The sequence below is a fragment of the Bos mutus genome, chromosome 13, assembly GCF_027580195.1.
Source record: "Bos mutus isolate GX-2022 chromosome 13, NWIPB_WYAK_1.1, whole genome shotgun sequence".
In the NCBI taxonomy this organism is placed as follows: Eukaryota; Metazoa; Chordata; class Mammalia; order Artiodactyla; family Bovidae; genus Bos; species Bos mutus.
Window position 1 is genome coordinate 41622150 of NC_091629.1, and position 144179 is coordinate 41766328.

The 144179-nt window shown below is 45.3% G+C and overlaps 1 protein-coding gene across 1 annotated transcript; it reads right to left on the minus strand.

The window, feature by feature from the left end:
- Window positions 1-18054: 18054 nt before the first annotated feature.
- Window positions 18055-110698, minus strand: ZNF831 (zinc finger protein 831). The gene is made up of 6 exons (XM_070381475.1): window positions 110381-110698; window positions 88439-91987; window positions 87201-87340; window positions 74808-74959; window positions 23848-24008; window positions 18055-23061 (listed from the first exon to the last, which is right to left on the minus strand). Exons 2-6 carry the CDS (start codon window positions 91949-91951, stop codon window positions 22225-22227), a joined length of 4803 nt encoding a protein of 1600 aa, XP_070237576.1. The 5' UTR covers window positions 91952-91987; window positions 110381-110698; the 3' UTR covers window positions 18055-22224.
- Between the last annotated feature and the right edge of the window lie 33481 nt (window positions 110699-144179).

Here is a 144179-nt window from a genome sequence, read left to right on the forward strand (position 1 = left end):
CAGCAATGAAGACCCAGCAGAACCAAAATAAATTAATTAATTTAATTAATTACCAGCCTTTTAATTAATTTATTAAATAAAAATAACCAGCCTTCTGATCCTGGAAGGCTTTCAGCAAAACCCTTTTCTAGGAAAGGTGAAGGAGGCACAAGGTTGCAAACATCTTGGCATCACAGCCTTTGTTCTTGAGGTCAGGTCATGGTCAGGTAATTAGGTTCTGGGAAATCTATACCAAATGAATGTTATTCTCTGTTCTGACAAGAAGGTCCAGGTCCCCAGATCCTGTCCAGCTGCCATCACTGAGGGAGCCAGGCGCCCGGGACTCAACTGGCCTTCAGGCTCCTCAGGCTGCCCGTAAGGAGGGGGCCAGTAGGCTGCACCCTATGCAGACAGCCGCTGCCATGAGATGGCTGAGGCAGGGATTGGGGAGAGGGTCACCACAACCACCTCAAGGCCTGGGCCCAGCAGTGGGCAGCCTTGGCAAGGGCTCTGGAACCTGCAGGACACAGCCTGCAGCCTGTTCCCCAGGCTCCTGGCTCACCCACTGGGCCGAGGCCAGGAGAACTGGAGGGCCCCAGGGAGAAGGCTGGGCTCCACCTCTTATCCTACTCTCAGTCTGAGGACCACCATTCCACAGACCATTGGCTGAATGCCCAGACTAAGGGTCACTCACTGACAGCTGGTTGCTTGTGGGAGGGGCCACTGCAGCGCTGACCAATAGCTGAACGGGGACCACTAACTGCTCTGCAGTAATCATCACCTGGAAACAGGGTGGTGGGGGAGGAGGGGTAATGGCCCATAGCAACCGTCTGGTGCTAGGGCTGTACTGGGCCACGCTCTATTACAAAACCTCTTCTAAACCAAAAGGGACACAAGAAATAAGATCTTGACACAAGAAATAAGATCAATTCACCTTATCTCATTTTATTTTATTTTTTGGTGTTCTCATCCAATACTTTTTTTAATAAGAGATGCTCAATAAATTCTTCAAAATGAAGTACTGAAAGTGTGTTTATATCTGTGGTTCTCACCTGGGAGTGGTGTGTCTGGCTCCCAGGGGACACTGGGTAGTGTCTGAAGACACTTCTGATTGTCACCATGCAGTGGTGGCCTCCCCCACCCCAACCTGATGTGTAATCAGCCCTTCCTTCCGTGACATTGGCCTGAGTGCACTGGCCCAAGTGCTCCATTGAGGCAAGGACCTTTTGGTCCACAGCCCCTCCTAGCCCATCAGGCCAGCCTACTCCTGCCACCCACCCACTGCACTGCTCTAGCAAGCAGACAGGAGCTCCACCCTGGGGGCACCAGCTCTGGGCCTATCTCTGGGGTCAGGAGCTGACTGTTGGGGTCAGGAGCTGACTGTTGGGGCCAGGGTGGGCTGAACCCACAGTACCTGACAACCCTCCACATGGCCACCGTGCTCTCTGCCATCTGCACACCTCATTCCACCGAGGGCTAAAGGACAATGTTGCAGGATCAGCTGGGTCCTTCAGACCTGGGGTGCAGTGGCAATGAGGCAGGTACCAGTTACAGTGGCCCAACTCAGCCATTGATTGGCACCACAGTTGACCCCCCACCTTTATATGTAAAAGGAGTTTGAATTCAGACCAAGGGAAGATGGTTTTTTGAGATGCTAGATGCTAGTCTGCCATCTTCTTAGTCTGCTAGCCTTCCCATTAAAATCATTAGTCCTTGTTTCAACTACCCAGGGCGGGGCGTGGGGTGTGGGCAGGCACATCACCCCTAGGTGAGAGTCACTGATGTAAACTCCCCTGCAATATTTCATTTTGAAGAATTTATTGAACATCACCTATAAAAAGTACCACATGGACTGGATGAGAACACCAAAAAATAAAATAAAATGAGATAAGGTGAATTGAAATGATCTTATTTCTTGTGTCAAGATCTTATTTCTCACAGGCAATGGTGATGAAATTCTGCTCAATATTATGTGGCATCTTGGATGGGAGGGGAGTCTGGGGGAGAATGGATACATGTATTAATATATGTGTGGCTGAGTCCCTTGGCTGTTCATATAAAACTATCACAACATTGTTACTTGGCTATGAGAATGAAAGTGTTAGCTGCTCAGTCTTGTCCAACTCTTTGTGGCCCCATGGACTTAGCCCTCCATGCTCCTCTGATGGGACTCTTCAGGCAAGAATACTGAAGTGGGTTGTTATTTCCTCCTTCAGGAGATCTTCCCAACCCAGGGATTGAACCCAGGTCTCCTGCATCGCAGGCAGATTCTTTACCATCTGAGCTACCAGGGAAGCCCAAAATAAATAAAAAATTTAGAGAACTCATCTCCCAATTTATTGGCCTGTCGTGTGGCAAGCAGAATGAGCTTGGGCTTGGTGACAGCCGCTTGGGGGAGGGAGGTTAGTTATTGGCATCTACTGGATGGAGGCCAGGGGTGCTGATAAACTCCTCCAGTGCACAAAGCAGCGCTACAAGGAAGCCTCTGGCCCCAAACGTCAATGTGCCAAGGCTGGGAATCCTGGACAGGACCGTGTCCTCTAAAGCTGTCAGTCATTCAGACAGGGATGCCTACAGAGAAGCCCTTTGCAAGCCAGGCTTTGTGTTTAGAAACCAGGGAGGTTTAGATGACAAGACACAAAATCCAATGCAAATCAGTTGAGGCACTACAGGGACCCTAGTGACTCTAGCAACTAAAATCGACATCCATAACTTTTGAAAGTTGGACCATAAAGAAGGCTGAGCACTGAAGAATTGATGCTTTTAAACTTTGGTGTTAGAGAAGACTCTTGAGAGTCCCTTGGACTGCAAGGAGATGAAACCAGTCAATCCTAAAGGAAATCAACCCTGAATATTCATTGGAAGGACTGATGCTGAAGTTGAAGCTCCAATACTTTGGCCACCTGATGCAAAGAATAGACTCATTGGAAAAGACCCTGATGCTGGAAAAGATTGAAGGCAGGAGGAGAAGGGGGTGACAGAGGATGAGATGGTTGGATGGCATCACTGACTCAATGGACATGAGTTTGTGCAAGCTCCAGGAGATGGTGAAGGACAGGGAAGCCTGGTGTGCTGCAGTCCTTGGGGTCGCAAAGAGTCAGACACGAATGAGTGACTGAACAATAAAAACTTTTGATGAGTACCCCTGGTATGCTTACTCTAACTCTGCTCACTTGGGCCAACATGTCTGCAAACAAAAATTCAGGTATAGGGGAAAAAAAAAAAAAAACCTCAGGTATGCATTCATTTTATGGGCTTTGTCCTACTGAGATCCTCTGCCTGATCTGGGCAGAACTTCTGTTCTTCGTCAGTGGAGGTTGGGAGAAAAGAAAAAAAGCAATGCTGGAGCCCTTTGATTTTCTATTGTCTGCTAGCTCTAGGATTGATTACTTCACCTCTGAGGTTTGAACTTCTCCCTGGAAAATCATAGTGAAAATAAATGTAATTTATACAAACTCTTGAGCTTAAACATATACATTGTGCAAATTACTTTGGAAATGTTCCTTACAGCCTTGCCCATCAGAACTGTGCTGAAAGGGTGTCTGGTGAGCTTTGGAGCATTTATGAGTCCTAAGTCCATTTATAAGTCCACAAGTGCTAAGCTAACATCTTCCCCTTGCCCTCAGAAATAAAAAATAATTGGTTTCTCCTAGTATCCATTTTCACTCATGATCCTACATATGTCATGAGCTCTTTACTGATTAGGAAGTCATGATTAACATGTTCCCATAATTGCAAAGAGCAGAAGGAACATTCTACACATACCCATTGCTGTTGCTTCTTCTGCCAAAAATATAAACACTCATTTGAGTTTAGTTGGACATTCATTGCCACTAAAGAATCCCCCCATATCAGTGCTGGGAACTTGTTAGATGCTCCTCTGAAAACCATTGTTTGCTGAATTGAAACAAGTTCCTGAAGCATATCTTCCAAGGTTTTTAAAAAAAGGATGAGACTACAGGTTTGGGTGTCAGGGAATCACACTAACCATTTTGTGTTTGATTAAAAGCTTATCATCTAAAAATTGCATATTTCTTGTAAGAAATGGAAATTTCCCTTCAGTCTGGCCACTCAGAGGCAGCAAAAACTCCAAAGCGTTTCTTTGGAAGGAATGATGCTAAAGCTGAAACTCCAGTACTTTGGCCACCTCATGCGAAGAGTTGACTCATTAGAAAAGACTCTGATGGTGGGAGGGATTGGGGGCAGGAGGAGAAGGGGACGACAGAGGATGAGATGGCTGGATGGCATCACTGACTCGATGGACGTGAGTCTGAGTGAACTCCGGGAGTTGGTGATGGACAGGGAGGCCTGGCGTGTTGCGATTCATGGGGTCGCAAAGAGTCGGACACGACTGAGCGACTGATCTGATCTGATCTGATCTGATATATAGAATGGTGTAACCAGGCTGGTGAGAAAAAGGGACTGGAAAGACAGGTGAGACCACCTCAGCCTTTTATTTAGAAACCTTACATTTGTTTTGCACTGTTTTCCTTCAAAGCACTTTTTACATGTTTTGTACCTTTTGAGTCTCACCATATTCTAAAGCTGAGCTTTTTGAGGCAGGAAGACTGGGGCTTTTTGGTCTCTGTGTCTCCCTGTACCCAAAGTCTCATCAACCTAAGTTGGAGAGAACCTGGGGAGAAAGAACGCTCCCCTAGGACTGTCCCTGTTTTCGCATTCAAGGAAACAACAATGGCCATTTTGGAAGGCTGCTTCCAAGGTTAAGGTGGAAATCAATGCAAAACACCCTACGGGTATTCCTCTCAGCTTCTGGGTTCCACTGAGAGCTCTTTCAGAAGGATCCCCTCCCTTCTTGTACTCACTGTCTCCACTGCATGCTGAGCGGCGGCTCTGTAAGTTGCCATCCCTTTGTCTGTGGGGCTGTTCATCCCCCACCAGAAGTTGTTGTGTAGGTTCATGTTCTGGTTTCGCACACACTCCAGTTGCCAGCAGTTACAGCCCTAACTCAGAAATAGCTGAAGAAAGGCATCATAAACAAAGCATTATGGATTGGAGTTGGAGGTGGCTGTCTACATTCGTGACTGGAGTGTCCTGGAGGGTAGGAATGGGGGCTGATTTGTCTTTGAAACAGACACACAAACTGACAAGATGAAAATCCTCAATAACCACTTGGTCCATTGTTAGTTCATTTGTCAAATCATCACAGATTTTCTAGGGGCCAAGAACTCTTCCAAGCAACTTACAAGCATGATAACATTGAATCCTTACAGTGATGTTCCATGATCAAGCTAGAAGATGGCATTAACTCCTAATATGATGTGATGAGAAGGGCCCTTCACCTATGTGATTCCCTCCACAAAGCCCACCACTGCAGCTTAATCCCTAGGAAAACACCAGGGAAGCCCCCAAAAAGTATTAGTCATGTCTGACTCTTTGTGTGACCCCATGGACTGTAGCCCACCTATCCATGGAATTCTCCAGGCAAGAATACTGGAGTAGGTAGCCAGCCGTTCCCTTCTCCAGGGATCTTCCTGATCCAAGGATCGAACTCCGGTCTCCTGCATTGCAGGCAGATTTTTTTTTAACCATCTGAGCCACCAGGGACGTCAATCATGAGGAAAACCTCAGACAAACCCAAATGGAGGGACAAGCCACAAAACAACTGGCCGATCCTCCTCCAAACTGTCAAGGTTATCACAGCCCAGAGGAGCCTAAGGAGACATGATGATGGCCAAATGCAAAGGGGTGATCAGGATGGGGTCTTGGACCTGCAAAGGGACCTTAGGTGAAAACTAATGACATCTGAATAAACTGTGGCGTTTCATTCATAGTCCCTTGTCGGAACTGTCATTGTCACCAATGTACTACAGAAACGAAAGATGTGAAAAATACCCCTATTTTTCATTGGGTAAAGGTTTATGGACACTGTCTGTACTATCTTCGCAACTTTTCTGTAAATCTGAAACTATATTAAAATAAAAAACATGTTTAAATTAGAAAGCTTGCTTAAAAAAAAAAATAGAACCCTTTAAAGTAGGGATTTTTAACTGCCCCAGTTTGATGGTGAGACTACTACCCAGGGGAGTCAAAACTTATTGTCTCCTAACCTGCTTATCATTCTAGCAGTTTGTCCCACCCTGCTCTGAGGCTCCTGTTAACACCACGGAAACCCTCCCAAGCCTCCTGAGAATTAAATGTGAGAGCAGATCTTGAAGGGGTCATTTCTCTGCTTGAAAAGTTGAGTCACCCAGGTTGCTCTGAAGGGCAGAGAGCAAGCCAACAAGGTCTGGGAGCTCAGGAAAACATCGCCAGATTGATTTAAAGGGATGTTCAGAGACCTCCTCAGAACTCCTGGGAAGTCTTGGATGTCTGAGGAGGTTGAAAAATTGTTTCAATTCTGTGAGGCCTGGGCAGCAGGAAATCATCCAGAGTAACCTCTCACACCATCGAGACACCAACTTTTCTGCCTCTCTGCGAAGTCCAAGACCCACAGCTGCTTCCAATCAGGATAAGCAAACCCTCCTTCCGGAGCATCTCACTCCACGGTCCCCATGGCTGGCTCTTCAAAGCACACTCCGTCGCCCCATGCAAGGAAGAAAACACACACCCTTTCACCGCCTGGGGCCCGTGGTCCCTTCCCTCTTCACCATGTTATTTCTTTTCTGAGTCCTCAGCAGCTCCAGCCTTATCCACTGGGATTTCTTGGAAGGTCCCCTTGCTTCTGGTGTTTGCGTCATTCCAGTGAATTTCTCCCAATGACATTCAGATCTATAAACTTCCAGTGCTGCAAAAACTCGCCATGGACCGTGCTGGGCACTATGGGTTCTGCTTCCTCAGCATCCAGTCTCCCTTTTCTCCCATGACAGCTTGGGAGGTACTTCATCCCCACAGCTGGCTCCTTACCTGCAAGGTTCTTTGGGAGAGGCCTTCCCTCCCTTGTTCAGGCCTGGCTTAATCACAGTCCCAGTGAATATGGGTTTGTGGGAGGGGGATGTGAACCAAGAAGATTTGCCAGGGATTTTGTCACCAGCAAATGAGGGTCCTGAGTGCTCTTCAACGCCAAGGAAAGTCCCCTGTGATACCCCAGGGGGCTTCTGTTGGCTGCTGAATGATATGACCATGCTCCTTATGACATCACCCTCCCCCCAAAAAAGTCAACCTTTCAACTTACCAACTGTTGTGTGATACGTTGTCCTGTGTATTCCACTGTTTTCCTCTAGGCTCTGTTCCAACACATTATTCCTTCTTGTTTGTTTTATAAAAATGGGGACATCCGATAAACACTCTTATGCTAGACTCGGTGGCCCTTCCCTACCATATTTATCAATCGACTCATTCTTTTGGACCCTGAAACATATGTCTTGAATGGATGTACTCCGGTTTATTGAACTTTTTACTTGCTGGTGGGCATTTATGCTGCATTCTACTACAACTGCCTTGGTGCACCTGTCAATGTACTTTTTTAAGACAAAGTCTAAAAGTAGACGTGTTAGTTGAAAGGGAAAATGTCAGTGACCACGCCATGGACGGACCTCAAGAGCTCTGCTGTCGCACACCTTGACCCTGCCTCTCTGTGGCCACCACCTGATGGTGCCCTGAGTCTTGTTCTGTGAAATTTGAGGAGAGGGCTCCTGGTGAGTGAGAACCTTCTGTGTGTCAGGCTCTGAGCATTTAGAATTTTATGTGCATTTAACCCTGTGAAGCAAAAACAATTACTATCCCCATTTACTTTGCAACTCTATGGACTGTAGCCTACCAGGCTCCTCTGTCCATGGGATTCTCCAGGCAAGAATACTGGAGTGGGTTGCCATGCCCTCCTCCAGGGAATCAACCCAGGGATGAACCCACATCTCTTGCATCTCCTGCCCTGGTTGATGGGGTTCTTAACCATTAGCGCTGCCTGGGAAGCCCACATTTACAGATGAGAAAACTGAAGCTCAGGGAAAGTCAGTAAGTTGCCCCAAATCGTAGATCTGATATATGGGGGGAAAAAAGGAATTTGGCTCCAGTCTTGCCTGACTTTGTGGCCTGTGCTCAGCACCCCCACCTCCCCTTCCCAGAGGCTGTTGGTGGGTGCATGGATGATGGATGGGTGGGTGACGGATGGATTACCTCTGCAATAATTGATTAGAAATCAGAGCAATTGGTGTGGGGTAGATGTGAAGTTCTCTTCATCTGGTTTGAATTATTATGAAATCAGGATTATGTTGTTATTTTTCAGGCTACATTCTGAAAGACAGTGATTACTTTCTTTTATTCATTTATTTTCTTTTTCTATCAGCTTTAGCTACTAAATCCTCCTCAGTACAACCTTCTGGATCTTCCCAGAACTGCACAGGAAGAGGAGGCTTACTGTGTTCTGAGCCGTCGACTTCTAGGGTGGGTCAGACGTCCTCACAGGCAAACAGGCCCTTCTGAGGTCATTGCCTTTGGGGCTGTTTTGTCCACAAACTTCTGGCTTCTCAGGGAAAACACATTTCTATATGTGGAGAAAAAGGAATCCTCATGTACTGTTGATGGGAATGTAAATTGGTGCGTCCACTGTAGAGAACGTTATGGAGGTTTCTCAAAAAATTAAAACTAGAACTATCATGTGACCCAGCAATCCCACTCCTGGGTAGATGTCTGAAAAAAAGAAAAACACTAATTTGAAATTAGTTCACCCCAATGTTCATAGCAGCATTATTTACAATAACCAAGACATAGAAGCAATCTAAGTGTTCATCAGCATATGAGTGGATAAAGATATATAAATACATTACTGTTAGTCTCTCAGTCGAGTCCAACTTTTTGTGACCCCATGGACTGTAGACCACCAGGCTCCTCTGTCATCGGGATTCCCCAGGCAAGGATACTGAAGTGGCTTGCCATTTCCTCCTCCAGGGCCACCTAGGGATGGAACCTGGGTCTTCAGCATTGCAGGAGAGGGCCATAATGGGCACAACGTGTGTGATATCAGAGATTTGGCAAATGCAGGATGACCAATCTTCCTATTTTGCCCAGAACCGAGGAGGACCCTGGAATGTTACACTTCCAGTCCTAAAATGGGGGAAGTCCCAGGCAAACCAAGACAAGCTGGTCACCATGCCAAACATCTCTGTCCTGTTAGGGATAAAAGAATGGATGGAGCTCATGAAGGCTCAGACTGGACCACTCCCCAAAGCTGGGGCCATGTACCTTGAGTCTCAAAGGCACATTCTAGAAAAGTTTGGTGGAGTTTGGGAATGCAAAAAAAAAAAAAAAAAAACCTAAATATTAATGACTTTCCTCCCTGCCTAGGTGCTTCTGATTAAATCTAGGGTGTTTATGTCTGATAGGGGGCTTGACGGTAATGAAGTCAAATCACCCTGCTATCCTGCATGGGGCAAAACTCCATTCCAGGCAACCACCAGAGCTAAACCCACCAGCCACCAGAGTATATGGCAGGGCCTCAGAAATTGCAAAGCATTATGCAAATATAAGTAAGATATTATTTTCATCCTAGTCTATGAAGGTCCCTTGTGGTATTGGCAATTCTTATATGACAAAGATCTATGTTCCTTTTATGCTGAATTAATAATTCACTTATGCTAATAAAAGAAATCCAGTTGCCAGGGTCTCAGAACAACCCCATGTCCTCCCATGAATTCTAATATGCTGTTTTTTTTCCTTTTTTTTTTTTCCTTTTGAACCAGCAAACGGGAACAGGTGAGTTGCAAACTCTTGGCATATTTTGAGCCAAAAGTGGTCCACAAATTTTTTTTTTTTTAATGTGAGACACATGCCCCTGCTTTTGCTTGGCCTCAGAGCATACCACCAGCTGCAAGTCATTTGAATCGACTACCCATGTTTTTGGTTGAAGCGTGAGAGACCTGTGCTGATGTGACCTTTCACCCCTCTCCCTTACATGTGTAAGTTTTGTTTGTTCTCCACAAATGTGCATGCCGGGTGGGCCCCATCACAACATCAGCATTCCAACTCAGGTGGGTATAATTGAGCCTTCCCGTTAGCAGAAATAGGTCTAACTTGGTCTTGGAATCTGGGATGTCTAGAAACGGGCTGGACCCACAGTAGTTACTTGTAAGCAAATCAGACATGCCTGATGATTTTGAGGGGTCTCTTCTCCATAAAAGCCCAAAGACTTTCTTGTTCAAAGAATCAACCCTATCACAAAATCCTTGTCTTTTGAAAACCGGAAGAAAGCCCTGGAAGCGTAACAGAAAACTACCTATCAAACTTGGATGCTAAAGAATTCATATTAATTCAGAAAAACCTTCCCTCGCTGACCTTCATCTTATCTCGACATTTAGTGAACCCCTGAAAGGTCATTTAAATACAGACACAATCTGCCTTTTGTCTCACTGACTTGCAGGGTAGAAAATGGCTGAATGCCCCCAGAGGTATTTCATATTCGAGGCAGATCTGCAGTCTATTCAGGCCAGGGCTACGGCAAAGGCTTTGCAAAAAGGACAACAGCACATGGCTCCAAGAGACAGCTGACCAGGTGGGCTTCTTACAGATGGGGGCTTTTCACCACCTCCCTGAGTCCACCCCTAATGCTTTATAATCACACTATTTTATCTGGTGATGTGGTTCTGCCCAAGCGCATCCAGAGATGGGCTGTAACTGTCTATCCACACAAATTCTTCCCTCTGGTACACCAGGTGTCATCTGAAATTCATACGTATGTAATTGAAAATGACATTTCCTCCCACTAGGCAGGAAACCACCAAGCAGTGACCACAGGAGTGATTAATAACATAGCTCCTCCCACCTCACTCCCCAGCGCCTAGGTTTAGGGTAGAAATCAATTAGACTTCCACCTTGAAGCTCCCTGCTGTTCCAAAGCATATTATTTTATTCCATCTGTCAGTAATTTCCAACAATCTGGTTATAAAATCAAAGTACAACCCAGAGGGTTTTTTTCCCCTCCATTCATACTCTTAGAAGCTCTTTCTCCCTCAGATGAAATTGTGTTGAAATCTGTGTAGTGAGGCTCCGATCCTTGGTCCTATAGCGCCCTTTGCACATTCCCAGGTCTGCGGGAATGTCCAGGCAGAGAACTGTTATTTCTCCAGTTCTGTTAATGTTTTGTGGCAGACATGTCCCGCAGGAGGGGGACTACAGCTTTGCTTCCCGCACCGCTGGTGAAAATTGAGTTGTCACAGCACAGGGAGTCCACGATCATTTCTAATCACCCCAACCCCTGGTGGGAAGCATTTAGCTTTGGGTCAGTTGCACAGACCAAGGCAGGTATGAGGACAACCAGGGCAACAAGCCCATCTTCGCCACCTAGGTGCTTCATGTGGCCATGAAGTCACCGGAAGATAAAATGTTAAATGTTCTTCCTTCTCAACAGTTCTCTTAATTAAAGACCAATATGCGCCTTCTGTTCCCAGGCTCCCAGCCCTGAAGGGGTCTCTTCTGACACTTTGAAGGCAGCACATTTTGAAGTGCTTTTTCCCGATGCCTTCCTCATCGGATGCGGACCATTTTTATACGCATCAAACAAAAGATGACTCATCTACACTGATCCAGGAATTGGCTTTTTTTAATTGGCTGATCTCTATGGGGGAGTGGGGAGGACTCAGCTACTAATGGAAAAGGTTAAGCTTTTCAAACTTTATGTGAAATCAGAATGAAGATGGCCGAACAAAATAAAGCAGCCTCGGTGGGCGGGGTGTTTTGAGTGAGTCCTGGGTGAGACCACACGTGGGATAGAACCGCTCCTTCTCAAGCCAAAAACAGGCTTGTTTTTCAAATGCTTCCCCATCTCAATGAAGAGAGAATGAGAGAGAAAGAGGAAGACTCCAAATACAAACCTAAGCCTCTTGAATTTTATCAGATCCCAGGGTGTCTCACTTCTGTCCCTACGTAAGTCAGAAGAGACCGTCTCGCTCCACGCGTCTCACAAGATTCAACACCGGATGGCAGGCATTCGGATTTTTCTGTTATTACGGTGACTTTTTCCCTTTCATCTTTTCATCCAGATGACTGTAAAAACTGCAAGGCGATTAAAGCCATCTACTCCTTTATCAGAGGGTTTATGGACAGCAGTTCTCAAGCCTTGGGGTCAACGGACCCTTTAAGTATTTTGTTTTAAGCCTTAGATTACTCACGTGTTAACAGTTGGGGCAAGCTGTTGAGAAAATTAAAGAAGGCAGGGGGGAAAGTCAGGTTAAACCAGATGCTGACAGAAAACCCTAAATGTGTCCATATAGAGTTTTGCGCAGCTCTACACAACTCCGCCTTGAGCTGGTTGGAAATGCTACTTTCATCTTAGGTACTTCCCATTCTCAGGAACAGTAGACACCTTGTAGACAGGAGTGTGCATTTACATTTTAGGTCAATTTTCAGCTTTTCAGTTCCAGAAGAACCTCCTTCCTAGATCCCCAAGCATGGTGTGGATTTCTTGGTCATAGCTTTAGGATAAAATATACTCTAACTCTGCCCATAAAATCCCCCAGGTCCAGCCCTGCCCCCTGCAGTCTCACTGCCTGCTCCCCAGTCCACACCTGTGCCCCTCCACCTGGAAAATCCATTTTCCTCTCATTCTAATTCATCCTTCAGCGTTCATTCTCAAGGTACCATGACTCTGTGGGTTCCCCCCATTCTTTTCTCACTTGGTATGGCCCCTTTTAGCATTTGAAAAATTGTAAGTAAATAATGTGTAATATTTTGTTTCACGACATCTTCTCTACCAGGTCGTGCCTGGCAGATGGCAGGAGTTCAATGAATAGTTTGTTGGATGCATGGAAGGGAGGAAGAAGGGGAGGAAGATGGAAAGAAGGGAGGAAGGGAGGCCGGGGGAGGGAGGGGAGGAGAGAGGGTAGATGCACCTGCAGCGGAGCCTCACTGTGGTGGATACTGTGAGGCACCCCCAGATCTCCTCTAGTGAAGGGCTGCTGCCCCGGCCCCTGGAAGTGCTATTGGCACTGTTGGTCACTATGGCGACTGCCTCAGCTGCAGACAGCTGCCTCCCCAAGGTCACACCCCTTCTCCAGAGCATTCCACAGGTTGGCCAAGGCTGTCATAGTCTGTGTTAGAGTTCAGCTTCTCCCTCTGCCCAACGTGTTTCCTCATTCTCCTTTGCACAGGGCTGGACCTTGAGAGCATTTCCAGGTAGACCTCAGGCACTAAACTCTGTTTCAGAGTCTGCTTATGGGAAAAGCTAACCTGAGACTCATAAGCCTCTCCTAGAAAACGGATGCCCCTTAAGCCTAGGATGGACCAAGCCCTAAAAGTCAGGCTTCTGGTGGCGGTGGATAGGGGGACACTCAGCAAGATTCCCAGCTGCATCTCTAAAGCTGACAGTTTAGGCAAAAACCTGAGAAGAAGGGCCTTTCTAGAACTGTTGGAATCAGCAATGAGGCACTTGAAGTTCTCTACTGAAAGTAATTTTAAAAGTAGAAAAAGTCACAGAAAGTCCTGGTGCCTGGCAACATACTAAGTACTCAGCAAATGTTTGTTGAAACAATGAAAGCTTCTCTTTTTTTCTCCTGTTCTCTCTTTCTCCCCTAAGAATTTAAAACCAGAGAAAGATAATAAGACTAAAACATTCAGCTCCATCAGTTGTTTTCTCTAAGTCACTTGTTTTTAGCATGAAAGTGATAACTATTTGTAATGTATTTTTCCATTATCTTCTTTGTGCAGGAGGTTTTTAAATTAATTTATTCTCTCCCTGCATCAGGTTGTCTTATAATTGAAGACGTGACGTGTTTGTCTTCCAAATGCTTTTGGTGATGTCTTTTTTGCTGTTAACATCTTCTTTGTCTACACTTGTGATCCCTGCCAAATTGCCCATAGAACAGCAACTCAAATACATAAATTATGGGACCACATAGGCACCAATCACATCTGTTTGAGTCCAAATGTCTTGAGAGAGTTTTCTTTTTGCAAAACCAACACAGTCACATCTAGATTAACTGGAACATTTGGAGGATGGGTTAGTCTGGATAATATATTTATTCTGGCTGATTTCCAGTTAACCAGAACTCCACTGATATTTCCCAACCCTGATGCAGAATATCTTTATAAAATGTATTGATCCTCTTGATGCTCTTATCAAGGAGAGTGGAGATAATGGACAATTTCAGAGGCAGAATCTAGTCATGTCATGGCAAGCATGTTGGACTTTGAGGCTTTGATATCAGTCATATCCTTGCTTCTGACTCAAGCCAGGACCACATCCTCAGGTTCTCAATTTCCTCTACAAAGAAGAAGATGCAAAACAACCTTTCAGATTTGGTGCATCCCCATCAATCCTAAAGGAAATCAACCCTGAATATTCATTGAAAAGATTGATGCTGAAGCTCCAATACTTTGTCCACCTGATTCGAAGAGCTAACTCATTGGAAAAGACCTTGATGCTGCAAAAGATTGAAGGCAGGAGGAGAAGGGGCAGCAGAGGATGAGATGGTTGGATGGCATCACCAACTCATGGTGATGAATCTGAGAAAACTCCAGGAGATAGTGGAGGTCAGAAGAGCCTAGTGTGCTGTAGTCCATGAGATTGCAAAGAGTTGGACACGACTTAGTGACTAAATAAGAACAAAACCAGATCTGAAAACTCCTTGGTTCCCAGAAGCAGTATTCATACTCTTTCATTCCATTTGGTTATAGAGGTCAATGAAGACTGTTTGGGGCTCTGGGTTGCATCTACCCTCACAGTAAAAGCTGATCTTTAGATCTGTATTTGCTGGATGTCTAGTCAATATTCAAACATCTGTTCACATGGATTTAAATTCCCATGTCCTAGTTCTTTCTCCTCAAAGTGGAATGAAGAGTGAAAAAAATGAAGTTAATTGGACCATAACCCATAGATGGTCTACACTGCATGGATTCAAAATGCATGTCCTAATGCCTCTTGATGAAAGTGAAAGAGGAGAGTGAAAAAACTGGCTTAAAATTCAACATACAAAAAACTAAGATCATGGCATCCGATCCCATCACTTCACGGCAAATAGATGGGGAAACAGTGATGGATTTTATTTTCTTGGGCTCCAAAATCACTGCAGATCGTGATTGCAGCCATGAAATTAAAAGACGCTTGCTTTGAATTTAAAAGATGCTATGATCAACCCAGACAGCATATTAAAAAGCAGAGACATTACTTTGCCAATAAAGGTCCGTCTAGTCAAAGCTATGGTTTTTCCAGTAGTCACGTATGGATGTGAGAGCTGGAGCATAAAGAAAACTGAGCACCAAAGAATTGATGCTTTTGAACTATGGTATTAGAGAAGACTCTTGAGAGTCCCTTAGACTGCAAGGAAATCAAACCAGTCAATCCTAAAGGAAATCAGTCCTGAATGTTCATTGGAAGAACTAATGCTGAAGCTGAAGCTCCAATACTTTGGTCACCTGATGCAAAGAGCTGACTCATTGGGAAAGACCCTGATGCTGGGAAAGATTGAAGGCAGGAGGTGAAGGGGATGACAGAGGATGAGTTGGTTGGATGGCATCACCGACTCGATGGACATGCATTTGAGCAAGCTCCAGGAGTTGGTGATGGACAGGGAAACCTGGCATGCTGGAGTCCATGGGGTCACAAAGAGTCAGACAGGACTGAGTGACTGATCTGAACTGAACTGAACACAACTGGGGAAGTTCCAGAGGTGATGTAACAGAAAGCATCAGGACTGGGATATGGAGCCTAGACTCTGCTTCTTGTCCTGCCAAGGCAAGTTTTTCTCCCCATTCTAGTCTTGTCATCCAGTCCAAGTATAAGGCTGCTCTGGGGTCTCTAATAGACTGTGACCTCAGCTTCTTAGATCAGAATTTCTGAACCTCAGCAGTATTGGCATTGAGACTGGATACTCCTTGGTGGGGACCATTCTGTGCCTCATAGGATGTTGAGCAGCATCTCTAGATGACTTTGTTCGTCTCTGATAATGAGGCAATAATCAGAAAAGGGGTGGGGCCAAGTCACGCATCTTAGACTCTTTCTTTTTTCCCCTTGATGCCTAGTGAGCCATTTCTGTTCCTTCATTTAGTAGAAGTACATTAATACTTGCTATGAACTAGGCATTGTCCCAGTTGCTAAGAACCTCAAGACACCATGCCTTGCCTCCAAGGGAGTCTCTTTGGGGCTGTTTATGTGGCTGTCTCATTATGTACTTCATGGACCTCCACCACCCAGCTCTTTAACAAGAAGGGGACTTTCTGACTAGAGTACGGCTTACGTGTGCACACATGGGCATAGGGTGGGACTCCTTAGAGCAAACATGTCTTATGGGAACTCTAACATATAGAAAAAAAAAAGCCTAGATACCTGACCTTTTATTTATGATGAAGTCTAGGGACTCTGTCTGAATTTCTGCTGACTTCTAATGAACTCTTCCCAGTTTCATGCAACATACACATAGAAGACAACTCAGCTGCCACTGAGGTCAGAGACAGGACTGAGTCCCATCCACAGATGCTGCATGTACAAAGCTGCCAATTTCCTATAGGAAACCATTCAAAACTGCATTTATCCAGAGAATAGTTCCTCTACTTATGGGTAGAAATCACATGGACTAATGCTTGATCCTCAGAGGTAAAGAGTGTTGAATTTGCCTCTGGCAGAAGCTGAGGGAGACCGAGAACAGACGTCATTCACAGCTGGGGACAAATGTCTTAGACGCCACCAAGCAGTTCCTTCTGCGTTTGCAGCCTGGAGATTAACAGGCTGTCCCCAAATACGCGACTGGAGACTTGTTCTCGGTGGCTGTTAGCACAGCCAAATCCATTTGCTTCAAATTCAAGAGGAAGGAAGCTGGTCTTTCACCAGAACTGAAGGGACTGCTGGTGGTTCAGCACGAATCCCTAATACACTTTCTTGTGTATGATTCTGCACTCATTAACCAACCAACCAATAAAACAACAAAACACTGAAAAAATATATTGGCGCAACCAGCTATTATATGATTGTTCCTTCGAGACTAATGGATGTGAGCGTCCTTTGACTTGGAATGTTAATTGCTCTGCTGTAAAGTTTGACTGAAGACACTTATCTGATAAACCTACAGTGCAACTTGCCCTCACCAGTTCTGTTGGCTTGAGAGAGAGCTGAGCTTAATAAAAGCTGGAATAACTGAAGAAACTAACACAAGTATCTGTTAGATTAGTTCCATGTTTCCCCGCAGAGTGTGTGTATGGGAGGGGTTATCCTGGGTAGTACAGAGATGATATTTAACTGGTATGCGATGATCAATCTTAATACTTTTAATTCACATTGGAAAATACACACAACTACCAAATTAAGGCTGAGATTTCACAGATACTATAATTTACAAAAAGAGTAGCTTCTTTAAACAGAGATGATTTAAATAAAAGTATTAAATAAAGAATGTACCCACGTGTGGACAAATACGGCAAAAAGCAGTAAGATGGTTCTCAAATGATGGAAGTTTGGAAAGAATAGATCAATTTATGACTATAAGCGTTTGATGAGTTAGCAAAAAAAAGACTATGAAAATCCATCAGTCAGTATATCTGCTCTTCCCGTGTTTCCATTCACACTTTTTCTCCCAATGCATTATGTCTCCATTGACTTCAAATGGCTCCAGGAGGTATAGACAAAGAATACTGTGTTGGTATGTAAAAATAAGTCTACTATTCTTGCCAAGAGTACATGATTTATACTCATAAGGAGGCATTGTTTTTGAAGTAAGGATGTTTTCTCAGTTAATGAATAATATTAAATATCCAAGTAACATCAATTCCACAGGGAAAAGTTTGGGATTATTGCACTGTGGATAGTGCCCTCATGTGGCCTTAAAGTCTAGCTACATTTAAAACCACATTTCTAAGTTACGAGCCTTGAAATATGGCAGACAATGACAGAAGGGACACATGGGAAAAAGAGCAACACAAGAAAATGTGATAATTTGCCATTACCCAATTCTTTCATTGAGTGGAATGGGATACCAATATGGCGGATGAAATGTCTGGTCAACTTTTCAGGAATATTCAGATATCCAACTTATCTAGGATATATTTTTGGTGGTAGTTTGAGTTAAAATGTTAACAAATCAAACAAGACATTTTTATTTTCAGTTTTATTTTTATCAAAACAAAATAATTTAACCATATAAAGAAGGAAATACATTAAACAAACAACCAAGAAGCCAACAGCTTCTTGATTCTGAACAACGGATAGTGTAGTAAGTTCTAAAGAGTTGGCTGCATATATAAGTACTGAGTCATCCTCTAGGGCTCCAAATGACAGAAGCTGATTATTTTTCCTGGCTCTTTTTTCTTTCAGTGGTAAAGTAATACACTCAACATCCTATACTTCAGATTGAATTATGTGTATCCCCACAAACATACAAAGCATGGATGAAAAGGATTGTACAGGGTACAGATCTAGCGCATAGGATTTCTTGGGTCCTGACATCTAGGTTTAATGAGTATCTGGGAAAGAAGAGCAAAAGGCTGTGCTTACAGATTGAGAAATGTAGTGTTTCAAATGCCAAAGAGTCTCCCTCGCAAGCGTTCTGGAGTCACAATTGAAGTGAGAAGAAATACGCAAGCCCTGTTTGCCATGGCTGTAGAAATATGACCTCCATAGAGCCAGGCAGCTCATTTTTTTTTCCTCACCAGATTAAATTATGTCTGGAGATTTGAGCAGCGGTACATTCTGATAATGATGACAGCTTCCATAACTACAAAATCTGCTGCACCAGGCAGATTTTTGTGCAAAATGCAAATTTCTATGCTGGGAGAAAAAATGAATAATGTGGTCATTCTAAGTAATGAATGTAAATGCAAGGAAATACAGTTTGGCATGAGACAGAAATCATTCATCTGTCATGGCAAGATCTGTGGTCACAATGCGATTGTACAAAGCCACACTCCTCATCTGAGCTCTAGAGGAGGGATTTCAGGAGAGGGAAGTTTAACTTGCCCTTAGTTACCCATCATGCTATTGACAGGGTTTTGATTCGAACACAGAAGCACCAATCCCCTGTTTTTTTTTTTTTTTTTTAACCTCTTGGAAGATGAACCATAAGTTCTCCTGGGTTGTGAAATGAGGGGTATTAGCTTGGTCCCGAATCTCAAAGGCCATGAGTTGTCTCTATCATGAGGCATGAGTTGTCTCTATCAAGTCTTACAACAAGGAGGCATGAGTTGTCTCCATCATGCCTTACATCAAGGAAGATTCAGGTTGTCCATCAAAAAGCACATGGCATTAAGAGCCACTTAACAGTATAGTTTGCCAAGAGCGGGGGAGTGTGAAACCTCTTTTCTCTATGCATTGTCAACAAGTGAGATCTGGCTGCGTGTAGGTACAGCTGGAGGGGCACACTTGGTGGTGTCTTGAGTATCACAGTTCATGGCATTTGTATACCTCACTCCAAGAGAATAGGAAAGAATTCCAAGTGCACTTTATCTTTGTCTATGACAGCATCCTGGGAGTTATTCTCTGTGGGAGAAGTTGAGACACCCATTGGTTAAGACCCTTACCTCAAGCTACAATGAAATTAACAGCACTGGGAAGAAAGGGGAATCCCTGATTTTTAGACTCCATTTTGCCCTGTTCTAAAATAAATTTGCTTTCCCTTAACCATTCCACAGCACACACTTGTACAGTCATAGCAGCAATGACCAATCAATAATCCTGAAATTTTATTTTTGATAACCCTAACTGGGTTATAGTTCACCAATAATATCCTTAAAATGTACCTCTATAGTTGCAGTTCACTTTAAGAAAATCCTTAAGAACTTGAGAAAATTAAGACTTACAAAATCAGAGATTGTCTGTTGCTTTATAAAAGAATTTTTCATTAAAAAAATATTTACCTTGGGATGATTTTCAAGGACCAAGTCCTCTAGGGTCATTCAAACTACATTTTTTAATTTTTTTTAATCCACTCAAATACAGCTTTTCACAAATTCATGTTGATATGAAGTAAGGTACACTTGTAAACATTGCCACCAACTAGCTTAAAGGACCATCGGAGAGAAGAAAATCGGTGACCTGCTCACCTTTGTATGAGAGGCACAGAGAGTTAGCGATGGAATCAGCATTCTGCCATGTTTGATGGAGCTTGGGATGTGGCAGCCAGCAATGATGGGTTGCAGAAGGATAGAGCTCCCACCTGATTCTCCTGAGGTCGTGCTACTGGGAGCTGTGATGTACTGACCTCAGTACAGTGATGCAGCCAGCAGCTCAGCAACCACCCGGGAAAGAAGGGTCTAGACCATAGTCTTCCCCCCTGACCAGTGCCTCCCAAGACAAAGTAACTAGCTCATCCTACAGATATGCTGGCTTCCTCCTACACAGTAGTGTTCTGTCTTTGCTTCTAATTTTTACATCATAAGCCACCATTTAGAAATGGGTTGACTGCACCCCCCTAAACCTGGAACTCTGGGGAAAAAATTAGAAGAGCTTCCCTGAGTCCACATTCTTCAAAAAAATAATAATTGGGTTTAGTTCCCCACATCCCCCTCCCAAACTTCTTGGGTGCAAGACTACTCCTCATGAGGCTCTCCTCCAAGCCACGCTCATGAGAATCGGGGCCCAGAGCAGCATTCAGTGCATCTAGTCATACTCTCTCCTTCCCAGAAGGAGAAAAAGGTGCCGAAAGGGCATAAGTCTTCACCAAGATTCCCTAGCCAGCTCTGCACAAGGTCAGGCCTTCTCTCCCTCTTCCTTCAGGACTCAGAACACTTTGCTAGCCCTCTCACTATAGTGGCAAGGATAAATCAAAGGGTAGATAATTACATCACTTTTGTTTGGTTTAGAAAGTACAGGAAGCAAACGCCTAGCCTCCTTCTTATGTTTTCCTTGACTGGACTTGAAATCACTAGGCTATGTCGAAGCGCATCTGAAATGACCACAGACATAAGCTAAGTCACTGGGAGAAGCTGACCCTACCACAGAGTTTCTGTATAAACAACCCTTAAATTGGAAACTTCACTTGAAGACTCTTGAAATCTGACCGTCCTTCATCACAGACAAGGACGTATTAAAGCATCTTCATACCGTGCGAGATGTTTTGCATTGCGTTTGAACTATGTCGTAGGAACATCCTTACATCAAAGTGAAGCCAAAAGAGCTGGGCTATAAATTCCAAATGGTACAAAATCATACCAAAAGCAAGTATAAAATTTTATTGAAATGCAGCAGTGTGGATCTCCTGAAGTTTCTCCTCTCCCATTTAAAGAGGAGAAGAGTGTGGTAACTTGGAGGCTTTGCTCACCACTGACGTATATCAGCTATTTTCTTCTGCACAGCGGTGCATGGGCTTGGAATCCTGGGGAATTTTCTCTGTGCTGTTCTGACTTGCACAATACAGAGGCTGATTTAATTTGACAGCAAAGTAACACCAAGCCCCCAAAATAAAATTACCAAGATGTAAAACAGCGTCAAAACTCCAATTAGTTTTGTAACCTTGAAGCTTCTGGAGGAAATCTGAAAGGCTCCCATCACGATGAGCAGGCATCAGTTTAAGCTGCAGAGATTACTAAAATGTAACCCTCTAATTGAAATTGCTCAGAGCACAATATGACAGAGAGAATTGGAGGAAAACAAGTGAATTTTCCCCCTCAAAAATGACTCATTACAGAGACTGTTCTATCAACTTTTAACACAATGTTCCTTTTGCAAGAGCTGGAAAAACCAAGGGTTCCAGAGGTCTCCACAGAAAAGGCACCAGGAATACAAGCGAAACATGCTGTGTCATTGAATCACACGTAAGCATTGACCATGTGTGCAACATTGAGAGACACTCAGTATTTCATCAGATCATAGGCATTTTGAAGTGTATTTACAGCTTCCACTAAGGAGGCAAATTACTGAGCCCAAACTTCAGTTTTGGGAGGAATCCAGAATGAACAGAAGTATCTCACTGCCCAGCTCCTTTGCAGGCTCCCCCAACTTTCCCAAGTACCATTACCCTCTTTGAAGCCAACCCCAAGCTCACTGATGGAGGAGACCTGTCACCTTGACCCTGGTTCAGAAGCAAGTCAATTGTGGCTGTCTGGGTCAATGCCAGTTTCCTGGGTAAGGCAGTGAGGAACCAAAGCAGAGGATGCAGCTAGGAGTCAAGCCACAGTCCTCATGCAGGTCAACCCTGCTTACACTTTGTTTCACTGCCACCTTTGCCCTGCTGGCACCTTGTGAGCAGGGCATCTGGGGAGGAGTGAGGCTGAGCTTGGGTTTCAGAGTGGGTTGGGGACATCTTAGAAAGACCCCCAGATGGCTTTCCTCTCTGTAGGGGCTTCATGAATAGAGTTCATTTCTGCCGCCCACTTGATGGCATCGACTGCAAAGTATCAACCATCTTTGACGACAGACACCATCTTTCTCTGGAAGCGTCAGATTTCTATCACTAACCGATCTTCATCATCGCTGCTGGTGTCGCTGGACTCCACACGAGTTTGCTTTCTCATTCCTTCCAAACTTCTCTTCCTGAGGGTTTTCAAAGAGGCTGCAGGGACCTCCGTGGGCAGCCCTGGGTTAGAAGGGACGGCATCATCCTTTAGAGCCATGAATCCAGTTCCTTGAGATTTCACACTGTCAGGTCCTACCAGAGGGCAGGGGACCAGTCCTTCCCTACACCCACATTGCCCCCCAGAAGGAAAACACGACTTGTGTTTCCCTTCCTCTTGGTGTGAACTAGCTGAAGCTGGTCCTAAAGCTGGTATTTCAAGATGAATTTTTCCAGTGGACCCTGGTGTAACTGAACCTGAAATTCTCTGCCCAGATGAAGGCTTCCCTGGCAAAAGGTTTGGGGACACACCCTCTTCTATCGTTTTTCTGTCTGGAGAGCTTTGTGCGAGAGTCTCCTCTTCACCCTGGCTGTGGTCTTGCGGTTCCACACTGTGAATTCCCAGGGTTGTGTGGCCTGCTCTTGCCCCCAGGGAAGGACAGAAGGCAGCTGCAGAGGTAGCAAGGTCATGGCCGAGAGAGGTTCCTTTGGACACAAAGGAAGAAGGCTCTTGAGCATCTGAGAAAACGCATGGTGTAGGGTCTGCTGAGATGTGCTGCTGGGACGGCAGCAGGTGAGTCTCCAATGATCCCACGTCGAGACCTTTGCTGTGGGCTGGAAGGCTGTCATTAGCCCCCAAGGAGTCAGATGGCAGAGATAAACCTGACCCCACAGCCGTGATTAGAGGACAACCAGCCCCATGCTCGCCAGCAGATGAAATCTCCTGCAATAAAGTGCAAAGGAAAATAAATGGAGGGAAAAAAAGTTAATTGGTATCAAAAAACTTGTGGTCAGAGATGTGGTCCTCATTGAGAACAAGGTCTGGAGGTCCTGATTCTTTACCAAGTGTGAACCTCGATACAATGTTCTCCTCAGTTTCCATTAATAACTAATAGATGCATTAACTCTAGGAGAGTTCCCTGTTGACACACAATAAGCTACTGAGACTGCTCTGTATTTTTATCTGGATTTAAGAAAACTTAATCACTCAGTTATCCAACCAGCTCTGAGCATCCAGTTTTAGATCATTACTTAATGTGTGCTACTCAGTGTGTGTGTATGCTCAGTCCTGTCTGACTCTTTGCGACCCCCTGACTGTAGCCCACCGGACTCCTCTGTTTTGGGGGATTCTCCAGGCAAGAAAACGAGTGGTTTGCCATTTCCTCCTCCAGGGGATCTTCCTGATCCAGGGATCAAACCTGCATCTCCTGCATTGGCAGGTGGGTTCTTTACCACCGCCACCAACTGGGAAGCATCTTTATTCAAGTATGAATTATAAAGGGACTTGGGATTTTTTTTTTTAACCGACTCTGAGATCATCCCAATGGTTCACCGTCCACTCATTCAGCACCATGTTTGAGGCATCTGTTTGCCTCGAGGGGCTTTTTATGCCAGGAAACTTCTCTAGGTGTCCTGAGTGAGTTCCGCCACACTGGACACTAACAAGGAAAAGAGAGGCATAAATCCGGACCACAGATGGGTACAGACAACTCAAAATCACAATTCCCACCTTTGCGATTGGTCTGTCTGTGTCCCCGATGGTTCTTAAGCTTGTGTTAGGACAGAAACTCCTGGAGACGTGTCCGCTCTCCTCTTCCTCCTGCTCTCTGTTCTCAGTGCAAACAGATGATTCTGAGGTGACACAAGAGGGCTCCCCTGACGGATTCACACCTGAAGGGGGGGCACACAGATACACACCTGAAATTATAAAATCAGCCAATAGCCACTTCCCAGGTGTTGACCCATGTCTTCGATACCAGCTCCGAGCTCATCAACTGCGTCCTACATGGGATGTCCACCAACTCGATTTACCTTGAATCAGTTCACATTGTAAATAAAATGTCTCCACTTCTGCTAAGGAGAGAGATGGAAAAACCAATTCCTAAGGTAGAAAAATCCTTTGATTACAGATTTTAATAAATATTTCATATGGATCTTTTTTTTTTTTTCATTAGAGTCATCTTCCTTGCCACATTGGTTAATTTTGGATTGGCTTGAATTCTGTGGTCATTCAACTGAGGCCAGAGTAGAAATATTGAGAAAGGAAATTTCCCTGTTATGTTGGATGTCTTGATCTCCACCAGAGCACTGACAGCAGGAGGGTGATGGGTTTTTGTGTTGCTGTTGTTTTGTGGTGGTTTTTGTGATGAGTGTGGGAAGAAGGGCGACAAAGACATGGTCTTGACGGTCCCCACCAAATATCATCTCCCTTTCAAGGGAACCTTACTCTCTCTTCCATCTTATCATTTTGGCCTGGGATATAGGTCAGAAGGATCATGGAACTTCAGAGCATGTAGATCCCATCATGAGAGCAGAGCAGAAAAGCATTCTATAAGGACTGTGTTGCCAGAGAAAAGGGTTTAAACCACTTTTCAGTTTATGAACTTTAAAAAAACTTTGTGTGCTGCAGTCCATGGGGTCGCAAAGAGTCGGATGTGACTAGGTGACTGAACAACAACAGCATAGCTGGTTTACAATTTTGTGCCAATCTCTGCTGTACAGCAAAGTGACCCAGTTATACATGTATGCGTGCTAAGTCACTTCAGTCATGTTCGGCTCTCTGCAACCCTATGGCCCATAGCCGGCCAGGCTCCTCTGCCCATGGGATTCTCCAGGCAAGAATACTGGAGTGGGTTGCCATGCCCTCCTCCAGGGGATCTTCCTGACCCAAGCATCAAACTTGCGTCTCTTATGTCTCCTGCATTGGCAGGCGGGTTCTTTACCACAGAGCCACCTGGGAAGCCCTAGCCATATATAGACATTCTTTTTTATATTCTTTTCCATTATAGTTTATCATAGGATATTGAGTGTAGTAGAGCTCCATGTGCTCTACAGTAGGACCTTGTAGTTTTCACCTGCTAATCCCAAACTTCCAGTCCTTCCTTCCCCCACCCACTCCCCCCTTGTCAATCTACTTTTAAACCTGCTTTTATTTTGATTAACATTACACATGCACAGGGTTTTTTTTTTTTAAGTTGTCTTTCTACTTAAGAAAAACAGCCCACCCACTCATTTTTTCCCACTTGGGATTCCTTTCATGTTTATCTCCTTTTCTCCTAAGGACAAGCACGTAGCATTACTTTAGATTCCCCTTTTCCACTTTGGAGAACAGCTGATGATATCATGAGGGGAGAGGCGTGTTTAGAACCCTCATCCACAAGCCTCATTACCCCCACCCGTGGGCACACATCCCTCCCCTCTCTCCTCTCTTCAGTTATATGTTATATGACTATGCTGTCAAGATTTTGTTGGGGATATGCAATGTTTACATCATTATGTTCAGGAACATGCTTTTCACCACCAAGTCAGATGGTGTACTGTGATTACATTGCCTTTCTTGCCAACACTGTTTTTCCTGAAATTAATCATTATTTTGTCTTCTTCTTCTGCCTAGTTTTTTTGCACGAATTTATTACCAAAACCACCTCCCATTTCCTTCCCAATTGTCTTTTATTTCATTTTATTCATTCATTTCATTGCCTTGGAAACATCTCACTCAGAACTTTCTGACCTATTCCCAGTGGACCACTGCTCACTAGGCCCAAAGTGGGGCTGAGCCAATGCATCTCCCTACACCTCCATCCTAACAGTTTTTTTTCACCTCTGGTTCCTGGACACCCCCCCCCCCGCCCCACACACACACACATACTTCTTTTTCCTGGGTTTTCTCTCTTTGTGTTCTTTCCTAATGCAAAACTTCCGGCAATTTCATGAGAAAGGATGAAATAAAATTCTTTAGACTTTTACTAGTGGCTTGTCTGATAGCTATCTGAATTAAAATTCATCTTCCTTCAGAACTGAAGATGTGGCTCCACAGAGCTCTAGCTGTTGAGAAGTCTGGAGCCAACATGATTTACTGTTCCCAATCCTTTGGAGGAAACGGTTTTGTTTTTCTCTCTGGAAACTCCTAAGCTCCTTTTTACGAGAGTATCACTATGGTCCTGCATCTATTTCCATTTGTTGTCTGTACACTTTCAATGGGTCCTTTCAATCTGAACCATGTCTTTATGTTTTACAAAAATATATTATTTCTTTGATATATTTTTTCCTTATGTTTTTTATTTTTTAGCTAGAACTGCTCTTACTAGGTTATTAGACCTCTTGAGTTAACCCTCTATTTTTCTTTTCTTTCCTATTTTCTATTTCTTTTTCTTTTCTTTTGGGGGAATTCCTTCAACTTTCTATTCCAACTTACAAGTGTCTATGTCTGTTGTTGTTGCTCAGCTGCTGAGTCGTGTCTGACTATTTGTAATCCCACAGACTGCAGCATGCCAGGCCTCCCTGTCCTTCACTATCTCCCAGAGTTTGCTCAAACTCATGTCCATCGAGTCAGTGACGCCATCCAACCATCTCATCCTCTGTCGCCACCCTCTCCTCTTGCCCTCAATCTTTCCCAGCACCAGAGTCTTTTCCAATGAGTTGGCTCTTCACATCAAGTGGCCAAAGTAGTGGAGCTTCAGCTTCAGCATCAGTCTTCCTTAAAGGTTGGATTGATATGTCTGTATCATGTTTTTAATTTCCAAGAGCCCCCTCTTGGAATAATTATTTCAAGATTATTAATTATTCCAATGATTAATAATAATAGTTAACATTATTATTAATTATTATTATTGTCCCTTCTTTATAGCATCCTGTTACTACTTCATGGCTCCAGCATCTTCTCACCTGTCTCAGGCAAGATGTTGCCATTGCTGTCATTGCTGAAACTTGCCTGTCCCTACACTGTCTATCTTCTAGGTTCCTTTGTTTCTGTTTGCTTTTATCTCTTTCATATTTAAAGGCTTCCCTGAGATATCCAGCAATCTATCTGCCCATGTTTTAGAAAGAGGTACTGAAAAGCTGGTTAGAAACTCTACAAATGTAAAGTGTCCATCGTGGACCTCCCTGCAGGGTTATCTTGTTGCCTTGTTGACGTGGAAAACCCTGAAGTCATCCACTTTGGGTCTCCACACAGGCTAGTCGACTTTTGCAGAAGGAGTTCTCTGATGTCCTGCCTGGAAATTGTAAGGCAGGTGTCAGCATTCTGTAGTCCGAATTGGGATTGGGCAGGGAGGGGCTCAGCATCCAGTGCCAACCTTTGGTTAAACCCTCTGTTTTCAACCTAGTCCTCTTGCTCCCCAGCATTTTGTAGGGTCTCCAGAGACTAAGCCCCAAGCATTATTTGGGAGTGAAAATGAAGGATGTGACCAGGGTCTGAGAATCAGTGGTGGGGTGGAGGTTTCCGCGGGGTGGGGAGTGGTCAACCAACACTCCTGTTTTCAGTCCCACCTGGTACCATGAATTTCTTAATATTCTTGACTTGACCACTGTTAAATCAGGATGAAGTTCGCTTGGGTCTGCTACTCAGTGACCATTCAGCCTCTGCATTCTAATTCCCACAACCATGGCACTATTTCTTCTCTGGTTACCTAGTGCCCATAGGCCTGGACATTCTAAACACATTCCTCAATAATTTCTGGGTTTTTAGGGGAAAGTGGAAGAAAGTGAACATGCTCTCTCCTCCATCTTGAACCCAAAGGAACAGATCCACTTTTTATACCTCCGGGACAGGTCACAAGATGACCTGAACGCACTAATCTTGAGCAAGTCAGCTTGAACATCTATCCAAGTTGCAATGATTTGGCAAAGGAAATTGTAATTTTCCCTTTAATACAATCTTTACTTGAGCACCACAATACCACAGTCATCTAAAGACATAGCACCAGGATTTTGGTATTTCATTCATCCACTCAACAAACATGTTTTGGGCTCCTCCAAGGAACCAGGCACCATGTTCAACCCTAAGGAATCAGAGAACAAGACCAAGATGCCCTGGTTCTTATGAGACTTTGCTCCAACAAGGAAGAGAAACAGAGGCATGTAAGATAATTGAGGTTGTGATGGGGGTCAAGAAGGAAAGAAATGAGGGGTGACTACTCCAGGGAGGACCAATACAGAGGAGGCTATGACAGAGATGCAGTAAACAGGGAAGGGAGAACGATACTGAGAGTGATAATAAACAGAGTATTATAGAGAGTAGCAGTATCCAAGGGGCAGATTACAGAGAGTAACTGGGGTGGGACAGTTAACTGGCTTGCCTAGTAGAAGAAGGTATCTCTGATAAGGTGCCACCTGAAATGAGATCTTCAGGATCAGGAAGAACCAGCAGCCCTCAAAGGCCATTCCAGACGAAAGAGAAGCAGAGGCAGGGGACCTGCAGTGGGATGGAGCTCAGAGGATGGACCCAGTGGAAGGAGGCTTTGCTGGAAGCACAGTGGAGAGCAGGGGGCTCAGGTCTTGTAGGATGCAAGAAGTCCTGGGAAAGGATTAGATTTTATTCACCATTCATTGTGAAGAAACCAGTGTTTCCATCAAGAAGTCTACATCCTCTAAAGATGCACATGGTTACTATACAGAGACTGAATTAGAGGAGAGGGCATTGCGGTGGGAAAACCAGTTACAAGGTTCCCAGGGTCATCTAGGGGACGGGGGGATGGCATGTCTAGGGCAGTGGGGAGAGAAATGGAGAACATAGACTTGAGATCATTTTCATTCTCATCTATGAAAAACCACCCAAAGACAATAACGATGAAAGACGTTTCTAGAGTCCCAGGCCCACGCGCCTCACTCTAAGTGGATTAAGCCGTGCCCCTACAGTGACAAAACCATCAGGCAATTCATTCAATTCAATGAAGAGTAAAAACCAATTAGTATAGAGAAAATAATCAGATTGGTCAAGCATCTTCTCAGCAGGTTGTTTGGGTTTTTAAGCTTAACGAAAAGGCCATGTGTGCCTTTGACCAATAACTTCTGACTCATCAGAGAAAGCGAGAGGAGAAAATCCATTGATTTAATTTGCTTGTGACCTACAGTCTTACAGAGAAAAGAGAGTTATCTTTAATCATTGTGAAAAATGCCCAAATAATGTCACTAAAGTGTGTTAAATGAATTGAGATTCTTGGGAAAGGACAGCATCCTTGCTTTTAGATGGATGGCCCATTTCAAAAACTTTTCAGGTCCAATGTTAAAGCACAGAACAGGGTCCTGTTTATGTTCTGGCGTCATTCTATGAATCACTTCATACACCTTCAGAAATTGTGGATTTCTATGTCCTATGGCAATCTTTGCAGATTCAACCGCTCTTATGCAATCATCAGCATCTTATTATTAGAGAACTCATGTCTCATCACTTCTGTTCCCCTCCCCATTAACGGCTGCATGTTTAATAATTTCCCTCAGAAATAACATGCTTCCCTGGTGGCTCAGACAGTAAAGCATCTGCCCGCAATGCGGAAGACCCAGGTTCGATTCCTGGGTCAGGAAGATCCCCTGGAGAAGGAAATGGCAATCTACTCCAGCACTCTTGCCTGGAAAATCCCATGGACGGAGGAGCCTGATAGGCTACAGTCCATGGGGTCGCAAAGAGTCGGACAAGACTGAGCGACTTCACTTTCACTTTCAGAAATAACTGCCGAACCACATGGAGAGAGGAAGAGACTGCTTAGTGTGACAACAAATTTAAATTTAGCCATCTTGAAACAGCAATAGGAAACTGTAAATAATTAGAAGGAAAATGGAATGAAGAAATGACACCATGAAACTTACAGCTTAACTGGTGAGACCCTTAATGCCAAGCCTCCTGCCAGCTATGTCATGGCGAGGCCATATTAAAATGCTAATAGACATATTACTCAAATATCATTATCTTGAAATGTAAGAAATTCAATGCTTTTTCATCAGTTGCCCCAAACCACCCCAAACCTCCATGAATTTAGAGTCCAAAGATGATGAATTATAAGAAAGGAGTAAAAAGGAGTCTTCCACGTGGGCCTCGTTAAGTAAACTGTAAGTGTCAACAAGATCCCAGGAGTAATCACCAGACTACTAATTTATATGATACGAAATTGTTTACAAGCATCCCTGCCACTGAAAGATGCACAATGGGCTAGCATTTAAAACTTGCGATTACTTCAGGAAAGCTGGGCAGAGCTCTAAATGGAGTCACTATGTGGGCAATTATTTGCTCATCCAAATACTAGTTGAGCACATTTTTTTGAGTCCATATTTTTGTTTTGTGTTGTTGTTGCTTTTTAAACTTGAAAAAATATTTATTTTTGGCTACACCGGGTCCTCACTGCTGCACTTGGGCTTTCTCTAGTTGCAGTGAGCAAGGGCTACTCTTTGTTGAAGTGACTTCTCCTTTTGGGGTGGCTTCTCTTGTTGGGGGGGCTTCTCTTGTTGCAGAGCACAAACTGTAAGCACCAAGGCTCAGTACTTGTGGTTCACAGGCTTAGTTGCTCTGTGGAATGTGGAATCTTTCCAGACCAGGGATCAAACCCATGTCCCCTGCACTGGCAGGAGGATTCTTATCCACTGTACCACCAGGAAAGTCCTTGAGTCCCTATTTCTTGAGCTATTTATGAGTCCATATAATTGTGCCTAAATATTTATTACTGACCACAGTCAACACTCTGCCAGGAACTGCGCTGAACACAGGCAGTTTATTCAGTGACCAAGGCAGACACCTTTATGGAAATGACAGTCTAATGGCGTAGAAATTCAGCCAGCAAATCATTACACCAAAAAATGATCTACAAATAACAAATGCTAGAAAAGATGTGGAGAAAAGGGAACCCGTCTGCACTTGTCAGTTGAAATATGAATTGGTGCAGCCACTCAGAAGAACATTGTGGAGGTTCCTTAAAAAACTAAAAGTATAGCTACCATATGATCCAGCAATCCCACTCCTGAGCATATATATCCAGAGAAAACCATAGTTCAAAAGGATACATACACCCCAAGCAGAGTTCATTGCAGAGCTGTTTATAATAGCTAAGACATGGAAGCAACCTAAATGTTCATCAAAAGATGAACGGATAAAGATGATGTGGTATATATGTACAATGGAATACTACTCAGCCATAAAAAAGAACAAAATAATGCCATATGCAGCAACATGGATGGACCTAGAGATTATCATACTAAATGAAGTCAGTCAGAAAGAGAAAGAAAAATACCATATGATATCACATATATGCAGAATCTAAAATATGACACAAATGAATTTGTCTACAAAACATAAACAGAGTCACAGACAGAGATCAGACTTGTGGTTGCCAAGCGGGGGTGGGGGGACTCGGAGGATGGATGGATTGGGAGTTTGCAATTAGCAGCTGCAAACTATTATATACAGGATAGATAAACAACAAGGGCCTACTGTGCAGCACAGAGAACTATATCCAATATCCTGTAACAAATCATAATGGAAAAGAATGTGAAGAAATATTTCAAAATATAAAATTTCAATTAAAAAAATCACCAAGTAGGTGTAGCAAAAGCTAGAAGGAAAAAGCAGAGGGTGCGATAAGATGGTACAAGGGGGTCCTGACCCCACCTGTATCCATGAACAGGAGTAAAACCATGCATGCTGTAAAACTGTTAACCCACACTACCTGTTTAGGGCTGGTTTTCTCTCTACCTAGTCTGAATCATTCATTTAAGTAGTTATTCAACCAATAGTTTTAAGGCTCTCAGATTGAACTAAAATTTTTTGCAAGCAAATCCATTCGTTTCTGCCATTCTATTACGATTTCTGTTTGTAAGGAACTCCAGAGAAGAAAAAAGTACAGCTGAAAATGATGGAAGGAAGAAGATTTATTTGCAGGCAGAGGCTGGGGACATTCATTCCAATCAGAAAATGATCAGAAGTGGGTGGGCCGTGGGTGATAGGGAGCAAGTAGTGCTCAATTCTAGTTCCATAGATGGACAGGGACTGGAGAGAGAGAACCAGGAAAAGGTATTTATCCAGAGCAACCTTGGGCACTTTTGTGCTATCCCAATGCAATCTTTGGAAAGTTGGCCTCTAACTAATCACAAATGAATCTTTTATTCAGAAACACTTTCCTCGTGGCTCTCATCTCTTTTCTATTCCTCTGATGAAAGGCAATCAGGACAAGAAATCTTCCTGCACAGAAATTCTTTACCTAAACTATGTTTAGTGGAAATTGCTGTTTAAAATCGTGCTTGAAGTTAACAGTTGGATCCTGTCCAGACAACAAGAGAGTGACTTTATAATGGAGATTGAAAATAGAATGATGAAACCATGTCAGGAAAAGAGATGATCAAAGAAATGGCCACCTGAGACTTTAAATGCTGAGACTAAATGCAATCCATCCACTCTCCGTATCGTTATTTTAAAAGTTTCCTGTTGCTAAATGCAATTGTCTACAAAGGTCCCTTCCCCAGGACCTAACTGATACACTCACGATGGCTTCTCATCTTTCCTTGAGATTTACACCTTGGAAGGAAGGAGAAATTACTCTGTTTCAGCAATTCCAGAGCTTGGCGACTTAACTATTAATAATAGCTTTAGGGAAAGAATGAATACTTCTCTATTAATTCTAATGAGAAAAGATGTAGGAAAGTCATTAGCTCCTGTCAGAGGAGGAGAGCGAAGGCTAAGTGGGAGAACAGCCCAGGAGAGACCCCTCCTCTGCCTTCCAAATTCTTTCGGATGCTCTGGAACATGCTGAGGACTCTTTTGAGAACAGAAGGGGAGAAGGTTGCTGGCCCGAGGCCCTGAATCACAAAAAGAAACTGCTACAGAAAACCAGGAAAAAAGGCACAGTCACCCTTTATTCTGGGGACGTATTCAAGCCTCTTCATCCAGTGTTTGGAAATTGGCCCTTTTATGTGAGTGTAATTAGGAAGAGTTTTTACTTGAGAAACCACCTGTAATCATGGCCATGTCTACACCTCTGTTCCTGAGATGAAAGCAAAGCATTTTGATCACATTCTCCATTCAGATATTTTCTTCCAACTCTGCGAACAGGGTTGGTTTGAAATCTTGCCGTGACATTAAAGCTTGGTCGTGTATAGAGTTCAACAATGTTCCTTCAGGAAGCAAGACAGATGCCTTCGGGATAAAGACAAGTAATGAAAGCAACTCAGGAACACTCTTGGAAAAGCTTTTCTGAACAGCTCCTGAAGAAAATGTGTCTAATGGGTCAAAGACAGTGGTTTTCAGCCAGAGGTGATGTCTAGGGACTTTCTCCAATGCGTGGTACACAGGATAGACCCCCATCCCATTCTGGATGGCCCCAACCCCAAAGGTCAACAGGGTCACGACTGGGAAACCCTGGTTGAAACCAAAAATCATAAACTCAAAAGCTACAGGGCCAGATCAGTAACAGAAACGAGGGCTGTGGATGAAGAAGAAGGACTGGCCCAGCCTCAAGGGCCAGGCTGCCTCTCAACGCCCCACTCACAGAGACCAGCAAGGACCAAGAGGCAAATTTGCTGGAGCTATCAGTTTTTCATGAGAAACCAGAAATCTGAGCTCCATGGTTCCCTTTTAAACACTGACAAATTAATTTTCAAACCACATCACTGTGCTAACCAACCTATCTGTGGCCTGAATGCTGCCAAGAGAGGCCAACGAGTGACCCTTTGTTGGGGAAGAGGTTCGGGGGCACCAAGGATGAAGGCAAGGCTTTAGTCTCCACTCAGCCTCTGCTCTTTTGCAGAAGCAAAGTTTCTTTTAAAAAATACTGTCAAAAAGATATTTATGGGAGAGTAATCCTGTTTTTGAAAAGTAATTTAGCAGTGTCTTATAAAATGAAATTTATAATTATAAAACGTGCCTTGATCCAGCAACTGCTCTCTGGGAAATTGAGCAAGAATATTTACTGCAGCAATAGCTGTGGTAGGAAAAGCAATAGCAATCAACAGGAACATCCATCAATGAAGGAAGAGTTGAATAAATAAATTACGGTACAGCTATACTGTGGGATTTTTGTGCCATTATTAAAATGATCTATCCATCAATCTGTAATATATGCTAGAGTTACATACAAGGTGTATTAAGAAGAAAAGAGTTGTAGATGACTGAATATGGTGTGATCTCTTATTTTGTGTAAACAACAAAATAAAGTGTCTGTCCATATTTTTATGTATGTAGAGAAATGCGTGATGGTGCATCAACCCAACTCTGGCAGCCTCTAGGGCTCATGAGGCTGGGGATTGTCAAATTTTCCTTGCATATGTCAGTGTTGCTTTCTTTGTTGCAATAAGTATGGTACGGTTTTATTAGTCTGAAAGAAAAATTAGAGGCCAATAATGACATTGGCTTTAAAACTCAGACTGAAAGTCATGAGGAAAAACTCCAGATTGTGCAGGGCAAATCATTTCTATCAGAACAAGGAAGACCATCATACTCTTATAACAATAGGTCGTTTCTTAGGCAGAGGAAAGGTTGAGAGACACACAAAAGGAAAAGAAAAATATATTTTTCCATCTTTTAATCAAATCTGAAGTACTTCTGTTCTATCATTTTTTTGTATGAAATTTTGCTACTTCCAAGTAATCATTTTCCAATCTCTTTTTTTTTTTCCCCAGAAACCACTTTTCTCTATGGTTTAAATTTCTCTTCTCCTTCTCTGATGAAAAGCAATCAGTTTGAGAACACTTCACTTACCACTTTCTCCAAAAAAACATATTTAGTGGGAAAGTATGCTTAAAATCTTTTGGTAAGTTGAAACTTCAAATCATCCTCAGACAAAAAGAGAATGCCTTAAAATAAAGAGAGGACAAATTGTGGGGAAGAAGGAAAATGAAATGAAGAACAAAAAAACCCAGCTAATATTATTTGAATTATTTAGTGCCAAAATTGAATCAAGAGAACCTACTTTAGAGATCATTACTTTCAAACTTTCTTAACTCTAAATGAAAATTGTAGCAGAAAAAAAAGAAGTTCAGGCTTTTGGAATATAATTGATGTGTTTAGGCAATTGCCTCATCATTTCTTAAGATTTACACCCTTAGAAGGAGGTGTTATCCTTGTTTCAGCGATTCCGTAAGCAATATTACTTAACTAATGGCTTTAGGAAAAGAATATCTCCCCATTAAATCTGACAGGAAAAATAATGGTACGGAGCCATTAGCTCTAGTCAGAGGCGGAGAGGGAGTTGGTGGGTGAGGGAACCCTGGAGTTCAGGCTGCCATTTTGTTTCTCTCAGGGAAACATTTGGAGGTGATTTGTGACAAAGGGAGCAGGTCAGGAGAGACATGAAGTAAACCAACCCCCACCCCCCATCTCCACCAGTCCCAGTTCACTCATGACTAACAGAAGTTGAAAGGGTGAAAAGATAAAAACAATTCAAATATACTTAATTTCAGAGAACTACATCACCATCCTCATATAATATTGAGCTATTCCACCTTTTCAATAGGATTCAGTAAACCTTTTATTTCAGGAAGTACCTGTCAGAGAAGTTCTCTTTACCTTTTTTTTTTTTTTCAATGAAAGATAGCTGCTTTGATAATGTTTGCCTCAGAAGAATTTTTCCTAAACTATGTTAATGGGAAAAAAAATCAGTTAAAATATTTCAGTCACTTAAAAGCTTTGGTATGGACAGAAAATTCAAAAGAAAAGATTCCAGTGAGAAAGAAAGCATAGAAGTGCCTCCTTCACCCTGGAATTAAATAAGGGTTTATTGTCAATGATTTAAGCAGCTCAATTCCGCCTCACTGATGTAGTGTACACGTAGCTGAAGAGAGGAAAATTAAGACATAATTACATAAAGATTGGTATTGTGGTAAATGCCACAGAGGAGATGGGTTATGAATCATGGCACGAGGACACCTAATTAGGCTTGAGAGGAAGTGACCAGCCTGAGGAATCAAGATGTCACCTTGCAGAACCATCCAAGGGTTGAACTGCATCTGTAGATCGCCTTGGGTGGTGTAGTCATTTCGACAATATTGATTCTTCCGACCCAAGAACACAGTGTCTGCTTCCGTTTCTCTCATCGGTGTCTTATAGTTTTCAGAGTGCAGGTCTTCTGCCTCCTTTGGTAGGTTTATTCCCAAGTATTTTATTCTTTCTGATGAGATGGTAAATGGGACTGTTTCCTTAATTTCTCTTTCTGATCTTTCATTCTTAGTTTATGGAATTGCAACAGGTTTCTGTGCATTGATTTTGTATCTTGAAACTTTACCAAACCCTGCTCGCATCCTCAGGATTCTCTATGTATGGTGTCATGTCATCTGCAGACACGGACAGTTTTACTTCTTTTCCAATCTGGATTCCTTTCTTCCTCCTCTGATTACTGTGGCTAGGACTTCCAAAACTGTGTTGAATGAAAGTGATGAGAACGGACATCCTTGTTTCGTTTCCGATCTTAGAGCTTTCAGCTTTTCACCACTGAGTGTGATGTTAGCTGTGGGCTTGTCATGTGTGGCCTTTATTTTGTTGAGGTAGGTTCCCTCTGTTCTGGAAAGGAATAGTATGAAACCTCAGCTGGGTTCTTCAGAGAGAATATAGTTGAAGGATCCACCAGAGGGACAGAAAAATACATTTACTAAATCCCACTCCATGCCAGAGTATTTCTCTCTCCTAATGCAATTTTCTAAGCAATCATATGTTTTCCTTCAGAAACTACTCTTAGAGGTACTTACTTCTCTTCTTTGATGAAAGGCAATCAATTTAAGATTTCCCTCTCAGAGATATTTTTTTTCCCTGAAAGATGTTGAGTGGAAAGCTGTGTTTAAAATCAACCCTGAAGTTGCAAGTTTGTTCCCAGACCATAAGTATGTACCTAAAATTTAGAGAGCCACTGTGGGCATGAGGTGAAGGAGAAAAAAAAAAATACAATTACTGAAAATACTATTTGGAATCTGTAACACCGAGATGGAAATCAAAAGTATATCCTCTTTGAATTATGATTCTCAATGTTTCTTTATGAGCCTATAAAATGAGGCTGCAAAAGACTGTCCATTTATTGAAATACAATTGAGATATTTGAGAAGCTCAATTCGTCCTCAAGATTTGCATTCTTAAAAAGAAGAAATTGATCCATTTCAATGATAATAGCTGAGAAGAAAGAGCATTTGTTTTCTCCTTCATTAATCCTGATAAGGGGGGAAATGGACTAATTTCTAACTAGAAACAAAAGCAAGAAAGAAAATATTGGCATTGGCCTCAATCCATTTTGGTTTTCCAATCACTTTAGGAAAGAAACATTGTAAGTTTAGCCTCTGTGAAAAGATAATATCCAGGGAGAATCTCTGTCTTCCCTCAAACCTAAAATGCAGTAAAATCAATAAGACAAGAAACCCAGGAAACAAAACGAGAGAACATTTTTCTGTTTTTGTAACGTGTTTAGATACTACATCGCATGTGCTACTCGGGCATTTTGTCTTTCTCCAGAACACCTGCCTTTACCTTTTTTTGAGGAAAGGCAAGTATTTAGAAAGCTGAAAACTTCCTCTCACTCAGATATTTCTTCTAAACAACATTAGTGAAGGAGTCAGTGTAAAATATTTCACTAATATGAAATCCCGTACCCAGAATTCAACAGCATTTCTTAAACTCTATTATAGAGGAGCAAGGGGACTGGGAGAAAAGGAAAGGAATAAAAGCAACTCAAAAGACTCTTTGAAAACTTTTCAGACCAAAATTTACTCAAGAATGTATGCTTTCAACCCGATTTCCTAAGTGTGGTTTTCTCAATAATGAAAGAAACTCAACCGGGCGGACTTTGCCCATAATGGAAGGACTTTCAACTTGGCTTCAGCTTTTCTCAAGATTTCCACCTCAAAAGAAAAGAGCCCTCCTGCGACTGCAATTCCGTAGCAAAGAGACTCAAGGAGTGTGTTTTGAGCAAAAGCCTCGATGTGGTTTCTATGGATGCTGGAGGAAAATAAAGGGGGACAGTCATGAGTTCTTTCAGCTGAAGCAGGAAATAAAATATCAAGGGTTGACTCTGCCCTGTGATGAAGAGGCTCCAACCTCAAGGTTACGTGGAACTTGGAAGCGTGTGTAACAAAGGGGAAAGAGTACTAACAGGAAGAGATGGACCCAATTCTTTTAGAATCCTAGGAAGTCAGTCTTTTGTCCTCCCAGCAGCTTTAGAAATTCTGCCTTTTATAACGGGAAACTTAAATTACAGGATTTTTTTTTTTTTGAACTTCAGAAACTCTCCCAGTCTTGGAGTCACAGACTTTGTCTTCCTCTACATATAATCAGTCTGGTTAAAAATGCCCTGGAAATGTAAAACCTCAGTTACACAACTGAAAACGTTCTTGGAAGTACAGATAGGACTCCTAAAGCAACATGAAGGAGAAAGAGAAAATAAAAAGGCAAGAGCATCCCTCCATAGAAATAAATGTGTAAATGCTCATGCTGCGAAATTCATTAAGAAATTTGATTTCTAGATTTTTAAGAACAGCAATTGACGTATTAGAACCATGGAGAAAGTCAAGGCTTTCAAGCATATAAGAAATCTTTACATCATTCCTTGAAGATTTCTCCTCCATCACCCACAAAGGGAATCTGTTTCGCAAGTCAAGAGCACTATAGGAAGGGAGATCCAGATCTAACAGAAAGTGGGAGATGCTTCTAACTGTTGCCTGGAAAGGAGTAGAAATAATGTCGGGAATCCAGAAAATTCCACGTGGGGAAGAGGTAAGGAATGGAGTGGGAGACGAGACTTGGAGCAGATACAAAATTCTGCACTATACACAAAGGCGAAGGGGCTGGGGGAAAAAAACAGAATTTAAAATAGGCAAAACTGGCTACAGGGAGAGAAGACAATCTTTACAAACTCCTGTCTTCCAGCAGTCCCTGGAATCCCCCCTGGGGGTGGTCCCTGGCAGGGTTGGGATTGGGGCACCTGTGCACCTGACCACACATCTGGCCCCTGGTTATTTTCTTTCTTTCTTTTCTAAGTCTACTGAATTAGTTACAATATTACTTCTGTTTTATGCTTTGTTTTTTGGCTCAGAGGCATATGGGATCTTCGCTTCCAGGTCCGGGATTGAACCTCACCCCCTGCATTGGAAGCCGAAGTCTTAAACACTGGTCCCCCAGGGAAGTCCCCTTGGTTATTTTCTTGAATCAAAGACAGCTGGGTCGATAAGACGACCACTCCCCTCCAAAATTTTCTCCTCCTAAAAGTCCCAGAGTCTGTTTAAAACGCCCGGAGAAAGAAAGGACAACTCATCACATATGTAGAGCAAGGTCCAATAAAAGGAGATTAAAGAAGGAGGTGGGGTAGAACCCAGAAACGTCAGCAGTCATCATCGAAAATTTATTCAGGAAATCTTGACTTCTGTTTAAAATATGTTATTACTAAATTCAAATCAGAAAAAAGAATACATGGCTTAAATTATCATGGAGTAAACTAACTTAAGGGTTTTGAAATAAAGTAGTTTACACGTTTTCTGTGAATGCTGACAGAAAAATAATGAGAAAATTGCATGAATATCCATCAAAGAATGAGGGCTAGAAGCACAAAGAGTGGTTCTCTTGGCTTTCTCAGTCAGACCCCTCGTGAAAATCTAAAAAGAGGGGAAAAAAAAGTCAGCGTGGGGAGAGCAGAAGAAAGATGTGAAGTGGACTGAGCCCCAGAGGATGCTGGTACCCAGAGAGACAGGATGATGGCAGACTGCCACGGAGGGAAATCATAAGGGTGAACATCTCAGAAACTTTCTGCCCCTTCAAGGAGTTTTCAACTTCTTTAGGCAAAAGCAACCTTCAAAACTTCTATCTTGAGAAATGATTAGTCTACCTGATCTCAAATATTTCTCTCCCACAGAGGAAAACAAGCCTGACCATTTTCCTTGCAGAATAGCCTCCAACCCTGTATATTCACTGTGAGTGTCTGCCAAGTATACTTCATTATTATGAAAGTTCTCTCAGGGAAAGAAATCCATACCCAGTGTCTAATAAATACAAGAGGTGGGGAGGGCAGGAGGAAATGAAATAGCATGCAGGAGACGATAAAATTTAGGTTTTAGTATAGAGATATACCGTGTCTAGAAGGTCGAGACTCGCCCCTGATTACAGCTTCTGAGTGTATTTTCTTAGCCAGAACTGACAGATTTGATGCCGCCTCCCGCATGGATTTTTCGAAAAGAAAACTAAGCCCTTTCCTTCCAGGGTTTGGCTTGGAAAAGAGAGAAAGTGAAGGTGGCCTGTCCTCACTAGTGGAGTAACACAGCCTGGAGGATGCCTGCCCCTGCCACTGACCTCATTTGGGGTCCAGGTGACTTGCTGAGTGGCCTCAGGCCACAGGAAGAAAAGCCTTATCCAGGGGAAGGAGCCAGAAGGCAGAGATGGACAGAGACACAAAGGGAAGGAGAGAAAGAGAGAGACAGCAAAAAGAACCAGTTGCAGGGCAAATGGGGAGATGCATGTGCCCAGGTGACCCAGAACAGGTGATCCGACCAGCTGACCCTGAACCAGCCTCTTCAGAGGTAACAGGTTAGGAGTCTGAACAACAGACAGCCCAGAAGCCAACCCATCTGCAAAAAAAGGTGGTGCCCTGTGCCCCCCCAGCCTGGGCATGGAGGACAGGGCACCGCCACACTGATCAAGTTGCAGAAGTGGAATTAGATTTGAAAGAACGGTCAGGTGCGTTTTCAAGTACATGGAGCCCCCCTCCTGCAGGATGGTAGAGGCTGGAAACGGTGGTCTGAGGGCCTCAGGGAAGGGTAGTAGATGAAACAGGATGCCGAGTTAAACCTGAACGTCAGGTCAACAATGGATCATTTGTAACATAAGTGTATCCTATTGCCAAGCTTGGGGGCATACTTATGCTAATATATATAACACACACATACGGATGTGTATATATATGTATGTGTGTTTGTGTGTGTGTGTGTTTAGGGGCTTCCCTGATGATACAGTGGTAAAGAATCCGTCTCCCAATGCAGGAGACGTGGGTTTGATCCTTGGGTCAGGAAGATCCCCTGGAAGAGAAAATGGTAACCCACTCTAGTATTCCTGCCTGGGAAATCCAATGAACAGAGGACCCTGACGGGCTACAGTCCATGGGGTTGCAAAAGAGTTGGACATAACTTAGCAACTAAAAAACAACAACAATATATATATCAGTTCACTTCAGTTCAGTCGCTCAGTCGTATCCGACTCTTTCTGACCCCATGAATCGCAGCACGCCAGGCCTCCCTGTCCGTCACCAACTCCTGGAGTTCACTCAAACTCATGTCCATCGAGTTGGTGATGCCATCCAGCCATCTCATCCTCTGTCGTCCCCTTCTCCTCCTGCTCCCAATCCCTCCCAGCATCAGAGTCTTTTCCAATGAGTCAAGTCTTCACATGAGGTGGCCAAAGTACTGGAGTTTCAGCTTTAGCATCAGTCCTTCCAATGAACACCCAGGACTGATCTCCTTTAGGATGGACTGGTTGGATCTCCTTGCAGTTCAAGGGACTCTAAAGTCTTCTCCAACACCACAGATCAAAAGCATCAATTCTTCGACACTCAGCGTTCTTCACAGTCCAACTCTCACATCCACACATGACCACTGGAAAAACTATTGCCTTAACTAGAAGGACCTTTGTTGGCAAAGTAATGTCTTTGCTTTTGAATATGCTCTCTAGGTTGGTCATAACTTTCCTTCCAAGGAGTAAGCGTCTTTTAATTTCATGGCTGCAATCACCATCTGCAGTGATTTTGGAGTCCAAAAAAATAAAGTCTGACACTGTTTCCACTGTTTCCCCATCTATTTGCCATGAAGTGATGGGACCAGATGCCATGATCTTCATTTTCTGAATGTTGAGCTTTAAGCCAACTTTTCACTCTCCTCTTTTACTTTCATCAAGAGGCTTTTTAGTTCCTCTTCACCTTCTGCCATAAGGGTGGTGTCATCTGCATATCTGAGGTTATTGATATTTCTCCCGGCAATCTTGATTCCAGCTTGTGCTTCTTCCAGCCCAGCGTTTCTCATGATGTACTCTGCATAGAAGTTAAATAAGCAGAGTGACAATATACAGCCTTGACATACTCCTTTTCCTATTTGGAACAAGTCTGTTGTTCAATGTCCAGTTCTAACTGTTGCTTCCTGACCTGCATACAAATTTCTCAAGAGGCAGGCCAGGTGGTCTGGTATTCCCATCTCTTTCAGAATTTTCCACAGTTTATTGTGATCCACACAGTCAAAGGCTTTGGCATAGTCAATAAAGCAGAAATACATGTTTTTCTGGAACTCTCTTGCTTTTTCCATGATCCAGCCGATGTTGGCAATTTGATCTCTGGTTCCTCTGACTTTTCTAAAATCAGCTTGAACATCTGGAAGCTCACAGTTCACGTATTGCTGAAGCCTGGCTTGAAGAATTTTGAGCATTACTTTACTAGCGTGTGAGATGAGTGCAATTGTGTGGTAGTTTGAGCATTCTTAGGCATTGCCTTTCTTTGGGATTGGAATGAAAACTGACCTTTTCCAGTCCTGTGGCCACTGCTAAATTTTCCAAATTTGCTGGCATAGTGAGTGCAGCACATTCACAGCATCATCTTTCAGGATTTGAAACAGCTCAACTGGAATTCCATCACCTCCACTAGCTTTGTTCGTAGTGATGCTTTCTAAGGCCCACTTGACTTCACATTCCAGGATGTCTGGCTCTAGGCAGTGATCACACCATCGTGATTATCTGGGTCGTGAAGATCTTTTTTGTACAGTTCTTCTGTGTATTCTTGCCACCTCTTCTTAATATCTTCTGCTTCTGTTAGGTCCATACCATTTCTATCCTTTATTGAGCCCATCTTTGCATGAAATATTCCCTTGGTATCTCTAATTTTCTTGAAGAGATCTCTAGTCTTTCCCATTCTGTTGTTTTCCTCTATTTCTTTGCATTGATCGCTGAGGAAGGCTTTCTTATCTCTTCTTGCTATTCTTTGGAACTCTGCATTCAGATGCTTATATCTAGTTCATCTGAAATTCAGCTTTAACTGGGTGCCTTATATTTGCATCTGCTAACTATGTCCCCACCCCTACAGGGTGTGGGGAAGGGGATCTAACTGGGGACTGGCTGTGCAGAAATATTTCTCCCCCTAGATGAGGCCCCAAGGCAACCCATTTTCTACTGAAATCACCCTCCCCCACTGCCTTGCCCTTGATGACAGAGAATCGAGTGTGTGTTTCGTCATGACAAGGGGAAGGAGGCTGTGTCCACCTGTGCTCATAAATTCAAGGAGAGGAGATGAGAATGGATGCAAGAGTACAGGGTAAAGGATAAAATTTGAAAGAGGTTTCAGTGTGGAAATGTACCCAATGGTTCTTCCCTATTTTTTATAGATAACATCATTCCTCTGATGATAGGTTCTGGGTCTATTTTCTCAGTGAGCATTCTCATGCACTTCCTATCAAATATTTTCAATGCAAATAAAAGTAATTTACTTTTCCAAGAATGTTTTGGTTTGGGTAGAGATGATACTACTTGGTCTTTGGTCACGGCTCCGGGTTATCTTTGTTCTAGAAAGAATAATTACGTCATGCATCACAGGGACAGGATGGGGTGAGTGGGGGTCTTCAGGGCAGAGCTTGCAATCAGCGGTGGAACAGGGATGCAGAGGAGATCCTGGATATAACCGGGAGAGAGAAGCAGAATTCCTGTGGGTAAAAAGTCCAATGGTGGGAGCAGGTGTGGGATAACTTGACAAGGGAGAACCCGAGAGACCTCAGCCAGGTGATCAAGGTCAACATCAGTAACGGTGAGTCATGTGATGGCACACCCTTGATAGGATGTGACAAGAAGGTCAATTCACCTCTGGAGTCTCACTCGCCAAAGCCACCCCCCCCACCCCAGTCTAACCATGATAAAACCATGAGACAAACCCCAGTAGAGGGACACCCTCCACAACACGGAGCAAGAGTCCTCCCAACTGTCGAGGACGTGGAATACAAGGAAAGTTAGAGATGCCGTCAGACACAAGAGGCACCTAAGAACCTTCTGGAAGTCCACACTTCTCTCCTTATTCTTCAGATCTTGGATCCGCGATGCAGCTTTTCCTCTGAGATATGTCAGGAAAGCATTTTTCCTTCCTTGATGGGTCTTGAAGTAAAAAAAAAAATATGTATTTTTTCAGTTCTCCCATTTCAAACCACTTTCTCTAACAGTAGCCAGGGTATTGTGCTGTCTGCCCAAACTATGTAATTTGCAGAGCTCACTGAGCATGAAAATGTGGGCCATCATTTAAAATGGTTAAGAATTCCAAGATATGGAAGCACCAATAGATGAATGGATAAAATGCCCATCATAGACGGAGGAATGGATATTAAGATGTGGTATATACATGCAATGGAATATTACCCAGCCATAAAAAGAGTGAAATCTTCCCATCTGCAACAACATGGATGAACCTAGAGGGTATTGTGCTTAGTGATTAGTGAAGTAAGTCACACAAAAATACTACATGATATCACTTACATGTGGAATCTAAAGAAAACCGTGAACAAAGATCACCAAACAGAAACAGAGTCATAGTTACAGAGGACAGGGATGGGGGGCACAGAGAAATAGGTGAGGGAGATTACAAGGTGCCAACTTCCAGCTACAAACTAAATGAGTTGTGGTATGAGATGTACAGTGTGGGGGACACAGTTAATAATTATGTGATATCTTTGTATGTGGACAGATGGTAACTAGACTTATCCTGACCGTTTCGAAATGTATAGAAATATCGAATCACTATGTTGTATAATGGGAACTAACATAGTGTTGGAGGTCAATTATACTTCAAAAATAAACTCATAGGAAAAGGGATAAGTTTTGTGGTAACCAGAGGCAGGGGATGGAAGGAGGGGGAGTTAGATGACGATGGCCAGAAGGTACAACCTTCCAGTTATAAAATACTAGGGGCGTAATGTACAATGTGATAAACATAATGAACGCTGCTCTATGTTATGGACAAAGAGTTCTCTTCACAAGGAAAACATTTTTTTAAATTTCTTAAATTTTGTATCTCTATGAGAGGATGGATGTTTGCTAAACTTATTGTGATCTTTTCATAACGTGTGTAAGTCAACTCCTACTGCTGCCTGCCTTAAACTGATACAGTGCTGTGTGTCAGCTGTTTCTCAGTAAAACTGGAAGGAAGAAAGAATTTCAAGTCAGCCCAGCAGAGCAAGCACGGGGCCTTCCGAGTTTGGCCCTGTGTGCTGCGCAGCTCCCAGGCACGCTAGGGTTTCCCTCAGCAGGTATTGACTGCTAAGATGGGAGAAGCCCATCTTCACATCAACAAGGAAAAGAACCAACACAACAATTCTTCAAGGACAGAAAGAGCTGAGGAATGGAGCTTTTGTAAAATGGCATTATGTGGACTGAGGCGAGACTGTGTTTCAAATTGAGGAACACACCTCTCTGTGTTGTTAGTCCCCAAAGGACCCCGAGACCCCCTGACCCCTGGCTGACCTTTCTTCTCAGGGAGGAACCCAAAGTCCACAATGGGGAGAGAGGGATTCTGTGGGAAGGAGAGGCTCAGTTGGGTTGTTTTCTCTTTTATTCATTTTCAGAAGGTCTGGAGGAGTGGTGGTTGTCACACACACACACACACACACACACACACACACACACACACATACACACACACACACACACACACAAGGATTAACTTTTCAACAGCAGACACATGATGAAGGCAGTTGTCAGTTTTGGCCCTTGGGAAAATTGGAAAGGCCTTGAGAGAATTCTTCAAAGTCTGTCCCCAGTTTCTGCCATGTGTTTGGGATAAAGCACAGGTAGGCTTTAGGTTTGATAAATAAAACTGTCATCCAACCACAGTCCCTGTGTTTATGGAGTTGTGTATGTGTGTGTTCAGTAATGATCCACTCTTTGCGGCACCCCCTGGACTGTAGCCCACCAGGCTCCTCAGTCCATGGAATTCTCCAGGCAAGAATGCTGGAGTCGGTTGCCATTTCCTTCTCCAGGGGATCTTCCTGACCCAGAGATGGAACTCGCATCTCTGGCACTGGCAAGCAGATTCTTTCCCATCTGAGCCACCAGGGAAGCCTGTTTATGGAGTTGTAGGTTCTTTCACAGATGCAGCGGAGTTCCCCTGCATTCTGGCAAGGCCACCTTGCCACTCAACCTCCCCCCAGCCTTGTACCCAGAGCAGCAAAAAGGCAGATGTGGGGAGGAGACCACTGGCCACAATGGCGAACCTGTGCGGCATAAAGCCAACCGTTTGGCGGTTACTGAGTCAACCAGGAGCTGGAAGGATTTACTCACCTTCACGCACAGATGCCTTCCCTCTGTGCTGCTGTATCCTAGTCTGTGCAGTGTGAGGAACCCGGCACTGCCTATTGGGGTGCTTGAGTTAGATGAGTGGGTACCACACACACCATGCTCAGGACCTGGGATAAAACTCAGGTCTATATTGTTATCTTAGTCATTAATTTGTGGTCTATAGCCCATGTCCCTCGACCTAGAACATCAGCTCCAGGAGGGAGGGGACCTGACCTGCCTCAGTGGTCCCCGTTTTTCCAGCACCTAAAGGGCTTGAGGGAACAGCACATATTAGCTGCTTGATAAATACCCTTGGAATGAGAGTGCAACCTCGTCAGCCTGACTCTGAAACTTAGGCCAGATGCTGCTTTTCACCTTCATTCCTCCCAATGGCAGCTCTCACTCCTGCACAGAGGTTTCTTGCCCTTTGTGACTGTAGATGCATCTCCAGAGAGAGGTTCTGCAAGGGTTAATATGTGTGCAGCATCTCAGCGCCTCAGGCAGGGGTCCCAGGGCGCATCCGCAGTTGGTCAGGCTTTAGAGAAAAGCTCATTTTCTGATGAATTCACAGCAGTCCTTCCACGCCACCCCCATGAATGAGATCAGTAATGATTTGACTCTGCTCCACTATTCCCACTGATTATAATCATATTTAAAAACCCTGATCATTTTTTTAAACTGCATTTAATGTCAATCTGCATTCATCAAGAATTTTTTTTTTCTTTAAAGGGGTTGTTCTCTTTAAAATCTCCATATGAATTTTGAAGGTAACGGGCTCTGAGCCTGAAGGTAATCTGAAGAAGAAGATTAAAGGTGACCACAACCCTGTTTTCCTCAGGAAGAGAAACAGAGCCTTGAAACTTACAAGCCAGCTCACGTTTCCGCATTCCATACAGCTTCCACCCTCTCTATTCCATCAAAATTAATTTTCTTGTCAGGGATACATAGGTATAACCACAAGCTCTCCCTGGTTGATGAGTGGGGGAGGGGGGCTACCAGGAGGAAACAGTAGGATACGTGTACATAATGGGACACCCTCACGCAGTTATGACAGTTTGATGTCTCGTTCTGGGTAAATAACAGCAAGGTGTTTTTCCTACTCTTATTACTGTAGCTCACCATATAATTTGAGATTCCATCAGTGGGCGACGTTGAAAAAGCTGCAAAGACCTAACAGAAGAGAAAGGATGAAGCCACGCACTGTGAGATGTAGGCTCTGGAATTGTGGGGACCTAGGAGGCAAGCTGGCTCCTTGTTTGGCCATCACAGGCATGGGGGGAGCATGCCAAAGGGATTCAAAGCAGAAGCGCATGAGACTGAGAGAACCTGGGGAGGAGACACACCCCCGAGCTTGTCAGCATGAACACGGGTGTTTAGTAACAAGATTCTTCAAGTGGTATCACTTGCTCTCTGGAGATAAACAAACAAAAACATGTTTTTTCTCAAACTAGAATTTTAAAGTTCTGTCATTTTTTTGTTTTAACTTGTGATGGAGAGTAGGGTAAGGAATAAGATGTCACTGCTGCCCAGAGAGACGAGCTCAGGCACAGAGAGAAAATCTTAGCACATACACAGCACCTGGAGAATGGCATTCCTGGCATGAATATTCATTGAATTTAAAGTTTGGACTTTTACCCCGTCTATATCTCTAGCCCTTGTGGCAGAGCCTGAGAGTTGCCTCCCTGTTTCTGATCCTTTTTCTTAGCAACGAAAACCCACTTTCTGGATAGGGTGTGCTGCTCTGCTAAAAACGACATTTTCCAGTTTTTCTTGCAGCCAAGTATGACTAGGTAACTAAATGTTGGGCAAAAAGATGCGAGAGGATATGATCTATGCACTTTCCAAGGCAGGCCCTTGAAGGAAGGGCTGGTCCCCTTTCAGTCCTCCTTTGCCTTTCTAGTAGCTGGACTGCAGACGTGATGGCAGGAGCTGAAGAAGCCATCCTAGACCACAAAACAAGAAAAGCAAGGAGACAAGGAGAGCAGAGCAACAAGACAGGAGGAACCTGGGTCCCTACCATGAAACCACCATCCTAGATTGTTCTGCTGCTGCTAAGTCACTTCAGTTGTGTCCGACTCTGTGCGACCCCAGAGACAGCAGCTCACCCGGCTCCGCCATCCCCGGGACTCTCCAGGCAAGAACACTGGAGTGGGTTGCCATTTCCTTCTCCAATGCATGAAAGCGAAAAGTGAAAGGGAAGTCGCTCAGTCGTGTCCAACTCCTAGCAACCCCATGGACCGCAGCCCACCAGGCTCCTCTGTCCATGGGATTTTCCAGGCAAGAGTACTGGAGTGGGGTGCCCATTGCCTTCTCCTAGACTGTTCTAGTTACACACAATAGTTATTTGTGAGAGGAATAAAACTTTTCATATCCTTTTAAATTCAGTTATTTTCAGTTTTCAAGAGAGAAGCCAAAGCTTTATCATACTTAGTACCACAGTGATGAGAAATATTTTACTGTAGGAGTCTAATAAACTTTAGACTATTATCTAAACTTTGGTTAGCATGTGTGTGCGTGCTCAGTTATGTCCAACTCTTTGCAACCCCATTGACTGTAGCCCTCCAGGCTCCTCTGTCTGTGGGATTCTCTAGGCAAGAATACTGGAGTGGGTTGCCATTTCCTTCTCCAAGGGATCTTCCCGACCCAGGGATCGAACCCATGTCTTCTGTGTCTCCTGCATCGGTAGGCAGATTCCTTACCACTGAGCCACCTGGCAAGCCCTAAACTTTGGTTATCCCCATACAGTCTTGACAAATTTGGTTTGCCTGTTGACCAACAAGTATTAAGCCTTCACCCGTTTTTTCTTATCTACAAATTATCTGGGCCAGGGATCAGCAAACTACAGCCTGCAGACCAATCCTGACCCTCTGTCTACTTTTATAAAGTTTTATTGAAACACAGCCATTCCCATTCATTTACATATTGTTTGTGGCCATCTTCTCCCTAACATGTCAATGTTGAGTTGTTGCAACAGAGACTTTATGGTCAGCAATGTTAAAGAAACATGTATTATCTGACCTTTACAGAGAAAGACCACCAGCCCCACTCTCCCTGCTTATAGCCAACCAACTTCCAGGATGTGAGTGATGCCATCCTAGATTGGCCAGTCTCAGCCATTCCCACAAGGATCCCACAGATGCATGACCAAACCCAGCAAGACTTGAGTGCCAATTCAGCCAAACCTGATAGCCCACTAACCCAAAGATTCATGAGCAAGAATAAATACTCCTAAACTACTGAGTTTAGGGGTGTTTTGTTACACCACAGTAGCTAACATATCACAGGTAAACCTATGTTTGACATAGATACCGCTATATAGTAAATATATGTGTCATTACATTTGATACAAGAGATGTGTATTTATGATGATTAATATGCATATTTGGGGATGACACAAATTCCTTCAGAATATTTGTTTATAAATATTGGATGTAAATATATTACATTTGGGGACGTCCAATGATAACTAATGAGATTGGGAACGAGAAGCATAAGATTTCATAACCTTGGTCTAGTGGCAGATTGCCCACATATTTTAGCACTTGCTTGCTATATAATCTTATTTCTGCATCTTTAAAATGAGTGTAGGAGAGTATAATTATGGTTGATTTGCATTGTTGTGTGGCAGAAACCAACACATTGTAAAAATTAAAAAACAACAAAAAAATTTTAATGAGTATAATTTTAGCACTTTTGTATTTCCATCAAGAATTTTACAAGGGGTAATAAAAGGGCTCAGAATAGTGACTAGTGATGGGGACCACCCATCAATATTAGCTAGGATTATTCCTATTGTGGTTCTTATTAGATAATACACTGCAGACAAATTATAATTTGTCTGAGCAATGAATGGAATTGAAGTTTGAGAATAAAAGTGTTTACAATAAAAGACTTTGAAATGAATGACTTTTAAAAATAATGCATGTTAGTCACTCAGTTGTGTCCGACTCTTTGAGACCCCATGGATGTAACCCACCAGGCTCCTCTGTCCCTGGGATTCTCCAGGCAAGAATACTGGAGTGGATTGACATTCCCTTCTCCAGAGGTTCTTTCCGACCCAGGTCTCCTGGATTGGAAGCAGATTCTTTACCATTTGAGCTACAGGGAAGTCCTTTTAAAATAAGGCATGGACTTTGAAAACAAACTTATGTTTACCAAAGAGGAGACTTGATGGTGGGGAGGGATAAATCAAGAGTTTGGGATTAACATATACCCACCACTATATATAAAATAATCAACAAGAACCACTGTAATTAGCACAGGGAACTTTACTCAATATTCTGTAATAGCCTATATGGGAAAAGAATCTGAAACAGAATGGATATGCATATATGTAAACTGAATCACTTGGTTTCAAAAAGTTGATGGGAGGGAGGACCTTGAATACACATTTAGTCATTTTTCCTGGGAGGTGAGGACACAGTTATAAGCGTTGGGTATTGTTGCAAACAAGTCCCTTGAAGATTGCTTTAAAAAACAAAATAGGATGTGTTTATTTCGTGGAAATTTCAAACAGGCATCTACCTGAGAAATGAAAGTGACTGTCCTAATGTTATGTAAATGGGTGCTCACGTGGTGGATAAATTTCTACGATGGCATTGTGCTCAGATTCTAAAAGTACTAAATCTCAAAGAGCTGGGTTGAAAGTGAAGATGCTGTGCTCGGAAATCTCTATTAGGTGACTCAAACCAGGGGCTCTGGCAATGACAAAAGCCATCTTAAAGATTCATGCTACAAGTTCAGCTAGAATGGCTTTGTGAAATGTGAGTAAAAAACATAATGTCCCTACACCGATCTTTTATGTAATGTGTGGTTTAAAGGACTGTGTGCAACTACCTGAATACATAAAACAGTATAAGGAGAAGTTTGCCTACTTCATCTCCATATTGAGGTTGTATTTCAGGTGGTCCAGAAACTCCTTTGGATCTTTGTGTTGAGAAAATAGGAGATAGCCTTATTGTTCAGTTGCTAAGTTGTGTCCGACTCTTTACAACCTGCTGGACAGCAGCACGCCAGGCTCCTTTGTCCTTCACTATCTCCCCGAGTTAGCTCAAATTCATGTCCATTGAGTCAATGATGCTATCTAACCATATCATCCTCTACTACCCCCTTCTCCTTTTGCCTTATATTGAGGTAAAACTAGTAAACATTAATAGCTGTGATTCACGATTTGTAGATAGTCGGTGTCTTGCTCTCTTGTGTAACTGACTTATCAAGAAGTCAGTTACAGAAGAAACTTGGGAAGAGTGAGAGAAGCCAGAAGAAGTTTAGACAACAAGGATTTTGGGAGATGGCCACAGGGAGCTCTGGAGAACAAACCATAATCACAAAACTCATTCTTCCTGAAGGCAAAAAGCCTGAGTGGTCCTGTCCCTCCATCAATCAATCAATCAAGGACTGTGGACCAGCCTTCAGCAACTGTGTGTATGTTCAGTTCAGTTCATTCGCTCAGTCGTGTCCAACTCTTTGTGACCCCATGGACTGCAGCACACCAGGCCTCCCTGTCCATCACTAACTCCTGGAGTTTACTCAAACTCATGTCTGTTGAGTTGGTGATGCCATCCAACCATCTCATCCTCTGTCATCCCCTTTTCCTCCCACCTTCAATATTTCCCAGCATCAGGGTCTTTTCCAATGAGTCAGTTCTTCCCATCAGGTGGCCAAAGCATTGGGGTTTCAGCTTCAGCACCAGTCCTTCCAATGAATATTCCAGACTGATTTCCTTTAGGATGGATTGGTTGGATCTCCTAGCAGTCCAAGGGACTCTCAAGAGTCTTCTCCAACACCACAGTTCAAAAACATCAATTCTTCAGCACTCAGCTTTCTTTATAGTCCAACTCTCACATCCATACATGACTACATGTATGTTGGGGGAAAGTAATTCCCATCAGTCAAGGGCCAATCCCTTGGAGAAGGTACACATAAAGAGATGTGCACCCAGTCTGAAAAGGGATCTGGGCAGGACACCAGTGGCTTTCACCAGAACTGTCACCCTATAGTACAGAGTGAAATGGTCTTGCTCTTTGCTCTCCTCTACCAGGAAACAACACTGGGCTGTGATAGATATAGAGAACAAATGTATGAACACCAAGGTGAAAGGTGGAAGGGGAGATGGGGTAAATTGAAAGATTGAGACTGACATGTATACACTACTATGTTAGGTAGCATCCCCAACTCATTGGATATGAATCTGAGCAAATTCTGGGAGATAATGAAAGACAGGGGAGCCTGGAGTGCTGCAGTCCCTGGGGTCATAAAGAGTCAGACACGACTTAGAGACTGAACAGTAACAGTGATGTGCAAGGGAGATAACTGATGAGAACCTATTGCAGAGCACAGGGAACTCCAACCAAAGCTCTGTGGTGACCTAAATAGGAAGGAAATCCAAAAAAGAGGGGATGTATGTAGACATCTGACAGAATTTGGTCCACTGGAGAAGGGAATGGCAAACCACTTCAGTATTCTTGCCTTGAGAACCCCATGAACACTATGAAAAGGCAAAGTGATAGGATACTGAAAGAGGAACTCCCCAGGTCAGTAGGTGCCCAATATGGTACTGGAGATCAGTGGAGAAATAACTCCAGAAAGAATGAAGCTATGGAGCCAAAGCGAAAACAATACCCAGTTGTGGATGTGACTGGTGATAGAAGCAAGGTCCGATGCTGTAAAGAGCAATATTGCATAGGAACCTGGGATGTTAGGTCCACGAATCAAGGCAAATTGAAAGTGGTCAAACAGGAGAAGGCAAGAGTGAACATCAACATTCTAGGAATCAGTGAACTAAAATGGACTGGAATGGGTGAATTTAACTCAGATGACCATTATATCTACTACTGCAGGCAGGAATCTCTTAGAAGAAATGGAGTAGCCATCATGGTCAACAAGAGTCCGAAATGTAGTACTTGGATGCAATCTCAAAAGTGACAGAATGATCTCTGTTCATTTCCAAGGCAAATCATTCATTATCACAGTAATCCAAGTCTATGCCCCAACCAGTAACACTGAAGAAGCTGAAGTTGAATGGTTCTATGAAGACCTACAAGACCTTTTAGAACTAACACCCAAAAAAGACGTCCTTTTCATTAGAGGGGACTGGAATGCAAAAGTAGGAAGTCAAGAAATACCTGGAGTAACAGGCAAATTTGGCCTTGGAATATGGAATGAAGCAGGGAAAAGGCTAAAAGAGTTTTACCAAGAGAACGCACTGATCATACCAAACACCCTCTTTCAACAACACAAGAGAAGACTCTACACATGGACATCACCAGATGGTCAACGCCGAAATCAGATTGATTATATTCTTTGCAGCCAAAGATGGAGAAGCTCTATACAGTCAGCAAAAACAAGACCAGGAGCTGATTGTGGCTCAGATCATGAACTCCTTATTGCCAAATTCAGACTTAAATTGAAGAAAGTAGGGAAAACCACTAGACCATTCAGTTCAGTTCAGTTCAGTCGCTCAGTCGTGCCCGACTCTTTGCAACCATTCAACTATGACCTAAATCAAATCCCTTATGATTATACAGTGGAAGTGAGAAATAGATTTAAGGGACTAGATCTGATAGATAGAGTGCCTGATGAACTATGGACAGAGGTTCATGACATTGTATAGGAGACAGGATCCCCATGGAAAAGAAATGCAAAAAAGCAAAATGGCTGTCTTGGGAGGCCTTACAAATAGCTGTGGAAAGAAGAGAAGTGAAAAGCAAAGGAGAAAAGGAAAGATATAAGCATCTGAATGCAGAGTTCCAAAGAATAGCAAGGAGAGATAAGAAAGCCTTCCTCAGCGTCAATGCAAAGAAATACAGGAAAACAACAAAATGGGAAAGACTAGAGATCTCTTCAAGAAAATTAGAGATACCAAGGGAACATTTCATGCAAAGATGGGCTCGATAAAGGACAGAAATGGTATGGACCTAACAGAAGCAGAAGATATTAAGAAGAGGTGGCAAGAATACACAGAAGAACTGTACAAAAAAGATCTTCACAACCAAGATGATCACAATGGTGTGATCACTCACCTAGAGCCAGACATCCTGGAATGTGAAGTCAAGTGGGCCTTAGAAAGCATCACTACGAACAAAGCTAGTGGAGGTGATGGAATTCCAGTTGAGCTATTTCAAATCCTGAAAGATGATGCTGTGAAAGTGCTGCACTCAATATGTCAGAAAATTTGGAAAACTCAGCAGTGGCCACAGGACTGGAAAAGGTCAGTTTTCATTCCAATCCCAAAGAAAGGCAATGCCTAAGAATGCTCAAACTACTGCACAATTGCACTCATTTCACATGCTAGTAAAGTAATGCTCAAAATTCTCCAAGCCAGGCTTCAGCAATACATGAACTGTGAACTTCTAGATGTTCAAGCTGGTTTTAGAAAAGGCAGAGGAACCAGAGATCAAATTGCCAACATCCACTAGATCATTGAAAAAGCAAGAGAGTTCCAGACAAACATGTATTTCTGCTTTATTGACTATGCCAAAGCCTTTGACTGTGTGGATCACAATAAACTGTGGAAAATTCTGAAAGAGATGGGAATACCAGACCACCTGACCTGCCTCTTGAGAAACCTATATGCAGGTCAGGAAAGCAACAGTTAGAACTGGACATAAACAACAGACTGGTTCCAAATAGGAAAAGGAGTTCATCAAGGCTGTATATTGTCACCCTGCTTATTTAATTTCTATGCAGAGTACATCATGAGAAACACTGGGCTGGAAGAAGCATAAGCTGGAATCAAGATTGCTGGGAGAAATATCAATAACCTCAGATATGCAGATGACACCACCCTTATGGCAGAAAGTGAAGAGGAACTAAAAAGCCTCTTGATGAAAGTAAAAGAGGGGAGTGAAAAGTTGGCTTAAAGCTCAACATTCAGAAAACGAAGATCATGGCATCTGGTCCCATCACTTCATGGCAAATAGATGGGGAAACAGTGGAAACAGTGTCAGACTTTATTTTGGGGGGCTCCAAAATCACTGCAGATGGTGATTGCAGCCATGAAATTAAAAGACACTTACCCCTTGGAAGGAAAGTTATGACCAACCTAGATAGCATATTCAAAAGCAGAGACATTACTTTGCCAACAAAGGTCCGTCTAGTCAAGGCTATGGTTTTTCCAGTGGTCATGTATGGATGTGAAAGTTGGACTGTGAAGAAAGCTGAGTGCTGAAGAATTGATGCTTTTGAACTGTGGTGTTGGAGAAGACTCTTGAGAGTCCCTTGGACTGCAAGGAGATCCAACCAGTCCATTCTAAAGGAGATCAGTCCTGGGATTTCTTTGGAAGGAATGATGCTAAAGCTGAAACTCCAGTACTTTGGCCACCCCATGCGAAGAGTTGACTCATTGGAAAAGACTCTGATGCTGGGAGGTATTGAGGGCAGGAGGAGAAGGGGACGACAGAGAATGAGATGGCTGGATGGCATCACTGACTTGACGGACGTGAGTTTGAGTGAACTCCGGGAGTTGGTGACGGACAGGGAGGCCTGGCGTGCTGCGATTCATGGGGTCACAAAGAGTCAGACACGACTGAGCGACTAGACTGAACTGAACTGATGTGGACATTTAGCTGTTTGGCTATACAGAACAAACTGATATAGCAGTGTAAAGGAACTACACTCCAATTTAGAAACAAATAAAAACAAGAACTAAAAAGAATGGGTTGTGATAAATGTCTTTTGTTCCTTGATTTCAGCAGTCATTCCTCCATCTTCTTGGAATATCTCTTCTCAATATAAGTGGGCTGGTTTTTAACCAATCACCACTTCCCATCTCCAGGAGCAAGCAAATTCCACTCATTTGGACAAACAGAAGGCTCAGGGCTAGATACATGACCCAAATCTCACTAAGTCAGAGTTGGTGCTGGATTTCAATTCAATTCAAATAGGACACTTCCTACTGCAATTGTTAAGAGGGTAGGATGCATGCCGGGGGCCACTTCATGCCAGGGAACAAAGTACCCCCTGCCCAACCAAAAAGGTCAGCTCAGATAGGAAGAGGGATAAACAGAGCCTTGGTGATATTGTTTGAGTCTCTGGGCTTCTTGTTTCACAAGCAATTATGTGCTTAAATCTTTTTGAGTTGGATTTTGGTCCCATGCTACCAACAATTATATCAATAAGCCATGACAAACTGTTTTCCTCTTACAGACATTGCTTACTTTCCTTCTGTCCCAGCAAAGGAGGTGGGTGGGTGCCATGGGTATTCCTCCCCTCTCCCACCCTACCACTTTCCTAACCATATTCAAAGTGGGATTAAGAATTTACCAAACCTCGCCTAGTGACAGACTTAAAATTCAAAGCTTGATTGTCTGCTCCTAGTCCCCGGAAAACCATCCAACGTGGGGACACATCATGACTCCACTGAAAGGAGCCAGTCTCTTCTATAAAGAGGCACTTCCAATGGACAGTGATTAATCTAGTTTCCCATTCTTCGAAGCAAAATAATAGAGCAATCATCATTTTCTTCCTTATCTAACTACGCAGATGACGGCTTCATGACTCCTCAAATTTATTGAGTAGCAAAACTGGAGAGAAATATGTCCTCTGTCCTCAGAAGCATTGAAAGCCTCAAGCTGTCAGAACCAACGCAAGTCTTACTAAACAAGCTGCAGAAAATCCAGGAAGAGATGGGAAAGGTAAACAAACACAAAACCCAAAAGAACTTCTTCCTCTTCAAGGAAACTTCCAGACTAAACAAGGCTACGTGGTTTTTCTTAATTTTGATACAGGATGACTTGCTGCTGCTGCTGCTGCTAAGTCACTTCAGTCATGTCCGACTCTGTGCAACCCCATAGATGGCAGCCCACCAGGCCTCGCCGTCCCTGGGATTCTCCAGGCAAGAACACTGGAGTGGGTTGCCATTTCCTTCTCCAGTGCATGAAAGTGAAAGTGAAAGTGAAGTCGCTCAGTCATGTCCGACTCTAAGCGACCTCATGGACTGCAGCCCACCAGGCTCCTCCGTCCATGGGATTTTCCAGGCAAGAGTACTGGAGTGGGGTACCGTTGCCTTCTCCGGACAGGATGACTTAAGTCACTAAATAATGTTCCTCATTTCTTAATTTACAGAAAAATATGAGTGCATTGAATCTATAATGAAATGTTACTTAAATGAATCCAAATTAATTGAAATTAAGCATTATAGAATGTAGCATTTAAAATGTATAGCAGATAGAGATTAATAAGGGAAAAATGAAGAGCTTTCCCCCTCCCTCCACTTAGCAACATGCAGTATTCTGCTCTGCAGAATGAAAAGGGAAAGAAAAGAACAAACCATAACAGACCCAGGAAGCAGTTTTAAAAGGAAAATAATTGCTTTCATATTAAAACATACAAAACGAATTTCTTTTGAACCATTAATGTGTGGATTTTAAAAAATCAATAGCATACTCTATTTAATCCACTCGAACAAAGATAAATGGGAATTCGTGTCTCTGGTTCTCGGTAGTGTTTTCTCTCATGCTTTTTGGAATCACTGTGCCATGTAATTTCTGTTGTTGTTTTGTCTATGACACTTGGAGAAGCTCGGGTCTCAACATTTTTGGAGACAAAGGGAGCTCAGTGAAATGGGCTTGGTTTACCCGTCAGACAATGTAACAGCACAGAAGATGCTCCATCAGTGGCCCCTGAGAGCGTGGAGGGCCGAGTGAAGGAAGTGGGGCCATGTGCAAAGAGCAACCAGCTCATCCAAGCAGCAAGAGCAGATGGACGCTGTGTGCAGGCATCAGGGCAGAAGGGCACGCCAGTCAGGAGGGGACACAGGAAACCCAGGAGGGGCTGGGCAGAGGGGAGGCCTCCCCTGGTACAGGAACACATGATAAGCCAGCCTGGCAGGTGATGCCACCAAAACCAGGACAGAAGCCAAGACACACCTTGAAGCACCAAGGCTGAAAAGCACACACTTATTGGGAGGGGCCAGCGAGGGCTTCAGGGACAAGGAGGAGAAGTCTCCCCTTCCCGCGTCTCCGTGGTTGCCCACATGCGTGCCCACATGCCACATTCCACTGTGGCTTCCTGGTGTGCATGGATTCAAAAGTGCCCCTCCCACATTCTCGGGGAAGGGGGAGGAAAAGGGGTCATTTCCCTCAAATCCATTCATGCTAAAAGAACTGTAAGCACACCGGCTTCAGCATGTAGGGGTGGGGGCTGACATAGGGAGTGGGGGCAGCCTTCCCAAGCCCCCTGGCAGCTGGCAAAGGTCTCAAAGCTCCTGACAATACTGGGGCTCAGACCAGTGTGTATGCATGCGCTTGTTTTTTTTAAATGTGAATTCACTCTTGTCATGTAAAAATCGGGAGATTTAACTTAATGGAAAATTCTGGGTTTCTGGTTCCTTAGTAGAGATTAAAAGTCATGATCTGGGATGCTCACTGTCAAATAAGATATTAAGCCCTGTTTTAAACGATAGATATAAGCGATATCTCAACAGCCCTATCAAATGGATACTGGCACTTTTCGTCTTGGAGTTATAGACGGAGAAACTGAGGTAAGGGTGCCGCTGAGACCAGCCGAGGACACAGGACCGCAGCCTCCCTCCAAACCGATTCGGGAGATGCTGTCCCACTGGTGCCCCTGCTGGGCTGGCTGCTGCAGGCTTGCTCCTTCCCTGCATCTCTGGGTTAGAACATTTGCTTCCTTTTTTTTTTTTTTTTTTAATATTTCTAACGTGTGCTTCTTAAAAACATGGTCAGCTTTGAAGGACAACTGGTTTGTTTCCAAGCTGGGGAGGATAGAAACACCTCACATCCATGACACAGAAAGACTGAAAAGCCCTGTTTGTTGTGCAAGGAGCCAGGAGTCTGCGTTTGCAGCAGAATCCCGTATCCTGCTCACATACCAGGATGGGGAGCCGGCCAAGGTCCTGCAGCCCACCCAAACCCCTGCCCGGCCCCGTTTAGTCCTTTATTTCACCCTCATCCTATCACTCTTCTCTTTTCTTCCCCTCTCCTTCCCTCCATCCTCGGCTGGGGCTTCTGCCTCCTCTCTTAGCTTTGGTTTTTATTCTTGCACATCTGGGTGGCATTTCTCATTTATAAGAAAAATGGGAGGACAGGAAAGAGCCGGGGTCCCCTGCATGCTGAAACAGTGGCAAGGGCCATTTCTTGAGCAGAAGTGGTCCTGCCTATCTCAAAAATGGGGTGGGGAGGGGGTCTTAAGATGAAAACCCTCCTCTCCCATCCCTGGGCTATAGTCATCTAAATTCCAAAGAACAGAAAATAAATTCGTGCCAAGGGGTCCTCTGGTAGTCAGAGCAGTCCCCTCCCCACGTGAGTCAGGGTCCGATCCACACGGGACCCACAACTGGGCAAGATCAGAGTCCCCCACAGAAGGACCCCGATTTTGGGCTTTCAGCAGGGCTCCCGGACGGAAGGAGCCAGCCTCGCTGCCTGCTCCTAGACGCTAGGGGGCGCCCTTGAAGCTTGGAAGACAATTTCCATCAAATAAAAAGTGTTTTTTTTTTTTTCCCCGCTTCGGTAATAAATTCACAGGGCTTGTTTTTTAACCCCCATCAGAGGTTAGAATAGTTTCATAAAAAAAGTTTTGGTAAATTCATGGGCAACTTTTGAGGTTATATGAGGTTGTTGTTTTAAAAAAAAATAGAAAAAGAGAAAGAGAAAAACAGCCTTTCTCTGTACTCATGTAAGACTCAGCATCACCAGGCGTGAGGGCGGACGGGAGTCGGGGCTTCGGGCTTCTGTATTTTTCCACTAGGGTCCGCACACAGGGGGATTCTCGGGGCGGGGGCGGGGGGGTGGTCCCTGCTGCCCACCAGCTAGGGGGCAGGTCCCCCGGGGAGCAGAGTCCCAGCTCTCTTGATGCACCTGTTCGGGTGCCACAGAGCCGCCCACAGCCCCAATGCCCATCAGAGGTGCCCACCCGCAGTCCGGACGAGTGCTGGTCACCGCTCTTGCACTCCTTTCTTCCTGGCAGGGAGTCGAGAACAAAGCAAAAAAAGTTCCAGTCCCCACCCCCACCAACCCCAACTCTGGAATAGGGGTTAAAAAGAATAAGAACTTTATCTCAGATTGATAAGAAAGGAGACAAGAGGAGGCAGAAGAAAAACAGCGCGGTTATGAGAGGGGGCGTCGTACATTAACTATGATTCAGAGGCTGAGATGCACTGAGTTCATTTTTCAATCTGCCTTTTGCGAAGGGGGAAAAAAATCAGGAAATTATAGAAAATTGAGAAACAAACATCTCCGAGAGTGCTTTGCACCCGGGGGTGCTTAATGAACACTTAATAATTTCAAACGCGAGTACTTAGAGAAATAGCTTTTGTCCATTCCCGGCATGCCAGGTGCCTCGTAGCAAAAAGGGAGAGCTGAAGTGACTGAAAATGATCGCTAATGTCTGTGCGGAGCGGGTGGGGGCACAAAAATTACTTCTTCGTGTCTCTGAAAGTTAGGGAAATAAACAAGCAAAAATATAGAGCTTTAGCAAAAGAAAAAAAGCGTTAGAATGCAACTTGAGTTTCTTTTCCTCCATGTTTGAACTTGGGCAGGACTCCTAATTAGAATGGAGAATGGCCCTGACATCCCCCTGCTGACCCCAAGGGGCCATATTGAAAATTAGAAGAAGAAATTCCAGTGCTCAAACAGGAAGCAAAGCTTGTTGGACCCGATTCCCCTGTGCTCCCTGCCAGCATCCAACCTTGGGGCAAAGGCCACAGTGAATGCATTTATTTAGAGAAAGGCAGTGTCCCTAAGCAGAACTCACAGTGCCAGGAAGGCGCCAGAACCCAAAGGATTATTCAAATCCCTTTGTCCCCTCTACCTTTGGGGCCAGTCTCGCTCACAGGCCATCTGTACTCAAGTGCATAAATTCATGTGCCCCCGAGCACCCACTGACTCCATACCACCTAGCTCCCCATCTGAATTTCACTGTTCCTTGATTCATCCCCTTGACCTGTAGAAGTCTTTCCCAGACTTGGGTGGAAGGATAACCCACAGCCCCCACTGTCAGCCAGGATAACCACTGTGACACCCACAAAGTCCTTTCAATGCGTGACACAGCCTCTTTCTAACTCACCATCTCATGTAGATTGGGTATCTTGCCAGTCCCCTGGACAGATGAGTGGGCTATCTAGACTGGCCTCATGGGCTCTTCAAGTGCCAGGTCAGTGAGTCTCTGATACCTATGGACTCAGACACGGCCCCATTTTACAGATCAGGATCTGAGGGAAAGGGAAAGGATGACCTTGGCCAAGGAAGTAGTAAGAAGAAAAGTCAGGACTTGAATTCTTCAGACTCCAGAAACAAAGTTTCTTGCCCTGCACTACTACTGGCCGAATGAGGGGCTGAAAGAGAGGGAGGAAGAAGGAGCATTTGGCATTTTTTAAATTATTTGGCTTTCCAAGGTCTATTGTAGGAAGCAACTGGGTAGGATGAAGTATCTGTCCTAAGAGGGTACCTGTAAATCTACAGATAGGAAAAAAAACAGAACCTAGTTCTCAAATTCTAGTTAGAGGTTGAAACCCAACCTCTCTCAAGACTTAGTCAGGCAGGTGTTAAAGATGTATTAGCATCAAAGGGTGACTTCCTTTGTGATGTAATCAAGAGGCTTACAAAGGAACTGAGGCTTACAAATGACCTTCTCATTGTGACTCAATGCAGTTGGTCTACTTATCACTTAAGAGTTGTTGACGCCATTCAGGTCTCACTTTGCTACTAATCCCTTAGTTAAAATTCACCTTTAAAATTAACCCTAAAGGCTCGCCTGTTCCCCAAAGCAAAACAGCCTGGCCCCTCCGGAAGATCAGGTCCCAGGTGGAGGTCAGAGAGGAAAGACCCAACTAGGTGACCTGAACCCTCCATGGTTTTGTCCCCCATTGGTAGGTCTGTTGAAATCATCACTTCTCCTCTTGCTTCATCCTCTGATGCCATTTGTCTACCAGTCCTTCAACATAGAATATTCTAGAATAAGACTCTTTTTGAGGGTTCTGCTGAGAAGAGGCTCCCCCAACTCCAAGGTAAGGACAGTCTCCAGAAAGCCCTCCCAAAGCAGAACAGTCTCCAATTCAGATTCGTGATCAAAGGCATGTGCCTCTTTTGTTTTAAACGAAATTTTTGAGCATAATACAGTTTATCTTTCCAAATCTCAACCTCTTTAAATGACTCTGTGGTCCTGACCTCTGGCCTCCCCAGTGGAGCCAGGCACGAGTGCACTTCATACTCTTGTGCTCCCAACTTCTGTTGGTGCAGAAATTGGAATTCAGGATGTGTCGCTCCGTTTCTACAGGAATCTATTAGCGACTGCCAAGGGAAACACTTAGCATCTTAGATAAATAAGTAAATAGTAGTTAAGTGCTGCGCGCCTCCACTTCCAGCAGTTTTCTGTGGATAGCAAAGATTCTTTATGATCCAAGGAGGAGAAAAAGGGATGATGCAGTGACAGGCTGCAGGTCTCTGTAGGGGGCCGCGCTCCCCCTGCAGTGGCCGCCGGATGGAGGGGCCACGGGGATGTGTGGCGGAAGCGCGGCCCCCTCCTGTTTTGTTCCTGTTTACGCTAGCCCACTCTCCCTTCCCCGCTCCAGCCGGCCCTGTCAGGATCCCTCATTTGGAAGCTTAATCATATCAGCGAGCTTACCGCATTGCATGTGTAATGACTTGTTTACCAGTCTGTGCCGGCTGCCTCTGCCAGACTGGGCTCTCCCTAAGGACAGGGGCCGTGGCGTGTTCTTGTTTGCCTCTCTTCCTGCTCCCACACACTGCCTGGCACAGAGCGGACCCGACTAATTGCATATGAACTCTCATCTATTTCACAAAGGTGTCTCGATCCACCAACCGGTCCCCAAGCTCCTTAGGAGAGTACTCATGGCATCTTCTGCTTCTCCTCACTCTAAGGGCATAACTCTGACACACAGAAGCTGAATCCCACTCAACCATGAGTAAGAGGTGGTCTGGACATCTGGGCCCCTCTCTCTTTTGGGAAACTGTCTCTCCTCTACTCTTAAAGGTCCCAACCCATCCCTCCATACAAGGGCAGGTGTGTGATTTAGACCTGGTCACTCAAGTCACTCAACTCAACCAGTGATTGGTTCTGGAGAGACACCTGCTCCCAACTAGGCCACCTAGACTCAGAGATCTGGGGTTACAGAAAGGAGTCAAGCATATTCAGGCAAGGCAAGTCCTAGAGGAACCAGTGATGATGCCCCAGGAGAAGATCCAAGCGATGGACAGAAACTGAATCTGGGTGACATCATTCGTACCCCTAGATCCAGCCAAGCCTGAAGCCCCTTTCTCTGTTCCCTGAGATACTGTTTCTGTCTAGGCCAATTTAAACTGAGTCTCTTTCCTCAGAACCCAAAGATACAGGTATCCACTGCTGGTAGCAGCATTTCAGAATAAGATAAGCAAGGTGTCTGTCTGGGGATAGTCAAAGCTTGCAAAAAGAAACATTGCTATCATATTCTCTGCAAGCCTTCTCATTTTATTCCGGGAGTCTGGACTGTGGCCCCAGATCCCACACTAAACCAGAGAAGACTGAGACATTCATCTCTTCAGCTTCTGTCCATAATGAGGGATGAAGATGCCACTCAGGTTTTGACTAAAGCCTCACATATTGCTGTTTGCTCGGTCGAGTTCCCAGGCGGCCTGAGCATTCTGGGAGGTAGCTGAGTAATGCTCAGAGCTCAGCAGCCTGCAAATCAATTAATCTCTTCTGCAAATTGCTCACCAGGTCTAATGAATTGGCTCGGCACAGAGGAAGTCTTATGTGGCCTTGTGTCCTCTGCAGTGACGGACTTCTCTCGGAGCAGACCGAGACATCGTGCCTCAGCCGAGGAACAAATCTATTAATATTTGGAGAGAACATCAAATTGTACCCAGAGGACTTAAAGTTTGGTCAAGAGAAACTCTCTTCTCTGTGATTTCAAAACAAGATAGTCTATTCACCCCTCCATGTTTTTTTCCACTGGATTCTGCCAGCCTTCCTCACGGTCTGTCTGGCAGTGGACCCCCTCTCCCTGCAGTGAGATGCAAGCTTGGGGTGGAAAGGCCCTCCTGGTGACAGGCTTTCCAGTTAGCATCTGTCACACATCTTCGTATTTTTTTTTAAGCTTGATAAGATCGAAGAAGGAAAAGGTACTCTAATATGGTACTGATGGGAATGTGAAATAGAAAGCAACTTGGAAATATCTACTAAAAATGTGCAACATGACTAAACTACAGTGAGGTATCACCTCACACAGGTCAGCCTGGCCACCATCAGAAAGTCTACAAACAATAAATGCTGGAGGGGGTGTGAGGAAAAGGAAACCCTCCTCCATGTAAACTAGGGCAGCCACTCTAGAGAACATGGGCCTTCCCCATGGCTCAGATGGTAAAGAATCTTCCTGAAGTGCAGGAGACCCAAATTCGATCTCTAGGTCAGGAAGATCCCCTGGAGGAGGAAATGGCAACCACTCCACTCTTCTTGCCTAGAGAATTCCATGGACAGAGGAGCTTGGCAGGCTACAATCCGTGGGGTTGCGAAGAGTTGGACATGACTGAGCAGCTAACACTTTCACTATAGAGAACACTGTGGAAGTTCCTCAAAACACTAAAAATAGAGCTACCATATGATCCTGCAATCCCATGCCTGGGCATATACCTGGAGAAAATAATTCAAAGAAATACATGCACCCCAGTGTCCACTGCAGCACTTACAACAGCCAAGACATGGAAGGAACCTCAATGTCCGTCAACAGATGAATGGATAAAGAAGATGAGGTGTATATATACACACTGGAATATTACTCAGCCATAAAAAAGAATGAAATAATGCCATTTGCAGCAACATGGATGGACCTAAAGATTATCCTACAAAGTGAAATAAGTCAGACAAAGACAAACATCATACAATATCATGTATATGTGAAATCTAAAAAAAAATGATACAAATGAACTTATTTACAAAAGAGAAACAGACTCACAGATGTAGAAAACAAACTTACAGTTACCAAAGGGGAGAGAGAGGGGAGGGGTAAATAAGGAGATTATATATACACTAATATATATAGCCTACTATACGTAAGTAGATAGTCAATGTATATATACTACTATACATAAAGTAGATAATCAACAAGGACCTACTGTATAACACAGGGAACTGTACTTAATACTCTGTAATAACTTATGGAAAAAGAATCTGAAAAAGAATAGGTACATATATCCCTTATATATATGTATAACAGAATTACTTTGCTGTATACCAGAAATTAACACATTATAAATCAACGATATTCCAATATAAAATAAAGTATTTTAAACATGCAACATAACAAAGACTCAGCAATTCTTCTTGGGTCTTCCCTAGAGAAACCCCCCTACCTGGGCCTGGGAGTCATGGACAGTAGTTCCATGTGAAGTACTGGCAATAAGATGAACTATTCACTGTTAAGAGAATGACTGCCTAGGGTCACAGCAGCCCCACCCAGAGAGGCTCCGTCCCTATTTACAAGGCTGGGATAGCTCCATATGTATTAACAGTATGGGAAGACCACAAAATGGTGTTGAGAAAAACAAGGCAAGTTGCACAGTGAGATGGGTAGTGTTGTACAATTCCTATTAGACACAGACACACACACACACACACGCATGCACAGAAACAACACTCTGGCAGGTGCCTTCCTATCCCAAACTGTAGTTTCATCTGGAGGGGCAGGGGGCATGGGGAATGGGGGTGGTGGTCAAAGTGAACATGAGCCTCATTACCATAATTGAATGTGTTAAAAGATGTATGATTCATCATTACTCACATAATTAAGAACTAAACTTTTCTGTTCCTCTAGGTGGAGCATCCCTGTTTTCCAAGTTCACTTTCAACACAAACCTGCCCAACTTGTTTCAGGAACTTCCTCATCTGCCTCCTAGCATCCACTCTATCTGCCCCAATCATTTCTCCACACTCACCTACAATGGATGGTCTGCCCTCTGCCCTCCTCATCCTTCAGTGGCCCCTCACTGTCCTCAGGAGAAGGATGAGCCCCCACCCAAGTCTCAGATGCTCCTGGTCCCTCCATCTCCTCTCTGCACCCTGGGCATTTCCCATCATCCCTCCTTTGGTCACAGAAGGCTCTGGGTCAGCATCTCAGACTTATAAATGCAGAGTTTGAGGATACCTCAAACTGCCTAGGATACCTAGGCATACCTCTCACACCACTGCCTAGGATACCTCTCACACCACTAAGCTCCCACCCCCATGAGGCAGAAAAGATTCAGTCTTCAAGAAGGGTCTTTGCAGAATGTTGGTTCACAGCTTCTACAGCCCAACTCTGATGAACAGAGTTTAAATTGATACAGGTGAAAGCCTTACAAGAGTTGAGGAAATTCTAGCTAAGACAGCAGAAGCCAATGGAATGTTATTGACAGAGGAAAGCAGATGTGACAGCACAAGAAAGTCCCAGGGAGGGACTCAGACCCCCAGTGGGGGAAGAGTCACAAGCTTAGCGTTAAATAAAATGCAATCACCCAATGAAAAGGTTGTTCTCCCTACTACCCTCTGATTAGGGAAAGAAAGTCCCAGTTGGATGCTAATGTATATCTAAAGTCTTCCAGGTCTCTTTTTAAGCAAAGAGTGTATCTAGGGCTCTCGCCCACAACCATCTAGACAGAATTTATTTGCCAGGAAAACATTCTCTTAATGGCATATGATACTGGCTTTCCATTTCCAGCATTGATAAACAGTTTCTATTGAAAATAAAAGAATTTATGGGTTTTGCCAATGAGCTTAAGTGGATCACATAAGCAAATAATCACACAGATGACATGCAGATGGGACATTTCTGAAGATGGTCCATGAATTATTGAATTTAGGAAACACCATGGACCCCTGATTCATCATCTGGGTGGCCCTGAGCAGGTCACTGGATGACTTGGAGACTCTGAGTCTCAGTTTCTCCCTCTGAAAATGAAAATGAATCATCTTAAGTCTGTTGGGGGGATTAGATGTGGGTGCAGCTCCTGAACTGAAAGTGCCTTCTGAGTTTAGTTATTGGGAGATTTCTCTAAAATCTCACTTTGAAATGTTACCCTGAATCTCACGGTGTTTACTGCCAGAAGCCACGCCAGCTGCAGGAAATTGCAAAACCAGAAACTCGATGGAGTTCTTATCGTTCAATAAAGCATCTCTCTCAATCAATATGACTTTAGATGTGTCATCTGGGCACAGGGCCACGCTGGGCTCCTCTTCAGCGTTCCAATTTTAGTCTGTGTACCGGCAGAAGCAGCACGACTTCCAATGTGCCCACAAAAGTCCGAATAATTAACCTCAACCACATCAGCATTCTCCATTCAGTTCCGCGAAATGCGTTTCTAAGGAAATATATAAGAACACTCTTTATACCAAGGAGTGTTTTCGTGTATCCGCACATCAGAGTACATAGAACAGGATTCAGTTAATGGAGCAGGTCCTTCTGACACAAAGGATTTCAATAATAAAAAAATAAATAAAAGCTGATATGTCGTCTACTAGAGAGAAAGAAATGCGCACATAAACACAAAAACAGGACAAATCTCATTATGAGATTCTTTTTTGCAGCCCAGGGTCAATAACTGTGATATTAGGAAAAGGGTAATAGGCTGATTGCTGATGAGTTTTAAGCTCCTGGAGACTAGAATGTCCCACTTGAAATGCAAATAGAATTGAATGATGTTGAGTTCATCCCCGCTGCTCCCCATGTTCTGAAAAGTATTCTTTTCGGAACGGTGACTTCATCAGGAATTGTATAACCACAAAAGAAGCGAATCGTTTGGTAGAGGCTTTTGCTCAGGTAGTTTTACCCATTTTGTATGGACGTGTGAGTTTTCAGTGACTTTTTCTAATGAAAAAATAACACTCCAATGTGAGCAGGCAAATGTGCAAGCGGGCACACAACACATACCTGCAAAGCTTCCTTTCCTAAGTCCCTAAGACCCTAACCTGGGAAATAAACAGATCATTTTCATGACAAGGCTTAGTAGTGAACTTCCCCTTCAGGTACAAAAGATGGTCTTTTACTGACGTCAATTACATGGAATAATCGCAAAATGGAAAACAACTCCCCCGGTTCTTCAAATGGCATCAGGCAGATTAGGTGCTCAGGTGAGAAGAGAAACCACTCCAGCAAGGACCTATCGCACATTTAACCTAAACCCTGATTTCTGAAACACTACCTCCCACACCACGCAGAAGACACACTCCAATATCTTAGTTAATCCCCCAACAAGCCAATCCATTAAGACGTCGTCACAACTTCAGGCACTTAACGCAGAAACTAAACGGCATACACCTCATGGGCAAGCAGGGACATTTGAAAATTCCTTGCTAGAAACTGCTGTTTGTTGTCAGGGCAGCCTGGATGGATGGATCGCCTCTTTGCTTACCCTCCTTGCCCTCAGTGGTTGTCAAACATGTTATGTATAAGAATCTCTGTTCAGAGTTGTACACACCATTCCTATTCTTATGCTTGATAAGTGTCTGGTAAGTCAAGGCTACTTGAAATCTACAAAGAAACTTCCAGCTCCCCTAACTCCTTTGCTGGAAACTTGGATGGTGGATCACTGAATTTAGGTTTTTAAACACTTTCACGCAACATCACTAATTATTAGAATAATGCAAACTGACACTACAATGAGAAATCACCTCATACCAATCAGAATGACCATCATCAAAAAGTCTACAAATAATAAATGCTAGAGAGAGTGTGGAGAAAAGGAAACACTCCTACACTGTTGGTGGGTATGTAAATTGGTGTAGCCACTATGGAGAACAGTATGGAGGTTCCTTGAAAAACTAAAAATAGAGCTGCCATATGACCCAGCAATCCCACTCCTGGGCATATACCCAGAGAAAAACCATAGTTTGAAAGATACATATACCCCAGTGTTCACTGCATCAACTGTTTACAGTAACTAAGACATGGAAGGAACTAAATGTCCATTGGTAGATGAATGGATAAAGAAGATGTGGTATATGTGTGTGTGTGTGTGTGTATACAATGAAATACTATGGGACCATGAGAAAGAATGAAATGTTACTATTTGCAGCAACATGGATACAACTGGAGATTATCATACTAAGTGAAGTATGTAAAAAAAAGACAAATACCCTATCATATCACCTACATTTGGAATCTAAAATATGACGTAAATGAACCTATCTATGAAACAGAAACAGAATCAGGGACTTAGAGGATAAACTGGTGGTTGCCACGCGGGAGGAGAGAGAGTTGGATTGGAAGCCTGGGATCAGCAGCTGCAAGCTATTACATATAGAATGGATGAACAACAAGGGCAACATCCTGCGATAAATCATCATAGAAAGGACTATGAAAACATTTTAAATAAATAAAAGGCATGTGACCTTCATACCAGGAGAATGAAATAATGCCATGTGCAGCAACACGGATCGACCTGGAGATGATCACACTAGGCGAAGTCAGTCAGAGAGAGACAAATATCATATGATACCAGATACCCCATATGTGGAATCTAAAAAATTAAAAGATACAATATTACTAATATTTATAAAAGAAAAACAGATCCACAGACATAGAAAACAAACATGGCTACCAAAGGGGAAAGATGAGGGGGAGGGATAAACTGGGGATTTGAGATTGATGTAGACACACTACTATATTTAAAACAAATAACCAACGAGGACCTTCTGTATGGCACAGGAGACGCTGCTCGATATACTATAATAACTAAATGGGAAAAGAATGGGAAAAGAATAGATATATGTATACGTATAACAGAATCACTTGGCTATCTATAGCCTGAAATTAACACAACATTGTAAATCGACTACGTGCATGCTAGGTCACTTCGGTCGTGTCTGACTCTTTACAACCATATGCATTGTATAGTCCAATATAAAATAAAATTAAAAAAAAAAAAAACATTAAATTCAGTGGTGTTGGAAAGTCAAAAAAATAAAAATAAAAAGTTCAGTTCTCAGAAGAGTCTCAAAGATGCCAATCATCATAAAATCTTATAAATTAGGTCTCCATCCTTCATAACTCCTCTGGCCTTCTGCTTGCAGAAGACTTCACTGCCAAGCCATCTGTTAATTCAAATGATTAGTCCCAAGTTATTGGAATAGTTGAAAGAGGGAAATTAAGCATCCTTTTAAAAAATATTTTTCAAAAACATCCTCTCTCTCATCTTCATAAATTATTGACAGGAAGATTCTCCAAAAATAAAAGGGAGAAAGAATCCATAACAACATCTTATTTCAGCTCCTGGACACAAATATTCCTGGCCACTTCTTTGAAAATGTTTTGCTGATTTAGCTGACCTTCAAGGATGTGAGCCAAAGGTTTTCCCAGATTTGAATTGGGAAATTCCATCCCGCACCCCCATCAAAAGATTACTCTCCATTTCATTTCTGGGTTTCAAATTCCGCCACGTTATAGCCCCTCAGGTCACCCCAAACAAATCACCCTATCATTGTCATGCTGAGGAAACCAGGTCCTCCCGCCTCAAAAATACACACATTCGCACGCACTCACAAAGTTGTGTGTACGCACACTTGCACGTACACGCACACACACACACACACACAAACACAGTGGGGTCAGCTCTCTCACCAAGAAGCCAGCTCTGATCTCTCTAACCAGGACCTGCCAGGTCAAAGAAGACAAGAAAGTTGTTTGTAAATCGTGGGTGACCAAGGCCTATCTCTAGCTTCCTTTGAAGTTATTAATGGCACTCCGTCTTCAGACACCCAACACTTTCAGAGTGTCTGTCACTCTGCTGTGAAATATTGGCTTTGGGTGGTGGTGGCAGTAAGCTCTCTGAGCTCCTTTGATTCCCAGGGGGTGTTTATTTTAACGCATTCTACCCCACCTCCAACGCAATGGTGTCCATAATGGCCCATTCACCCCATGCTTGCTGGTTTATCCGACCCAACATCCCTGCTCCATCTTTGACACTTCAATCAGGAATGAGGGGTGATTAATATTCCCTGGGGCCACACCCCACAGACTCCCACTGCCCTTAATGGACACATTCCATGTGCTTTGTAATCATGGGAGAGGAAGCCCTTTGAAAATGGGCACCTGTGACCCAGACCTCTGGCTCAACTAACTGTTCCAACAACAAACACGAAAGCACAGTCATCTGTTATTACCACTTGCTCTGCTGCTGCAACATTATTACCTACATGGGGGTGGGGGTGGAAGGGGACTATGTTCCCAGTGGGCTTTGCACTGCGTATGGCCTCCCAATCTTAGCTCCACATTTAGATTTTGTTTCTGATTTTTCTTTTCTGTTTGGGGCTGGTTTTATCCCCCATTCCCTGGATTTTGGTAGAACAGGCTGGTGTTGAGATCAGAAAGCTACTGAGTGTGATGTTCTCAATACGGAGTAGCAGGGCTGGTCCCTGAGGTCGAGAGAAGCTTTTGAAGGGAAGACAGGATGAGGAGGACCATGAAAGATCAGAGACTTTCCAGCTGGTCTCTCCACTAGTACTGAGGCCCCTGGGTCACCATGAGCACAGGGGGTACACGTGCATCTTAGGAAGAAGCGACCGCCTCCATTGGAGGACGTATGGAAGATGCCCCCACCCTCTTGGGAGGACAGAAGAGCTCCCTGCTTTGGGCTGACAGTTCCCCAGGCAGAGCAAAGGGCTGGACCGACAGGTGGTGACTGCATTTCAACCACATGTGGAGCCCTGCCTGCCCTCATCCAGACTGCCAGCAGGTCTTTCTCCCAAAGAGAAGCTAAGGGGGCCCCCTGACCCAGCACACCGGTCTCAGGATTGAAGCTCACTTGGACCACATGCCTGCACGTGTGAATATGTCCTACTGGGAGGTGGGCTGCATGATCCTGTTTTAACGAATACATATTGATTTAGGTTTATAGAGAACTTTCTGCCAGAGCCATTTGCACACGAGGAGAGCACAGACGATGAGTGTCCATGCATGCCACTGTCTTTTCCACTTAGAAACACATTTTGAGGTCCCTTCTATTGGTTCTCAGACCGGGGGAAAATTGTTGAGGTGGTTCGTGATTGAATTGTGCCTATCCCTCCAAAACATATATATCCAAGTCCTAAACCCACAGAACCGGTGACTGTGACCTTACTTGGGAAAACATCTTTGCACGTGAAATTAAATTATGAGTCTCAAGGTAAGATCATCCCGGATTTAGGGTGAGCCCTTAGTCCAATGGCAAGCGTCCTTATAAGAGAAAGACAGGAGAACATTTGACCCACAGAAACACAGGAGAGAAGCTGTGTGCAGATGAAAGCAGAGACTGGAGAGGTGCAATCACAAGCCAAGGATACCTGGAGCCCCCAGAAACTGGGAGGCTGGGTAGGATCCCCTCCTGGAGGCTCTAGAGAGATTGGTAGCTTCTGGCATCCAGAACTGAGAGATAATACATTGTTGTTATTTTAAACCACCGCGTTTGTGGCAATTTCTTCCACAGCCCAAAGCAATTTACCAATCCAGAGAGCATCTGTTCTATTCCCCCTACGTCTGAACATCCAGAAGAAGCCATATCTCTGCTGAGAAATCTCCCCCTTGGGCTCCTCCCTGAAACACTGACCTCATCCTTCACTAAACAACAGGGACACTGAGTGCCACGCACCCCACATGCTCTCGGCACTCAGCATATGCCAGACCTTACACATGTGTGCGTGCTCAGTCCTTCAGTTGTGTCCAACTCTCTGCGACCCCATGGACTATAGCCCGCCAGGCTCCTCTGCCCATGGGATTTCCAGGCAGGAATACCGGAATGGGTAGCCATTTCCTCCTCCAGGGGATCTTCCCTCACCCAGGGATTGTACCCGTGTCTCCTGCATTGGCAGGTGGATTCTTTACCACCAAGCCACCTGGGAAGCCGCAGACCTTACACACGTACGCTTATTATGCTCCAGAGCTAAGAATCAACATTTCTCATCTACTTTAGAGTCTGAAAGTTCCTTGCTGTACACGACCTTGTTCGACCCTCACCCTGAGCCACTGTGGGGGTAAGACCTCTATCAGCGTCCTCTCTACAGATAGAAGGTTCCCAGGAGGGAGCTCGCTGATGTCCAGGGTCACTCCCCACATGATTGAAGCAAAGGATGGACAGAGAGCCTGTCTGTCTGTCTGTCTTTACCCTGTACCTCATTTATCAAGGGCAGGCACTGTCTTCTTCTCCTTTTCAGTTCTGCATGGAGCTTAGGAATAGAACCACGGTAGCTGATGTGAGTTTCCAGGATCAGCTTGATTCAGCTCTCTATGGTGCTGGGAAAAGAGCTGGTGGGAAAGCACTGCCATTTGGGGCAACTGGTAGAATTCTGGTGGGTTCTTTTGGGCTTTCTTGGGAGTGGTATCACCCAAGCACACCCTAATGGGCAGGTTCCTGGATTGTATCTCCTTGAGCAGGAGGCAAGTAATGGAGTTCAACGTGAGGAGTCACAGAAAATGAAGAAAGGGCAAAGCCCGGTCCCCTGATTGCATTTTTGTCTAGCCTGCTGCCCACCAAAGTCTTAACCCTTGATGTTCCATCAGAAGACAGTGCTTTTCCTTCTACAACTGGTCATCCATTGGAGCAAATACCTACTTTGACTTAAACTCTCATTAAGGGAAAAAAACGAGTCCTCATCCTTGCCTAAGAGAGGGCACGGGGATTGCAAGGAGAGGGGGTGGCGAGGGCTCAAGGGGCAGCAGGGAAGCACTATCTTCCTGAGGGGGTGGTGGGGCTTCGCAGAGACTGAGAGGAGGGGACCCTAACCAACTGTCCCCACCAGCAGGCAGAACCCAGGGTCAGCCCTTGAGCCAAATGGACAACAATCAGCCACAAAAGACAGTTAATTCAGTCACCACTGGCCATATGGGACCCCACCACCTTCTCACACAAGGTCTTGGTCTGACTCCGTCAAAACACTGTCCACAAGGCTAAGGCTGGGCTCAAGAATGCCCAGTGGAGGGAGGAAGGAGGGGAAACTGCAGTCCAGAGAAGTTAATTGATTTGCCCAGTGATTGCAACTTAAAATAGCCCATTTCCAGGAAGCAGTCTCCATTAGTTCATCCTTTGTTTACTTCCGAGCATCACGAAGAGCCCCTTTTGTAAGCCCCATGGAAGCAATGTTCCCAGCCGCTGTCTCATTACAACTCCTCCTGCTACTTTTATTTCACGTTCACTCGAAAGCCCATCCATTGACCTATTTAGCCTCACAGTGGCCCTGCAGGAAGAGGCCAGTGAGCTTCTTCAGAGAAGAAGATGGGGGGAAGGTGGAGGCACCCAGAGTTCTGACTCAGGCCCTCCATACTCAAGGATGTTTGTTGCATCTCAATATTCGATTCCCAATATCCCCACCCAGTTTAGGGTCTTGACCGCCCCACAGAGGTAACACTTCTGTCATCACCCCATAAGCCATCAATACCCTTGCTGGATGTCAGGCTTCAGACAGCAAGGACAGTTGCCTTTGCTCATTTCACATTCCCAGCAGCATTTCACGTTCCCAGCAGCATGTTCCCAGGTGCCCAGTTTGGATCCATCTCCAAGGAGAACAAGTCTTACCTGCCATCTCTGAAGAAGCCTGCCCTTGGGTCCTGCATGGGTCCGGCCCCTTGGCTCGGGGTGGGTGGCCATCTTTTCTCAGAACCCAGTGTGGTTTCCGTAGTCTAGTGACTCTCAGCTGGACACGGCTCTGCAAGAAATTCCCTCTGTACCTGGGGAACAAGAAGCACAGGCGGCATGAACACCGTGGAAAGCCTGTGCCCTGGAGTTCGTGGGCATGGAAATTCCAAACGGGATGCCCAGAGAGAAAAGTCCAGGTCCCCATGTGGAGTCTGGGAGAACACAAAGGGCATGAGGTCCAGGCAGCTCGTCAGCTCTCGGGAACCCCTCTTCCTTCCAGTCCTCATTCTCCTGCCAGGATGTGAGAATGACCACAGGGCACAACTCAGGGGGCTCTTGTGAGCATGAAACGAGACAGCACCTGGAAAATGCTTCCCACACCACCTAGCACACAGCAGGGCTTACTCAAGGTCAGTTGCTGTAATTAAACACTGAATTATAAGACCATGACTACTTATGTGACAGGCTGTCCAGTGGAACTTTATACAGTAATGAAAGCCTTCTATACTCTGCATTGACCAACATGGTAGCCACTAACCATAGGCATCTCTGTAGTGACTGAAATGTAGTTCATATGTCTGAGGAACTGAGCTTTCTGGTCAATTTCATTTTAATGGGTTTAAAAAGCCACAAGTGACTGCTGCTGCTGCTGCTGCTGCTAAGTCACTTCAGTCGTGTCCGACTCTGTGTGACCCCATAGACTGCAGCCCACCAGGCTCCGCCGTCCCTGGGATTCTCCAGGCAAGAACACTGGAGTGGGTTGTCATTTCCTTCTCCAATGCATGAAAGTGAAAAGTGAAAGTGAAGTCGCTCAGTCATATCCAACTCTTAGCGACCCCATGGACTGCAGCCCACCAGGCTCCTCCGTCCATGGGATTTCCCAGGCAAGAGTACTGGAGTGGGGTGCCACTGCCTTCTCCGACAAGTGACTAGTAGCTACCATTATTGGACTGGTTGGGTCCAAAGGGTCTCCACTGAAAAAACTGGGCAGCACAGACATTCCACATAGAGAAGCCCTTCCAGGTCATCAGGTCTAACCTCCAAAACAGAGCCTTCACATCCCAGGGGAGGGGGAGGTGTGTAACAAAGGCAGAGAAAGAAAATACTGAGCTTCTCAACATTGCTAACTATTAGAGAAAAGCAAATCGAAACTGCAATGAAGTACCACCTCACACCAGTCAGAACAGCCCTGATTAAAAAGTCTACAAATAACAAATGCTGGAGAGGATGTGGAGAAAAGGGAACCCTCCTGCACTGTTGGTGGAAATGTATATTGGTGCAGCCACTATAGAAAACAGTGTGGAGATTCCATAAAAAAAAACTAAAAATAGAGCTACTATAAGATCCAGCAATCCCATTCCTAGGCATATATCCAGATGAAACCATAATTTGAAGAGATACGTGCACCTCTGTGTTCTTAGCAGCATTATTCACAATACTCGAGACATGGAAACAACCTCAATATCTATCAACAGATTAAGGGGATAAAAAAAGATGTGGTGTGGGTTTATATATATAATGGAATACTGCTGCTGCTAAGTCGCTTCAGTCGTGTCCGATTCTGTGCGACCCCATGGACTGCTTCTCCATCCATGGGATTCTCCAGGCAAGAACACTGGAGTGGGTTGCCATTTCCTTCTCCAAATGGAATACTACTCAGCTGTAAAAAAAGAATAAAAGAATGCCATTGCAGGGACATAGATGAACCTAGGAAATATCATACTAAGTAAAGTAAGCCATAAAGAGAAAGACAAATACCATGTGATATCACTTACATGTAGAATCTAAAATATGACACAAATGGAAACTTATCTATGAAACAGATTCACAGACAGAGAGAAGAGATTTGCGGTTGCCAAGAGTTAGGGTGGGTGTGGGAGTCTGGAATTGGCAGATGCAAACGATTATAGGTAGGATGGATAAACAACAAGGTGGGACTGAAGAGCACGAGGAGCTATATTCAGTATCCTGTGATAAACCATACTGGAGAAGAATATAACAAACAATGTATACAGTTGTTGTTTAGTTGCTAAGTCGTGCCCAACTCCTTTTGCCACCCCATGGACTTAGCCTGCCAGGCTCCTCTGTTCATGGGATTTCCCAGACAAGAATACTAGTGTGGGTTTTGCCATCTCTTTCTCCAGAGGATCTTCCCCATGCACATATTGAACCCACATCTCCTGCATCGCAGGCAAATTTTTATTGCTGAGCTGCAAAGGCCTATGTATATAAACTGATTCAATTTGCTGTGCAGCAGCAATTAACACACCACTATAAATCAACACTACTTCAACAATTTTTTTTAAATACTGAGCTTCTGTTTACAGTTATTTTCACCTGGAGTTTCTTATATCTATTGTTGCATGCCCTTTATAATGTACATAATACTTTAGGGGAGTAGAACATATGTATGAAAGTGAAAGTGAAGTCGCTCAGTGGTGTCTGACTCTTTGCAACCCCATGGACTGTAGCCTATCAGGCTCCTCCGTCTATGGGATTTTCCAGGCAAGAGTGCTGGACGGATTGCCATTTCCTTCTCTGGTAAATAAACAGTTATGCATTCTTGCTGCTGCTACTGTTAAGTCACTTCAGTAGTGTCCGACTCTGTGCGACCCCATAGACGGCAGCCCACCAGGCTCCCCCGTCCCTGAGATTCTCCCGGCAAGAACACTGGAGTGGGTTGCCATTTCCTTCTCCATGCATTTCTTGGGTGCAGGCTAAAAATGTTTTACCAGTAAGGAATGTGGAGCCAAAAGCAGACCAGCAAGCTAGTCTAGCACCCCCTAATGGCAGGTGAAGGAACTGAAAGACAGACCAAACACCTGTCACGTACCCTGACTCTCAACCCTGTAGCCAGTTGCTACCGGACTCTTGACTCAGGTCCCTGCACCATTTTGACCATTATTGGTGGTCAGCCCATTGAAAAGAAATCTGCACCACGTCTAGCTGCCTGGTCAAGCTACAAGGTCTCCCTTCCCAAGGCTCAGTTTACAAGAATTCTGTTCCCACCATGATGCTAAGAACCACCTGGTTGCAGAGGAAGGTAAGGCAACCTGCTTGGCAATTTTTCTTTCTCACTTGTCTGAGCTGTTGCCAACATCCAGCCGCAGTCCCCTCATCACCAGGGCCATTGGCAGAATTTTAAATAAGATCTGCAGAGTGCCGTATCCTCCTGGGCGCTGATTTTCACGGCAGCAACAAGGACAAAGTGACTTTTTCTTCATCTTATTCGTGTTTGGAAGAGGCTCCACTTGCAAGCACTCCTGCCTCCCTGGCCCTGGGCAGGAGCTGTCACTCCCCATGGGTGCCTGCCTGGTTCTTTGAAGCAGCCCGTCCCTGTTTGTCAAGACCTCAGGATCCTGAAAGTATGATCTGAGCCCAGGTGAACAGCCACAGGGCTGCTGTTCTGCTAATCATAAACCCGTCAGACCAGCCAGTGCTGCTGCAGGCCTGGGGAAGAGCGACTTCTAAGTACAGAGACAAAGGCAGGAAGGATGGTGTGGGGATGCGGGAACCTTCCTCACCTGTGTGCCGTGGGTCACCTTTGTCTCCAGTCAGCGGGTAATTGACACGAGCTCACAGATGTTAAGAATGACACAGTTTGAACTGCAGGGAGGTCTGCTTTTGGAAAACGGACAAAAGCGAAGAACTGCATTTGATGGAAATAACTAGGAGACTGCCAGGAGAGCTGCAGCCTCTGGACTCGGGTCTCACTGCAGTGGAATCTAGACACTTTTGGCCCTGGCGGGGAGCCCAAGTGGACTTTGGCATTATCCTCAAAGCAAATTTTGTTTAATCGTGGGAAAGCTCAATTTCTTTCTCTCCTGGGTTCTCCAGAACATTGTTCGAGTGCCCCTCCTAGAGCAGCATCCCCCTGGGATGGACAGCCAGGATGGGGCAGGACTGCAAGCTCACCATCACTGTCCTGCGAGGCCCCTCATGCTCCAGCAGGTACCACGAGTGCCTCAGCTACTGCCTCCACCTTGGCTACTCGCCCATGTCAGCTGTTGGGGTGCCAGCTGCTAGGGATGCACTCTTACCACCTTCTCAAGAGGGTGGCCCTTGGCCAGTGGGAACCGACTTGCCTGGAAGGCCTGGAGGAGTGTGCACACCCCCAGGAAGGGCCCTGAGCCATTGTCACCGGGTGTGAGACCCCAGTCTTTTTGCTTCAGAGCAGGACAATCTCTGTGACACATGTCACACTCTAGAGCTCCTGTGGGGTCAAGCACGACTGGACATCCGACCCCACATCTCTTCTGAGTTCTTCCCTCGCCTGGCCTGCTTCCCTCACCCCTCACGAGCCTCCTGAGAACCCTCCCTAGGTGAACCACTTGTACCAACATCCCCATCTCAGGCCCTGCTTCTGGGGAGCCCAACCTCAGATGCAAGATTCCAGGGTCATCCCTGCTCCTCCTCCTCTGAATCCTGCCCACCTATTTCCCCCAGCGGCACTCAGGTGCATTTACCAAACCTCCTCAAATATGCATGTGCATGCTAAGTTGCTTTAGTCGTGTCCGGACTCTGTGACCCCACGGACTGCAGCACTCCAGGCTTCCCTGTCCTTTTGCTCAAACTCATGTCATTGAGTCGGCTATTTAAAGGCCAGATTTTAAATCCAACTCATACCTGACACACCCTCTGCTCTCTTGGTCTCTCTCTGTAGGTCTTCCTTTAAGAGCCAACATAACTTATGTAAGATTAGCACAGTATCTTCATTGATAGACCTCGTGAAAGACCAATCAGAAAGAAGCCTTCTTGCTCTGGGTCAGCATCAGCTGGGGCCCTGATGACCAGGGGACCAAGGCCACGAGTGCAATGGATATCAACTTTTCTGGAGTCCACTGGGAGGCTCATGAAAGCGGGCCAGGTAGGGCTGTCATGTATCTCGATGCTGGTGGAAAGCCATTGAACACCCTGCCTGCTCCAACCCCACCCTGACCCCCACTCCCACCGCCCTTTCTATCAGGCAAGTCTTGGAAGGTAGATCCCAAGTGGCAGACTTGCAGGTTTGATATGTGCTGATCCCAGAAAAGGAATACGTGTCTGCCGCGTGACCCTCCCTTAATCCTACAAGGAGTAATAAAGCAAACAGAAACGGTGGGAAGGCACAGCAGATCCTCAGCGCCCTTACCACACAGGACCTGGAGTCAGGGCTCTGGTGCCGTGGAGAGCATGACAGAGCCTCAGCACTAGTTCTCTGCCTACAGCTCACCTCAGAGTTATCTCATTGAATGAGGAGAGTATGTCATGACTAAGTGAGCAGACACACGGACTTCCGCTTTACAAGGAAAAACACCATCAATTAGGAGAATTCTGCCCTCAATGTTTTCTCCTGTGTTCTCCGCTTCCGTGATTAACGGGCATTTTAGGGTTTACAAAGCGCCCTTTGCCCACATAACCTCCAATCTCCTCCTTGTTCATCCCAATTCACTCAGGGCTTCACAATTCATTGTTCATTTGTCAGGAGCTTCCTAGAACCAGTCTCTGAGCATTTCATGCTTCAGATAGCACTGTACACAGTTACAAATTAATCAATAAAATCCAATTCCATGGTCCAGTGCCTGCTCTGGGCACGGCTGAGACATTTTCTGTGGACGCTCAGAATCTCTATACCTCTACTAGTTAACATCAGGGCAATTAGGTGTCCAAGTATGAACTTTTTACATTTTCCCATTTCCACTCTGAAGACAGATCCTGTCTTTTCTAATCCCTCTCCCTTAACTCCTGTACTTTCATTAATGAAAACACCCATTTTCATTACATATTTGGAGATGGTAGCAGAGAGATGAGTGAAACAGAATAGAGGGCCCTGAAATAAATTCCAAGTATACACAGGAAGTTAAAATACAGCAAAACAGTGAAAAAAGTGGATTAGACCAGGGGTCTATACGCCTTTTATGTAAAGGTCCAGATAATAAATATTTTAGACTTTACAAGCCATATAAAGTCTCTACCACATATTTTTATGTGTGTATATATATTACACACACATATATTTATGGGCTTCCCAGGTGGCATTAGTGGTAAAGAATCTCCTTGCCAATGCAGGTTCAATCCCTGGGTCAGGAAGACCCACTGGAGGAGGGTATGGCAAACCATTCCAGTATTTTTGCCTTGAAAATTCCATGGACAAAGGAACTTCCTGGGCCCCCCATGGGGTCACAAAGAGTTGACACGATTGAAGCAACTTAACACATACATAAATACATATTTATATATATGTATATGAAAGTGAAAGTGAAGTTGCTCAGTCGTGTCTGACTCTTTGCAACCCCGTGGACTTTAGCCTGCCAGGCTCCACCATCCACGGGATTTTCCAAGCAAGAGTACTGGAGTGCGTTGCCACTTCCTTCTCCAGGGGATCTTCCCGACCCAGGGGTTGAACCTGGGTCTCCCACATTGCAGGCAGACTCTTTACCATCTGAGCCACAAAGGAAGCTCATATATGTATACATTTATATATTTTTATGCAAATATATGTGTATATATACATATATGCCTATATGCATTTTTCTAAATGTAGAAACCATACCTTCCTCACAAGGGTATAAAGAAACAAGTCAAGAGCTAAATTTGACCCAAGGTCCGTTGTTTTCTACGTAAATATAAAAATAAACCCTTCTTTTATGTTAATACAGATAGAGAAAGAACATGAGACTATCATTTTGTATCTGTGACCCCGGGAGACTGACAGTAAGGAAAAATTTCTTAGACAAGATCAGAAAATCATAACCATGAAGGAAAAGGGAGCTCCATCTGACTACATCAAAATATGCAACTTCTTGATGATCAGAGAAGTCTAAGTGTTAAGTGTTAGTCACTCAGTCGTTTCTAACTCTGCGACCCCACAGACTGTAGCCTGTCAGGCTCCTCTGTCCATGGAATTCTCCAGGCAAGAGTACTGGAGTGGGTTGCCACGCCCTCCTCCAGGAGATCTTCCCGACCCAGGGATCAAACCGGTGTTGCCTGTGTCTCCTGCACTGCAAGCAGATTCTTCACTGCCTGAGCTACCACGGAAGCCAGAGAAGCATAAACAAGGTTAAAAAATAAGAAGCCCATTTCCACAGAACAGTGGGCTAGCTACTCTGGTTGCCTACCTTCCTATTTACCCTGATACTGAAACCAACTAAAAATGCAGATTAAAATATGAAAATGTTTACAACTTATATTTAAATGTACTGGTGTTCTGATTAGAAGGTAAGATATATTTAAAAGTCAAAACCCAAGTGAAAATAGAAACCTAAATAAGTGAGAATGTTTTCATTTTGAGGGCATTTGCCAAACCATAGGAGCCTGTTGTTCCGTGTTCATGGTCTGGTGGGGCAGTGTGGGGCGCAGAATTCAAACCCAGAATCTACCCTGTGTGAGAGGTGGCCAGAAGACCCAACCTCTTGTCCTGCGTAAAGCTGAGACCTCAGAGGTTATATCCTCAATATCTCGGTGAATTCAGAATAATACACCCTACCCCCAACACCAGCCCAGAGAACTTTTTTTTTAATTCCAATCTTATCACTGAGTAAAGAGGGCAAAAGTGTCTCCTGTTAATTTTATAACACTGAGTCTATCTTCTCATGGGTTTGCAATCTGAATTCACATTACCCTGGGACATGGAAAAAACTACAAGTAAGAATTTTCTTTAAAGTAGTTGTCAATGGGTGCTCCCAGGTACCTAGCAGAAGCAAAACAAATTACTGGAGAAACCCACCACGAAGTTCCCAAAACCTCAGCTTACTGGCTTCCCTGGTGACTCAGCTGGTAAATAATCTGCCTGCCAATGCAGGAGACACAAGAGATGCGGGTTCAGTCTCTGGGTCAGGAAGATCCCCTGGAGGAGGACATAGCAACCTACTCCAGTATTCTTGCCTGGGAAACCCCCCCGGACAGAAGAGTTGGACACGACTGAGCCTGCATACACGCGATGTCAAACAAGGAAACAAATACCAGAAGCCCAGGGGATTCCTAATGGGATAATTTACAGTGACGTGCATCTGGAGACATCAAAGTAAAAGTATGAAACACCAAAGATTAAAGAAGATCTTTAAAAGTAGCCAGAGAAAAAAGACCTTCAAAAGACAGATGAGCAGATGAATCGCTGACTTCTCTCCATAAAACGGAAACTAAATGATGATGCAGTAGGAGCTTTGATGGATTAGGAGGAAATAACAGTGAAATTAAGACTGGAGACACAGCAAAAATATTTTTCAACAACAAGGATGAAATAAATGCATTTTAAGACTCATAAAAAGTGAAATTTTTCTTCTCTAAAGGAAGTTCCCAGGAATATGCTTCAGACAGAAGAAAATAATCCCAGAATAAAGACTTGACATGCCAAAGGCAATGAAGAGGCAGGATGTTTACAATTTCGTGGGTAAATAGAAATGCATGGGCTTAAACATCAGATAACAGACTTGGGAAGTACCTGTAGTTATGTATGACAGGCAAAGGATATATGCAATTCTAGGATATATACACAATCCTACACATTCTGGGTCTGCAAAACATGAAAAGTCTGCTCCTGACAAACATTAGTAAGAATATGGGAGCGTGCAAACTCTCACATTGTCAAGTTGAAAGTGTGATTATCTTATAACCCAGTAATTCCACTTTAAGGTATATTTCTTAGAAAGCCTCTCACATTGTGTTTAAGGAGGCACACATAAGCATGTTCATGGCAAAGTTAACACATACACAAAAAACTGAAAACAATTTAAATGTCCATAAATAGGGGAATGGAAAATGCAATGTGTAATTCTCACGGGATAGAATACTCTATAGCAATTAAGATGAAGGAGTTTTATCTGAATGTATCAACATGGCTATATCTTCAAAAACACAATATGGAGTTTAAACATCAAACTGCAAGATGATAAATTCAATGTGATATATATATTAATATACACATATATTTTAAAGATACTAAACAATTTATATATTAGTGGATACATTGATTATAAGGTATGAACACATGGATGGAAATAGCACCAAACATATAAAGCTACATAATTATCTTTTTGTTCTATTTCCTTTATTTTATGTAATATTTAAATACTACATAAAGTAATATTTTATTTGTTTTATTTTTTTAAGGCTCTGAAGCAAATATGATAAAATGTTAACATCTGTTAATTCTGGATCAGCACTCATGAATCTGTTATAGATTTTCTAAACTTTTCTGTATTTTTCTTTATTTTTATTTTTCCAAAAAAAAGAGAAAAAGATGGGAATTCCTTGGCAGTCCAGTGGTGAGGACTCCACACTCACTGCCAAGGGCCCAGGTTCAATCTCTGGTCGGGGAGATGCTGTTGCTGCTGCTAAGTCGCTTCAGTCGTATACAACTCTGTGCGACCCCACAGACGGCAGCCCACCAGGCTCCCCCGTCCCTGGGATTCTCCAGGCAAGAATACTGGAGTGGGTTGCCATTTCCTTCTCCAGTGCATCCCGCAAACCATGCAGCACAGCAAAGAGAGAGAGAGAGAGAATATGCTGATACATGAGTTTCACAATACTCTGTGAGCTGAGACCCATAGGGGAATCTCTGCCACAGTATTTCATTTCCTGTAGAATATTAAAGACAAATGGAGTGAAAATGGGGGCATGAATTTAAAAATGGGCTTCTTTCTTAAGGAGAGAACACACAGGTTGATAGATAGATAGACAGCATAGATAGGTGGATGGATGGATAGATAGATAAATAGATAGACAAGGTAGACGGATGAATGGATGGACAGACAGATATCAATAGATAGATAGACAAGGTAGGTAGGTATATGGATGGATAGATATTGATAGATAGGTAGATATAGATATGCAAACATACATACATATGTGAGTGGGTAGATGGATATATAAATGGATACACACATCCTATAATATAGTCATTCACATCTAGGGGATAGATGGAGACAGAGCGTGTGGTAGGCAGATTAATACCCACTCACCCCTGCAGAGATGGCCCTATCCTAATCCCCAGAACCTGTGCATATGTTACCTTCCATGGCTAGAGAGACTTTGCGGACGTGATCGTGATGAACGTGTGTTCAACCAGTCTAGTTCAAGTGTTGGGAACAGAAAGCTATAAACGAGGCACCCCCAGCCTTGTGGCCCTCCTCACATCTCCTGGGACCCTGACTGAGGTCTGGAGATTTATGTGATTATTGTCACTTAGATGTAGTGTAGTGTGTAGCTTGATATGTGGGAGCAAAGCCACACACCAGTGCTCCTGGGCTGTGGTCAAGGTGATGTAGCATTGCTCTCCAAGCCCACTCTCTGGACCAGCATCCTCAGCATCACTGAGGAGCATGTTAGAAGTACAGACTCTCCAAAGATCTCTCTCAATAAATGTCATATTGCACTTGAAAATATGTGAAAGTGAAGTGAAATCACTCAGTCGTGTCCGACTCTTTGCGACCCCATGGACTATACAGTCTATAGATTTCTCCAGGCCAGAATACTGGAGTGGGTAGCCTATCCCAAAATATGTTTTGATATTGACCACTAACATAATTTAACAGTGATGAGAACAGACTCTATATGATTTCAATACTTTTAGATCATGAAATTTTTGTATCTGGTCTTATGTCCCTGGATATGTTCCAGTGTCCCCTACTTTACAGTCTATAGGAACTTGAATAGAATTTGTATGCTACTGTTGTATGAAAATTGTATAGATCTCAATTATGTTGAATTGGTTCATAATGCTTTTCAGGTCTGCTCTATCTTTCTACTTCTCTGTATATTTACTCTATTAATTTTTGAGAGTTTGGTATTGAAAATCGAACTAAAAATTTTATCTACTTAAAAAAATAATATATCATGAAACTATATGTAACTTTGTTCTGCATTTTCCAAGTCTCCTGTAAATGTGTTACATTTTCATAATTTAAAAAAAATTTTAATAGAATTAGCATTGTAATTATCCTTCAATTAAAAACAAAGAAAAAATCAATTAAAAAATTTAAAATAGAATTAGCAAAAATAAATAAATAAAAATTAAAAAAAAATACAGACTCTTGGATAGCACTCGGACCCACTGAATTTGACACAGCATCACAAAAAATCTACAGAAAACCCTATGCGACTTTCCTGTCTGTTATGGGCTTGGAACACCAGGGCAAGCTGCCGTTCCACACACAAGCACTGGAAGAAGGCTTGCTGGTTCAGATCTGGGTCCCTGCGGAGGCTGCCCAATCCCTCTGGGGGTCACAGTGTCCTCGTGAGAAAAATGGGGAGCCTGGCACACAGTAAACCCTCAGTGATGCCAGCTCTGGAAACGTGGTCCTGGCAGACATGTAAAACAAGGGCAGGGGACTCAAAAGAGGGTTTGTCATCTCCAGCCACGGAGACTCTGAGTAGTTGTAGGCAAGCATTAGGGATTTGCGTGGCCTCCTGATGAGCACCTAGGTCTGGATCAAACACCTACAAGAGGAGGAGAAGGCCAAGCATTCCTGGAAGGAGACATCGTTGCGGGGGCGAGGTGTGGTGTGGAGGTGCAAGAGAGCCTCAGGGATCTGGGTTCAGAGTGTCAAATGGAGAATGGATGAGGACTGGGACCACAAGTCACACTGAGGGGGAAGGGAACAACGGTGGGAAAACGGGACAGAAAAACCTTGCCGCGGGTGCAGGGCAGCATTGCTGTTTAGCAGCTGAGTCGTGGTGCTGATTAAAGAATTTGGTTTGTAACTTGCACACAGTGGGCAATGTGAAGGGTTTTGAGCAAAGGGGCAAGACAATCAGAATGACATGCTAAAAGAGGAGTGTTAAAATCCACCTGCCCCTACCCCCCGCCTCATTTGCAGTTGGGAGTTTACATATGCACTCAGATCACAGAGAAAAGTCTAGAAGGGCACACACCTCAATGTGATTGTCTCTGAATGGTGAGATCACTAAGATATTTTATTATCTTCTCCTTGTTCATGTGCATTTTCTAATTTTTCTGCAAAGGACATGCATCACTTGCATAATTAAAAAAGCAATAAAACCTGTAAATAATTAACATGCTCTCTCTTCAGGACTTACACTGGATGGATGTGTTTTCCACTCAGTTGTTTCAAATATTTGCTGGATGCCTGGCCTTAAAAAGGGCACCATTGAAAAACACAGAGCTAGTAGACTGATGGGGAAACATTTGAGTCTTACAACCATGAAACTCTAGACCCCAGTTCCTAAACAGGACTCTCTCTCTCTGTTTCTCTTTCTCGCTCTCTCTCCCTTTCTCTCTGGGCACAGAGATGCCTTTTGAATCCCTGGTGAAGTTTTCTTTGCAAGTTTATTGAAATTGCAGTTTGCAGTTACAGCGTCAGATGGGGAAGTGACAGAGGAGGCCACACGCCCTACCTTTTAGAGTGGGTGCTCAGATGTTTCCACCTGCTGCTCCCACGAGGCATCTTCGCTCTTCTACGAGACCGTCGTTTCTTCCACTCTGGCTCAGACACCCGGTCCCGGGACAGCATCCCTCGGGCTGTTGGGTCAGAGAGCTGAAAATACCAGTGATACTGGCGTCATATTGCTCACAGCCCTTGTGGTGGGAACAACACAGAGGGGTCTCCCACTGCAGACAGGACGCCTGCCCGGAGAAATCAGGCATCAAAATACTGCCTTGCTAACTGATCTGTGCATTCCTGGGCAGAATCTTCTGGAACCTGCCTGGGCTGGATCCACAGAGGAAAGCCCTGACCTTTGGTGATACCATGGCTGTCTCCTTGCCCTCCTTCAGCAAAATCCACTCCCAGTAACTGATTGCCTTTTGGAGGAAGGAGGCTAACTTGGGTTTTAGATTCCGCCTTTCTCAGGCCCAACACAATCTTTCCTAATCCACCACTCTTGGGATGAAGACAGTACTACCAGGGAGAGCAGCCTGTAAGCTCTGCTTACAGGGACCCAGGCCCTGTTGTTCCACACGATTAAATTAGAACAGAGGCTACAGGACCCTCTTCAGTCACGCTGGCCCAAGACATCCCAGGGTGGGACAGGATCCTTGATGATACAATCCAGGTGCATGGGGTCCCTCTAATGGTGGGACTCTAAGCCTTTTTAATCACCAAGGATTAATCAACCCTCTAGAGCACTCAGCTCCTTAACCTTTCTGCCACTGCTCCCAGGAAACTCAGGAATCAGTCGAATCTGATTATAGCAACTATTTTTCTGGAATCCCTGGAATGATAATGCTCTCTTTTGAAGAGTTTTTTCCTGGTGTCTGTCTCTCAGTAAGGGTTTCTGATTTATAATTGTTGACTACCCAGGGAGCTCCCCTGAGCAGCATTTCATTTTTACTTTTTGCCTCTGCTACCAGGAAGCTCCTAGTCAAAGTTTATGTCCTGTTATGAAAAAGATCTCACCCAGAGTGGTAGGTACAGTTATACTTTCCTTTGAAACTTCTTTTTTTCATGATTTTCTTTCATTTTATTTTACTCTTGGGGCCACTATTCACTCCCTTGGAAGTGGGCTGAGAAGACATTCTACAGGACAGCAGAGGCTATACCAGACGGCCTCACACTTTCTCTCCATTATCACAAGTCCTGCCTGCCAAACTTCCTCCCTCGGCTCCCAGGGCCCTGGGGCAAAGCTGGTATTACCTTCGACATCTGCATCTGCCCTCCATCTCCAGGGCGTATCCTGGTCCATGCTCCAGACACTGTTTTGCTCACCAGCCAGGCGTCCGGACCCTCACCCTGGAGGCCACCTCCAGGCAAATGTAAGCCCAGGTACACAGAAGCATCCTTCTCCTTCTGCTCCATTGGCAGGGGGAGGCTGCGGCTCAGGCAACACCACGTGAGCCGGGGCTCGGCCCTCAGCGATGGAAAAGAGCCCTGGACCCCGCAGCTCCTGGCAGGTTCTGCATTGGTGCGCAAGGCCAACTCAGGCCAGTGGGGGGCCATGCTGGCCGAGAGAGAGGAGCCAGCCTGGTGGGAGCAGCAGGCTAGAGACCCTGAAGAAGGGGCTTGAGTAGCACTCTCAGAAGGTGCCCCCAGCTCTCCAGTGGGTTCCCAGGAATTGAGGACACCCCCAGAGGGCCCGGCCCTCGCCACAGTGTTGCTCCTGGAGATTTCTTGGGTGTCAAGGGTCCCACTCCTCCAGGATTCACACATTGAGGCAGGCAAGAAGGAGGCTGACCCCTTGAGGGCCCTGGCTATTGGTATACCAGCATTCAAGCCGCCCCTCTCCTCTCTCTGTAGCCCCTTTCTCTGGTCACATGACCTGGACCAGCTGGGGTATTTCCAGCAGCTATCTTCTCCAGCTGGGGCCTGGCCTGAGATAGGACAGGGAGGCAGGAGGGCCCCCTGCCCTGACTCGGCAAAGGATGTCTGTACCTCAGGCCCCCTTCTCTTGCAGATAGAGTCCTGGCCTTGGTCCAGCTTCTGGGGGAGAGGTGACAGGGGGCGGGTGTCTCTCTGGGGAAACCTGAGGAGGTACTGGGGAGGAAAGACCATGTCCACCGAGTCAGTGAGGGTGTGAGGAGCCGGAGGGTGGGAGGCCAGTTGGGAGGGACACCCAGGGGGACGTGGTGGAGGCTCCGTTTCTTGAGGACCCTCCCACCTCAGGGCCCCAGATATGACACTCTCTGTGGAGTTGCCACTTCCAGGCAGCCCCCCTGGCTTTTCCCCAGGGTCAGTGTCCTGGTTCTGAGGTGGTGGTGAGGCAGTCTGCATGGGGCCACCAGGAATCTCTCCTCCTGCTCCCAGGAGCTCCTGGCAGCTTAGCTCCTCCACCTTCAGCTTCTTCCTCTCTGAGGGGAGCTTGTCCTCCAGGGCCTTGGGCTCTCCTGAGCTCCCACCAGGCCCTCTCGGGACCACATGGGCCTGCTGACAGGTTTCCTTGGTGCCCTCACCACCGCAGGTGCCACCTTCCATCTTGGAGTCTGGCCTGGGAGCCTCTAGGTCACCCCCTTTGGGGGGACCAGATGCTGGGAACTGCTGACACTCCAGCTCCAGGCCCTCATGTGGAGGAAGCAGAGGGCTCTTGCTGTCCAAACAGAGGGCTTCTCCACTGCTGAGGGTTGGGGGTGAGACGGCCCTGTTAGAGTCCAGCTGGTCAGGGCCTCCTGTTCCAGCCACTGTCTCCCTCAGCTTATGGGGCTCAGTCATCAAGAGGCCTGCCAGGACTGGTGGACTTGCCCACGGCCATGGCTTGGCCCCCACAACAGTGTCCCCACCACCCGAGGCCTCTTGCTGGAGAGGAGGCTCCAGCGCTGCCCCACCGCCCACTGTCACCTCGGTAGCCTTCCTGCCTCCACGGTGACTGGCTTTCGCTCTCTGGTAGATGCTCTTGAACGTGTCCTTCCCATACACTTGCCACTTCTCCTGTGAGAACATCTTCAGTTTCCTCTGGCCGCGTTTCTTAGCAGCTGCCTGGCCCTTGCTGGCAGACCCCTCCTCAGCAGCTGGTCTCTTTCCCTCTGGGTCCTCCGCGGGGGCCAGGGCATCTGCGGTCAGGGGGCACGGCAGGTCCTCCACCGCCGCCTGTCTGACTAGAGCCCGAGGGTGCCCGCCGGGGGCATCAGCTGGGCGGGCGGGGGTGGGCCTGGGGCTCAGAGGTTTCTGCCTCCGGGGCCAGGAGTCCCGGGGTTCCGGCGGCTCCGGCCACGTCCCGGTGCCCTCGACGAAGGGCAGTGAGTTGCTCCTGGTGACTGGCACGCAATCGGTGCCAGTGGAGAGCTGCGTGGGGACCGAGTGGAAGAAGAGGGGGCGTGCCCTGTCCGGGGGCGTGCAGGTGGAGCGCGCGGCACGCAGGGCGGCCGGCAGCCTCCCGGGTCCCGGCGGCCGCAGATCGAAGTGGAAGGAGTCCTTGTAGGTATAAGGCATGGGCAGGTCAATGCTACCCTGCTTGGACAGGACCGTCTTGCGGGGCCGCACGTGTGCCAGCTGGGGGTCGTCCACCACAGCCTGGTTGTGCGAGATGAGCCTGGCGATGCGTTCCTCCAGCCGCCTCTTCTCCAGCTCCAGACCAGCCACCCGCTCCGCGCGCCCGGGCCCGGGGCCGCCCTCGCCCTCGGACTCGGCGCTGTGCTCGGACAGGCTGTGCAGGGGGCTGCCGGCGGCCGGCGGCTGCTCCGCGCTGTCCGAACGGGACAGGTAGCCCGAGTCGGTGCTCTCGCACTTCCGCAGCCGGCCCTCCGAGGGCTTGGAGTCTCCAGGCTTCTCCACCTGCTGTTGCTGCAGCGCTGAGCTCGGCCTACTGGCCGTCGGGGACCGAGGCTCTGGCAGCTTCCACCTCGACTGCGGGCTGGCCAGCGGGAGCCCGGGAGCAGAGTCTACAGGGGCCTCCTTGATATCAAACGTGGACCCCCGACAGGGAACAGCGTCCAACTTCCGATCCAGGTTCTTGGCAACCAGGGACACATGCACGGTGGGCACTGGGCAGTGCCCAGCGGCGTGGGTGCCGGGAGAAAGGGGTCTTTGTGATAGCGCCCGGTCGGCCCCCGTGGGCTCAGCAGCCTTTTCACCTTCCTCTAGGAGGCTGCTCCCTCCACCGTCAGACTCCGAAGAGAGTCTGGAGTTGTTGAGGTGTGTCTGGGTCCGTCTGTGCTTATATAAGTTGCTCTGGGTCTTAAAGGCAATGCCGCAGGTGGCGCAGGGGAAGGGCCGCTCCCCTGTGTGGGACCGAATGTGCTTCTCCAGAACGCTGGGCTTCAGGCAGTCCCGGCCGCAGTGTGGGCACAGGTACCTGCCAGCGTTGCGCACCTTGCCTGGGCTGCCCAGAGCGGGCCCCAGGCCCGGTGACAGGATGGGCAGAGCACCCACGATGTTCACCGTGAGCCCCGGGGCCACCGGCTTCCCTGCTCTGGTGGGACCAAGCCCTTCAGGCTGCAGCAGGGGGCCGAGAACGAAGGGCAGGCTGCCCCCGTCCAGACTGCCTGTCACGAGGGGAGCACGTGGCTGGAGCCCTCCCGGAGGCACTGTGTGGTACAGCGGGATGGGCAGGGCCTTCAGGAACACGGTGGGGGCCAGGCCCTGCTCCCGAGACAGGATGACGGGGCCCAGGGTCAAGTGAGGCGATGCCTGCCCACCCGGGGCCCCTGGGGGGCCAGAAGCAGGTGCCGGCTGGTCCCTGGCAGGCGAGGTAGGACAGGCGAGTTCTGGCACATCCATCCCACATCATCTGGGTGGCCTGGGGTGCTGGGAAACCTGTGAGCAACAACCGGACTTTACTGTGGGTACCTCTCTTCTCTCACTGTACAGTACACACTTGCCTGCCCCCACTGAGCATTTCATCACCTCTACTGAAGCCACAACAATTCCGCCCCGGCAAAAAAATGCCCTTATGCTCTTGTAAAAAACAGGGGGGAAACTGAAGCTCAGCAAGTGGAAGTGACTTGTCGTGAAGCTGAAACATGATAGAGCAGGGTTCAGACCCAGGTCTGTCTGAATCCTGTCTTTTATTTAATTTTCCAAAGAGAACTCTTGATTCTTGCCCTGCACACAGGTACATGGTGGGCTTGTCAGTGACATCCCCCTACCCAGCACAGTGCCCCGTGCAGAGGGGACACTCAGAACATGAGCTGACTTCGTGACAAAAGAAAGTCGTGCAGCTCATTAAGGGCCTCAAAGTCCACAGTGACCCCATGCCTCGGGGCAAGTCCCTTTCTTCATTTGGGCCTCGGTTTTTAGATCTGTAGAGTGGGCAGAGAATCAGCATCTTCCACTCTGGAGTGCTGAGTTTCTGCTGTTGGATAAGGACAACAGGGAAGAAAACTGATCTGAAGGGATGCTTACTAGACTGAACAAATGAAAATACAAAACTCCCAGTTAAATTTGAATTTCAGAGAAACAATTCATAATTCTTTAGCATGTATCTATGTCTCAATTCTTGCATTGGTCTTGCTTACACTAGAAAATTATGCATTATTTGTGTGTGTGTGCATGCTCAGTCATGTCTGACTCTTTGCTATCCCATGGATTATAGCGCACCAGGCTCCTCTGTCCATAGAATTCTTCAGGTGAGACTATTGGAGTGGGTAGCCATTTCCTTCTCCAGGGGATCTTCCCGACCCAGGGATCAAACCTAAGTCTCCTGCTTGCAGGCAGATTCTTTACCATCTGAGCCACCAGGGAAGTCCAAATGTGCCCACAATTAAAAGTTAAATTATATAAATCTGCAATTCAATAAAGCATGTTAAAAGCAAAGTTACTACAACTGGATATTCACATGCAAGAGAATGAAATTGAATCCCTACCTCAGGCTACATACAAAAATTGACTTGAAATTGATCTAAAGCCTAAATGTAAAAACTAAAACTATGAAACTGTTAGAAGAAAACATCAGAATAAATCTTCATGACCTTGGATTTGACAATGGGCTGTTAGTTATGACACAAAAAGTACAAGCAATTAAAATAAAAGGATAAATTGAATTCTTTCAAAATTAAAAGCTTTTGTACATCAAAGGACACTATCAAGAAAGTGAAAAGAAAACTCACAGAATGGGAGAAAATATTTGCAAATCATATGCAGGATAAATCCAGAATATATAAAGAACTCTTATAATTCAGTAACAAAAAGACAGACAACTCAGATAAAGAATGAGCAAAGGGTTGAACAGACATTTCTCCAAAGAAGATATCAGTTCAGTTCAGTTGCTCAGTCATGTCTGACTCTTTGCAACCCCATGAATTGCAGCACACCAGGCCACCCTGTCCATCACCAACTCCTGGAGTTTACCCAAACTCATGTCCATCGGGTCGGTGATGCCATCCAGCCATCTCATCCTCTGTCGTCCCCTTCTCCTCCTGCTCCCAATCCCTCCCAGCATCAGAGTCTTTTCCAATGAGTCAACTCTTCGCATGAGGTAGCCAAAGTGTTGGAGTTTCAGCTTCAGCATCAGTCCTTCCAATGAACGCCCAGGACTGATCTCCTTTAGGATGGACTGGTTGGATCTCCTTGCAGTCCAAGGGACTCTCAAGAGTCTTCTCCAACACCACAGTTCAAAAGCATCAATTCTTCGGTGCTCAGCTTTCTTCACAGTCCAACTCTCACATCCATACGTGACCACTGGAAAAACCATAGCCTTGACTAGATGGACCTTTGTTGACAAAGTAATGTCTCTGCTTTTGAATATGCTATCTAGGTTGGTCATAACTTTCCTTCCAAGGAGTAAGCGTCTTTTAATTTCATGGCTGCAGTCACCATCTGCAGTGATTTTGGAGCCCCCAAAAATAAAGTCTGACACTGTTTCCACTGTCTTCCCATCTATTTCCCAGAAGTTACACAAATGGCCAAAAACACATGTTAAGATGTTCAATATCACTAGTCATTAGAAAATGTAAATCAAAATCACAATGAGATATGACTTCATGTCAACTAGCACATTGTTATAATAATAATGAAAGTAACATGTTGCTGAGGATGTGGAAAAATTTTAGCCCTAGTGAGAATGTAAAATGATGCAACCACTGTGGAAAACAGCTTGGCAACTCTTCAAAAAGTTAAACACAGAACTACTACCTGACCCAGAAGTTCCACGTCTTCGTATATACCCAAAAGAATTAAAAATAGGTATTCAAATAAATAAATCATAAATGTTGATAGCCACAATTCAAAAGAGCCAAAAGGTGGCAACAACACAGGGGAAAGATACTCTGGAGAAGGAAGTAGCAAGCCACTCCAGTATTCTTGCCTGGGAAATCCTATGGAGAGAGGAGCCTGGAGGGCTACAGTTCATGGGATCACAAGAATTAGACACAACTTAATAGCTACATGTCACAGTCATAGCTTGGGATTGGCTTCAGTGGAAGTATTTATACCACAGAAATTGGCAAATGCTACAATTAATCATTTTTCTCTTTTTCGTCCCAAGACTGTCGTTCCCATTCTCTGTTCCTCATAAACCTGTCTGCATTGTAGATCTCACAGACTTGAGACCTTGTAATATTTTAAGGAAAGACTTAAAGACAGAAATCCCCAGGGATGGGTAGGAGCTACTAGAATTCCTAAGCACTGCCGTGAAGAGAAGATGAGGCTTCCTTGAAGGTGCCGTGTCCTTCCTACTAGCTGAGAAATTTCCAGGTGCTTCCCAGGAGAACCATCAGGCCCGCCTTCCTGTCTCTGCTCACCTGGCTCCCAGGTCACTCGGGCACAGCTACTGGGAGGATCAGATGAATGACGTGTATGAAAACATCGAGGGTGGCATCAGGCAGGGAGGAAGTGCTTGGTTCATCTGAGTTTCCAGTGATACGCCATAATATTTTGAACTATTAATGAGCGAATCCTCCCCTCCCCACCTTCCCTCCTACCCCTTGTCTCTTCCCCATCAGTCAGCGCAGCCAACTCCCTTCAGAGCCTCCGGGAAGGGAGGCTGTCTCAGGTGCAGTTCCCAAGAAAGAAGGCCATGCATGATAAGGATTCGGTTTAGGAGGTGATTTCAAGTAATACTGACAGGGGAGTGGGAAAGCAGGGTGAAGGAAGCTTTAAGGAGTGTGTCATCCATAGATTAAGTTAACCTTAAAATACATTCCAATATACATTAGATGCAGACACTGTTTGATTCCACTTATACGGGGTACTTAGAATAGTCAAATTCACAGAGTTAGACTGTACACTGATAGATGCCTCAGGCTGGGGAGGGTGGAGAGGAGGCAAGCGGGGAGGGGTAGTTAGTCTTTAATGGGGACAGAGTTTCAGTTTGGGAAGGTGAAAAATTCAGGAGTTGGATGATGGTGAGAGTTGCATGACAATGTGAATGCACTTAGTGCCACTGAACTATACAGTGAAATATGTTAAAATAGTAAAATAGTATGTTTTATATTATGTGACTTTTACCACAATAAAAAATATTTAAAAAAAAAAAAAAAGAGAGAGTGTATCGTCAAGCAAGTCCTCACTGAGGGCACCTAGAGCTCACCTAACCAGGTTGGGGAACAAGAGATCATATAAACATGTTACCCCCTGGGGGCTGAAGGCGCAATGGCTGGCATGGCCAGCTGGCCAAGGGGACACACCCAGTGGGCTCTGTAGCCCCAGAAAATCTCATGCCCAGCAAGACTGCCTGCAATTTGTTCCTAAGTGGTAAATGCAGAGAAGGATGAATGGCCAGGGCTTCCAATGGAGTTATTATGGCAGAAACAGAGGACAGACTTATAAATTCCAAAGCCTAAACCCTAAGGGGACTCTGATGAGGACCATCCTTGGGTTGGGAGGAAGTGGGAAGGAGGAAAGCCAGAGGGAGGTGATGAGACCCACAATAGCAATAGCTGCAGAGACGAGTCCAGTGGGAGGGATGGAAGAAGCCCCCAAGGTTCCATGCCCAGAACCCTACAGCCCAGAGGGCTACAGCCCAGGACGACTCCCATAGTACCCAAGAGGGGGTTGGGAGTGACCCGGAAAGTGGGTCAGACCCAGGGCAATGCAGGAGAAGGGGTGACTCAGCGAGGTGGGGCTGGCTTGTGAGCGGAGCTAGGGGCTGAGCACCACCTGTCTCCTGAAATAAGCCCATCATCAGGGGAGAGAGAAAAGAAGTCCAGAACTGACTGCCTTGAGGTGGGAGGAGTGGGGCTTCAAAATAGAAATTCCAGAAAAAGAGCGCTACATCTCTGACACACCTGCCACGATGATTATTTTGCTCTCTGCAGCCTGTTGCGTGATCACAGCAAAATTGACACCTTTTAGTAGCAGCTGATCGCTGCCAGGAAGGTAGCAAGCCCACCAGCACCTTCCGGAGGTTGGGGAGGGGGAACATGGCACTTTTCCCAGGAAAACCACAAAGGGCTGCGCTGATGATTCTCACTCTGAACCAAGGGGGTGGGAAGCCATCCTATTGCCATCAAGCAGGTGCCCCAGGAAGGCTCTAGGAGGACCACCTGCTCAGCTAGACCCACTGCCAAGCGCTGCCCCCGCCCTGTCGCCCTCCTGAGGGTCCACCCTGCAGAGAGCTTCTCGGACTCCTCGCTTCCTCCATCTGTCACGTGTGGGCTTCCCACTCACCGAAGCTATGTTCCTCTAAGCTTGTGTGTGGCCCCATGGGGAGATGAACAGAAAGGTGGGAGGAACCTGAGGAAAGTGACTATTTCCAAAGGCCCCTTTCTTCAGAGCAACCCACAAGGGGGCCTGGGCAAAAAGACAAAGTGGGCATGCTGCAAATAGGTTTTAAAAACTCACCTTCTGGGCCTGAGAGACAAGACTATGAAGATGGAACTTTCAGCAGATGGAACTTCCAGAAAGAACGTGGGTACCAAGACTGTCATTCTAGTTGCAAGTTTCCCAAACGTCAGTCCATCTTGCATGCCTGTCACCTGCTGTGCTGTGTGGGGTAACCACTTGCTTCCCCCAATCCCTGGGCACCTGGGCTAGCATTACTTTAACAGGGAACTATGTGCATAAGAATGTGAATGTACTCAGCAGCACAGAACTGCACTTTAAAATGGTTGAGATAATCAGTTTTTTGTTATGCATATTTTACAACTTCTAAAAAGTAAAAAGAAAGGTGATGCTATATCACTGGGCTTCCCTGGTGGCTATGATAGTAAAGAATCTGCCTGCAATGTGGGAGACCCAGGTTGGATCCCTGGGTTGAAAGGATCCCCTGAAAAAGGGAATGGCTACACACTCCAGTGTGCTTGTCTGGGAAATCCCATGGACAGAGGAGTCTGTCGGACTACAATCCACGGGTAACAGAGTTGAATGCAACCGAGTGACTGACACTTTCACTTTCTTCACTGTATCATTACCCAATTAGCCAAAAGCTTATTTTCATTCAAAAGCCTGCAAACATGTTTAAAGCAACAATTGATTCTATTCATAATTTTCTAAATATTCTAAATAAGCCATAATATTCTAAATCTTAGAAGCAACCAGGATGCCCTTCAGTAGGTGGGTGAATAAGTCAATCATGGTGCATCCAGACAGTGGAATGTTATTCAACATTAAAAAGAAATTATTTTAATTAAAATTTAATTTTAATGACAAAAGACTGGAGCTATCAAATCATGAAAAAACATGAAGACACATAAATGAATATTTTTAATCAAAAGAAGCCGATCTGAAAAGGCTATATAGTTGGACTGTATGATCCCAACTATATAAAATTCTGGAAAAGGCAAAGTTATGAAAACAGTAAGAAGATCTGTGGTTTCCAGGGGATGGGGGGGAGGAAGGGATGAATACATGGGGCACAGAAGATTTTGAGGGTAATAAAACTGTCCGGCATAATACTGTAGCACTGGGTACATGTCATTATGGGTGCATGTGTGCTCATGTTCGACTCTCTGTGATCCCATGGACTGTAGCCCACCAGGCTCCCCTGTCCATGGAATTTTCCAGGCAAGAACCCACTGGATGGGTTGCCATTTCCTTCCCAACCCAGGGATTGAACCTGTGTCTCTTACAGCTCCTGCATTTCAGGTGGATTCTTTACCATTGAGCCACCAAGGAAGCCCATTTATAAATCTAAACCACTCTTTTAAAATTATCTATTAATTTTTAAAATTAAAAATCAAAGCAATTAAGTTTTTAAAGACATGTGAAAAGACATTTATTGTCACTGGCCAAGATGTATGAGGCATAGGTCATCATGCCACGTCTGCTATCAGTTAAAACAAAAACAACCAACAAATAAATGCTTATAATAACTGGAGGTGAAAACAAAGGAGGACTATACCATTACCCAAAAGAGAACCAGCATGTTCACCACCACTCAGTAGCAATAAGGCCATTCATACCCATGGGGTCAGTGGAAGCCATGTGAGGAGCCAAAACATGGCATCCAATTTTCCAGGGAGACACCCATGATAACTGAGTGGGGAGCCAGAATGACCACCCCATGAAGCAGTAATGAGGAGCTCATCCTTGGGGTCAACAGAAACCAAGTGGGCAATCTGTACTTCTCTCCATTTTCTCCCCCTTCTGAGCATCATCAAACTGCTGCTGCTGCTAAGTCGCTTCAGTTGTGTCTGACTCTGTGCGACCCCAAAGACGGCAGCCCACCAGGCTCCTCTGTTCCTGGGATTCTCTAGGCAAGAACACTGGAGTGGGTTGCCATTTCCTTCTCCAGAGCAGCATCAAAGGAAGCCAGTAAAAACAGAAGGACTCTCATAATGTAGTACCCAAGTGACTAAATTTCAATCAAAATCACTTTTCATATCAGGGAGATGTCAAACTGAGTAATGAAAGATAATTCATAAATGCCAAAACCAAGATGCAAGAGGTGTTGGAATTATCTGACAAAGATTTTAGAGGGCCCATCATGAAAAAATGTCTCCATGAATACTTACAAATAGCATTGAAACAAATAAAAACAGTCTCAGGAAGGAAATCAAAAGTAAAAGGACAACCAAATGGACATTTTAGAACTGAAAAATACTATAACCCCAAATTTTAAAATTCAGTGGGTGCGCTCAACAACAGAACAGAAGGGAGGGAAAAAAAGAAGCTGTGAACTTGAAGATAGAACGATAGAGGTTTCCCAGTCTGAACAACAGAGAGAAAATAGGCTGAAAAATAAAAAATGAACAGAGCCTCAGGGACCTATCAGATTAACAAAAGCTATAACGTTCATATCATCTGAGTTCTGGAAGGAGACGAGAAAGAGGACTGGGAGAAAAACAATACTCATCGAAATACGGCTGAAAACTTCAGTTTTACAAAAGACGTATAAACCCATGGAATCAGGACACTAGTGAATCTCAAACAGGATAAACCAAAGAAATCCTCACCAAAACACATCACAGCCAAACTGCTGAAATCTTAAGATAAAGAAAAATTTCCTCAAAGCTGTAAAAGAGAAATGACAACTTTCCTATGGGGAAAAACAAATCCTAATGCCAGCCCGTCTGGCATTTCAGCCCGTCTGAAACTTAAGGTCAGAAGGAAGTAGCACAACATTTTTCAAGGGCCTAAAGAAAAGAACTGTCAACCACAAATTCTATATCCAGCAAAAAGACCCTTCTAGAAGGAAGGGGAAATGAAGGCATTCTCAAATAAAACACAGAGAATTTATCATCAGCACGAATGGCTAAAGGAAGTTCTCTACATAGAAAGGAAATAATAAAGGGAGGGGGAGTTCCCTAGTGATACAGTGGTAAGGACTCCACACTCTCACTGCCAAGTTCAATACCTGGTCAGGGAACAAAGATCCCACAAGGCATGTGGTGTGGCAAACAAATTTTCAAATAAAATAGCATAAAATAAGAAGTCATCATAAATTAATGGTGTGATCCATTCTTGTAAAAATAATATTACTACTACTAAAACAAGGACACTTGGAACTTCAAGAAGGAGAAAGAACACTGGAAAGAGAAAAAATATAGATAAATTCAATATTTCCATTTGAATTTTCCAAATGATGTCTGAAACAGAAAACACTAATGTATTTAGAAGAAATATTTAAGACAATTATAGGTGGGAGAAGGTAGAGGAGGTAGTTTCTACATTTCACTTCAGCTGGTAAAGCAGTGACATTAATAGACTATGATGAGTTATGAATCTATAACGCGATACTAACAGCAACCACATAATCAATACGAGGATATCCGACAGAGCCTGCCTGAACCACAGGCCACAGATGCCATCTCTCTGCAACCATAGAAGCTCGGGCTGGAGAGGATGTGGCTGCAGCCTTCCTGACAGTGAAACTGGGTACCCATGCAGGCAAAGCACAGCTGTCTGTGGCCAGGGGTCCACACACAGTGTGGCCAGTGGCCAGTCCCTCTGCAAGCCTGACTTCCCTCCACACAGCCCATGAACTCTGACTGCCTCTGTCCCCACTAGCGTCCATATTCCCAATGCACACCCTCATCTCTTTTGTCATTGCCTGCTTCCTACCCACACTCCAGAGGGTTACCTATTATGTGCTCAGCAATTCCAGACCAGCTCCAGTCGGGCTAAACTAGCCAACATCTCTGCTGTTGGGTGACTAAGTCACAACTTCTTCAATGAAGTCTGAACTCCATCCAAAATCTGCCCTTTAGTGGACAATCTCTCACAATCCTAGGGACTATAAACAATGTTCTTAAGTCTTGTGCATACGTGCATGCTAAGTCACTTCAGCTGTGTCTGACTCTTTGCAACCCTGTGGACTGTAGCCCTCCAGGCTCTTCTGTCCATGGGTATCACCAGGCAAGAATACTGGAGTGGGTTGCCATGCCCTCCTCCAGGGCATCTTCCTGACCCAGGGATCAAACCCACCTCTCTTATGTCTCCTGCACTGACAAGGCAGGTTCTTAACCACTAGCACCACCTGGGAAGCCCTCTTATGTCTTATAGTTACTCTTTTATTTTAGTTAATCATCCTTATCCTAAACTTCCCCAGTGTAACCAACTATGTGATGTCTATCTTCTGATTAGATACACATACTACAGAATCAGTACTGGAAGGGGCCCCAAGGGACAGATCCCTAAAGATGGGATCATGCCCTTGAACTTAAGTGTGATGTTAGATCCTTGCCTATGAGAAACGGGATGCTTGCAACCCATGACAAGCAGTGTCATCACAGTTAATCAAGCTATTACCCTTGGTTGCTCATGATAAAGTGCCAATGGGGGCACGTGCCTTGGGAATACCAGCCACACATCAGTGATGATGACAATCAGGAACATGGTATGAGATGGACTTTTCTGACTGCCATTGAGCACTTAGAAAACTATAAACCCAGGTCTATTAACTCCCACCTCAAGTCCTGATCTGAGACTCAGACAGCTTCCACAACAGCCCTGAAAGAATTTATTTCAGGGCTGACATGACAGAAGATCAAACACAAAATTTAATGGTGCAAGTTGTGCATTTAAATGGCAGTTGGATTCACAGTCTCACCAAGTGTCTAGGGTGAAAATTAGGTCAGTAATCAGGTAAGAATGAGATCCTGAAACTTGGAATAAGGCCATCTGACTGGACCTGGAGAAACTGACAATATTGACTCCAAGTCACTCTGAACCTCTCTGACCAGTAGCAGTAGCTTTTCCTCCAAGGTCCAAGAAGACCAGTCTTCCTCAGCTTGAAAACCCCATGGTATGCTCCCTTGAGGCATTAATAGACGCCTCGAATGGGGATGTTCTCTCTTCTCAGAGCCCACCACAGCCCCCCACCCTTTTGTCAGTAACTAGAGCTGCATGTCAGCATGACTCAGGGAGCAGGTACAGGCTAAGTTATTGTTGTTTATTGTTATCTTATTGTTTTTTATTGTATATTATTGTTGTAAGACTTGTCCAACTCTCTGTGACCCCATGGACTGCAGCACACTGGATTCCCTGTCCTTCACTATCTCCCAGAGTTTGCTCAGACTCATGTCCATTGAGCCCATGATGCCTCTGAGCTTTATCCAGGAGGAAATAGCTTATATACCAAAATAGCTGTAGATCCTTGATAACACATATCAGCAGAAACCTGAGAATCCATGTGTGGGAGTGGATCCTAAGAGTGTTATAACAGAAGGGGTACAAAGAACATCAGTGATTGGGCCACGTTCATTGATGGGGTGCTTATTAGAAGTTCTCAACTTAATGTATTCATTGAATGGCTGGCTGTGGTTTTGCAGCTTCCTTGGTTGGTTAACAGAAACCTGGACCCACCACTAGAAATCTAGTGGTGACCTAGATTTCATGAGACTGAGATGCCAGAACTCCTGTGGTCTGATGTGGAGGCAAGAATTCAGCAGCTCAGGTAACTAAGAAGGCTGGCCTGGGTATACCGTGTGCCACGTTCAGACCTACCTACCCACTCCCCAACCACAATTTTCTAGAAGACCCAAAGGCCCTCTCCTCTCTAGGGCATTGCACTCACATCCCTGAAAACCTCTGTGGTTGCTCTCTTTTGAGGTCAGGTATGTCTAGGGGGTGTCAGCCTTGAGATGGGCTCCCCGATTTCACTGGGAATCCCAGGAGAGCAGAGGCCACGCGGGAGCACTTAACTGTCCATGAGAAAGTGGGCGTATTCAGCCAGGGCCGTGGGGAGGGGCCAGGAGTCAGAGTTCCTTGGGTCCTAGAGATCTTCCGTGGTAGCTGACTGACCAGGGCGCCACTAGGGGTAAACTAGGAGGTCAGCCCCTAGGATATGGCTTGGTCTGGATAACAAGAAACTCTATGTGTGGTTGTGTGGTCACTAGTAACCTGACTTGAGTCACCAGAGAGAATCATGCCCCTTCGTCCGCTCTTCAGACCTTAGTCAGTTCACAGAGCCAGAGGCCTCTGATTGAAGGGAAGCCTAAGTGCCCTTCAGAAAGAACCCTGTACTATTACTCTATAGTCAAAGCTATGGTTTTTCCAGTAGTCATGTACAGATGTGAGAGTCAGACCATAAAGAAGGCTGAGCACCGAAAAATGGATGCCTTCGAATTGTGGTGCTGGAGAAGACCCTTGAGAGTCCCTTGGACTGCAAGGAGATCAAACCAGTCAATTCTAAAGGAAATCAACCCTGAATATTCATTGGAAGAACTGATGCTGAAGCTGAAGCTCCCATACTTTGCCCACCTAATGCGAAGAGCCAACTCATTGGAAAAGACCCTGATGTTGGGAAAGGTTCAAAGTAAAAGTAGAAGAGGGTGCCAGGGGATGAGATAGTTAGATAGTATGACCAACTCAGTGGACATGAATTTGAGCAAACTCTGATAGTGAAGGACCCGGAAGCCTAATGTGCTGCAGCGCCTGGGACTGCAAGGAGTTGGACACACTCAGCAACTGAACAACAACAGGAAAATCTCCAAACACTTGGAAACTAAAACACAAACTACTAAATAACCCACAAGTCAAAAAGGAGGTGTCAAGGGAAGCCCAAAACACAGCGAATGAATGAAGCTGGAAATATAACATCTCAGAATTTATGGGACACAGCTAAGGCTGTGCTGAGAGGCCATTTATAGTGTTAAATGCTTATTCAAGAAAAGACAGAATCTCAAATCAATAACCAAGCTCCTACACCCATAACCTAGTAAAGGAAACCCAAAATAAGCAGAAGGAAGGAAATAATGAAGAAAAGGAAACAAAATGACTAAACTACAACAGAAAACTAATCAAGTCAATGAAAAATAAAGCTTGTTCTTTAATAATATCAATAAATTGATCTTTATGAAAATTATTACATATAGAATGGATAAAAACCAGATCCTACTATATAGCACAAAGTACTATATTCAATATCCTGTAATAAACCATAATGGACAATAACTTGAAAATAAATGTATATATGTATAACTGAATCACTTTGCTATACAGCAGAAATTAACACAGCATTGTAAATCAACTATACTTCAATAAAATAAATTTTTAAAAAATTAAATAAATAAATCCTACTTAGAATCTCTACAAAGATTTAGAAAGGAAAAAGGACAGAAGACACAAATTCCTAACATCAGGAATGAAACAGAATATCATGACAGACTTGCAGTATCCAAAGGACAGCACAAGGGTTACCATGAATAACTCCATCCACATGCATGTGATAACGTGAATGAGATGGATCAATTCCTCGAAAGGCACAAGTTAGCAAAAATTCACCAAATATAAAACAGATAATTTGATTAGCATTGTATTTATTAAGCAGACCAAATTTGTAATTTTATTATATTTTAAAATCTTCATTGAATTTATTACAGTATTTCTTCTGTTCTTTGTTTTGGATTTTTGGATGCAAGGCATGTGGGATGTTAGCTCCCCAACCAGGGATCAAACCCACACCCCCTGCATTAGAAGGCAAAGTCTTAACCACTGGACCGCCAGAGAAGTCCCCCAAATTTGTAATTTTAAAACAGCCCAAGGAGAAGTCTTAAGATCCTGATAGTATTGCTGAAGAATTCTACCTAGAATTTACATAAAAATTAATACAAATTCTGTACAACTTCTTTCAGGAAACAAAAGAGGAGGGGGCATTTCCCCATTAATTTCATGAAGCTAGGTATTACCCTGACACCAAAATCAGACAAAGATAGTCCAAAAGCAAAGCAAAACAAAACCTACAGAGCACTATCCCTTCATGAATGTAGATGTAAAATCCTTCATAAAATATCAGCAACTAGATTCTGCAATGTAGAAAGAATTACACACCCCACGACCCAGGGCCCCAGGCCTGCATCTGTGTAATCTATCATATTTACAGAGGAAAGAAGGGGGGAAATCACATGTATATCAATTGCTGGAGAAAAAGCTTTTGACAAGAGTCAGCACCTATTCATGATAAACTTTCTCAGAAAATATAAATAGAGGGAAAGCGTCTCAGCTTGATGAAGTGCATCTAAAGATGTTATCCTTAATGATGGAAAACTGAATACTTCCTCCTAAACATCAGAAACAGGATTATACACAGATCACTCAGCACTTTTATGTAACAGAGATGTAGAAATTCTGGCCAGTGCCACACAGCAAGAAAGACAATAAAAGATACAGAGACAAGAAAGGAGGAAATGAAACTTTCTATATTTGCAGATGACACGATCATCTATGTAGAAAATCCCAAGAAATCAGAAAAAAAGAGAGAGAAAAGGAAAAAAGCTTTCTAGAACTAACAAGTTCAGCAAAGTCATGGTCTACAAGATCAACACCCAAAAATCAATCCCACTTCTGTATACTAGCAATGAACAATCGGAAACCTAAATTTAAAATGCAATGCCATTTACAAGCACTCAAAAAACTGAAACACTTAGATGTAAAATGAACAAAGCATAACCAGGACCTATATGCTGAACACTACAAAACACTGATGAAAAACTCAAAGAAAATCTAAAGAAATAAAGAGATAGATTGTGTTCATGGTTTGGAAGACTAGCCGTAGCAGAGGTGTAAAGATGTCAGATTTCCCCAGAGTGATAGAGAGACTTACTTCAATTCCTATCAAAATCCCCATAAGCTTTTTTTTGTGGGCATAAACAAGATTATTTGAAAATTTATTGAGAAAGGTAGAGGAACTAGGGTAACTCAGTTTTGGAAGAAGGATAATAAAATGGGAGGAATCAGTTTAAATTTTCAATAAATTTTAAAACTTATTACAGCACTACAGTAAAGAAGACAGTGCCATACTGGTAGAGGCACAGACACATAGATCAAATTGAACAGAATTTAAAAACAAAAACAAAAACAGAAATAGACTTGCACAAGTAGGCCCAGCAGATTTTTAACATAAGTTCAAGCAATTTGGTGAGGGGAGGGTGATCTTTGCAATAAACAGTGCTGGAGTAACCGACATCCAGAGATAAAAAATAACCTCAACTACACCTCAGACCTTACTTATATTAACATTAACTCTAAATGTGAACCAAGCTTAAATGGAAACTATAAAACTATAAACTCTAGAATAAAAAAAACAAGAGAAAACTCTTTAGGATCCAGGGCATAGGAAAGAGTTTTCAGACTTGACACCAAGAGCATGAGCCATAGAGGGAAAATGTATAAATTGAATCCCATCAAAATTAAGAATATCTCCTCTCTGAGAACCCCTGCTTTGAAGAGGATATAAAACATCAGCTATAGTCCAGGAGACAGTATTTGTAAGCCATATATTAGACCAGGGAATTAAACCTAGAGAATGAAAACCTAACATAAAAAAAAAATTTAAGTTAAAAAAAATTCAAACTATATGCCAATATACAATAAAAATTAAATTTAAAAAATTCAGCAACCATCCAATCAAAAAGTGAGCAAAAGACATGAAGAAAGACACAGCGCCAAAGATATACAGATGGAAACAAGCACATGAAAAGATGTTCAGCACCACTGGCCATCAGAGAAATGCAAATGAAAACCACAGCGAAATATCACTGCACACCCATCAGGATGCGGAAATGAAAAACAGTGATAACACCTAGTGCAGGCGAGAATGTGGAAATACGACATGAATGGCTGATGTGAATACGAAGTGATAAGGCCATTCTGGACACAACTTCGGCAGCGTCTTGAAAAAAAAAATTAACCTGCCACTACCATTTAACCCAGGGATTACCTTCCTGGCCTTTTATTCCAAAGAAATGGAAACTTAGATCCACACAGGAGACTGTGCACAAATGGTCATGGCAGCTTTATGTGTAAATAGCTGATAATTGAACTCAGCCCTGATGTCCTTCAACAGATGAACATTTAAATTAGCTGTGGTCCAGCCATGTCCTTATTACTCAGCAATCAAAAGGAGTGAACTATTACATGGAACAATACTGATGAATCTCCAGAGCATTATGCTGTGTGAAAAAAGCCACACCCCAAGGCCAGACACTGTAATTTCATTTATACGACATTCTTCTTTTTTTTTCCTATTTTATTCTTATTTTTTCCATTTTAAAATGGATGTGTAGTTGCTGTATAATCTTATATAAATTACAGGTGTATAATACAGTGATTCACAATTTTTAAAGGTTACACTCCATTCCATTATTATAAAGTATTGGTTATAGTCTCCTTGTTGTACTGTATACCCTCATAGCTTATTTTACCGCTGAGAGTTAGCACATCTTAATCTCCTAGATGTGTGTTGCCGCGTCCCCCTTCCCTTTCCTCACTGGTAAACCACTAGTTTGTCCCTATATCTGTGAGTCTGCTTTTCTGTTGTTATATTCACTGGTTTGTTGTATTTTAGATTCCACATGTAAATGATATTATACAGTATTTGTCTTTCTTTGACTTCAGTTAATTTGTCTTTCTCTGACTTCACTTTATGGTTTATGATCATCTCTAAGTCCATCCATGTTACTGCAAATGGCATCATTTCCTTCTTTTATGACTAATATTCCATTGTGTGTATATACCACATTTTCTTTATTTATTCATCTCTTGGTGGACACTTAGGTTGCTTCCATACCTTGGCAATTGTAAAAAAAAAATGCTGCTATGAAAGTTGGGGTACATCAATCTTCTAGAATTAATGTTTTTGTTTCTCTCAATATATACCCAGGAGTAGAATGGCTACCTCTTATGGAAGTTCTTTTTTTTTTTTTCACTTGTATAATAGTCTTGAAATGACAGATTATGGAGCTGGAAAACAGATGAAAGGTTACCAGGAGTTGAGAGGGGGAAGTGGGTGTGGCCACGAGATATCCCTGTGGTGATGAAACAGGCTGTATCTTGACTAAATCAACATGCAGGTTGTGATTTGAAAGATGTTACCATGTAGGGAAACTAGCTAAAAGGTACATGGGATCTCTCTGGATTATTTCTTACAACAGCATGAAATAAAGAAAGTGAAAGTGTTAGTTGCTCAGTTATGTCCAACTCTTTGGAACCCCATGGACTGTAGCCCGCCAGGCTCCCCTGTCCATGGAATTCTCCAGGCAAGAATACTGGAGTGGGTTGCCATTCCCTTCTCCAGGGGATCTTCATGACCCAGGGATCAAACACAGATCTCTTGCAGTGCAGGCAGATTCTTTACTATCTGAGCTGCCAGGGAAGCCCTGCATGGGAACTGCATGGGAACCTACAATTATCTCAAAACAAAAAGCCTAATTTATAAAAATAATAAATAGTAAATAAACAGAAAGAAAGAGCACTGAAACAGGAAGTGACCTTCATAGCATGTGAGCCCATGTTATTTACTGCAGCATCTAGAGACCTAAAACCATATCCCTCGGCCTGGGTGCCATAAGGCTGCCCTTGGAGAAACACTGACTTGGTGCATATCATTTTCCTCTGCATCATTTTCTCTAGGTCAATTCACTTGTCCTCAGGTGCCCTTATATTCAGAGGACATTTTTACATCACTGCCATAAATGGCAAGGCTCCCCCATTATATGAGTGCAAATGATTATAATGATAATATGATATCAGTGAAGACCCTCAGAGACTTCTCACTTCATTGCAAGTCAGAGCAGAGGAAAGGCTACCCTGACAGACTCTGTAGAGATTCCTGACTGTGACCATTCAGAGAAACTTGGTCATCTTTGCTCAGCCACACCCAGAAGGACAGAACTCCCAGACCTCGAAGACCATACCTGTCTTTGACCCTTTACTCAGCTCCCTTCAAGCTCTATGATTTTGTAAACTATTTTTTAAAGCACTGTAGGGCATCACTGGCTTCCCCAGTGGCTGAGCAGTAAAGAATTCATGTGCCAGTGTGGGAGACTCAGGTTCAATCCCTGGGTCAGGAAAATCCCCTAGAGGAGGAAATGGCAACCCACTCCAGTATTCTTGCCTGGAGGATTCCATGGACAGAGGAGCCTGGCAGATACAGTCCATGGGGTCACAAAGGGTCAGACATGACGGAGCACACATGCATGCACATACAAGGCATCATTGGCCATGCCACACGGCCTGTGGGATCTTAGTTCCCCAACCAGGGATTGAACCTGGGCCACTGCCGTGAAAGTGACGAGTCCGAGCCACTGGTCCGCCAGGGAATTCCCAACCTCTTATGGCTTTGAAAAAGTTGCCTCGACTCTCCTTGCCATGTTTTCCTTCTCTGAAGGTCAGGGCTTATGCCCACTTGTTCAGAGGATCGGACAACTGGCAGATGTGTATGGTGGTGAGCACTCTGCACTGGGTGTTTTTCTCTGTGTTAATTTGACACAGACCTCCCCACCCCCTTCTACAGTCTTGGTTCTCTGCATACACGCTTGTGGTTTCTGCCACGAGAAGGGCCTCTGGCTGGTACCCACTTGGCTCTCCTGGTGGCCTCATTTCCCCTTGGCAACTAGGCAGTGATTATTTACGTTTTGGGGGGTTCCCCCTCCCCTGTCTTTCTGGTCAAAGTAAAACCGAGGGAGCAAACCTTCATCTCTTGGCTTCTCTGAATCTTCCCACAGTCCCCAAGCCTGTGCAGAACCCAAACGCTTGCTCTGATGGGTATCAGTCTTGTGATCCTAAAAGCTTGCCCTTAGTTGGGTACCAGAATTAGTTAAAAGGCACATTATTTTAAATTGGCCCTGACGTCGATTCTGCTTTTCCCAGTCTCCCGATGTTATCGTTTTTCTAAGTTGCATCCTGTCTCCCCTTGCATTCCGGCAGATAACATCTTGGCTCTCGTTCTTACAGGAAGATTTGCGACGGGAGCAGAGAGGCATGCCACCTCTCAGGACATGGGCTCCAGGGCTTATCTGACAGACCCTCCAGCTCTTAGCTATTTTGGACGCTGGGAACCCAAATATATGTATAAATACATGGTCCCAGGTCCAGGGTCCCTTGTAAATCTCACTGAAAAATGCTCCCCTTGGGTGGTTGCTCAGTAGAGCTGCTATAAATAGTATGACTCTCAAATACCTTGATATTTAGATTATACTGTATGTTTTTTTTTCTGACTCTTGGGCTAATAGAACTAATGTTCCTAACCAATTCACACCTTCAGTTTAATTAGATCCATCAAAAAAAAAAAAAAAAAAGAACTGCTTACCAAGCAACAGCAACAAATTTCCTTATAGGTTTTTCTATGTTCAGGAGAACACGGATTGCAGACTCGGTTTCTGACAGCCATTATGATTTGCAGTAAATATTTTGACAAAAAGAACAGTGATGGTAAGCACACAGGACAATTACTGAACTGGGTCAAGCCCAGTTTTATGCAGCATTTTCTTTTTAACTGTATGCTTGAAGATAAATACATCATTAAGAGTACAGGGTGAGGAAAAAAAAAGAGTTTGTTTTTTAAAAAACTAGCATTATCTATAGGCTTACCTCGTGAAGTATGTTACATACCTTGATGGAGAGAGAGGTACCTGCGGCCAGTGGTGCTCCAACTCAAACACGAATGACCTGGCCTGAAGCTGGGGAGACATCCGTGGCCCCAGAAAAGAACTCAGAGCAGAGAGGCGCTGGCCCAGCCTGCCTCCTACCCTCTTTGCTGAAATGGTGCCCACTCTACAGGCAGCATCTCCGAGGGCAGAGGCACCCTCTTTGTGTATTAGAAAATAAAGTAAAAGAGGATGACCTCCTGTGGCTTGGCCTTTGAGTCAACACTGGGCTTAACTGAGAAAAGCACCATTTTGAACAACCTGGAGGAGACACATGCAGAGATGAAACTTGGTCTGGCTCAGAAATAGGAAGTCAATTCTTTTCTATACATCACTTAATGTCACAGTAACAACCTTTAAAAAACAGGAAGAGAGAGATGCAGAGAGGGAGAGAAAAAAAATACAGCCTCTGCTGAGGCCTTCAGTAATTGTGACTATTGATCTAACAGCGCATCTACCGAGCCTGCTGCTGGGAAATGGAGGTGTGGCACCCAGCATATCAGAGACGTGTTTGTCCTGTGAAGGCTGGTAAGAAGTAGAGCCAGCGTCGTTGTCTTCCTGGAGGTGGGGTTGGAAGAAGCGTCCAAGAACCTCCCCACATAATACTGCAGGTTCTCAGGGCCCAGGTAGGGTATTTCCACTGCAAGTGAAGAAGGCCTGACAAGGATCTCTGTGATGCTGTCTTTATTTAAAGTACTGGTACTTTGCTCAATTTGGAATCACTTGCATTAATTTTTTAATTTTTTTAATTTACTTTTTAAATTGGAGGATAATTGCTTTACAATATTGTGTTGGTTTCTGCTGTACCATTAATTTTTATTTTCAATACATCGCATGAAAACATTATCTTGATGACTTCAGTTTGGGGCACCCCTAAATTCTGCATCCATGGTGGAGTTTTCTCTGACTCCCCACTCTAGTCCTTGCCCTGCTCTCTCTTACTTTGTAAGGAGAAAACACAGGAGTGATGGAGCATTGAAAAATATAATAAATACAATCCATAAATATGTAAGAATACAGTATGTACAAGTTCAGTACATAAATAATAATTATTCTCAGTGGTGGAAGTTGAGAGGCAAAATGAATCTCTAAGTCACATAGAAAACAAACTTATGGTTACTAAAGGGGAATGGGTGGGGAGGGATAAATTAGAAGTTTGGAATTAACAGATACACACCACTATATATGGGTTTCCCACATGGCTCAGTAGTAAAGAATTCTCCTGCCAATGCAGGAGCCACAGGAGACAGGTTTGATCCCTGTGTGGAGAAGATCCCCTGGAGGAGGAAATGGCAATCCAATCCAGTAGTCTTGCCGGGAAAATCCCATGAACAGAGGAACCTGGCGGGTTACAGTCCATGGGGTCTAAAAGAGTCAGATGTGACTCAGAGACTGAGCACGCATGCACCGCTATATAGAAAATAAATAACAAGGACCTATAGCACAGGGAACTGAAGATATTAAAGATATTCAGTATCTTTAATAATCAAAAATGGAAAAGAACTTTAAAAAGAATACATATATACATGTACATATATGTAAAGTTAAATCACTTTGCTGTGTACCTGAAACACAACATTATAAATCAACTTCAATTTTTTTTAATTGCAGCTATTGGTATGGTTAAAAAAAAAACAAAAAAGAGTCTCAGGGCTTCCCTGGTGGTCCAGTGATTAAGACTCTCTGCATGTCAACCTCCAGCTGGTCATGTATCTAAGCCTCACACTGAGCTAGATTGGGCTTGGGGAGGAATTTTACTTGGGTGAGTGAGCTGGTCTTTGGAAGAACCACATCCTGAAGATTCATATGGATTCCACTCCCTATACCTCTAGCATCAACGCTCAGGCACCTCCCCAGCTATGTGAGCCACCAGGTGTGCAAGTGGTCACAGGTAGTATGCAGGTAAAACTGGGAAAGCCGGAAGCAATGTCTCAGTGGTGTAGCATGAGCACAGCTCCAATGTCCCTTCCCCTCCCCAGGACCCTCCAGCATCCCAGATCCCAGCACTGCCACCAGCATCCAATCCAATTTATTGGTATTAACAGTTTTCCCATTGTTAAATATCAGAGAACCACCCCCTGACCATGACACAGAAATAAAGCATCACGGAAGCCCAGGGAAAGACAGTTTGGGGAACTTCCTGGATAAAATAGATGAGCTGGGTGTTGCAGGATGCTAAAGAATTTTCTGGGCAGGTGTAGCAGCAAGAGGCAAGCTGGGGAGGCTTGGAAATGCACGAAGGTCAAAGGTTTGTGAGTGTCTGGCTGTCCCCGACAGGGAGAGGGAGGGCCATGGGACAGCTGTGGATGCAAGGAAGAGAGAGGAGACTGGAAGAGCTGAAGAGCTGGGCCTGCCCCTGGAGTAAGGCAAAACTCCCAGAAGTAGAGAGCCATGGGGGAGGATGCAGAAAGGACTGAGAAGGCGGTAGGTAGACAGTCCCCCATAACCAAGGAAGCCCTCGGAAAAGAATCTGTCTCTACATCCGGAAAGGGCTTTGATTTTCTCTTTCCTCCTAAGTTACAGTGTGAATACACTTCATGAAGATAGCTTAATGGGAAAGTTTCCCTGTACAAAAGTAACTTAAAAAATCATGACTTTGGAGTTAATTGAAAATAAACATATCAATGGATGATTAGATTAAAAATCTCACATATCTATGCCATGGAGACATGAGGCAACAGAAGAATGAAATCCTGACCCTGGAACAATGTCAGTGGACCCCCAACTACACTGAATGGAACCACAGCTATGCTGAGTGGACCCCAGAACTATGCTGAGTGGATCCAGAGCTATGCTGAGTGGACCCCTAACTATGCTGAGTGGACCCCAGAGCTACTCTGACTGGACCCCAGAACTATGCTGAGTGGACCCCAGAACTACGCTGAGTGGACCCCAGAACTACGCTGAGTGGACCCAGAGCTACGCTGAGTGGACCCCAGAACTACGCTGAGTGGACCCCAGAACTATGCTGAGTGGACCCAGAGCTATGCTGAGTGGACCCCTAACTATGCTGAGTGGACCCCAGAACTACGCTGAGTGGACCCCAGAACTATGCTGAGTGGACCCAGAGCTATGCTGAGTGGACCCCTAACTATGCTGAGTGGACCCAGAGCTACACTGAGTGGACCCCAGAGCTATGCTGAGCGGCAGAAACCAGACGCCAAAGACGACATGTCGTCTGGTTCCATGTATATGAAATGTCCAGAAAAGGCAAATCTGCAGAGACAGACAGTAGAGTTATAGCTCCTTAGGGCTGGGGCTAGGGAAGGGAGTGACGGCTGCTACGTGCAGAAGTTATTTGGGATAGGGGGGTGGAATGTTCTGGAATTCAATCATAGAGATAAGTGCACAATTTTGTGAATACACTAAAAACCACTAAATCATAGACTTTAGAACGGAAACATTATGGTATGTGAATTATATCTCAAGATAATAAACAATCCCTCCCCTTCCAATTTTTCTAAGTACTGTCACATAATTCATCTGTCCAGATTGGGAACCAGATAACTAACCCAGTAAGCATGTGACAACAGTCACCAAAGAAAAAGAAAAATCATTTCCGAATTATTGTGAACTTGCTTTCTTGGGCCTTTTTTTTTTTTTTTCCTCCCTCAAGGAAACAAACAAAAAAGATATATCACTCCCTTGCCAAGAGTAAGGCTCGTTTGGCAAAATTGCAGTCTGTCATGACAGTTCTCTAAAGAACAGCTCTCAGGTGCAGCTAAAAGACAGCAAAACCAGGACAGGACGCAGATGTCCTGCAGGTCCAGGAAGACTGGATGGGAAGAGGAACTTACACGAGGAGCAATGCTGCATGGCCCCTGTGCCCCTTTGACACACGTTCCCTTCCAGAAGTGGGGACGGGGGGAGTCTAATGACCCCGTGCCTCTGGGGTTCAATGAATTTCTGTCCAGAAGTGGGGCCAGGGGGAGCCTAATCACCCCCTGCCTTTGGGATTCAGTGCCCAGAATCTTCCCTGGCCCCCAGAGATGCAGCCACATGGCACAAATCCCCAGGGTGGCTGCACCTGGCCCCCTTCTTGCAGCTCTGAGAGCAGCTCTCCCCCAAGACTCAGCAGAAGGATGAGTCTGTGCAGGAAATCTGGGGCCCAGGGACCTGGCTCAGCCTCACCAGCAAGCAGGGCGCTAAGAAGATCTCGAGGCTTCGGATGAGTCAAATCTGAAGTGACTGCAAGACGCCTCCAGATGTGGTCCTCTCTCCACATCCTGCTGCCAGCCCTTCTCTCCCCTACCTCCAGGGGCCTCTGCAAAGCCTTGAACTGGGTCCAGGGCAGATCATAGTCCCCAGGGCATGTGTTAAACGAAAGGAAATGAGTGGATGTGTCTGTTTGTCGTTTGCTTGTTTTCACTGTTGTGCAGCAGCAGGACAACTTGTGAAGAGACTATGCAAGACCAGTCAGGACAGACAGCCACCCTTCTCCTTCGACTCTCCTGAGATGGGCCCTCACATTTCTTGTCCCTCTCAGGTTGTCTTCCCCGGGTGTCCTAAGTAATTGTTTGGGCTTCCCTCTTTGTCACCTGATGGCCTGCACAGGATCAGCCCGAGGACACTATCTACCCAGAGACAAACCCCATCAGATTTCTCCAGCCTTGAGCCAAACCCAGACCTTGCATGGGGGCCCGTAGAGACCTACCAGCCAGGTGGGACCTGCCGGGATGGAAAAACCTCCAAGTCTCCAAGCTTATCAACTGCAGAGTGTTCACAGCGGGCTTCAAGCGGGAGGCAGGGGCACACACACGCGCTCTTGGGAACATGCAATCGGGTTTTCATTTAAGCCTCTTTCCTCTCTGGATTCCATTTCCCTTAACATTCTCCTTGTCAAAAGAGGTTTGTAACCACAGTCCCCGTGTAGTGAGAAATGAGGTTCACCTGTAGAGCTCCTCTTAAGGGGAGCCCTCCACAGGGCTGGGACGCGTCCCCATGGCCGTTGTTCTCATTTCTGTGCAGATGGAAAAGTGCACTCCCCTGAAGAGCAGTTGCAGGAGTGGTCGTGTAATTAACTGCCTGAGTGTCCTCTGGGCCACTTCAACCATGTTTTTATTTAAAACATGCCGCATCCAGCCGGTTTTTGATTATCCATGATAATGGAGGTCAAGGGTCAGCAGAATAATTGAGATGGAAACTTTATTCCCACCAGAGGGTCTCCCGCTCCCCCACCTCCACCTCCACCTCCTGCCTTCCTCCTGCTGAGGAAGGAGGCGCTGTTGGATCGTGGAAGAGCTGCTGGCCTGGAGGCTCCCTTGGGCCAGTTCCACAGTCAGGATTCTACAACCAGATTTCTGGGGGACTGTACACCATGCCCTCCCTTTCAGTTGGGGGGAGGGCGGTGGTGATGAAAAGGAGCCAGACCACTGCATGCCGGATCCTCATGCCCAAGCTGAGCGTCATTTTCATTTATACTTCTAACATATTTCTTCAAACTGACATGTTTTTTTGTCATTTAATTGTTTACAAACTGTAATCACAGTTGATGTGGTCATGATATACTTCTGTAATATCCATTAAAATAATTCCCTAGGTAGTCACTTTTTAAAAAGATATGTCAGAAGACACCACTTGACCCTCGTCTGGATCCTAGAATAGAAAGCCAGCATCCAGGGAAGACTGAAAGTCTAGATAACATCTGGAATTCAGTTACAGTCGTGCGTCAACATACTACATCTCTGTCATTGTGCAGCCCTGTGTGCATGTCAGATGCTCACAGCGGGACAAAGGGCTAACTTTGCAACTTTCCTGTAAATGGAACATGACTCCAAGATATAAAGTTTATCTTCAAATGTTTAACAGAGATGCAGATGACTTGCAGACACACCTTCTCCTGAAGAGGCTGGGACGAACTGTGAGAGAAACATTGAGATGCATACATGACCACGTGTAAACCAGAGCCAGTGGGAAGCTGCTGTCAGCACAGGGGGCTCAGCGCAGGGCTCTGTGAGGACCTACAGGGGTGGGGTGCGAGGGGAGGGGCATAGGGGAGGGAAGCCCAAGAAGGAGGGGATACATCTGTACATGTATATAGTATAGACACAAATGTATATATGTATAGCTGATTCAGGGCTTCCAATGTGGCGCTTGTGGTAAGGAACCCTTCTGCCAATGCAGGAGACAGAGACGTAAGAAACACAGGTTCAATCCCTGGATGAGGAAGATCCCCTGGAGAAGGGAATGGCAACCCATTCCAATTTTCTTGCTTGGAGAATCCCATGGACAGAGGAGCCTGGCAGACTACAGTCCATGGGGTCACAAAGAGTCGGACACGACTGAAGTAACTTAGCATGCAAGCACATAGCTGATTCACATTGTTGTTCAGCAGAAACCAACACGACATTGGGAAGTAATTATCCTCCAATTAAAAAAATAATAATAGTGTTTAATGGTTCCACCTAAATTTACAGAAGTTAAGAAATTAAAAAAAAAATACAGTACCCCAGGTCTAGATACCAATCTTGGGAAATGTCACGTCAGACAATGTGCCAGCCCTTTAGACTCTTCTGATATCGGGAATGGGCTGGGTTTGGGTTGGTTTCTCTGGTCCAGACCCATTCAGGGGAGGGTTGAACGAGGAAGCAGGAAGACGCCCCTGGCTGTGGTTCGGTGGGCGGGGGGCACAGGTTCATCAGGACAATGTCATTCTGACTCTCAAGACAGTTTCCCCAAAACTGTCCTCCTCCACCCCTGGTCAGCAAACAAATGCCCCCTCCCTTTTCCGGAACAGCTCCCATCACTCCAGCTTCCCGGCTCACATCAGGCTATGATCGTACTACATCCGGGGAAAGATTCAGAGCCTCCGGGGCCCATTACTGCCTTGTTGTTGATGCTCCTGCCGTAATTGCCTGAGCAGTTCATTTTCCTAGACGGTCACCCTGACTCTGCTTTCCCAGAGCTAGAGAGAACAGAAGTGCCTGAGTGACAGACCAAAAGCCAGGCGAAGGCAATTGCATTTCGTTCCCTACCCATAGTACCCCTATTTAGGAAGGCATGCTGGAGCTCTTGAGCACTTGGCTGATCTGATTTTTAATCATCAAGTGTAAAAATGAAATCATTCCCAGCATCTGAAGTGATTTTTGTCAGTGTCACCCACTGTTTCTGTAGATTAATTTTTAGACCAGAAAGAAAAAGCCCCACGTTTCAGCAATAAAAAGAAAAACTGGTTCCCCTCTTCCACCCCCTGTCAAAAGTTTCTTATGTAATGAGTTTGTTTTCTTGTTCTTTTTTTTTTAAGAGGAAGAGTTCACTGATCCAGATGGGGAACAAAATGGTGGGGCTAAGACCCCCACCCCACCCACCCCTTGGGAGATGGATTAATCAGTGTCTTCCAGATGTATTTACAAAAATGATATGTTTAAACATCTCAATAAACAGATTAAAACCAAGATTTGTATATCAGCCTCTGCCAGCTACTTCTCCAAGCCAAGTATCCCTTTGTCCTCATGAAACCGAATGATGACTGTTCCTCAAGTCCAAGTCCTGGCCTAGGAGACCCCAGGGATTTTGTTCTCTCGGTGGCCTCTGAGCTCGTGCTCTGGCTTTCTTTCCCACCATCCCATCCTCCGGGTGTGTCCCTTCCGTGTTGTTATTGTTCAGTCACTAAGTTGTGTCCAGCTCTTTGCGATACCATGGACTGCAGCACACCCAGTTTCCTTGTCCTTCACTCAAACTCATGTCCATTGAGTCAGTGGATTGGCTTGTTTTCCTGTCCAGGAGAAGCTGTGCTTTGTCCAGTCTGCCCTGTCACCTCCCACTGCCCAGAGAAGGTTTTGCCATCACTGAACTGTTCTTCACTGGAAGGACTGATGCTGAAACTGAAGCTCCAATACTTTGGCCACCTGATGCTAAGAACTGACTCATTGGAAAAGAACCTGATGCTGGGAAAGATTGAAGGCAAAAAGAGAGGAGGGCAGCAGAGCATGAGATGGTTAGACAGCATCACCGACTTAATGGACATGAACCTGAGCAAATTCTAGGAGATAGTGGAGGACAGGGAAGCCTGGCACGCTCCACTCTATGGGGTTACAGAGTCGAACATGACTGAGTGACTGAACTGGACAATAACAAACTGCTCTTCGTCTTTTCTGTGATACATGTTCAAGATGCTTGAGGAAAAATAAGGACAAAAACCAAACAGGCAGATACCAACCCAAAAAAGCCATGAAGAAGAAAATAGAACCACTCCTGGGAAATTGCATTCCACAGCTACTCACACATTCACCAACTATTTCTTGAACACCAAACAGGTTCCAAGTTTCTGTTCTAGGTCAAAGGATCAGGGGAGAATAAGATAAGGCCCCTGCACTTGTGGGCTCACCTTTTGGAGTAGGAGACAATCATATAGAAGAAAACACATAAGTGAGTGAAGTCATTTCAGATAGAGATAAGTGATGAATAAAAAAAAAAAGAATGGAGTGCTGTGACACATGATGAGGACAGCTGAAATGCAAGGATGATTCAGCCAAGGGGAAATCTGAGGGTGAGTTGTTCCAAATGGAAGGAGTTTGATGTGCAAAGGTCCTAGGGTGAGCACCCACTTGGCAACTTAAAACCAGCAGAAGGCTGATGGATATGCATAACAATAGCAAAGAGGAAGATGCTACAAGATGAGGCCAAAGTCCAATCAGAGGACAAGGGGTGTAGAGCTTTTGAGGCCACAGGTGGCTCAGATGGTAAAGAATCTGCCTGCAGCGCAGGAGACCCAGGCTTGATCCCTGGGTTGGGAAGATCCCCGGGAGAAGGGAATGGCAATACTGAAGCCCCACTACAGTATTTTTGCCTGGAGGATTCCACGAACAGAGAAGCCTGGCGGGTTACAGTCCACAGGGTCGCAAAGAGTGGGACATGACTGAGCGACTAACAGTAACATTAAGACATGGCAGGGAGGCTGGGAAATCTGTTGAGAGAAAGAGGGTCAGGACAGAGGAACGAGCTTTTCATTGGAGTTTGGAGAAGAGGGACATTGGAGGAGGGAACGTGGATGAAAAAGGAAGAAGAAATGTTTCAAGTTTTGCTGTGGATCATGAGACTCCTCCCCAGCACTGAAGAAACTCAAGCAAAGGACCTTGCTGTTTGCCTATCAGATAAATCACCTGCTGTCTCCTACAAGCCCCTATCTGGGGCTTGTAAAGCTGCTTTGAGACTGGACCACATGAGTTCCTGTTCCAAAGGTGTTACATACTCATTCTACAGGCTCGACCCATGTGTGTGACTATGTTCTGGACTCACGATTCCTCTCCCTGGAGCAGGAAAAAGTGATCCAGCCTGGCTAGATGTTGCATCCTCTGTGAGGTGTGACCCAATTGTCCAGGCACCCTGGGAACTTGTCCTCTCTCAGGGAGCTCCTGTAGCTTGCACATCCTTCCCCATGCACTTCAAACAGCATGTTGCAATGATTGGTTTACCCATCAGCTTCTGTCACCAGTTGCACTCCTTGAAGATGGTGACAAATTTTAACTTTCTTAGCCCAGCTCCACGGGGCTTCCCAGCTGGCACTAGTGATAAAGAATCCGCCTGCCAATGCAAGAGATGTAAGAGACATGGGTTCGACCCCTAGGTCAGAAAGATTCTCTGTAGGAGGGCATGGCAACCCACTCCACTATTCTTGCCTGGAGAATTCCATGGACAGAGGAGCCTGGCAGGCTATGGTCCATGTAGTTGCAAAGAGTGGAACACAACTGAAGTGACTTAGCACACACACATGTAGCCAGCTCCACACAGGTACTTGGTAAGCAACTGTCAGACCGACTTCCCAGCTGTGCTGGGAGAGCAAAGGTTGTTTGTAGCTTTTTCAAAGAAAGAGTTCCCCCTGGCATGAAACAGTGGGGCAGTAACTCCCTCTCCAAGGCTGGGCTGGCCAAAGCAACTTCCTACCAGGTCCTTTTCCCTCTAGGACCTTCCTGTTCTCCAGAGCTTATCATGGCAGGGATGCTCAACCTCTGACTTGTCCTTCCTCGGGTGTACTTGGTGGGGGCAGGGGTGGCTAGGACCATCAGGTGTGTTTGTCCAGTCTCCCGATCAAGTCTGGGCAGCTGGGAGACCCAGGCTTCTGGGGGCAGCATCCTGCACCATGAAGCACTTCACCCAGTGGGCCTGGGAGCAAGACCGCTCGGTGAGGCAATCGGTTCCTCCCACCATGACTTCTGCTCCATGGGAAGCCCAGCCCAGGGAAGTGGGAGCCAAACACAAATCAGGCCCTGACCTTCTCAAAAGTCAGGCAGCAGGGCTCAGGCATGCTTAATATTGCATTGACTTCTTCCTGTTCTCGTGGGGTCCAGTTGTGCCGAGTTTGGCCCCGAGGGGAAGAACTCAGGGCAGTGCGGGCTGGGAGCCAGTGCACGTGTTCTCTGTAGGCGGGAAGGAGAGGGAGCCAAGAGCGGTGAACTCAGGAACACGGTCTGCAGGGGCCGTTCAGCCTGCTGGGCTGTGGGTGGAGAAGGCAGTTGAGCAGGATGGGAATGGATTGTGTGCCCACCAGCAGCAAAGGTCCAGTGATCTCCCTTCACCCCCAGGCCCCCTGTAAACACCACACTCCTCCCATGACCAGAGGGCTGATTTTCAAACAAAATTCCGTCCAACATCCTCACTCTAGTCACAGCTCCCTGAAGTAGTCTCTGCCACCTGCATTGTCGCCAGGGTGCTGGCCTCTGCACACCTCTGCGGCTCCGTCCCAAACCCCACTTCCTGTTTGCATCCCAGCCCACCATGGCCTTTCAGCTCCTGCTGGCGTGGGGGCCCCATGACTTGTTCTGTGTCCGTCCTTCCGTCTGCATCTCATTGCCTTGCTCCAGACCTTCAGACCTAACTCAGATCTGGGGTCTTCTGGGGAGCCTGAGAAGAAGCTCATGTCACCATGCTTAGCCATTAACCTGAGCTCCTTTCTTCAGCAGACAAGACAGAGGGGCTGGGGCAGCCCACCCCTCCATCATCAGTCTCTGGGCTCAGTTACTCTCTTGGGGAACATCTCTCAACATATGGGGGTGCAGTTGGCACCAACATTTGGGGCCAACCCTGTTAACTCTAAAAGCACAAATACCAAACCATCTCACTTAAAACTTGCAAATCTCCATGAAGACTTTCCCATGAGAATTCACTCTCTCCAAAAAGTCTGTGCCCAAGATTCAGGTATCAATCCTCAGTGGACAGGGCTCTACCAAGCTCCCAAAATCTCAGAGCAGGGGTCTTAGGGCACCTAAGGTTGAACCTGGGCTCCGTTCTCACTAGTTGTGGACAAGTTCCTTTGTCTTTCAAAGCCTTCACAGACTGCTCTGTCTGGCAGGGACGATAATAACCCCAGGCACTTGGATTAATTAAGTTCATGGTGCTCCCCAAAAGGCGGGTGGATCTCTAACCCCAGTCAGTGTTAATGGGAGCATTTTTGTGTGTGTGTGCTCAGTCATGTCCAACTCTTTGCGACCTCATGGACTGCAGCCCGTCAGGCTCCTCTGTCCATGGAATTTTTCAGGCAAGAGTACTGCAGTGGGTTACTATTCCCTTCTCCAGAGTATTGTCCCAACCTGGGGATTGAACCGCGTCTGTTGCATATCCTGCATTGGCAGGCAGATTCTTTACCACTGAGCCACCTGGGAAGCCATGGTGGAAGCCAGTGGGAACATTACAGCTGCAATTATTCTCATCAACAGCACCCATTCTGGGCATCTTGGCAGGAGGATGACCAGAAAGAGGGACTGCCTCTTCCTCTCTGGAGAGAGATCCTGAGGAGGGCTTATCCTGAGAGACAGGAGCTGTGTTTCTGGCTGGGTGTGCACAGATCACAATGGCAAGTCACGCACACATCAGTGTGTTCCCCCTGCCTCATGCATCCACCTCCACACCAGCCCCCTCGCATCCTCAGCTACACCAGAGAACATGTGTGTGTGCTTGTTCACACACACACACACCTCCTGCCCCAGGCCAAACATGCTCCAGGAACGTGGACCTCACCAGGTCCCAGTGGCACTCAGCCCAGTACACCTGCCATAGCCAGAGACCCAGGACAGTAGTGGGGTGCAGGTGGGATGAGCTCATGGCCTCCCACAGGTACACACTGCCAGGCGGCCAAGTGTATTTGCATATAATTTGCATGTGTTGATACAGCCTTCCCATCTCTGCATAGAGCGTTTCCAAGCTAACCTGTTATTACTGCTCCTCCAAAGCTTGGTTTTCCTAGGCGCTTGCTCTGCTTATCCACCCACTGTCAGAAAGTCCTAGGCAGGGAGGCAGAATCTGAGCACCCGGAAAGTCAGGCCAGCATCCCTGGGTCTTGGCTGCTCCCCGGGACAGCGAATTTCATCATGCCTCCCCGGGAAAGACCCAAGGAGACCACCCTGCATATAAAATGTTACTGTGTGCCCGGAGCCAGGTACCCACTACAGCACATAGGCAACTTTATTCTCCTCAGGGCCCAGGGAGCTAATCTGATGGAGAACTTGACCCCAGCTCCTCCCAGAGCAAGTTTTTCAAGTTTGCATGGGCATACCCCGTACTACAGATACTACTACTGAGTGAGTGAGTGAGTGAAAGTCACTCAGTTTTGCCCGACTCTTTGCGACCCCGTGGACAACACAGTCCATGGAATTCTCCAGGCCAGAATACTGGAGTGGGTAGCCTTTTCCTTCTCCAGGGGACCTTCCCGACCCAGGAATCAAACCGGGGTCTCCTGCATTGCAGGCAGATTCATTACCAACTGAGCTATCAGGGAAGCCCATACTACTACTACTACTTGTAGCAAATATATAAAAATGCGGAATGCACTGAAAAAACATATATGTATGTGGGCATATATATACCTTTAAATGAATCACTGTGCTGCACACTTGAAACTAATATGGTAAATAAACTATACATCAATTTTTAAAAATGCATGATGGGAAAATTAAAAAAAAGAAAACAAATGCATGATGGGGGGCTTTCCTGGTGGGCTCAGTGGATGAGAATCCACCTGCCACGGCAGGAGACATGGGTTCAATCCCTAGTCCAAGACAATCCCGCATGCCAAGAAGCAACCGAGTCTGAGTGCCACAACTGCTGAGCCTGTGCTCCAGAGCCCGGGAGCCACAACTACAGAGCCCACATGCTGCAACTGTTGAAGCTGCTGCTGCCTAGAGCCTGTGCTCGGCAACAAGAGAAGCCACTGCACGAGGAACCTAAGAAAACTGCAGTCAGAGAGTAGTCCGTACTCGCTGCAACTAGACAGAAGCTTGCACAGCAACAAAGACTCAGCACAGCCAAAAAAATAAAATAAATTTTAATAAATAAAATTATTTTTTTTAAAGGGAAAAGGAAAAAAAAATGCAGAAGGGTGAGTTTCCTGGCGGTCCAGTGGCTAAGACTCCGTTTTCCCAATGCAGGGAACCTAGGTTCAATCCCTGGTTGGGAAACTGGGTCCCATATGCCACAACTAAGAGTTTGCATGCCACAACCAAGACTGAATATCTCACGTACTGCAACTGAGAACTGGTACAGCCAAATAAATACATAAAAATAAATGTTTTTAAAATAAAAAAATTTAAAAATACAGGATGCCTAGTTAAATTTGAGTCTAGAAGAAACAACAAAGAACAAGCTAGTATATCCTGTGCAATCCTTATACTATAAGAGAATTCACAGCGTCCCTGAAGTCCAGCTGGGCACCCTGTATTCTCTCGGACAGCCCTACCTAGGACCCCAGATCCACTGGTTTCTAGTATCACTAAAACCATGTTTTCTCCCAGCTTTTAGCTAAGACCAGAGGAACAGGGCTTTACTGCCTAACTGTCCAGCTTCCCACTGTAGGATAGAAAGCGAGAGCAGAGGCTCCACCTAAGGTCAACTGAGAACCGCCAGAAGGAGACACAGGGGCAGGGAGAACACATGTTTCCTAATTTAGTTAAACATCGAAAAGCTGTTCCTCTTCTGTGTCTGGGAGGAGCGCGGTGGTTATCACTGTGGACGTGAGCCCACGTTTCCTGTGGCGAGAGACACGTGTGTTTGCATCAACAGGCCCTGTTTCTAGGGACCCCCCCAGGATGTGAGGCCCACAGCGGTCACAGAGGAGGAGGGGGCCAGGGAGGACCTGTAGATGGGGCTGCTTGGGAGCTAGGGGCCCTGGAGAACCCCGCCCCTCACGTGGGACGCCCACCTGCACGCTGCACCCCGTTGAGCTTCCGCATTGCACTGCAGACAACTGGCCCTTCCCAGGACCATAGGTGACAGTCGCCTAGCTGCAGACCTTTGCTGGGGGTGGGAACTCAGCAGGCAAGGAACGGGGCTGGGGACCTTTGCCCTTCACCTGCAGGGAGGCCACCCCTCCGGCCCCACAGGCCTCCCTCCAGTGGGCTGAGCTCTGGCTCTTCCAGTGGGGCCCCTGTACTTCCAGAATGGGCAGGACTCTGCCTGCAGACACCACAGGTAAACAGGTGCCTCGCCCAGGAGTGAGGGAGAGGAAAATCCTTCATCAAGCCTTTTTCAGGGGAAAGAGTTATTTTATAGTAAGATCGGTGGATCTACTATGGAAGGCAATGCAAAAAATAACATACATAAGGCTCCGTTTCCTCCTCCATCAGAAGGTGATGGGATGGCTGCAGCCTCCCAGGCATTACAAGGACTAGAAAAAGAGATGCAGGCAAAGCATCTCCTTCCCGGGCATAACACTGGGCAGTCAGAGTCAGCAGCAGCAGTCACCTTCTCTGATCATAGTTTTGGACTTATCCCTTCAACTGGCCTGGCATATCAGACCTCTCTGCACTTAAACAAATTACAAAGCTGCTAAAGACTCCAGGTTTTCAGCACCGGGGGAAGCTTTCACTTCATTTTCTAAGGGCATCCTCTGGTCAGGTCTCAAGCAGGTGACAAGAGCCTGAAGGTCTGTCATCTGCCCTGTCTGATGTGCCCAGGTGGGCACCCATCTCGTACATCAGTGGCCACACACATGGCAAACCTGGAAGGAACCAGAGGTTCCCATTAGAACGGAATTCCCGTTACCCATCCACTGGATCACCACTCATCACCACCTGCTAGCTAGGTGTTCCCGGCCCAGAAAAATCCAACTGTGGTTGCTGAAGAAGCTTTGGTAGAGGATGTGATGGGCCATGTTCAAGGAGCTTGGTGTGGTCAGGAAGGAATGACTCACCCAGACACACACAGCTCACATGCATGGACTAGGGATCCTTGAGTCCGCTGCCTGGGTTGAAGGACAGAACCCAATCTCGACAAAACACCCAAGTCAGTTCCCTGCCTACTCACACCCTCTCGGTGGTCCTGACCCTCCTTCTTAAGAACTGCTCAAATTCAGTGATGCTAATCTCTCTTGAGGACCCTAGCACTAAACCTGCCCAGTGGCCATCAGAGATCAGCCACACTCTTTGTATTTCTTCACTTGATAGAGAGGTCAACCACTGCTCTGGAATGTTCCTGGGTGGGGTTGTCCACTCCCCTGTCTCAGATGGACCAACCATGAAAGACTCAGGAGCTAAATGAAGACCATACATAGGCGGCTCTGAACACCTAGTCGTCAATGACTGAGTCTGACTGTAGGGTCGTGGGGGGATATTTGAATTAATTTAAGAGAGGACAAGAGATGTCCTCTCGAATCAGGGGCTGGGATGCATTCACACTTTCTTACTGACCTAATAATTGTTGCAAATGTACAAAGACAGTTGTCTCAATGGTTCCACTACTGCTCGGCATTGTTTCTCACGTTTGCCTCTTCCTCATGCCAGCTGTTATCCTGTTTTCACCTCAGAGAGCGAGGCACCCTGCTCAGGACAGCTCCGGCATCTAAACTGCTCTTTCAATACAGCCTGGGCTCCAAAATATGAACAGGCGTTTTCAGGGTAAGTAGCCTCAGGTGAGATTTCAGCCAACATCTGACCACTTCCAAGTCCCATGATGAGTTCCTGCTAAAATATTACGCTTCGTCCTAACTACCTTGGGAGCGATTCTCTGTTTACAAAACACACTTCGTCAATATTCACCCCGTGTGGAGATTAGGGAGCCCCGTCCTTCTCTGTAGTGGTAGAGATGCCTCTAAAGCCATTTTTTTTTTCCAAGCCATGATCCAACATCTTTTCCCCCCAATTTCGACTCCGTACAGCCTTTCCTTTTTGAAAAACAAAGCATAACAATTGCAATTCTCCCTTGGCCAGTGGCCAGACCTCCACGGGTTGGAGCCAGGAGATGAACGGATACACCCGGAGAGGGCAAGGTCAGAGAGTGCAACATTCTGGACTCGTGTTTGTGCAAGAGACCAGACCCCGAGGCCCGAGAGCGCCCAGACATGAGGGTCGACACCTCCCGGTTTGAATGACACGCTCAGGACCTTCAGAATCTGAAACACGCCTATGACATTAATTAATGCCAGGCAAACTGTAACAGCAGATCTTAGAGACTAAAAATAAACCTATGCCAACTGATTCATCCCTCACTGCACAGAATTTGGAGCCTTTTTTCTCTGCTTCTCTTCTCCAAGTACGTTACATTGTGGCCTTTTTCCTTTCCCTCCATCTTTGTCGTTCTTCTCTAATCCCTCTCCTTCTGGTCCAGAGGTTGAAAGTGTCCAGAGGAGATGTCCCCACTCGGTTCCCCTTCGACCCACAAACATGCTTAATAAGCAAGGAAATAATTTCTTTTCCTGGCTCCCATGGCGGTGAGCTATGTAATTTGTCCTTAATATTTTCCATACGGATGTTGCTGTGTTGCCTCACACACACACAACTCTATAGCTTCATTTCCGATTACAGTCCGTTCTATTTTAAACTTTGTTGATTTCTACTGGGAAGGAAGCCTATTTCATAGAGATTAGCTGGACAGCTGGGTCTGATTGCTTCTGATTACCGGGCTTGGGGCCACTGGGCAGACAGGTTTCCCAAAGTCCCATAGATGGAGAACCACTCTGTAGGGACCCACTTTGGGGTCAGCGCTCACTCCAAGGAGGAAGGTCAGTGGCCTCAGTCGGAAATCAACAGGTCAAGCCAAAGGCAGGGTCAGCCCTTAGTCCACGTCTCGGCTCAGGAGGCTGTGCTGAGAGGTGGAGGAGGGGGCCTGAGAAGCCCCCTGACTCCAAGGCACTCACGGGGACCTGAGTGGGGGCTTGTGTCACAGAAAACTGCGTGTGCTTGGAAGAGAGCATCCATCATGCTTGCCTGATAGAATCACTCAGGAGGTGACAGACAAGGCTCAGTGATTAAGCTCCCTTCATCTGGCCTTGCCTCCCAGACCTCCAGGTGCACAAAGAAATCACAAAGACCTCTCTCACCTTGAAGTGGTCAGTCCACAGGCAGGTGGGGGCTGCCGCGCTCTCCGGAAAACTGGTGGCTCCGATGAGGCACGAGTTTCCTCCCTCCTCGTCCCATGTCTGCCTTTGCTTCTCTTTCTGCCTTCTCTAGAGGAAACCGAGTGCTGGAAATTTTTTTTTAATTGTGTGTGTGGAGGATGGTGGGTGTCAGGGGTGCAGGGTGGTGGGGGGGTGGTGGAGGGACCCGGGGGGTAGGGGTGCAGCCTGCCCTGGTGTGGGTTCGGGTGTAATGGCCGATGCTGGAGATACGGCTTGCCTGCCGATGCTCAGTGCTACTGCAGCTCTGTGTGTGGGCGGCGGCAGCTACACGGCTGGGTTTCAAACCATTACACTGAACATTTGCAAACAGATAAAAAAACAAAACCATCCGGTACAAATGGAATCTTCTGTTTTTCTTCCCCCCCCACACTCTCCCTTGTACCTCTCTTCTGGAGTTTCGGAGAAGGTGGGCAAGGGTGGGTTTCTTTCTCTCTAGGCTCCCCCCACCCCATCACCCCATGTCTTCTGGCCACACCATTTACCCTTAGGGCCACTGAGCTGGACGGGAAGGTCAGGTCATACAGACCAACCCCCAGGCAGTGGGCATGCCCAGACATTTGGGAAGGATTTTCTCTTCTCTGGGGTCTTGCCCTGATTCCAGCCACTGAGACCCATCACACCCAAGGAGGGTTTGTACATCCATATTTGGCCACCTGGATCCCTCCTGGTTGCAAAGCTACCTTGGAACTGGCTGACGAACGGGAGAGAGGTGCACTTTCATATCCAGTGAATGCCTTCTCAAGGAATACTCTGTGAATGGTGGCATAAGATACTCCATGAAAAGGGAAAAAAAAAAAAATCCTGTGGACAAATTACCTTGGAAACTATTGCATCCCATATCACTCTAAGATAGTCGCAGAGCATGTTGGCAAGTAAAGACTGAGAAGTCCTTCAATAAAGAATCCTGTGTAATTTTGTCTAATCCAATATTTCCAAAACATGTAGACCTTAGATGAAAGAATCCCCTCTCCCCAAATACCACCACCACCCATGACAACACACTCATATGTATGCACACTTTGTACACACATTCATGTACCCCACCCCCAGTGGAGGCCTGACCCCAAATCAACCCTTTCAGCCAAGAGAGGACAGGTAAAGTGAGATCCTGGGAACCAGGCAGGTCAGAGGTCACCATCTCAGAACACTCTAAGCTTGTTACTAACACGGGTGCTCTGGCTAGTTACCATGAACTGGAGACTGTGCTTCCAGCTGGACAAGGAACATGAGGGAAGTGGACAATTTCCTCAGGGCTGTGTGGAGCTGAGTCAGTGCAGCTTCTCTCCCTTCCAGTGGGTCTCCACCTCACTTTTGCAGCCCAGGGATGGGGGTTGCCTGAGGTCAGAGCTGACCCAAACTGGCAGGGTTGCAGAGGTGGGGTTGGGGGACAGACTCCCTGGGGGAGCTTTCTGGCACCCTGTTCGGACCCTTGATGGACACTCTAAGGATCAGGTGGCACATCTGATCCTGGACAGTGTGAGACTTAGGGAACCAGAATAGAAGAAGCGTGAAACATAGAAACTCCAAGAGAGAGACCTGCTGCATAGAGAAGCTCAGGTCAGAAGGGACCATGATGGAGGGAGTCGAACAGAAGTAGGGGAGGAAAAGACGGTGCGCCCTACTGGGTTTGGGGGCTGCTGGGCCCATCAGTGCCGACAGACTCTAGCTCTACGGCTCACTGTCGATGGGGCGTTGGGCACCGGGCGTTGGCCTCTTCATGTGAAAACTCCTCAACCAAGCGTGATCTTGCCCTCGTGGGCATTTGAGACTATCTGAGGACATTTCTGGTTGCCACAACTAGGGACAGGGCTACTGGCGTCTGGTGGGTAGAGGCTGGGGATACTGTCGAATGCCCATGAAGATGGACAGGGCGGCCCGAGACAGAGAATGATCCATCCTGAAGGTCAACAGCCCAGCAGAAGTGAAGGACCCAGTCCGGGTGAGTCCTTCAGCCCCCTTGGTGGGGCTCAAGCGAGACCATGCACACAAGGATTCTGAGTAAAGCAGAAGGCAGTTATGTTACATTTGGCAAGAAAGAGACTTCCTTATCATTTAGGTGGCATTTCATCTCTGATTGGGGGGCAAAATGGAAACAGATGGGAAGTCGTGTAAGAGCTTTCTGCTTCAGACCAAGAAGAGAGAAAGCCTGCTGGCCCTGAAAACACTCCAAATCACGTGATTAAAAAAAATAAATAAATAAGAAAAAGAAATGAAATGCCTCCTCTTGCTTAAGTACACCAGAGAACTTGAACTCCATGTGAACAAAGTGAAATGGGTGCAGAAAAGCTTTAAAAAGCTCGCAAGCACTTCGATGAATAATCACTGGTAATTAGAGCATTTTACAGAATCCATTAAAGAAGGTTTAAACAAAGCTGAAATTATTTGTTGACCTTTCTCTGAAGGAGGGTAACAGTTGTGCTGACAACACTAATGCATCTGGCCTGGTCGGGGGTTTTCTTTCAAAGAAATCTTGGGCCAGGCTTGCCATGCAAGCCCCAGCACACAGCAAATTATTGGAGGACAAAAGGAAAGTGAAATTCAAGCTCAGATGTGTATTCCAGGTGACTGCCCAACCTTGAGGAAGAAAACTGCCCATTTCTCACTCTGCACCCCAAGTCTGGTAGGACCCCGAGGGCAGGACCCGGGATCTTGGCCCTGGAAACAGATTTTCCTGGATGATGAAGAAGTACAGGTGGGAGCCCGGGAGAGGCAGGTAGGGGCTGTCCTGCTGTGACTGGAGTGAGGGTCAGGACTGGTCAGGCCTATTTTTTCAAGGGAAAAACAACCAGCCAGCTTTCTGGTGTGGACACAGAATGGGACCCACAAGCACCAGTTACATCAGCTTCCTCCAGGAGCCAAAGCAGAGCAAGGCCGCCTGAGAGTCTTGACAGCCCAGTGCCTCCCCAACCACTGAGTGTGTGTTAGTCGCTCAGTTGTGTCTGACCCATAGACTGTAGCCCGCCAGGATCCTCCATCCATGGGGTTTTCCAGGCAAAAATACCAGAGTGGACTGCCATGTCCTTCTCCACCCTCACCACTTACCCATTCTCTAACCAGAACAGGCAATGGCCGTGTATCTGAGAACTTCCCCGTGCCAGCACTTTGGCACTAGGAGCAAAATGGTGATGGATAAACAAAAGCTAATCTCTGCTTCTGTTTACATGGGGTGCATGGTTAGGTAGTTTGAGATGGACATGTACACACTGGGTATATTTGAAATGGATAACCAATAAAGATCTACCACATGGCACAGGGAACTCTGCTCAATGTCATGTGGCAGCCTGGATGGGAGGGGAGTTTGGGGGAGAATGGATATGGATATGTATGGCTGAATCCCTTTGCTGTCCACCTGAAATTATCACATTGTTAATTGGCTATACTCCAATACAAAATAAAATGCTAGGGGGAAAAAAAAAAAACAGAACCTAGTGCAGTTCTGAGTAATGGATTTTACAGTGTGCCTGGTGGTCTAGCTCTGCCGCCTTCCCTGTGAGGACGTGCCAGAGGAGGTCCAGGGCTCCCCGCTCAGGCGTGTCCCACTGGGGAACCAGCTGCTCTTCACAGGAGTGGCTGCTGCTTTCTGAGTGTCTCGCTCCCTCCTATGTCCTCTCCCCCATGGCTGCCACCCTGTTCCCACCGGCAGCCCCCTTCACCCGACACTCCCACTTGCCCAGGGAGTATCCAGTGGCCTCACTTGGTTCATAAAAGACCTCACAGTTGGACAGAGCCTACCTTCTGGGCCAATTCCTAGGCTTCAAGCCATCCTACAGATGACTGTGAGGTCAGCCACCACTGAGCCAGCCCCAGACGAGGGAGCAGGGTCTTGTGTGTTTTCCCAGGGAGCACCACCGGCATTCCACAGAGAGCCCCTTTCCCAATACACGGTGCCAGGAGGGAACCGTCTGGGCCAATCGAGTGGCTTCTGAGATCATGTCACATGGTCTTCAGCTGATTTTTATGTATTTGGTTTTGGTTGCACTGGGTTTTTGTTGCTGAGCAACGGCTTTCTCTGGTTGCATCCAGCGGGGGCTTCCCTTTGGTGTGGTGTGAAGGCTCCTTGTTCTGGTGGCTTTCTCTCATCACAGAGTGCAGGCTCCAGGCGTGCAGGCTTCAGTAGCTGCGGCACACGACTTAGGTGCCCCATGTCATGTGAATCTTCCCAGACATGGGATCGAACCCTTGTCCCCTACATTGGCAGGTGGGTTCTCATCCACTGCACCACCAGGGAAGTCCCAGATGATTTTTTCAAAATTGTACTAGTTATATTTTTATTTTGATAAAAATAACAGATCCAACTTGTGTATATCCCTTTTAAATGCATCTTAATAGCCAATTTAAATAAAAATTCTATTCTGAGACTTATATGGAAATCCAAACAAACTAGAAGACCTAAAGTGATTTTGAAAAAGAAGAATAAAGTTGGAGCAATCACATTATCAAATTTTAAGGTTTACTCTATAGCTACAGTAATCAAGACAGTACAGTATTGATGGAGATAAACATGAAGATCAATAAAACTGTACAAAGAACCAGAAATAGAGCCACACAAATATGCTTCACTGATGTTGACAAAAGCACAAAAGCAATTTAATCGAGGAAGGATAATCTTTTCAACAAATGATGTTGGAGCAATTGTATGTCTTGGCAAAAAAAAAAAAAAAATCTATGTTAAACCCACAATTTATACAAAAAGCAACTCAAAAATGGATTGTAGATTTAAATGTAAGATATAAAACTATAAAACTTTTTGAGAAAAAAAAATGAGAGAAAAGTTTTGGGACCTAAGGTCAAGGCAAAGAGTTCTTAGACACGACACCAAAATCACAATCTGTAAAGGAAAAAAGCCAATGAAATTAGACATCATTAAAACTAAATCTTTTCCTCTGCAAAAGATGCTATTAAGAACATGAAAAACAGCTTTATTGAACAGCTGGTACTGGAACAACTGGACATCCACATGCCAGAAAAATGAATCTAGACACAAACCTTAGACTCTTCACAAAAATTAACTCAAAGTGGATCATAGACCTAAATGCAAAATGCAAAACTATCAAACTCTTAGAAAATAGCACTGAAGAAAACTTAGATGATATTCTGGAAAAGGCAAAACTACAGAGACAGTTAAAAAAAAATCCAAGCGATAGCAAACAGCTGAAGGGGTAGAGGGAGGGAGGAATAGCAGAGCACAGAGTGTTCTCAGGGCATGTGTGATAAGGAAGCCTACTTTAATGATGGGCACACGTCTTTGTATATTTTTCCAAATTCAAGGAAATACAGCAGCAAGAATGAACACTAAGGAAAGCTAGAGTCTTTGGGTTGCAGTGATATGTCAGCGTAGGTGCATCAGTTTTGACAAAAGCACCGTCTGATGGGGGATATTGACCCAGAGTGGGTGGGTAGGGGGCATATGGGAACTCTCCCGACTTCTGCAGTTTTGATGTGAACATAAAACTGCTCCTCACAAAGTGAAGTCTCTATTTTAAAAAGAAGAAGAAGAAGAAAATATTTGCAAGCCATGTATCTGGCGAAAGACTAGTATTTGGAATATATAAAGAATTCTCAAAAATAACAGTGAAAAAAATAATCCAATTAGAAAATGGGCAACAGACATGAACAGATATTCCATCAAAAGGACAGCCAGACGGCCAGGATGTATTTGAGAAGATGCTCAATGGATCTCCCACAAGGGATGTGAACTAAAACCATGATGAGACATCACTGTGCACCTGTCAGAGTGGCTAAGATGAAATAAAAAACACAGTACCGATGCTGACCCAGATGTGAATAAACCGCATCACCCACCAGTGGCTGGTTTGTGTGAAAAATGGGTCAGTCACTCTGAAAAACGATTTGGCAGTGTCTTACGAAATTACACGTGCACTTATTTTTTAACTTATTTTGTGTTGGAGTATAACCGATGAACAGCGTTGTGATAGTTTCAGGTGAGCAGCAAAAGGACTCAGCCATACATATATGTGTATCCATTCTCCCCCAAACTCCCCTCCCGTCCAGGCTGCCACATAACACTGAGCAGAGGTCCCTGTGCTACATGGTAGGTCCTTGTGGGCTATCAGTTTTAAATATAGAGTGTGGACATGTCGATCCCAAACTCCCTAACTATTGCCTCCCCAATCCTCCCCCAAGCCCAGCAACCATAGGTCCCTTCTCTGAATCAAACATGCACTTATTTAGACAACTCAGCAATTGCACTTTAGGGCATTTTGCCCAGAAAAATGAAATTTTATTTTCACATACAAATCCATCCATGTATGTTTATAGATATTTTCTTTGTAATAGCCAATAACTGGAAACAACCCAAATATCCTTCAACAGGTAGATAAACTGTGGTGTGTCTACACCATGGAATATAATTAAGCAATAAAGAAAAAAAGACTGTTGATACACTCAACAACTTGGATGAATGTCAAGGGCATTATGCTAAGTGGAAAAAAAATAGTTGTACATCCTGTGTGATTCAACTTAACATGACAAAATTATAGAGATGGGAGAACAGATTAGTGGGCCGGGGCATAGGGATGGAGGGTGGAGTGAGACCACGAAGGGGTCATAGTAACTGACAGTTTTATATCTTTTTTCCTTCTTTCTTTTTTAAATTATGAAAGTATGATAACACATTTACATAAGACCTGGAAAATATAGAATAGAGTTCCATACAGTTCCACTATATGTTACAATTATTTTTTAAGTAGATGAATTAAGATTTTTAGTTGGAGTTTCAATATCATACTCTCAAAAATTAATAGAATCAATAGAAAAGTAGAAGGATATAGTAGGCCTGAAAAGCACTATGAACCAATTCAACATAAGATTTATGCAGTTTTCATACAACAGCAGGATACAAATTCTATTTAGTTTCCCATAGACTATAAACCAGGAGGTGACAGTTCTGTATCTTGACAGTGGCCACGTGTGATAAAATTGCGTAGACTGTATTTGCACATACAAATGAATACATGCAAAAACTGGTGAAACCTGACTAAGGACTGCACCTTAATAAATTGTATTGTCAGCTTCCCACTTCTGATATTGTACTATAGTTATTATGATGTTACCAATGAAAGAGGGTGAAGAAGCTCTCTCTACTCTTTTTGTAATTATTGAAAAAAGGTTTCCAAAGGGAAAAGTATTAATTCAGTGATAGTACAGGTGATTCATGAATTCAGTAGAAAACTTGTGATAGTGACATAAGACACACCCAAGGTCTAGGAATGGATGAATTTCTTCTAGGGGTTAGGGTCCCAGTTCCATCCAGGGGCAGAACCTGTGGGCATCCAAGCCTTAGGCATCCAGTGGACATCCAAAGCAAAACCCGAGCCCTTCTGTGGTTCTGAGGTGGTAAAATTTAAAATCAAAGCGCCTCTGAGGCCAAGCGAGCCAATTTTCTAAATGGCCAGAGGCCTTGCTTAAACTCCACTGAAATGGAATTGAGTGACACAGCAGATGTCATTAGATAAGAGCAGCCCCAGCCAGAAATACCATGTTTCATCAACTCTTAAGACACACAATTGCAATAGGCACCGTTATTTTTTGTTCCACTGTTAAAGAAAAATACACTGCCAGTTAAACCATGATACAAATGCTTTCTTATCACTTAGAACATTTAATTTTACTTATTGAAAGGGTTCTTTGAGACTTCTTTAGACAAATATTTTTTATCACATATTACTATTGTGCATACATAAAAATGAAAATACAAGTGAAACAAATTGTCATTAGTCCTCAAACTTCTTTACACAGAGTCTGACTTTTGTGTCATCAGTGTCTGGGTTTTTTCCATGGCCTCCCATCCTCCATGCATTCATCCATAACCCTGATGATGTGGCATTTCTTTAAAGAATCCATCAAAGGATTTAAAGTCGAAAGTGTTGGACTCTTCAAAGCAGACTTTAGAATCGTATACGGTTTTCCGGCTTTGGTTCCCATTTCAGGATTGTTGCTAAATGTCTATGATTTGCTCAAGTTCTCCACTCCATCCCTACAACCATGACATGCATAAGGTTACAGAAGCTTCCCCTCCAATCCACGATCTTCTTATAGCATGCTGACCCTGGTCAGTTGCATATTAGTTACATGTGTCCGCTGCAGAAGGGAACTTCAGATTTGGATGATGGTTATTTTGATGTTCACACACATGGTCAATTCAAAAATGTCAGGACCTTCATAACACAGCATGGACTGTAAGATACATTCTGATTTTACCTGTATGATCATGTGAAAAAATATCTATCTTCTAAATTGTTGCTGCTCAGTTGTTAAGTCATATCCAACTCTTTAATACCCCATGGACTATAGCCCACCAGGCTCCACTGTCCATGGGATTTCCCAGGCAAGAATACTGGAGTGGGTTGACATTTCCTTCTCCAGGGGCTCTTCCTGGACCAGGGATCAAACCCGCATCTCCTGCATTGGCAGGGGGATTCTTTACCACTGAGCTACTAAGGAAACCCCACAACTTCCAAATAATGGAACGCAGTAAGGCGACAACTGAAATAATGTCAGGTGGCTGTACGTATTCTGAAGAAAACCAAGAAAAGACTTACAATCACAATTGGCTGGGAAGAGACAGACAAAGCAAAATATTCTGAGTACAATATATTTGAGAAGAGTCTCAAAAATAAAAAGTCATTAGCCAAAGGAAAATCTGGGGAAATTGCCCCCTACTATCTGCAAGAGAAGTTAGGTTATGCTCAGAAAAAAACAACCTCCAAGTTTCTGTGTTGTAAGAAATAAAGATTTGTTTCTAATTTACGCTTGGTGTCCATAAGCCTGTAGGCTGCAATGTATCTTTCTCACTTCAAGACCCAAGGTTGATGGAGAAAATGCTGTCTGGAAGATCTCTAGTTGTCATGGCAAAGAGAAAGGATGGGGGTAAATTTCATGCAGGTTGTGCGACCTTCTGCCCAGAAACGACACATGTTTCTCTGTCTATGATGTGAAAGCAAGTTACTAGGGCCATCTAGCTTCCAGGGGTAGGGAGAGGAGTGCCGTCTACCACGTGCTTCTGAGAAAAACTAAAATGATATGGTGAACAGCAGAAATGGTGACCACACAGGCAGGCAGAGGAGCCAGCACCGAAGCAGTGGGCTACAGAGAAGCATGGTGACTGGGGCACAGGGGGAGCCCATGGAGACTGGACCAGTGGGGATGGAGGGACAGGGGGCAGAAGGACACAGCACCCTAAAAAGCACAGAGACCTGTTCTAAAGCCCAGCCATGCTCTAGAAACCACCATTTCATCCTAACTATGACCCTGAATGCCTGTAGACAGAATTAAGCAACTAATTGCATAATGAGGTGGTTGAATTACACCTAATTTCCACAAACGCTTTTGTTGAACAAACATGGCAAAGCCAGAAGGTGGTTTTCAGTCATTTAATCAATCTTTCAAAATGCTCCAAAACCAGTGTTAATCACCGTTTTAAACTAATACATGGAATATGTCCTTAAATACTTTACCGTGTCTTGGCATTAATCCTGCAACTTAATCTACTGAGTCACTGATAACACAATTGACACCTGGAGCCTGGGAATTGGAAATTAATGCATGTCTGGAAGCAGGTGACCAATGGGTGAAGCCCAGGGGGTGTTACTGAGGAAGTGAGGGGCCTGGCTCTTCAAGGGCGCAGAGATGATGCAGGCATTAAAATGAAGGGCTTGGGGTTCCACACAGGTCAGAGGGACTCTGTTTTAGAATAACAAGCTGTCCCTAAAAGAACCTACAGGAACTTTCTGATCCTCCACCCAGCACTGGGCTGCTGTAAATCCTCTGTGGATGTTGCTCCCCTCACCCGGAGACTCTGCCAGGATGTGGCTGTGTTGGTGATGCTGTCAAAATCAAGGATTGAAAACTGCAGGTGGGCTGTTTCTTCACAACTTCCACTCAACACAAGCACCCTTTTGCCCTAACCCCGCTTAACTGCTGAGGAGCTAACAGAAACTTCTGGGGGATGGAGTGCGGACCAGGACCCCAGCTTTCATATCCCCATAAAGTCTGAGCCACCAAGAGAACCTGAAAAGACTGAGTTTGGGGTTGAACACTTCTTGGGACCTAGAGACATCAGGTAATATCACTGCCCCACCTCTTCATCCCAACCTCACCAGTGGACAGAAATGAAGAGGGATTTATCACACAAAATAGAAAAATGTCATGGAAATGCAAGTGTTTTGATACGGACAGCTATGCTTCATTGATTCACTCCCCAAAAAAAAGGGTTTATAGAGCACATCTCAGGCATATTAGCATATATGACATGTCAACAACCTGGAAATGGCTGTCTTGGGATGAAAGTTTTTACTTTTGTTGTTCAGTCGCTAAGTCGTGTCCGACTCTTTGCAGCCCCATAGACTGCAGCACACCAGGCTTCCCTGTCCTTCACTATCTCCTGCAGTTTGCTCAAACTCATGTTCACTGAGTCGGTGAAGCCATCCAACTTTTGTAATAGAGAACCAAAATAACAATAGTTAAGTGAAAGTCGGGTCCGACTCTTTGCGACCCCATAGACTATACAGTCTATGGAATTCTCCAGGCCAGAATACTGGAGTGGGTAGCCTTTCCCTTCTCCAGGGGATCTTCCCAACCCAGGGATCGAACCCAGGTCTCCCTCATTGCAGGTGGATTCTTTACCAGCTGAGCCACAAGAGAAGCCCAATAAAAAATAACAATGGCTTAAGCAAAATAAATGTTTATTTTTCTGCTGTATAACAGTTCCAACACTGGCAATGCAAACATGGGTGACAGATCAGAGAGCTGGGCTTCTTCTAAGTGGTTGGTATGCTTTCCTAGCTTATGTCCCGCCCAAGTGACCCAAGATGGCACACCGTCTCCTTTCTAGACGGACAAAGGGATGAGAGGCAGGCGCACTCCTTCCCTGTAAGGGCTTGACTTAGAAAGTATATATCTCATTCTCTTCACAGCTCTTCGGCCAGAATTTAGCCATAGGGCCAGATCTAGCTGCAAGAGAAGATGAAATGTCTTATTTTTATTCTGGGTGACCGGGTGTTCTTATAAAAACCAGGGAATCAGTTACCCTGAGATACAAAGGAAACATGATATCGGGCAACCCACAGGCTGTGCCACAACGCCCTCCAGGAGTGTGGAGTCTGCTGGGGCAGAAAAGCACATGGCTGGATTCCAACATTTCATCCTAGAATGAGCCAAACACCTACTAGGACGGAAGTCTAGAGGAGCAGGGAGTTTGGGGACTTCTATCCAGAGGGAGCTACAGGATCTACCGCAAAGGATAGTCAGAGGCCTAACATGAACTCAAGAGGACGGGGACAAGCTGGGTGGAGGAAGGCAGCATGGGTTCCGGGGTCACAGACCAGAGCTTGAAGCCTGCCCCACTGCTTACTTTCAGGACGATTGTGGAAAGCAGGACTCAAAAGAGACATCCCCACCCCGGCCAAGATTCCAGACCCCTGCTTATTTGCTCAAACATCAAAATGGCAACATTTCATTCTTTTTACTGGCTGAGTAGTATCCCATCGTGTGTGTGTGTGTGTGTGTGTGTGTGTATACATACATCATATATATACTCTCTATATATACGCCATACATATATATACCACACATATATATATGTGGTGTATATACACACCACATCTTCTTTATCCATTCCTCTACTGATACAGTCTTAGGTTGCTTCCTTATCTTGGCAATTGTAAATAACGCTGCTATGAACACTAGATGCATATATCTTTTCAAAGAGACAGAAACTATTTTAGCCCCTTTTGCAAGAGAGGAAACTGAGGCACAAAGATATGAAATGATTTTCCCAAGGTTCTACAGCTGCTCAGAGACAAAGCTGAAATGACACCGCAAGCTATGTGGCTTTGAGCTCTGGGAGGCAGGAATGCCGATGTCCCCAGCCCACCCCCACTGTACAGATGAGCAAAAAGAAACTGGGAGCCTTGGAGTCCCACAGAGAGTTTGCAGTGAGTCAAGTGGGTCTTGGGTTGAGATAATGATGACCACAAGCCTTCCGACCACGGCCTACAGTGCAGCTGATGGTTTCCTCTCATCTTTCCCAGGTGGCAGGGAAGCCGAGGTCCCGCTGCTCAGCTTCCACAAGCAGGCTGCTCAAGCAGAAAAGCCACAACTTCCATTTGTTTAAAGGCCAGACGAGAGAAAAGCAGACTGAAAGTCCAACCGAGATCGTCCGTGTGTTCACCGATCATCTGGCCTCTTCAAGATGCCAGCCACTGTCCTTGGTGCTGGGTGAGCAGGATGCACACAGTCCCTGCAAAGTGGTCAGCGCAAGAATCAAAATCAGAACGTTGCTGTTGTTCAGTTGTTAAGTCGTGTCCGACTCTTTGCAACCCCACAGACTCTAGCCCACCAGTTTCCTCTGCCCATGGGATTTCCCAGGCAATTTTACTGGAGTGGGTTGCCATTTCCTTCTCCAGGGGAATCTTTCCAACTCAGGGATCAAACTCATGTTAGCAGTAGGATTCTTTACCACTGAGCCCCGAGGGAAACCCGAGGACCATTGTAAGTGATCAAAGCAAGGTAGGTGAACCACAGGAGTAAATCCTATCTCATGGATAGAAGCAGACTTTCTGGCCTGGGTCCTGCCACTTCAAGGCCTGTGGGGGACTGCAGTTGGGGGTCTACTGGCTGCTGCTGCCACTACCCTCTGTTCACTGTTCAGTAAGATTCCAGGCATCACTGTCCATGTGAGAGGGGTCTGGGGTGGCCTCCTAAGCCCTAGGAAGCCAGCATGAAGGTAATACCCAAGACATCCCTCAGGCACCAGGAAAGAGTCTGGGCTTCACCTTGTCCCCACATCAGAATACCATCCTCTCTGCTGTCCTCAGTGACCCCAGCTTCATGGCAATGATACTCTAATCTCTGGAAGCTTAGAATCAGCAGAATGGATGCTCAGTAGGACCTGAAGGAGGAAGGTGTGAGGTCTCCAGCCAGCGCCAGCCTCTGCCATCAATATCCCTCCCTCTCTGAATCCTGCTTTCCAAACTTTAGAATGAAAGATGGAAGAGAGATGCTTTTGTGGGTCCCCTTCCCATCCTGGAGGCTGACCCATGCTTACTCCTCCCCAGTTCAGCCAGCCGTGGTCCCTGCCTGCCGCATGCCCAGCCCTGAATTCATAACTGGGCATGGATGTTTGGGTTCCCTCTTCCCACTTGGCAGCTGTCAAATGGAGCCACACACGGGGCCACTGGCCCGCCCACGGGGAGGGCTGTCTGGTTCTGCACGGAGGTGCCTGTGTGCAGATCTGCATTAGCCTGCATCACTTTAAATCACCTCGAAAATTGACTTTGGAGGAGAGCTTGACAGGTGAGGTGTGTTTTCCTACTGGAAAAACAAGCAAAGCAATAGCCCAAGGCAACCCCACGGAAGTCATGCAGGACCTGAGGTTGAATAGGCCCTAACAGATCAGTTGAGAAGCTTCCAGCTGCGGTCAGTAGCACAAGGGGACCCTGTCAGGTCCTGGGACCCTAGGCGAAGCCGAACCCCAGCCCGGCAGGGTCTTGCCTCGCTCGCTGGGGCCTGTGTGGCTGCAGAAGCAGCCTTTCACCCCTCACTGGCTCTCCTTCCTCCAGTCAAAGCCCGCTTGAGATAAAGTTGAGAGTTTGCCGAGGATTGGGGTCAATTCACCAATTTAGCAATTTAGCAGTTTACAAATAAAGAACCCAGAATGGAGAAAGGTGTTTCCAGAAGGCACGCAAATGCACAAGAAGAACATGATAAGATGCTTCACCTCTAGGACCACCAAGAGATAAGCATGTGAACGTGAGATCGCAACAAAGTAAAATGTTGCTGACACTTGGGGTGCAGAGGGCACGGGAGACAGGCTTCCCCCTGCCCCGCTGATAGGCACGGAAATCGGTCACCCTTTTGGAGTCCAACCTGGCACTGTTGGCACAGCGATCAGTCATCTCAGAACTTTTTTCCCAACGTTGTGATCAGACAAATTCACAATGTGTTTGTACCACGTGGTTTGTTGAAGCCAGAAAATGCCCCCTGAAAAAAGTTAAAACCCCAGTGCCATTTGCAGTAACTTGGATGGACCTAGAGTTGATCATACTAAGTGAAGTAAGCCAGACAAAGATAAATATCATATGGTATCACTCATATGTGGAATCTGATTTTTTAAATGATATAAATGAACTTATTTACAAAACAGAAACAGACTCCCAGATTTCAAAAAAAAAATTATGGTTACCAAAGGGGAAACATGGCAGGGACGGATAAATTAGGAGCTTGGGATTAACATACACACAGTACTGTATATAAAACAGATAACCAACAAGGACCTACTGTATAGCACAGAGGAACTCTACTCAATATTCTATAATACCCTATAGAGGAAAATAATCTGAAAAAGAATGAATATATGTATATCTATAACTGAATCACTATGCTGTACACCTGAAACCAACATTGTAAATCAACCGTATTCCAATAAAATTTTTTTTAAAAGTTAAAGCCCCAACAATAAAAGGCTTGACCAGCTTCATCACAGGACATGCACACACTGCAATGTGACGCAGTCATGTAGAATGCTGGTATTGCGCTACATGATCTGGCTGAGAAAGAAAGACACTGCTATTAGAGTATTGAGTGAGAAAATAGCAAGTTTCAGAGCAGGGCACGATGACAATCACATTTGTGCAAAATTGCTCCTGCAGTGGCGTGTATGAGTGCCGTGTGCAGTCAGACCCTACAGATGACAGGGCCGCGGTGTTATCCTCTGGGGGAAGAACTGGAGAGACTTTAGTGTTGAATTCTTTGCAAGGATCATGTATCATTTTTATAATCAGAAAAAGTACAATTAAAAACAGGTTCCATTTGAAGAAGGGAGCGAATTCAGTAACGCACAAAGAATCAGGCTGTGGCCATATCTGGGTGGGAGGTGAATTGGCCCCACACCTTCCCGAGCCAGGACCCTGCAAGGCTGCCCTACCCACTCACCCCGGCACACCCATAGCCGCCTGCACCTGCTGCCTCAGACCTTCCGCTACTGCCCCCCGAGTCCAGCCCCCAACACACACACACGCACAGGTTGCCACATGCACCAGGAAGCAGGGCCCCTGCTCTCCCTGAGGGCCCCAGAAAGACTCCTCACACGCATGGGTCTGGGAAGTGCAGGACGAGGAGGTGAGGATCACCCCTGGGGCATCGTTCAGGGTGGGTCAGGAAACCCAATGAAAGCCAGGCTTCTGGAACCAATCTGGCCGGCTGAGCATCAGCGAGCAAGGAACTCCATCTCTGCTTCCATCCAGATCACATCGGGTGATCCCAGGAACAGATGCACAAGATGGCTGAGCACAGTGTCCACACCAGGGCCTGGGCTTCATGCAGGAGCAGATGGTAAGAAAGAATCACTATCATTATTAGGCCTGTGGTTCCTGTCCCCCAAGGAACTCGAGACTCTGGCTGGAGGCGAACCTTAAGTACCTGGGGACTGGGTGTCAGCCACCGGGAACCTGGGATGTGGGTGGGGAAGCCAGAGATGCTGGCAGGTGGGCAGAAACACAGCATCACTGCATCCCACTCACCCTCCCACAAGCTTCCCAAATGGAGGCTGAGAACCTCCTGTGCACCCCACGCTTCACACTCAGCTCTCCTGGGCCTCCCAGAAACCTGGGAGGTAACCAGGACTCCCCTTTCAGGGAGGGAACAGAACCTGAGTGACAGCCAATGTAACGGGGCTGGTAAGTGCAGAGACAGGAGTTCCACCTGGATTCTGGGTCCTGAGTCCTAAAGGCGGACACCTGGGAAAGGTCCTGACCTTTTGTCTAAGGACCATTAACAGTACCTCTTAAACACTCAAATTACAGATGTTTTCCTACCCAGGGTGAATTAGTGACATTTTATCATTTCTGGGGCTCAGATTTGGATTAATCCACTCTCCAGTGGCTTCCAAGGTCACTGTCAAGCTCTGGGAGAGAAAATACCTTGCTTTTTTTAAAAAAAAAGAAATATTTCTTTACCTACTTTTGGCTGCATTGGGTCTTAGTTTCAGCAAGTGGGATCTTTATTGTGGTGTGTGGGCTTCTCTAGTTGAGGCACACGAGCTCTGTCCTTGTGGCATGTAGGCTGACCTGCCTGCCACCATGTGGGATCTTAGCTCCCTAGCCAGGGATTGAATCCATGTCTCCTGCATCGCAAGGCAGATTCTTAACCACCGGACCACCAGGAAAGTCCTGAGAACACTCCTTGCTCTTGTACGTTGGGAGGAGTTGAGCACATCTGCAGTCCCAGGGCACATCCACAGGGCCTGTCTTAGTCACTAAGTGGGGGGAGCCCAAGTCCCCAGACAACCTGGTGTTCACCACCCCTCAACTATGTGTGGGGTGGAAGGAGACGAGTCAGGTGACCACCTGCTCAGGCTTGAAGGAAAACGGAGGGTGGGTAGAGATGGGGGCAATGGTCAACTCTTTGAAAAGATTTCAGGTCAAGG

Bases quoted from the DNA above. Each gene is read 5' to 3' on its own strand.
- ZNF831 (XM_070381475.1), bottom strand. From the start codon at position 91,951: ATGGATGTGCCAGAACTCGCCTGTCCTACCTCGCCTGCCAGGGACCAG. The intron at 87,341-88,438 runs GTAATACCAGCT...TGGTATTTTCAG, and splicing joins GGCAGATGCAGATGTCGAAG to CTCTCTGACCCAACAGCCCG. The intron at 24,009-74,807 runs GTAAGACTTGTT...CCCCCCCTTCAG, and splicing joins GGCTTCTTCAGAGATGGCAG to GTGTGAATCCGTCAGGGGAG.